The following is a 111,349-nucleotide window of genomic DNA, read 5'->3' as shown; positions in this document are numbered from 1 at the left end:
TTAAAACAACTGTTGTATTTAGAATTAATTGATTTAGATTGCATTAAAAAATGTGAACAGAAAGTGAACATGTGTGTTAGTAATTGCTATGAATTGGAAAATGTGTATTAAATCAATCAATCAATCAATGAAAGTGTATTTACATAGCCCTTAATAACAAATGTCTCAAAGGGCTGCACAAACCACAACGACATCCTCGACTCAGATCCCACATCAGGGCAAGAAGAAAGTCAACCCAATGGAATACAATGAGAAACCTTGGAGGGGACCGCAGATGTGGGGACCCCTTCCCACACTTTAACCACAAGGCCACTGAGCATAAAGTGTCTTCGGATAATTAACTAGCAGCACATTTTTCACCCTGCAGGGTCAGGGTTTTTATGCTCTTGAGTCTGTGAGGCCTCTTCCCTATACATCCAATGGACATGCAGAATATCAGGACAGCAGGTAGCAGATGAACACTCCTGAATAACTCCACCAAAAGACATTATTAGATCCTTACTTTGTATCTCCAGCAGAAATCACTTCCGACTCTTGGCAGTTTTCTCATATGGTCGCCTTCACCACTTCCAGAACGTAATGCATGACTTCAGTCAGTTGTTTGACAACCAGGGTATTCAACTTTTAAACTATACATTTGACCAAAAATACCTCTTTTGGCTTAACCTTCTAATGCCTATGTGTCAAAGTCAAAGCCCACGGGCCAGATTATCTATGGCCCCCCCGGATGATATTTGATTAGTATTAGAACCACAGCCACCTGCTTTGCACTCTCTCTCGATGAGCTAGCCCCTTCAAGACTGTTGGAAAACCATTTCAGGTGACTACCTCTTGAAGCTCATCAAGAGAATTCAAAGAGTGTGCAAAGCAGTATTCAGAGCAAAGGGTGGCTATTTTGAAATAACTAGAATATAAAACATGTTTTCCGTTATTTCACCGTTTTTTGATAAGTACATAACTCCACATGTGTTCATTCATAGTTTTGATGCCTTCAGTGACAATCTACAATGTAAATAGTCATGAAAATAAAGAAAACGCATTGAATGAGAAGGTGTTTCCAAACTTTTGGACTGTATTGTATATTTACACACATACACATACATGTACTGTCCACATAGACATATATTTATACATACATATTAACAAACATATATGCACATATAATTTATATATTTTTGTGCTTGATTTTTGCCATGTACAATCTATGATTGACTGTTGATTTGGTTGTATGTTTGTAATCATGAATATCAATAAAATATATCAATAAATGTGTATGGATTTTTTGTGACACTTCATTTTCCATACTTTTCTTTCTGGGTTGCAGGGAAAGTGATGCAAATTCTTCCCGCAGGGAGTGGAGCTGCCCCATGCTGCATAACGGAGCATGTTTACGCAGCAAAAAAACCTAAAATCTTAAAAAGAAGTCCAACTAGAAAGTGCGTTGTATGCATAGCTCCAACTATGGCCAGCTCAAAGTTGGTACCATACATGGCACCCTGTAGTCCCGTGAGGGGCTTTTGACCAAGCATTTAGGAGATGTTCTGAAACCGAGTTGTCCACGGCTCTGCTGTAGCCTATGAACTACTGCCATCTTAAGTTTTTAAAAATTGCAACTGCACGCAATGTCTACTAAATAATACTTGCAAATGACACTCAGAAGTGTAATCAGAAAACAAGACCACCAATTCCCAGGTACCAAGAATTGGCACTGTATTGATTCAAATGTAAAAGGTACCCATCCCTAGTTGTCATGCACTTATATTGACAACTAAATTGGAACATGAGAAAATACAGATCAGCCATAACAATAAAGGTGTTTCTAGTACTTTTGGTTCAACAGCAGTTTTTTTTCGATACAACATTTACTATAGTGCGCAATTGTTAAATTAGTATTTTTGTGCGTCATTGTGTTCTTCTGCGTACTGATGGTTTTGAGGCACTCTCGATTATGCTGACGGAAGGCCTCAGCATGCTTCATGTTGGACACATCATGAACACATCCTATCACCCTCAGACACTATATTGCCAAAAGTATTTGGCCACCCGCCTTGACTCACATATGAACTTGAAGTGCCATCCCATTCCTAACCCATCCATCCATCCATCCATCTTCTTCCGCTTATCCGAGGTCGGGTCGCGGGGGCAGCAGCTTAAGCAGGGAAGCCCAGACTTCCCTCTCCCCAGCCACTTCGTCCAGCTCTTCCTGTGGGACCCCGAGGCGTTCCCAGGCCAGCCGGGAGACATAGTCTTCCCAACGTGTCCTGGGTCTTCCCCGCGGCCTCCTACCGGTGGGACGTGCCCTAAACACCTCCCTAGGGAGGCGTTCGGGTGGCATCCTGACCAGATGCCCGAACCACCTCATCTGGCTCCTCTCGATGTGGAGGAGCAGCGGCTTTACTTTGAGCTCCCCCCGGATGACAGAGCTTCTCACCCTATCTCTAAGGGAGAGCCCCGCCACCCGGCGGAGGAAACTCATTTCGGCCGCTTGTACCCGTGATCTTGTCCTTTCGGTCATAACCCAAAGCTCATGACCATAGGTGAGGATGGGAACGTAGATCGACCGGTAAATTGAGAGCTTTGCCTTCCGGCTCAGCTCCTTCTTCACCACAACGGATCGATACAGCGTCCGCATTACTGAAGACGCCGCACCGATCCGCCTGTCGATCTCACGATCCACTCTTCCCCCACTCGTGAACAAGACTCCGAGGTACTTGAACTCCTCCACTTGGGGCAAGATCTCCTCCCCAACCCGGAGATGGCACTCCACCCTTTTCCGGGCGAGAACCATGGACTCGGACTTGGAGGTGCTGATTCTCATCCCAGTCGCTTCACACACAGCTGCGAACCGATCCAGTGAGAGCTGAAGATCCTGGCCAGATGAAGCCATCAGGACCACATCATCTGCAAAAAGCAGAGACCTAATCCTGCAGTCACCAAACCAGATCCCCTCAACGCCTTGACTGCGCCTAGAAATTCTGTCCATAAAAGTTATGAACAGAATCGGTGACAAAGGGCAGCCTTGGCGGAGTCCAACCCTCACTGGAAACGTGTCCGACTTACTACCGGCAATGCGGACCAAGCTCTGGCACTGATCATACAGGGAGCGGACTGCCACAATCAGACAGTCCGATACCCCGTACTCTCTGAGCACTCCCCACAGGACTTCCCGAGGGACACGGTCGAATGCCTTCTCCAAGTCCACAAAACACATGTAGACTGGTTGGGCAAACTCCCATGCACCCTCAAGGACCCTGCCGAGAGTATAGAGCTGGTCCACAGTTCCACGACCAGGACGAAAACCACACTGTTCCTCCTGAATCCGAGGTTCGACTATCCGGCGTAGCCTCCTCTCCAGTACACCTGAATAGACCTTACCGGGAAGGCTGAGGAGTGTGATCCCACGATAGTTAGAACAAACCCTCCGGTTCCCCTTCTTAAAGAGAGGAACCACCACCCCGGTCTGCCAATCCAGAGGTACCTCCCCCGATGTCCACGCGATGCTGCAGAGTCTTGTCAACCAAGACAGCCCCACAGCATCCAGAGCCTTAAGGAACTCCGGGCGGATCTCATCTACCCCCGGGGCCTTGCCACCGAGGAGCTTTTTAACTACCTCAGCAACCTCAGCCCCAGAAATAGGAGAGCCCACCACAGACTCCCCAGGCACTGCTTCCTCATAGGAAGACGTGTTGGTGGGATTGAGGAGGTCTTCGAAGTATTCCCTCCACCGATCCACAACATCCGCAGTCGAGGTCAGCAGAACACCATCCTCACCATACACGGTGTTGATAGTGCACTGCTTCCCCTTCCTGAGGCGGCGGATGGTGGACCAGAATTGCTTCGGAGCCGTCCGGAAGTCGTTTTCCATGGCCTCACCGAACTCCTCCCATGTCCGAGTTTTTGCCTCTGCGACCGCTGAAGCCGCACACCGCTTGGCCTGTCGGTACTTGTCCGCTGCCTCAGGAGTCCTATGAGCCAAAAGAACCCGATAGGACTCCTTCTTCAGCTTGACGGCATCCCTCACCGCCGGTGTCCACCAACGGGTTCTAGGATTACCGCCACGACAAGCACCAACTACCTTGCGGCCACAGCTCCAATCAGCCGCCTCGACAATAGAGGCGCGGAACATGGTCCATTCGGACTCAATGTCCAGCACCTCCCTCGTGACATGTTCAAAGTTCTTCCGGAGGTGGGAATTGAAACTCTCTCTGACAGGAGACTCTGCCAGACGTTCCCAGCAAACCCTCACAATGCGTTTGGGCCTGCCAGGTCTGTCCGGCATCCTCCCCCACCATCGCAGCCAACTCACCACCAGGTGGTGATCGGTAGAAAGCTCCGCCCCTCTCTTCACCCGAGTGTCCAAAACATGAGGCCGCAAATCCGATGACACAACTACAAAGTCGATCATGGAACTGCGGCCTAGGGTGTCCTGGTGCCAAGTGCACATATGGACACCCTTATGTTTGAACATGGTGTTTGTTATTGACAATCCGTGACGAGCACAAAAGTCCAATAACAAAACACCACTCGGATTCAGATCCGGGCGGCCATTCTTCCCAATCACGCCTCTCCAGGTTTCACTGTCGCTGCCAACATGAGCATTGAAGTCTCCCAGTAGAACGAGGGAATCACCCGGGGGCGCACTCTCAAGTACTCCCTCGAGTGAATCCAAAAAGGGTGGGTACTCTGAGCTGTGGTTTGGCGCATAAGCGCAAACCACAGTCAGGACCCGTTCCCCCACCCGAAGGTGGAGGGAAGCTACCCTCTCGTCCACCGGGTTGAACTCCAATGTGCAGGCTCTGAGCCGGGGGGAAACAAGAATTGCCACCCCAGTCCGTCGCCTCTCACTGCTGGCAACGCCAGAGTGGAAGAGAGTCCAGCCCCTCTCGAGAGAACTGGTTCCAGAGCCCTTGCTGTGCGTCGAAGTGAGTCCGACTATATCTAGCCGGAACTTCTCCACCTCGCGCACTAGCTCAGGCTCCTTCCCCCCCAGCGAGGTGACGTTCCACGTCCCAAGAGCTAGCTTCTGTAGCCGAGGATCGGACCGCCAAGTGCCCTGCCTTCGGCTGCCGCCCAGCTCACATCGCACCCGACCTCTATGACCCCTGCTATGGGTGGTGAGCCCATTGGAGGGGGGACCCACGTTGCCTCTTCGGGCTGTGCCCGGCCGGGCCCCATGGGGGCAGGCCCGGCCACCAGGCGCTCGCCATCGTGCCCCACCTCCGGGCCTGGCTCCAGAGGGGGGCCCCGGTGACCCGCGTCCGGGCGAGGGAAATCTGGGTTCCTTGTCAGTGTTCCTCATAGAGATCTTCGAGCTGCTCTTTGTCTGATCCCTCACCTAGGACCAGTTTGCCTTGGGAGACCCTACCAGGGGGCATAAAGCCCCCGGACAACATAGCTCCTAGGATCATTGGGACACGCAAACTCCTCTACCACGTTAAGGTGGCAGCTCAGAGAGGAGCATTCCTAACCCATAGGGTTCAATATGATGTCGGTCCACCTTTTGCAGCTATTACAGCTTCAACTCTTCTGGGAAGGCTGTCCACAAGGTTGCGGAGTGTGTTTATAGGAATTTCCGACCATTCTTCCAGAAGCGCATTGGTGAAGTCACACACAGTCTCCGTTCTAATTCATCCCAAAGGTGTCCTATCGGGTTCAGGTCAGGACTCTGTGCAGCCCAGTCAAGTTAATCCACACCAGACTGTCATCCATGTCTTTATGGACCTTTCTTTGTGCACTCATGTTGGAAGAGGAGGGGGCCCGCTCCAAACTGTTTACCACAAGGTCGGGAGCATGGAATTGTCCAAAATGTTTTGGTGTCCTGGAGCATTCAAAGTTCCTTTCACTGGAACTAAGGGGCCAAGCCCAACGCTTGTAAAACAACCCCACACCATAATTCCTCCTCCACCAAATTTCACACTCGGCACAACGCAGTCCGAAATGTACCGTTCTCCGACTGGATTTGTTGCACAGGTGGCATCCTATGACAGTTCCACGCTGGAAATCACTGAACTCCTGAGAGCGGCCCATTCTTTCACAAATATTTGTAGAAACAGTTTCCATGCCTAAGTGCTTGATTTTATACACCTGTGGCCGGGCCAGGTGATTAGGACACCCGATTCTGATCATTTGGATGGGTGGCCAAATACTTTCGGCAATATAGGGTTTAAATAATGCCTCTCTCTGATAGAGCCAGAGATTGCGTCATCAAAATTCTGAAAGGATAAGGACTCCTGATCCATACTTACTATAAAAAAAGAAGTGTTTTAAGGTTATAGAATAGAAAGTACTTTATTGATCCCTGGGGGAAATTCAGCACAACAGTTCGCTCACAATAGACAATTATCTGAGCCTCAACAATAAGTCGACATCAGCTTCACTTTTGTCACTCTTTATTAATGAAGAAACCATGATGAGCAGACTTGTTTATATGATGAGCAGGATATTTTAGGGCGCATAAACACAGCTGGCATGTCAACACGTGGAGGTGATTGTCCTCTGATGGCTGCTACCTCTTCACTGACGAGGGGCGACTGTCTAATTGAGGAAGAAGCGAACGCCGACTCGTTGAGAGGAACAGATGACCATCATGGGATGGTCAATGCCTTCAGGGTCTCCGGAGACAAATTCAACTTAAACCTTTCCATCACCTGCGGAGGAGAACAATAAATGAATCGTTGCATCCTACAAATACAGATGATGTGTTTATATTTGACCTCTGACCTGAGCGCTTTCTGGCAGCCGTCCGTTTTTTGAGGACCTCCGCACACACTTGCTTGAGACATGTAATCTGGTATTGTTTGGCAACATCCAGCAGAGACTGGACTTTATTAATATCCGCTGGAACCCTGGCATTCACACAAACAATATTACAAATCACAAAACTTTCACACATCATTTTTTGGTGTGCTAAATATATACACTGTGGGATTGAAATAAGCTCTACTCATTTGTGAACATGAATTTTGCAAACATAACCAGGGTGTCATTTGTTAGTCCTTAAAACCTCTAAAGGCTTAGTTGGCCACATGCGTGGACAGCACCTATTAGCTCTTATTTCCAAAATTGTGTACACTACTGAATTGGCGTCTTATGTGCTTATGTGGACACTTATACTGCCATCTGGTGGTGTTAGAAGAGTATAACATATATATTGGAATTTGGAAGAAAAAAAGTGTAAAAATAAGAATTAGCATGTCACTAAACATAAAGTACACGTTTGTTACTTATGGACTAAGTACATCATATCAAAAGATGATTCTTAGTTTTTATTCTAATTAGGGTCCGATAAGCCCAAATAGCAAAGAGGAATAAAAAAAAGTATGTAAACAAACAGCTTGGGCCTTAAGAGGTTTTAAATTAAAGCATGTCTAAAACAAATAAAACATACCATACGTTAAAAGTCAACCTGTGATGACAAAAAGGCAGTGTGATGATACCCATAGAACACGTTATTGAATGTACCATAGTGCCAAATGTACAGGCGTCTTACACTTATGTGTTATGGAGGTTAATTTGTGTCTATTATAAAAGCTTTTTTTTGGACACTGAATTTGTATAACATCATTTTGTAAGTTTAAATTTAGTGAACTAATTTAAAAAAAATGTTTACATCAAATTATGCTGACAATTTCATGGAATAAACAAAAAATAATCAATGAGCAACATTGATGTGGTTCGTTAAATTACAGTGCTTTAAAATTCAGTGTGTAAACTTTCAGGGTATAAAAATCCAGTGTATGAAAATTCAATAAAATAATTTGGTGCAAATTTTTTTGGGTTAAGACTTAACTTCTACCGTGTAGGTGCAGCCTTCTCTGAACAAGTCATAACCCAAAAACAATGTCTACACAAAAAACGATTTTGCAACCCCCCTCAAAATTTTGCAATCCAAAAACTTTTCAGGTTTTTTTTTCGGTTAAGACACAGTGTCAGAATAATTGTATCTAAGTTATTACAAAACTTTGTTTCAATGAGTTCCCGGTGAGAAGATAAAAGCTGTCTTTGATCCTACCAAGCAAAAGGCTTGTAAAACTCCACTGTGTAGGATGGGAAGCAACATGAAGGTGTTCTGTTTCTTTCATGCATTGTAATCCACAGAAAGATTTTGTCTTGACCCAAGAACTACAAAGCGAAGAGGAAGCAGGACCAGACTCCCTTCAGGCGACCTTTTCTTTGAACTGTTTGTAACCAAAGGCGATGGCTGTTTACGACCCCGTCCCTTCGAAATAGCTGTTGCCATGTAATCAGGGAAAGTCCAAATAAAAGACGAGGCGTACAATCTTTCGTCAGGAGCGTGGGACGACACTGTGCAAGGGTACAGTGTCTACACGTTTCTCCTCATTGAGCCAAATTTAATTATGTCTGTTTAATTCCTTGCTTCTTGTCTTGTTTAATAGATGTCATCAGTGTTTGAACCTGACACACAGCTTCAATCTGGTGGGGGCGGGGCCTCCAATGAACAATATGTTGGAAACCTTTTTATTGGTCATATAACGTTTACATTTCAACCCATACGAGTACTAAATCAGCATTTAAAAAACATTGCTCAAACGATGCCTTAACTCGAAGAAAACACATGCACATTTTTGTAAAAAAAAACAAAAACAAAACATTTTTATCCTTTTGTCAATTTGTGACATTGAAATTAAACAAGACTAGTAATTGAAATACTTCAGCTATATAAATTAAATTATATATATTAAAATGATAAAATGGAGTGACTAGAACTTTGAATATGCAAACTTAGGCGAACAGCAGAGTTGTTTATTTTATTTTTAAATCAAGTTAAAGTACCAATGATTGTCTCACACACACCAGGTGTGGTGAAATGTATCCTCTGCATTTGACCCATCCCCTTGTTCACCCCCTGGGAGGTGAGGGGAGCAGTGGGCAGCAGCGGTGCCGCGCACGGGAATAATTTTTGGTGATTTAACCCCCAATTCCAACCCTTGATGCTGAGTGCCAAGCAGGGAGGTAATGGGTTCCATTTTTATAGTCTTTGGTATGACTCGGCCGGGGTTTCAACCCACAACCTACCGATCTCAGGGTGGACACTCTAACCAATGAATGCACACATGTTAAGATCACCTTTTCAAGGCTTATGATGTGCATTTATTAATGTGAAATTACCAGTCAGTCTCCATACTCAGTGATCCCCAAACACCGGTCCGTAACGCACTTGCTACCGGGCCGCACAGAAACAATAATTAATTGATAAATTACCGCATTTTCTCCGACTTAACTTTCGCCTGTCCCACTGAACACACCAATAAGCTTGTTAATAGATTACAACTCATTTGTTATAGTACATGGGACAATGCACATTAATGGACATATAAAATGTTAAAGTGCCAGATTGCAGCCAAAAGCTCATTTTTCATGCAAATTTTTGGGGTGTTTTTTTAATCTGCAACCAAAAGAAGTCGGCCCGTGAAAATAATGCACGCATTAAACCGGTACCTGGTTGAAAACAGGTTGGGGCACCCTGTCCATACTCATCTTTGTACTGACGTATGCATTGACCTGATCAAAGCCTATTCAACAACCAACGCTGCCTTTCAGGGAACCATCCACAGTTAAGGTTAAAGGAGCATGTGCCCAGCCGGTGAAAAACATTATTGCTAATCATCCCCACGTGATGAAGACAGCACAGGAACAACACAAACATAACAGGAAGTGGAAACAAAATAAGAGCTAAGGAAAAAAACACCCAAAAACTAAACAAAGAATGGCCTGGCCTAACAGACCGTAAAAGCTTTGAAGCTGGAGCGAGCTTGACTTGAGTGGGCGTTGAGACAAGAAGCTGATCCTCCATCTTCAGCTCCATCAGCGCCTTCCGGTACCACTTGTCCATCCATGCCACACTGTACTTCTGCGGCGAGTCCCTCGTAGGAGGACGCAGACCTTCAGGTTGTTGCAGCTTGACAGGAGTTAGAACTGGCGGTAGCGCTATCTCCGGAAGTGAAGCTGACGGCGCCCTCGCTGGTGAAGAGGTGGAAGGCGACTTCGATGGAAGGAGCTGTGCATCCCCAGTTGCACAGCTGCCAGTCTTAGCCTCTCGCCCAAGAAGCGTATTCCAGATGCTGTCTCAAGATAGAGGGAGGAGCTGTTGATCCACAAACTCAACGGAGGCAGAAGCCAAGAGTGGGTGAGTTTTGGGAAGCCGGGTCGCCGAAATTGGCGAGAGCCGCCTTGAAGAACCGGGATGCTGGAACCACACCAGGAAAACCAGGGGCTTCCGAAAACTGTGGAGCGGGTGAGGTGGGGAGGAGCTTGAGCCCTGGCCAATTGTGGCCGACTTGCTGTTACAGGCAAAGTAAAATTGTCCAAACTGAGCACCTCACGTGCGCGCACCTCCTCACGCATCCGCCGCTTGCCGCCTGGTGTGCGTGTGCCTGCGGTGTACCGTAAAAGAAAGGAGATGGCTCTGAGCCAAGGCTATGCTGGGTGACAGCTCAAGCTGCGTACACCGATGCCAGGTGAGCGTGAATCGCACGGCAATTTGTTGGTGGGATCATTCTGTTACGTCTGCTCTTTGTAGCTGGGGTCGTGACCTCAAAAAGCAGGAGACAGCAGGCAACGTGCAGTTAACGGGTATTTATGTCCATAAATCCAGAATACAACTTAAAATAAAGCGAGGGTAAAAAAAAAAATAGAACAAATCCAGCTGACGTAGAGCTAATAACCAACAAAAGTAGTTTAGCAAGATTTAAGTATCCACTAACTGTGCTGGTGACTCCACACATCCATAGGCAATGATCCCACACCGACAAAGAAAAGTGACTGGCTTAAAAACATTGTAACTAATAGCAGGTGATGAAGACAGCGCCAGGCAGCAGCATGAAACCAGTGCAGGGACAACACAAACACAAGAGGAAGTGGAAACAAAATAAGAGCACAAGAAAGGAAAAAAACACCCAAAACCTAAACAAAGAATGGCCTGGCCTAACAGATCGTAACACTATCATATCATGCATGGTTGAAATAGATTGAATTCAAATAAACAATAACCTGATTTGTTTCATATAGGTTTAGTGTGCAGGGGTCAGGATATAATATGTACTAATACATCTAATGTCAGTGACGTGCAGTCATGGAAAGTCAAAAAATGTAAGAATTTTTTTAAATTAAATTGTTATATGTATCCAGTGATTATACTATAAAGTTATTTTCCATTTAACTTCACCCGTTTTAGATTCTTTTTATTTAAAATCGCTGAATTTTCACATTTGCCGTTCAAATACTGAGAAGAGACGGTGCGGTGAACAGCAGCCAGTTGAGGCACGTCACTCAGTTGTGCCTCACCATGGATTGCGGACTCGGCTAACTGCTGGCCTGCTGTGCAGTGAGACCGTATTGCTATATGAATTATATTATACATTTCCATAGTTTAGTTAGCTGAGGTATATAATGTACAGTGTATTTTGTCAACAACTGTATGTGTGTAAAGTATTTCTTGTGCTGGGCGATCATAAAACGGCTGCAAAAGACGCACTGGCTGAGGCTCGCCTCCTGCACCCCCGCCGTAGAATGCACGGCAACCCCTGACGGGAGTGTTATATCAACTAATGCCCACACTTAAACTTTCCACGTGCAAGATTGAATCTATTTAAAAAAGTTCTTTCATAAGAAGCCAAAAAGTGCAAAAACAATAATGTTCGTGTTGGAGGAGTTGTGAATGACTGCAGGGCCACAACATTAGGTACACCTGCAGACTGCATGTGTACCTAATTCACAACATTATTGTTTTTGCACTTTTTGGCTTCTTATTAAATAACTTTTGTAACCTATTTTTATGGGCTTTCCTCTTTGTGATGTTAAGTTCCTGTTATGCGCTGTTATACAGTATATGCCTTGAGCTCTTATTTTGAAGGCGCTAAGAGCGGAAGTGATGACACAGTGGAGCGGAAGTTTTTGAAAGAAGGTAAATAAAGTGGTCCTCGTGTAAACTGGAGCCTCCGTGTTTGTTATTTTGTAGTTTCATACAGTATAGGCCACATTTATAAACCCTCGGTTACACTTTTTTAAATAGATTCAATCTTGCACGTGGAAAGTTGAAGTGAGGGCTTTAGTTGATATAACACTCTCGTCAGGGGGTGCATTAATCCAGCACAACAGCGGCTCATGGACTTATTTTATAAGTAAAGGTAAGACCATAATAACGTTTTTTTTTAATTAAATGTGCTTTTTTATGTGCTACAGGTTGTATGTGTAAAGTTAAAGTTAAGTTAAAAGTAGCAATGATTGTCACACACACACTAGGTGTAATGAAATGTGTCCTCTGCATTTGACCCATCCCCTTGATCACCCCCTGGGAGGTGAGGGGAGCAGTGGGCAGCAGCGGCGCCACGCCCGGGAATAATTTTTGGTGATTTAATAACCCCCAATTCCAAGCCTTGATGCAGAGTGCCAAGCAGGGAAGAATGCTGGTATGAGCTTTTAAACATAACCCGTTAACTGCTGCCAATCAAATGGTGAATAAGATACTCTTGAGGGTTGATATGTTTGTAAATGTGACTGTGATGAAGTCAGTGCCTCACCAGCCATCAACCTCACCGCACGTCACTGTCTAATGTACATCTGTAAGTGTTGTGTGTTCTTACTGAGATGTGTAGATAAATTCTAACAGCAGTTCAATGATATCGGGGTCGACACTACTGAGTTCCACCTCATAGGACTTGGACTCCAACATACTGGCTGCAAGTGAGAGGAAAATGAAAAGTTAGAAAAAGAGCGAAACATAAATAGTTAAATAAGTAATAAAGTAAGAAACCGATATGAAAATAAAAATGAACAAATGGGCACTTGCATTTGCATACAAATGTATTATTTTTTAGTTTAATTATATATCTAATTAATTATTGAATAATATAGATACAAATCTCTCCAGGGTGTCCTCTTCATCATACTTTACAGAGCAGAGTTATTTGAGTTTCACGTTACTTAGCGACAAAGTCTCTGCCCACATCTTATTGGACAGTCTAAAAAACATCCATCCATCCATTTTCTACCGCTTGTCCCTTACAGGGTCACGGGGGGTGCTGGAGCCTATCCCAGTTTATCATCGACCATTAAGAAGAGTTTGTCAGACCTAAAATGGCCAGTCCAAACATAATTTCCGGGATGGAACTTTTTGCTGTGCAAACTTTGGAGAGTCTTCGTTTAGACCTTCAAAATTGAGAGTAAACATGGCCAAGAATTAAAAAAATGATGGTCTCTATCATGCACTGTCTGCTAAAAACAAATGGCCTGATCTACTAAAGGTTTGCGTGTATTAAAACTAGAGATGTCCGATAATGGCTTTTTTTGCCGATTTCCGATATTCCGATATTGTCCAACTCTTAATTACCGATTCCGATATCAACCGATACCGATATATACAGTCGTTGAATGAACACATTATTATGCCTAATTTTGTTGTGATGCCCCCACTGGATGCATTAAACAATGTAACAAGGTTTTCCAAAATAAATAACTCAAGTTATGGAAAAAAATGCCAACATGGCACTGCCATATTTATTATTGAAGTCACAAAGTGCATTCTTTTTTTTTAACATGCCTCAAAACAGCAGCTTGGAATTTGGGACATGCTCTCCCTGAGTTGAGGTGGGCGGGGGGGTGTATATTGTAGCGTCCCGGAAGAGTTAGTGCTGCAAGGGGTTTTGGGTATTTGTTCTGTTGTGTTAATGTTGTGTTACGGTGCGGATGTTCTCCCGAAATGTGTTTGTCATCCTTGTTTGGTGTGGGTTCACAGTGTGGCGCATATTTGTAACAGTGTTAAAGTTGTTTATACGGCCACCCTCAGTGTGACCTGTATGGCTGTTGACCAAGTATGAAGTGCATTCACTTGTGTGTGTGAAAAGCCGTAGATATTATGTGATTGGGCCGGCACGCAAAGGCAGTGCCTTTAAGATTTATTGGCGCTCTGTACTTTTCCCTACGTCCGTTTACCACTCCGTACAGCGGCGTTTTAAAAAGTCATACATTTTACTTTTTGAAACCGATACCGATAATTTCCGATATTATATTTTAAAGCATTTATCGGCACTGTTTGGAAATAATTAAGGTATGTAAATAAACATTTACAAAATATTGCATACCGGTATACAATGTTGCAAATATACGTTATGTAAATATATTTCTTTATTCTAAAATTTGGTGGGTGCAGCTTAAACATCGGTGCGCTCTATAGCCTGGAAAATACGGTACCGGTAATATTTATAAAAATGATAAATCACGAAAAAGGGTGTGGAAAGTAACCCCGTGATAAAGTAGTGGTAGAGTGCACGTGTGAAAACATACTGGTAAACATGAGCCTGAAGAATTTGCTGGCAGCTGCCAGCACTATTCTGTGGGCAGGAAACTGTTTGCGCTGAACCACCAAGCACACATCACACAGAGTGCCCTGTAACAAAACACAAACACAAGATACATGACTTGTGTTACAGTTCATTCTTTGGCATGTTATATGTTGTGATAATAATACCAGCATGATAATAACAACAAACAATACTCTTAATGACAGTTTGGACTTTGTTTGCGATTTTCCTGTGTTTTGTGTCAATCTTGTTGGATTCTTTTTCTGCTTTTTTTTTTAAATTGCCCTTTCACCCGCATGTCGCCTGCCGTCTCTGCATCTTGGGGTCACGCCAACAGACACTTTTGTGGTAAACATTAGGGGTGTTCCGATACAACTTTTTCACTCCCGATACAATACTGACATTGGCGTCTTGAGTACTGGCGGCTACAGATATTATTCTGATATGATATCAGCACCAATCATACGTTAGTCCATACTGCAGCAGTGTGAAATGTTAAAAAGACTTGATCAAGTGAAATTAAAGCTAAATCAAAGGTAAGTATGAAAAAAAAACCATCTTATTTTTGAACTGGAATGGATTTATGCTGTCTACAAATTGAAGTGGGAGTGGTAATTTGTTTTTGGTGACACCTAGTGGTCACAATAACTAATTAAATTAAGCTCATGACACTGTAAGTTAAAAGACGCAGACACTTTTGTTACTGGACACTGACATACTTTTCTGCCTTGTAGACTCTGTTTGTGTAAATAATACAATATTTGAGACATGTTTATATCGACAAATGTGATGTTTCAGTTTTAATATTGGTTAAGGACATATGTCGAACTTGTGTGCTTCGCTGTTGTGTAGCTGTAACTCCTTGTAGCCTATAGCCTACCATGTTTACATTTTGTAAATGACGACAAAATTATAAGATAACATCAACTTTGTGTAACATTTATATGTTAATTGCGCTGCAGGACTGCTCGTATCGGAGTTTGTATCGAAGATTTTTGATGCAAGCTGGTATCATTCGATACTGTTTTTTTTGTTGATTTCAGACGGAAATCAGATATCAATATCAGATCGGGACACACTTAATTAATACTGCTTCTCAATAATAAAAACGATTATATATGAAAAAATAAAAAAGATTAATAATCAAAAAATAATGCTGCTTTATTTTAATATTGTTGATGGAAAGAGTAGATTATACAAGGCAAAACCTTATTACTCACATTGGGCGAATAATTTAAAAACAATTCATTTCGGGGGGGAAAAAGCTGACTTTTTGTCTTTTCGGAACACTCTTGTTGTATTTTAGCCATCATTTTTCGACCGACAATACCTCAAAGCCAACCAAAAGGACTTTTATTGACATAAAAGTCCTTTATTTTTCAAATGGCACAAAAACATTTTGGATTCCAATTTTTTTTTTTTACTTTTTTGGTCAAATCCATCAATCAACTTTAACCCTAAACAAAAATACCCAATGTTTGTATCTTATTTTAAACCCTTGAAGGTATTTTGATCAAATTGTATTTGTTTTCAATCAGCTACTTTACATACCATGAGTTATTTTACTATTTAAATATGTGATACCTGATCAAAAGGCTTTTAAAAAGAAAAAAAAAAAGAGTAAATAAATATTTGATATTTGTTTAGGACTGAAGTTGATGAAGAAACTTAATCAAAAAAATAAAATCAAAATCAAATGTTTCTATGACTTTTATGTCCTGTTTGGCTTTGAAAACAATTCAAAAGGAATGTACCAGGAGGGTTAAATGCAAATTAGTTTATTAGGATTTGGATTTCATTTTGACCAGGGGTCCCCAAACTTTTTGACTCGGGGGCCGCATTGGGTTAAAACAATTTGGCCGGCGGCCGGACTGAAAGAGCAAGCACTTGTCGCGGCACGAGCGCAATGATGTTAAAGTTAAAGTTGAAAATCATTTTTTACCTTGAAAATCAACTTTTACCTTGAAAATCTTTTTTTACCCTGAAAATCTTTTTTTATTACCTTGAAAATCATTTTTTACCTTGAAAATCTTTTTTTTTTTACCTTGAAAATCAACTTTTACCGTGAAAATCAACTTTTACCTTGAAAATCAACTTTTACCTTGAAAATCTTTTTTTTTTACCTTGAAAATCATGTTTTACCTTGAAAATCACTTTTTACCTTGAAAATCAACTTTCACCTTGAAAATCATTTTTTACTTTGAAAATCATTTTTTACCTTGAAAATCTTTTTTTAAAGTAGATTTTTTTTAAAGTACCAATGATTGTCACACACACACTAGGTGTAGCGAAATTATTCTCCACATTTGACCCATCACCCTAGATCACCCCTTGGGAGGTGAGGGGAGCAGTGGGCAGCAGCAGTGGCCGCGCCCGGGAATCATTTTTGGTGATTTTACCCCAATTCCAACCCTTGATGCTGAGTGCCAAGCAGGGAGGTAATGGGTCCCATTTTTATAGTCTTTGGCATGACTCGGCCCGGGTTTGAACTCACAACCTACCGATCTCAGGGCGGACACTAACCACTAGTCACAATATTGATGGGAAAATGCATTTTTAGACTATATGATTTTGCCTAGGAGACAACGAGAATAACAAGCGATAGAAAATGGATTAGAAAGGACAGATTTGAAAAAATAATTATTTTAAACCATTTTGTATTTATTAACTTGGACTTCCCGTGGGCCGGATCCATAGTTTGGTCACCCCTGATTTAGACAATCCCAGTTTGATGTTAGTATTTTTTTTTATTAGTCTTTTTTCATTTTGTATTGTCTCTCCAAGATGATATACCTATCTGGTTGTCATTTTTTTACGTTGCTATGTAAACCGCTCATAATGAAAATTGGCAAACTGGAAAGAAAGCGCCGTTTTTTTGTTGGTATTGAACATTTAATAGAAAAGCACGCAACTCCACCAAATATCGCGATACTTGTAGACAAGACGACAGCGAGCAGCACATTACATCGGCAAATTCACATTTCCGACCAGCTTGCACATTTCTAGCTTTTACTCACCTGTTTTCTTAGATTGTTCATTCCTACCATGATGCTGTCAAAGTGTCCATCTTCGACATCATCTGTCTTGGATTTTGACGCCATTTCTGAATATGCTAGTTATTGCGTATTTGTCATTGACAGAATCAAATACATTAAATGACTTCTAGTTCTAGCATATAACGGCCAACATTAAGTCAATGTTCGCTATCTCAAACTAGTGCAAAGACAAGCCATGCACAGCTTTCTGCTTTGTTGTCTTTCAAGCGTCATAGAAACACGTCCCGTCAACTATTTTTAAAAACAAAGTAGTCTTTTGTCACTTTGAACCCTGCCATTTTTTTCTGGAACATTTTTGGATGAAAAAAAAAAAGATGTGAAACTGCTTTAATATCATTAACGAACTGAAGCTGGAGCTTTTCGAAAACTATTTCACGTGGATAGTCATGCAATATTTGTCGTATGTTCGTTGAATAAAAGTTGTGTATAAAACTGCGTACTTTCGTAGTAATCGCCGGAAAATGTTTTGAGAGGTATGCTTTCAGAATAAAGGTTACTTCCGTGTCTCAAGTATAAATAAAGTAGTCTTAAAAACATTTAAGTTCATTATCTGAGTTCGTACAAAAATACCACCGTATCAGAGGACGAAAGAATTGTGACTCAACCTTATACTTTTATACTCCGTGTAAAAATTAATGATATATGATGATTCTCAAACTGTGGTACTACTAGTGGTACGCCAAAGAACCAAACAAATACTATATACCTGTGCTTTTAGGTACATTTTCATGTAAAAACTGTATTTTTATATTTATTTTAGTACAATGCTTATTTTACTTGTATGTGATTCATTATTTAAGTGGTGTTTTATTTTCCTATATTCAAACAGTTACTGTTCAAACCGTGTAACGTTATGTCTAAATATTAAATATATGCTTGTTAAATAAACCTCTGCCTTGTTTTTAAGAAATATTTAGGCCTTCTACGCTGTAGGTACATTTTCATTTAAAAAACTGTATTTTCACATTTATTTTACTTTTATTTGATTCGTTATTTAAGTAGTGTTTTATTTTCCTATATTCAAACAGAGTTACTGTCCAAGCTGTGTGTAATGTTACGGATGTCAAAATATTAAATATATACTTGTTAAATAAACATCTGCCTTGTTTTTAAGAAATATTTAGGCCTTCTACCCTACTGTATTTTAATGTTAGCACTTGGAGAGCCAAGTGTTTTCTGATGTGGTTCTTGGTGAAAAATGACGAAATGAGTAATATTTTAAAAATGTATGGCCTGAGACAGTGTGTTTAGTTTGCAAGCTGACCGGAAATACTAATGTTTGTGAAGGCAGTTCACGGCAAGTTTTAAGTAAGCAAATAATGGCCTTGTTCTATACAGTAGCTATTATTAAGGCGTTAGCTCCTTTTTGCTGCCACCAACTGGGAAAGATTTTTACACCCAAATCTGTAGCTAAACAACGTTTTTTAATTAACACATCCAACATGTGTCCAAGTTTGCTTAACATTAACAACAGTTTATTTTTTTAGACGTGAACTCAAATATCACTCATGAAACACATCTGGACTAGTGTGTTATTGCACTCATAGAAACACAAAGCATGCTTTTAAGAAGAAAAAAAAGAAAGATTTCCTAAAAGAAGCAGCAAGAAGTGAACTTAATAGGTCCAATTGCACTCCCTAAGCACAGAAAGTCTTTAGAAGTCACGGCTGTCCCTCCGTGTTGGTTTCCTCAAAGAAACAGAGAAGGTTCTTTGGTTTAAAGCTGGCTCGTGACGTATCGTCTTCTGAGCAGATCCACTTGCGATCTCGCCTTTGTGAGGAACGTCTGTTCTGCCTGGAGGAAATGTGCGTCTCTGAGAGACAGGGGCTGTAAGAAGGCGTCATTGTGTGGCAGTCAGTGGATTGGATGCTGGTGTGTGCACCGTTACAGTGAGCCCACTCAAAGGGACTCAGGCGACTCGGGGTCTGGGGTGGACTTAGATGATCAAGTCCTGGGAAACGGGGGAGAAGAGTGGACGTGCTTTTCATCCTGCAGGAGGAAAATTGTGATGAGTTCAACAAACTAATCTTGGCACAAAGAAGAAGAAAAAAACGAGGTGTGGACCGCCTCACCTGTGTGAAAATGTGGGGGAAAGCTCCGGTCCTACGGGTTCTATCGGGAACACGGCGTCGTCATCTGAGCTGTCGGAGTGGGCAGCGCTGAGGAGCAGCATTACCTCCTTGTCCCAATGCTCTTTGGGAGGAGTGCAGGGCGCCGGCTTGCTCCACCCGAAGAGGAACGGCAAATGTAGGGAGAAGAAAAGTCTTCGGCCAAAGTTTATCAGCAGCTACAACCAAACAAAAAGAGACAATTAAAGGACAAATCTAATCATACTAAGAGACTGTGATGACAAATTACCTGGCAGAAAAGCCCCAAATTCTGCACGGTTTCGACAAACGTCAGATAAAGGCGTCTCTTCCACCTGCGTTTCCTCACTGAGGGGAGGGCGAGAAGCTGAGACACCGTAGGCCTGTCAGAAGGTTCCGGAGCTAGCATCATCTGGAGAACACTCTGGAGGTCTGCTGAAAGCTCTGCACGTACAAATGGAACTAAATGTAATAATGAACTACAACTCTATGTGATGAACTTTTTTTTTTTTTTTTTTTTTAATGTCCTGTCCAGCTTCTCAGGCAAATCATATAGTTGATGTAGATGCCCATGTCAGCTGTTCAGATTTACTGAATGTGATGAACATTTTGAATCTGGATCAACTCCGGATTACACTTGATTTAGGCATTTCAGCTTCCAACCGAGCTTACGGCACAAACTTGGTTCACATCTGATAACAAACATTATGCCATATAGTTTTTAAAATTGTTGAATATGATGGGTTATGTACAATACCTATGAACCAAATGATAAATTAAATGATAAATGGGTTGTACTTGTATAGCGCTTTTCTACCTTCAAGGTACTCAAAGCGCTTTGACACTACTTCCACATTTACCCATTCACACACACATTCACACACTGATGGAGGGAGCTGCCATGCAAGGCGCTAACCAGCACCCATCAGGAGCAAGGGTGAAGTGTCTTGCTCAGGACACAACAGACATGACGAGGTTGGTACTAGGTGGGGATTGAACCAGGGACCCTCGGGTCACGCACGGCCACTCTTCCACTGCGCCAAAAGCAGATGTGAGAGTTAGAGGATAGGATTTTTTGCTACAAAACCATGCAGATATAAATAAACATGATGTACTCGGCAGAAGTGATACAATTTGGGGGTCTCAGGTCATCTTTTGTTGGATTGTGGTACCAAATGACAAAAGTGTGTGAGGAGCACCTGAGGAATTTAGATGCAGCAGCTTGAAAAATATTTAAGGAAATATTTTTATATTTTAAAGCTAGTCATGTTGCATAATTGATGTTTGCAATTTTACCTGTAACAGTGATATGACATTTTCACATTATTACATCCTTAGCTACAGCAATACATGCTATATTTTACAAAGTCTTGCCCATTTCTAATATCAGTTCTCAAAAATACACTTACCCTTTGTGACCTGAGGGAGGCGCCCTTGTCTGAGTTGCTGCCAGCCCTCGCCACCATTGGGAACCTCAACATTGCATGCGAGCTCCAGAATGGAAACACCCAAACTAAAAGAGTGTGTTACAGCGACGTTAGGAAAACATTAATTTAACAAAAGTAGGATTTAATTTTTAGTCATTGACGGCTGTTGTACCTGAAAACATCTGCAGCAGGTCCATACTCATCCCGCAGCAGCTCAGGCGCCATGTACCTGGGATCTCCTCCTTGGTCGACTTCTCTCGCCTTCTCCGACAATCGATCTGAGCCGTTCCCCTTGACTTCCAGCAGAAGCCCAAAGTCCCCCAACTTGAGACGCCCCGAGTCCGTGATGAGGACGTTGGCAGGCTTGAGGTCTAGATGAACAAAACCGTGAGAGTGCAGGTGGTCCAGCGCTGAGAGAAGGTCACACAAGTAGGACCATGCTGTGTTCTCATCTGTGTCAAACAAGAGGACATAAAGATCAATTTAAACCAACACAGGCGACAATTTGAAAGATGAATTTTATCTTGTAGCGTTCAAAATGACTACATCAGGAGGTTTCCGACAGACACAATGTTTTTTGACCCCGAGACCATGCACCTGCCGATTATAGAAAACGTTACATTTAAGCATTTACGGTACATACATCGGAACCCGCATAAGTCGGTCCTGCTTATGTCAACAACCTGTCTATATGAAGAAAAATTGATGTCAACAAACTATCGTAGTCAAAATAATAATTTATCATTGCTCGTTCTACTTATGTCTCTGGCCAAAGTCTCTAGTCCAGTGGTTTTTAACCTGGGTTCGATCGAACCCTAGGGGTTCGGTGAGTCAGCCTCAGGGGTTCGGCGGAGGTCAAAACACACCCGACTCATCGTGTAAATACAAACTTCCCCCTATCGGCGTTTTACGGATACGACAACAGCTGACTGATTTGCAGGTGTGTAATTTGTTGTGAGTTTATGCACTGTGTTGGTTTTGTTGTTTGAACAAGGTGATGTTCATGCACGGTTCATTTTATGCACCAGTAAAAAAAACATGGTAACACTTTAGAATGGGGAACATATTCACCATTAATTAGTTGCTTATTAACATGCACATTAGTAATATATTGGCTCTTAACTAGTCATTGTTAAGTACTTATTAATGCCTTATTCGGCATGGCCTTATTATAACCCTAACCAAATAACTCTAAATTAAGTCTTTATTACTTAGAATATGTTCCCTTAGTGTCCAAATAACTCTAAATTAAGTCTTTGTTACTTAGAATATGTTCCCCATACTAAAGTGTTACCAAAAACATATAACTTTGTCTTGAATTTGAAAAAAAAACAACAACAAAAAACATTGTATTTTTCACGAAAGAAGGGTTCGGTGAATGCACATATGAAACTGCTGGGGTTTGGTACCTCCAACAAGGTTAAGAACCACTGCTGTAGTCAATGTGCAAGTCATGGCTAGTTTCGGTCATGTTGACAAGCATATGCCGACAGTCAGCCAGTCAATCAATCAATCAAACATTATTTATACAGCCCTTAATCACAAGTGCCTCAAAGGGATTCACAAAGTCATCCCCTGTTCTACACCCACACCTGGGCAAGGAAAAGAAAAAAAACCCAGGTGGTGAAAAAGAATAATCCTTGAGAAGGGATGGCAGATGTAGGGAGTCAGGGACCCCACTTCCAGGGTGACCGGTTGCAATGTTATCAAATTGTCGAATTAAATGTATTAAAATTTAGATTAAATACCCAGCCCCCAATTCGAGGAGCATCAACATAAGTGTATAAATATAATTTATGCTGCACATAACTAGGGTTGGGCATTGTTTAAATTTGGACGATTCCGGTTATGATTCCAGTTCCTCATTTCAATTCCAGCTCAGATTATTTTAATAGGCAGTAATAGCTGTAACTCCTTGTAGCCTATAGCCTACCATGTTTACATTTTGTAAATGACGACAAAAATACAGGATAACACCAACTTTGTGTAACATTTATATGTTAATTGCACTGCAGGACTGCTCGTATCGGAGTTTATAGCGGAGATTTTAGATGCAAGCTGGTATCATTCGATACTGTTTTTTTGTTGATTTCAGACGAAAATCAGATATCAATATCAGATCGGGACACACTTAATTAATACTGCTTCTCAATAATAAAAACGATTATATTTGAAAAAATAAAAAAGATTAATAATCAAAAAATAATGCTGCTTTATTTTAATATTGTTGATGAAAGAGTAGATTATTCAAGGCAAAACCATATTACCATAACCGATTCCGGTTATGATTCCAGTTCCTCATTTCAATTATTTTAATAGGCAGGGTCAAGAATTTACTATGAATTTCTTACGAGGCTGTTTTCAACCAGTGTATAAATACTGCATCAATTCTTTAAACTAGTATGTAAATGTCATGAAGTTTATTTCCACAAGAGTACTTTCACAAAAGCTTCACTTAATTTTTTTTAAAAGGACGGGGCAGTTGAGTGTGTCGGGGTTAAATGAGCGCTACCGGAAACATTATTTTCCCAAACAAATGTTTGTTCTCATCACAATGAAAACATTTTACTCACTTTTATGTCAAATTCCCTGATATTATTTTGCGTTTATCAGCGGATTAAGTTTTATTGGCCAATTATGTGACTCCATTTGCAGTCATGTGAACACGGAAAACATATGACTAATATTTTTGTTGAGTTCAGTGATTATTGGTTAGGCATACTAGCGCTGTGTCAAATAAAAAATACCAAACATGGTGAGATCTCAAACTTCTCGTACACATGCTCTTTTTTTCACTAATTCGCTCCTCATCTGTTTTACCGTCACATGACCTGAAATTTGCATGCATGTTGCACGGCCCATTCATTTTTTTATTCGATTATTATATTTTCTTAATTGTGAGAAGCCATAATCCAGATTAAAATTTGATTTGTTGTCTAGCCCTAATATCAACACGATTTTAAACTAGCTTCTTATTTTATTTTCCATCCATCCATTTTCTACCGCTTATTCCCTTCGGGGTCGCGGGGGGCGCTGGAGCCTATCTCAGCTACAATCGGGCGGAAGGCGGGGTACACCCTGGACAAGTCGCCACCTCATCGCAGGTCCAACACAGATAGACAGACAACATTCACACTCACATTCACACACTAGGGCCAATTTAGTGTTGCCAATCAACCTATCCCCAGGTGCATGTTTTTGGAGGTGGGAGGAAGCCGGAGTACCCGGAGGGAACCCACGCAGTCACGGGGAGAACATGCAAACTCCACACAGAAAGATCCCGAGGTCGGGATTGAACTCACGACTACTCAGGACCTTCGTATTGTGAGGCAGACGCACTAACCCCTCTGCCACCATTTTATTCCATACAACTCATAGAGCAAAATAAAGTCAATAGTACACAGTAAGCACAAATCCATACTCATTTAAATCCTTTGCTTTTGACCCTCAACGTTTTCCTGTGTTTAAGGCTTTAATCCATAAATTTGTAAACATCCATCCATCCATCCATTTCCTACCGCTTGTCCCGTTCTGGGTAGCGGGGGTGCTATACATGTCAACAACAAAAATATTTTGAGATAGTAAAAATATCAATCTAATCACTCCAGTGTTTATCATATACCGATACTACTCTTGGTATTAACACTACCAATTTATGGATCAATTAGTCTTCTTCTTATAGGTATGCCTGGCAGTTATGATGATTAGGTTGTACTTGTATAGCGCTTTTCTACCTTCAAGGTACTCAAAGCGTTTTGACAGTATTTCCACATTCACCCATTCACACACTGATGGCGGGAGCTGCCATGCAAGGCGCTAACCAGCAGCCATCGGGAGCAAGGGGTGAAGTGTCTTGCCCAAGGACACAACGGACGTGACTAGGATGGTAGAAGGTGGGGATTGAACCCCAGTAACCATCAACCCTCCGATTGCTGGCACGGCCACTCTACCAACTTCGCCACGCCGTCCCTCGCCGTTCCTGCTAAACAGTAACAAAGGTGCCCAACAGTTGTTATATTATCCGCTTTCTGATTCTTAATAATCTACCTGTTAATTTGCTGTTAATAGCTGCTTATTTTCTGTTGTAACTAAGCACTTATTTTTTGTGTTGTTTCAAGCTAGTTTAGCGGCTAGTTTAACAATTAGCTTGCCTAGTCCTGCTTGTGCTTATTCTGTGTCCCCCCAGTGATAATGATACGTGTAAAATGTTTTGTTTATTTTCCATAATAGAGGACTATTGACTTAGGGGAGCGCCTTCACACAGTGTATGAAGATATAAAGATAGATGTCCGATGCTTGATGCCCAGCAGCCAACCCTATACATCACTTTGCATTATGGCACTTACCCAGGCAGGGGGGCTGATTTTCAGCATGAAGCAGCAAACTGTTGCAACACAGTTCTGTCTGGATGTACAGCCGTTCACTCTCCTCCCAAGCTGCCACCAAGTTGAGGATGTGAGGGTGTGGACAGAGGCATTCGTGGTCCCTTGCCTCCTTTACCCTGCGGTTCCTGTCTTTGCTGCCTCTGAAGCGATTGACAGAGCGTTTCACAGCATACTGGCATCCGTCCTGAAGGCTTTGCACCTTGAAACAACAAAACAGAACATTAGTGTCTGACAGCTGTGACGATGCTAGATTTTCTACCAAACCTCACCTTGAAGACTTCACCAAAAGAACCCCTTCCAAGCATGCCCAACGTAGTGAAGCACTGATTAAAATATGACTGCTGCTTTTTGGGGTCATACACAGACTCAGGGGGAGGCGACTGGCTGAGAGAGGAGGACAGCGGCGTCCAGGGGGTCATTTTCTGGGGGAACACATGTCTCACAAAAGGGCATTCTTTAGACAGTGGTAGCATCTGAGGACAGTGCGCCAAGTGAGCAGGGGATGATATGGACAAATTGGACGTCGATGAGGAGGAGAAAGGCAGGCGGCGCTTTTTTAAGGAGAAGGATTGCTCGGCCTGGGCGAAGTGGGTTGGCAGTGGGAGTACGCTGGACACTGTTGTCTCCACTGTCACCGACATTGTATCCTTCAGCTGCTTTCTTTGCAGGCAGTAATCTGTCACAGACGACACACACACAAATGTTACTGAGCAGAAAAACCCTGGGAAACACAATCAATGATTAAAGAGAATTAATTACAACATTGATTCTCAAACTGTGGTTTGAGTACCACTGGTGATACACTGGCTCCATCCAGTGTCATATTTATTAACAAGTATGTTGGACAAGTTGACAACACAGTAAACGGCACAGCACTTTAATTGACTAGGGCAAGGGAGATGTGTATTTTCTTTCAGCCTACTTCTTATAAGCAACACTTGATCGAACCCTAGAGGTTCGGTGAGTCGGCCTCAGGGGTTCGGCGGAGGTCAAGACACACCCGACTCATCGTGTAAATACAAACTTCTCCCTATCGGCTTATTACGGATACGGCAACAGCTGACTGGTTTGCAGGTGTGTAATTTGTTGTGAGTTTATGCACTGTGTTGATTTTGTTGTTTGAACAAGGTGATGTTCATGCACGGTTGACTTTATGCACCAGTAAAAAAACATGGTAACACTTGATATGGGATATTATCTAATTTCACTTATATGGGTTAAAAATATTTTTTGCAAACCAGTAATTATAGTCTGCAAATGATGTGTTGTTGTTGAGTGTCGGTGCTGTCGAGAGCTCGGCAGAGTAACCGTGTAATACTCTTCCATATCAGTAGGTGGCAGCCGGTAGCTAATTGCTTTGTAGATGTCGTAAACAGCGGGAGGCAGCGTGCAGGTAAAAAAGGTGTCTAATGCTTAAACCAAAAATAAACAAAAGGTGAGTGCCCCTAAGAAAAGGCATTGAAGCTTAGGGAAGGCTATGCAGAACAAAACTAAAACTGAACTGGCTACAAAGTAAAAAAAAAAAAACAGAATGCTGGACGACAGCAAAGACTTATTGTGGAGCAAAGACGGCGTCCACAATGTACATCCGAACATGACATGACAATCAACAATGTCCCCACAAAGAAGGATAAAAACAACTGAAATATTCTTGATTGCTAAAACAAAGTAGATGCTGGAAATATCGCTCAAAGGAAGACATGAAACTGCTACAAGAAAATACCAACAAAACAGAAAAAGCCAGAACTTAAACACTACACACAGGAAAACAGCAATAACCTCAAAATAAGTCACGGCCTGATGTGACAGGTCGTGACAGTATACCTACTTTGAGACAAGAGCTATATTGATGCGTGGTTGGTTATGTTTTAAAGTCATATCCAACAATTGCGACGACGACTTTTTCCTGTCAACCGAGTTTCGTTTTTTAATGATTTCTGCTGGTGGTGTGCCTCCGGATTTTTTCAACGCAAAAACTGTGACTTGGCTCAAAAAAGGTTGAAAAACACTGTTGTAAGGGACCACTATTTATTGCATCATCACTAAGATGCAATGACTAACCAGAAAAAACACCTTAACATTGACGGCACATCATCAAAAAGGGCACAGAGAGGGACATCCAGGAGGCAACGGTGCTTCAAATACACCTCATTAATAAGCACTGCAAGGCATGATGGGAAAGTGCTCCGTAGCAACACTACAGTATAATACATTGCAGGAGCAAAAAAACGTTTTTCTTCTGGTCGTTATCTGGTGTAAAACCACTACATTACACCATTACAGAACTGTTTAAGTAAGTACACTTAACGTCCTTTGTATATTCCCTACCTCTGTGTTTTTCAACCACTGTGCCGCGGCACACTCGTGTGCCGTGATAATGTAATTTCACCTAATTGGGCTAAAAATATTTTTTGCAAAGCAGTAATTATAATTCGCAAATGTGCCGTTGTTGAGTGTCTGTGCTGTCTAGAGCTCGGCAGAGTAACCGTGTAATATTCTTCCATATCAGTAGGTGGCAGCAGGTAGCTAATTGCTTGAACATGGTTTGTCGTGATCACTATATGTGGGAGGCAGCGTGTAGGTAAAAAGGTATCTAACACTTACACCAAAAATAAACAAAAGGCAAGTGCCGCTAAGAAAAGGCATTGAAGCAAAACGAAACTAAAACTGAACTGGCTGCAAAGTAAACACAAACAGAATGGTGGACAACAGCGAAGACTTACAGCGTGTGGAGCAGACAGCGTCCACAAAGTACATCCGTACATGACATGACAATCAACATTGTCCCCACAAAGAAGGATTGCGTCCGCACAACTTAAATAGTCTCGATTGCGAAAACAAAGCAGGTGCGGGGCATAGCATTCAAGACATGAAACTGCGACAGGAAAATACCAACAAAAGCGGAAAAGCCACCAAAATAGGAGCGCAAGACAATAACTAAAACACTACACACAGGAAAACACCAAAAACCTCAAAATAAGTTACGGCGTGATGTGACAGGTCGTGACAGTACACCTACTTTGAGACAAGAACTATAGTGATATTATATTTGAGACTAGAGCTATAGTTGGTTATGGTTTGAATTAATATCCAACAATTGCGAGAACGACTTTGTATTGTCAATATCGGCTACAGAGTTTCATTTTTTTGTGTTTTCTGCTGGAGGTGTGCCTCAGAATTTTTTCAATGAAAAAAATGTGCCTTGGCTCAGAAAAGGTTGAAAAAAAAAACTGCCCTACCTAACCATCCTGCTGGACAGGTTGTTTACATCAGTGGTCCCCAACCTTTTTGTAGCTGCGGACCGGTCAACGCTTGAAAATTTGTTTTGTTTTTGTCATAAAGAAATACAATCATGCGTGCTTACGGACTGTATCCCTGCAGACTGTATTGATATATAATGTAGGAACCAGAAATATTAATAACAGAAAGAAACAACCCTTTTGTGCGAATGAGTGTGAATGACTGTAAATGGGGAAGGTTTTTTTGGGGGGGTTGGTGCACTAATTGTAAGTGTATCTTGTGTTTTTTATGTTGATTTACAAAAAAAAAAAATTTATTTCTTGTGGGCCGGGTACCAATCGATCCACGGACCGGTGGTTGGGGACCACTGGTTTACATGCACTTCTGATACTGACAAGTTCAGAATATTGATACGAGCATCTGTTGTATTTATATTGGCGCAAAAAACAATGATGTAGCAATACGTCACCGAATTCAATGTCAACGCTTCGGTTGAAGAACTTGACAATTGTCCGAATAAGTAAAATAGCGCGCAAAAGCTAACGTTGAGCCGTGGCCGTTTTCAAAAACATTGACCGTGGCGCTAGCACGTTAACGTACAGTCAACACGTCACGTAGCAAACATATTATCTTAAAGTGTCCGCCCTCGATTAAGTCACATTTATATCCACTTTAAGTGTATGTGTGTAAGTAAAGGACGTTTCACACTGACCATAATCCAGCATTAATCACAACAGGCGAGGGCGTCTTCCAAGACAGTGGCGCCCACCAAGCAATCATCCCGTCGTCTGCCTGAGTGACGCATCAAAGCGCGCTCGCGCCAAATTCTGAAAATAATCGTACGTGGACGTGCGCACTGGTCTTTCGTGAATACAGCGTGCTCATTTCAATTGCGCAATCGCCGTAAGCCGCGCCGGCGCAGTCTGGGGGGGTTCTGCTGCACTACTGGGCTGGCGCATCGGGCTAGCTAGCTGATTGCTTGAGATGGTAAGTGCATGTTTTTACTCACTTTTGTGTGATATTAGTACCCTAGATAGATTCCCGGTGTTAACCTTCAGTGGTCAGTGTCCAAACAACGACGCGAGCGGCACATAAAAACAGACATATAAGTAATTAAATGCGAGCTTGTGCTAAGTTTGGCTATCTTAGCTTCGCCTTCCCGTCAACCAACAGCGAGGTAAGTTAGCCTGGCTAACCTTGGGGGTGATGTCATTTCACTCAAGTTAGACACTCATCTTTGGGAAATAGACTAACTTTATACTCTCGCTGTCATAAAATGTATTTTTAGCCGCGAAACACCTCCCCGGTCGGACTCAAGTTTGCATTTTGCGTCAGCTGCTTGTCACCATTAGCTCACTGTTGCTAGCGTTTGGAATAATGCCAGAAACCGTAATTTCCGGTAAGCAGATTTGTCATGGGTATGAATGTATTCATTCACATTACTTATTTATTCTCTGTAAAAAGTCTACCTTCTGCATACCTAGTCAACAACCTTATTTGTAAACATTATTTTAGACAAACACTTAAAACTTACACAATGAACTAGGGCTGGGCGATATGGCCTTTTAATAATATCTCGATAGTTTTAGGCCACATCGCGATACACGATATATATCTCGATATTTTGCCTTAGCCTTGAATGAACACTTGATACATATAATCACAGCAGTATGATGATTCTATGTGTCTACATTTAAACATCTTCTTCATACTGCATTAATATATGCTCATTTTAAAGGCCTACTGAAATGCGATTTTCTTATTTAAACGGGGATAGCAGGTCCATTCTATGTGTCATACTTGATAATTTTGCGATATTGCCATATTTTTGCTGAAAGGATTTAGTAGAGAACATCGACGATAAAGTTCGCAACTTTTGGTCGCTGATAAAAAAGCCTTGCCTGTACCGGAAGTAGCAGACGAGTAGCGTGACGTCACAGGTTGTGGAGCTCCTCACATCTGCACATTGTTTACAATCATGGCCACCAGCAGCGAGAGCGATTCGGACCGAGAAAGCGACGATTTCCCCATTAATTTGAGCGAGGATGAAAGATTTGTGGATGAGGAAAGTGAGAGTGAAGGACTAGAGGGCAGTGGGAGCGATTCAGATAGGGAAGATGCTGTGAGAGGCGGGTGGGACCTGATATTCAGCTGGGAATGACTAAAACAGTAAATAAACACAAGTCATATATATACTCTATTAGCCACAACACAACCAGGCTTATATTTAATATGCCACAAATTAATCCTGCATAACAAACACCTCCCCCCTCCCGTCCATATAACCCGCCAATACAACTCAAACACCTGCACAACACACTCAATCCCACAGCCCAAAGTACCGTTCACCTCCCCAAAGTTCATACAGCACATATATTTCCCCAAAGTCCCCAAAGTTACGTACGTTACATGCACTTAGCGGCACGCACGTACGGGCAAGCGATCAAATGTTTGGAAGCCGCAGTTGCATGCGTACTCACGGTACCGTGTCTGCGTATCCAACTCAAAGTCCTCCTGGTAAGAGTCTCTGTTGTCCCAGTTCTCCACAGGCCAATGGTAAAGCTTGACTGTCATCTTCCGGGAATGTAAACAATGAAACACCGGCTGTGTTATCCGGCACACCAGTCAAGGAGTGCATTCTACAGCGTGGGTGTGTTATCCAGCACAACACCTGCCGCAATACACCGCTTCCCACCTACAGCTTTCTTCTTTGCTGTCTCCATTGTTCATTGAACAAATTGCAAAAGATTCACCAACACAGATGTGCAGAATACTGTGGAATTTTGCGATGAAAACAGACGACTTAATAGCTGGCCACCATGCTGTCCCAAAATGTCCTCTACAATCCGTGACGTCACGTGCAGACATCATCATACCGAGAAGTTTTCAGCAGGATATTTTGCGCGAAATTTAAAATTGCACTTTAGTAAGCTAACCAGGCCGTATTGGCATGTGTTGCAATGTTAAGATTTCATCATTGATGTATAAACTATCAGACTGCGTGGTCGGTAGTAGTAGGTTTCAGTAGGCCTTTAAACTTTCATGCAGAGAGGGAAATCCCAACTAAGTCAATTTAGCAAAAGTGTATTTATTAAACAGTTATTAAGCAGTGGCACAAACATTCATGTCATTTCCAAAACAGAAAGTGCAAGATTGTCGGAGACCTTTTAAAACAAGTTATAAGTGTACTTTTGTGCATGATGACACACAAGATATTTCAATAAGTGTCACATAAAAATTAGCTGCATATCAAATAGTATATGTCCTACGGTGTTGATGTGGAAATAGTTGCTTCGCCATTTAGTTGGTGTGGCACCAAAAGGAGATGTTGACATGTAAAGACATATTCCCGCTTGAAGCCAAACCACTGCCAGACGATGGACCCCGTGCTGTTTTTCTGGGGAATTAATTATTCCTCCATTTGTTACCAGATTCGCACCTTCTTTCTTTTGTATTACCACTCAAACCACACCGTTAGCATCACAGCTAACGTTACCATGTCGCTGTCTGCTCCGCAGGAGCGTGTGACGTTGCTCACGTGACAGTATGTGACATATGTAAGAAGGTGCGCTTGTTTTAAGTCTCTGTGAGAAGAAGAGACAGGAAAGAGTGAGAAACGCATGCAGTTTAATGCCCCGCAGCTAAAAGCAACTGCCTGAGAACGTATACTCGAATATCACGATATAGTCATTTTCTATATCGCACAGAGACAAACCCGCGATGTATCGAGTATATCGATATATCGAGTATATCGATATATCGCCCAGCCCTAATTCACATTACTTATTTATTCTCTGAAAAAAGTCTACCTTCTGCATACCTAGTCAACGACCTTATTTGTAAACATGATTTTAGGCAAACACTTAAAACTTACACATTGAACTAGGACTGGGCGATATGGCCTTTTATTAATATCTCGATATTGTTGGGCCATGTCACGATACATGATATATATCGCAATATTTTTGCCTTAGCCTTGAATGAACACTTGACGCATATAATCACACCAGTAGGATGATTCTATGTGTCTACATTAAAACATTCTTGTTCATACTGCATTCATATACTGTATGCTAATTTTAAACTTTCATGCAGAGAGGGAAATCACAACTAAGTCAATTTAGCAAAAGTGTATTTATAAAACAGTTATTGAGCAGTGGCACAAACATTCATGTCATTTCCAAAACAGAAAGTGCAAGATTGTCAGAGACATTTTCAAAACAAGCTATTAGTGCACTTTTGTGCATGATGTCACTAAGATGACATATCAAAACAACACTAAATTAAAGTGCACTTTTTGTACAGAACGCCACTACAATAGTTAAAAACAAATAAAGTGCACTTTTGTGCATGATGTCACACAAGATATTTCAAAAACTGTCAAATAAAAATGAGCTGCATAATAGGAAATCAAATAGTATATGTCCTTCGTTCTGTGGTAGGTTCCTGCGGACGTTATCTACTTCTGTTGTTTTTTTTTTTTTTTCATACGGTGTTGATCTGGAAATTGTTGCTTTGGCATTTTGTGGGTGTGGCACGGAACGAAGATGTTGACATGCAGTTTCAAGCACTCTTCATTCTCTAGCGGGTGACTTTTCAAATGATGCTACAAATCAGCAGTGCTGCTACTTTTTGTAGCAACGCTTTTGCCGCATAATTGTTCGACATATTCCCGCTTGAAGCCAAACCACCGCCAGACAATGCACCCCGTGCTGTTTTTCTTCGGAATTAATTCTTCCTCCTTTTGTTACAAGATTCGCACCTTCTTTCTCTCGTATTACCACTCGCAACGCACCGTTGGCATCACAGCTAATGTTACCCATGTAGCTACCTCTCTGCTCGGGGAGGGCGTGTGATGTTGCACGCGTGACGTATGTTTAAGCCTCTGTGAGAAGGAGAGACAAGAAAGAGGGAGAAACGCCTGCAGTGTAATGCCCGCAGCTAAAAGCAACTGTGTGAGAACATGTACTCGAATATCACGATATAGTAATTTTCTATATCGCACAGAGACAAACCCGCGATATATCGAGTATAGCCCTACATTGAACCCTCAATTATTTAAGTAGATGAGGCAATTCCTGAAGGAACTGCGTGTGAATGCTCCAATGCTGAAGTTGAACTGAAATGCTGATAGAATTTAGTATGAAGGTAAGAATAGTTTGAATGTTGAAATGGGTTGAATGTTAAAGAGCTGACGCTGAACTGAAAAGCTAATGGAATGTAGGGTGAATGTAGAAATGGATTGAATTTTGAAATTGTTTAAATGCTGAAATGGTTTGAATGTTAAAATATTGAAAAGCTTACGCTAAACTGAAATACTAGTGAAATTTAGAAATGGTTTGAAAGTTGAAATAGAATCAATCAATCATCAATCAATGTTTACTTATATAGCCCTAAATCACGAGTGTCTCAAAGGGCTGCACAAGCCACAACGACATCCTCGGCTCAGATCCCACATCAGGGCAAGGAAAAACTCAACCCAATGGGACAATGAGAAACCTTGGAGGGGACCCCACCCCCCCTGGGCGACCGGTGCAATGGACGTTGAGTGGATCTAGCATAATAGTGTGAAAGTCCAGTCCAAAGTGGATCTAACATAATAGTGAGAGTCCAGTCCATAGTGGGGCCAGCAGGAGACCATCCCGAGCGGAGACAGGTCAGCAGCGCAGAGACGTCCCCAACCGATGCACAGACGAGCGGTCCACCTGGGGTCCTGACTTTGGACAGGCAGCGCTTCATCCGTGGCCACCGAACCTGTGCCCCCCCCTCCCCCCCTCCACGAAGGAGAGGGGGGCAGAGCAGAAAAGAAACGGCAGATCAACTGGTCTAAAAGGGGGGGTCTATTTTAAAGGCTAGCGTATACAAATGAGTTTTAAGATGGGACGTGAATGCTTCTAAGAGGTGAAGAGCAGACACTGTACTGAAATGTAGTATGAATCTCGGTATAGTTAGGAGAGTTAACATACTTTAAGAGGTTACAAAGTAACATAATTTATATATTTTAGCTATGACATTAGCTGAAATGTATGCATAACAACTCAGCATGCTAACAGGGTAACAGCTAGCATACTTGTAACATGGTACCAAGTAAAAATCCATGATTATTAGGTTTACAATGTACAATATTAGCTAAAATGCTAGAAATAAAACATTAACTTGCTCACATACTTCTAAGATGGAGGTAAGTAACGAATACATGTTTATTGGGTTGAAAAATAAAAAACTAAGTAAAAATGCTAGCATAAAACATTAACATGTTAACATTAGCATGGTCACAATGAAACAGCTAGCATACTTTTAAGATGGCACCAAGTAACGGAATCCATGGTTATCGGGTTAAAAAGTACAAAATTAGCATAGTAACAGGGGAACAATTAGCTTACTTATAAGATGGCACCAAGTAACGGAATCCATGATTATTAGGTTTAAATTGTACAAAATTAGCTAATATGCTAGCAAAAAATGCTAGCGTGCTAATATTAACATGCTAAAGTTAGCATTCTAACAGGTGAAAGGCTTGCATACATTTAAGATAGGGTTAAATAAGTAAATCCATGACTATTGTGTTAAAAAGTACAACATTAGCTCAAATGCTAGCATAAACTATTAGCATGCTAACAGTAGTATGATACCAGTGGAATAGCTAGCATACTTTTAGTATGGCACGAAGTAACAAAATCCATTATTAGATTTAAAACGTAAACCAATTGCTAAAATTATAGCATAAAACGTTAGCAGACTAATATTAGCACACTAATATTAGCATGCTAACAGGTGAAAGGCTAGCATGCTTTTAAGCTGGCACCAAGTAACGGAATTCATGACCATTAGGTTAAAAAGTAAGAATTTAGCTAACATGCTAGCATAGAATGTTAGCATGCTAACATCAGCATGGTAACAGGGGAACAGCTAGAATACATATAAGATGGCACAAAGTGACGGAATCCATGATTATTAGGTTTAACATTTACAAAATTAGCTCAAATGCTAGAATAAAATGTTAGCATGCTAACATCAGCATGGTAACAGGGGAACAGCTAGGATACATATAGGATGGCACGAACTGACGGAATCCATGATTATTAGGTTTAAAATATACAAAATTCGCTCAAATGTTAGCAGAAAACGTTAGCTTTCTAACATTAACATTGTGACAGGGGAACAGCTGGCATACTTCCAAGATGGCGCCATGTAATAAAATTCATTAGATGAACATGTTGGTGTTAGAACTAATTGAATCGGTTGAGAAATGTGGGATTGTGGAAAAATGTTCTACTCATTTCATTGGGAATTTCCTGGTAATTTGGGAATTTCAGAAAAAGCGGGAATTTCTTGAAAGCGATAAATAGCATGAATGTCCTAAATGAGCTGAATTGTTTAGTGTTGCAATGGTTTGAATCGGTGAAGAAATGTAATAGTAGTGACAATTTGTAATTTCTAATTTATAATAGTGTTACAGAATTTCAAGGAAAACCGGAATTTGGTTTAGAACTTGGGAAAGTGTTAGTTTGAATGTCTAGGATGAGTGGAATGTGTTGATGTTGGAATGGTTTGAATAGGTTGAAAAATATGGGAATTGTGGAATTTGGAAAAATGTCCTACTCATTTCAATGGGAACTTCCTGGAAATTTCGGGATTTTGGGAAAAGAGGGATTTAAAAAAAAAAAATGATTAGGAGCATGAATTTCCTGAATGAGCTGAAATGGTTGGTGTTGGAATTGTTTAAATCGGTCATGAAATGTTGACGTACTAACAGTTTTTTAATAGAAAAAATGGTATTACGGAATTTTGGGAAAATCGGGAATTTTTCAAGTTCTTAAACCAACTTGGTTGTTTGTCCTGACTAAGAGGAATGTTTTGACAGTGGAACGGCTGAAATGGGTTGAAAAATGTGAAAGGATTCATCGCACTAAAAAAGGTTGGAAATAAGGTTAGAAAAAAGCAGGAATTCCTAGAAATTTGTTGAACGTGGAAAATTGAATTTCCAGGATGAATTGAATGTGTTGAAAGTGGAATGGTTTGAATCGGTTGAAAAATTTGGGAATAGTGGAAGTTTGAAAAATGTATAATTCATTTTAAATGGGGAAAATGTCCCCAAAAACTGGGAATTCTATTAAATCCGGGAATTTTTTTTATAGTTGTTGAACTGAAGCACGCAATTCCTGAACAGGCTGATTATTTTGAAGTTGAAACAGTTTGAATCAGATAAAAAATGTGGGAGTTATCGAACTTTGAAAAATGTCCCATTCTTTTCAATGGGAATTTCATGGACATTTTTCGGGAAAAGCGGGATTTTTTTTCAAAATGCTAAAAAATTGAATGTTCTGAATGGTTGGTGTTGGAATTTTTCAAACTGGTCGAGAACTGTTGAAGTAGTAACATTTTTCATTGAGAAATGGTATTTCGGAATTTCGTGAAAAACGGGAATTTTTCCAGTTCAAAAAACAACTTTGTTTTTGGTCCTGATTAAGAGAAATGGTTTGACGGTGGAACGGTTGAAGTGGGTTGAAAAACAGTTTAAAAAAAGGGTTTGAAAAAAACGGGAATTCTGGGAATTCCTGGAATTTATTTTAACTTGGAAAAATAATAGTTTGAATGTCCAGGATGAGTGGAATATGTTGAAGGTGGAATTGTTTGAATCGGTTGAAAAGTGTAAATTAGCAAGGTACAGTATGTGTCATGTTTGTTCTACAGAAAATGTATTAAAACCCAAAATATATATTTTTTCTTCATCTTTTTCCATTTTCACACATCTCTGAAAGAGGTCCAGGGAGCCACTAGGGAGGCGCTTCTAGAGCCGCGGGTTGCTGGCCCCCCGACTTAGACTATGTTCACACTGCAGTGTTTGAGTCCCATTTAATATTCTTGTTAAATCCAATCTTTTGATGTGGTTTACCAAAAAATGTTACTTCTATGTATGTCTAATGTGAAATAAATGCATCCGTAAAACCTGTACGCATGCGCACGAAAATGATGTCGCACTGGGGGCCAAACATTGCCCCGATTCCCGTTGAAGTCAGTCCTTGCACATTTATGGCAACTTTAAAGAGTTTGTGCAACCGGAGTCAACCATTATTCTTTCATGTAGGAGATTAGGAAAGAGGGCAATCATTTTAACAATGATATTTTCTTGTTGCGGCATCTGTGCTTGGGAGTGTGTGGACGAGGAGACAGAGCGGTGGAACATGCTGACAATGTTCTTTGTTTTAATCACTTTTAAAGCATCATCTTTTCGCCACTGAGTGTTTTCGGGTTCTTTGTCCAGCATTTACATTTGTTCCTGTTTGTTTTGGTGTATAATTGTGTTGTCACCTTTTGATGACATATAGGTCAGATGAACATGACCTGAATGTTTAGACTGCAGTCAGATACATATACAGTTTATATCTACTTAAAAAAGAGACCTGGGTCGGGTTTGAAAAAAATACAGAATTGAACTGTTCACGTGGACATTAAAAAATCAGATACATGTGAAAAATGAAGCAACAGAACTGGAAATTAAGCTGCACGCTTTGAATGGAAAAAAGTAGACGTAAAATCTTAACCTAATGCATTCTATCTAGGGCTGCAACGTTTCATCGATTCATTTGGATAAAAAAAAGCTTTGATTTATATTACGTATATTGCTTTGATTAATCGTTTCATTAGTGTAACAAATATACATTATTGAAATCTGGACCACTTGAAGTTCCTGGAATTTTAAATACATGGACATCATTTCCTGCTGCAATAGAGCGCTCCGCTGGTGTGTGCGTGCCGTGCAACCCTGACTTGGGCTCAAGCGCAGGGGCCCCAGCCAATCAGGGGCCCCCGATTTTGACGGCGGAATGCAATGATTTGTGTTCATAGGTGTCAATCACAAGCAGCTCAGCTCTCTCGGCTGCGTTGTTTTTCTTTCTGCTCCGAGCGTGAACCCAGGTTGTCGATGTGTAAGGCCAGTGTACTACTACTGAGCTAAAAGCACAGGCAGTGTCCCGGATCTATTACACTCACACAGATGTGCATGCGCCTGTCGCAAAGTAGATGTGTTCATTAACTAATTAGCATATCCCCCTTAGGCCCGGGGTCTTCTCTCAGGTTAAGACGGCCCTATTTGCCGTGATCTGAGTCGCGGCAAACAGAAAGATTTTGGGGGGGGGTTTAATTATTGCACACATGTAAAAAGTGCAATTTCAATTTTGATGATTTGCATTTATTAAAAAAGAATGAAGGTTATGGTAAGCTGAAAATGTTTTATTTCAACTTAGGGATGTAAAGGTAAACGGTAATAATGATAACCACGGTAAAAGTCCTGACGGTTAGTGTTACCATTTTAAATGAAAATCATCGAAAAACCGTGAATGGTAACTGCACTTTGACAAACTCATGGATTGACTCGAGCCAGCATGCTAGCCTAAATCCTAACATAAATACAAGAGATATTAACGTCTTTCCTCATTAAGAAATGACATACCCCAATCTAAACATATGTTACTACTTTTATAAGCACATTTCTGCCTGAGCAACTTAGATATTCAGTTGTGCTCTTTTAGTAGAGAGCGATCGTTCTATACTTGGAAGAATACAAGAATGAGGTGTTCTTCGGGTGCGTTCAAGGACCGCTGGACAGAGTAGGATGCCACAACAACTGCCGGAAATAATAATTAACAGATTTTATTTTCTACGCACTTTTCATTGAAATAAATCTTAAAGTGCTACTGTGCTACAGTACAAACCAATATTTGAAATGATAAAGGCTTAGCCATAAAAACAGATGTGATACTATGACTAAAACACTATCAGTGAATCATTAAAAAAAACAGAAAACATGCAAACTAGTGTTGTTTTTTGATAGTGTGTCAATTTATTTTAGTTATATAGGGTTAGGCGTAACCTAAAAAAAACTTTGTGAAAAGATTCTAGTGTGTTTATAAGTACTTTTTGTACACATTCAACAATACCACTATAATAATGATAACCGTGATAAATTTGGTCACGATTACTGTGAAACTGTGAAATCTTCATATCATTACATTCCTATTTGAAATATTTTCCCTAAAATACGGATTGAAAATAAAGTTTTCTTATCCGATTACTCGATTAATCAAACAAACCGTAAGATTACTTGATTACTAAAATAATCGATAGCTGCAGCTTTAATTGTAACAGTTGAAGATAAATGTGGGATTTTAAAAATGCATTTTAAGGGGACATTTTGTGTGCAGTGTTGCCTGTTTCGACTAATAATAATCTAAAGAGCTCAATTTTGAAAATAAATTACCACCTTGCATATACATAGCTTGAAAATGAAAAACTAAATGACACAAAATGTCCATCTGTGTCCCAGGACCTCCTTAATCCTTCCTCTTACATCCCGATTATGGCTCTATCCCCATGAATATTCCATCCTGTCGCCTTTCACCCTTCTGCTTTTTCTTCCAGGATGTGTTCTTAATGATCCGGCGTCACAAGACCACAATCTTCACAGATGCCAAGGAGTCCACCACAGTCTATGAACTAAAGCGTATTGTCGAGGGAATTCTTAAGAGACCGCCCGAGGACCAGCGGCTCTACAAAGTGAGTTAACTGAAAATAATGAATTTGTTAGAAGTCTGTGGCTGATGTAGCAGTTATTTCACAGGATGACAAGTTGCTAGAGGACAGCAAAACTCTGGGTGACAGTGGATTTACCAACCAGACCGCCAGACCACAAGCCCCAGCTACAGTTGGTCTGGCTTTCCGAATCAACGGCAAGTAAACATTTTGTAGAGATTGCAAACTACCCCTCAAAAAGTTGAGATAATGCTGACATGTTAGCTTAACCAGTCTGGGGAATCTCACTCCATTTACCGTATTTTCCGCACTATAAGGCGCACCGGATTATTAGCCGCACCTTCAATGAATGGCATATTTCATAACTTTGTCCACCAATAAGCCGCCCCGGACTATAAGCCGCGCCTACGCTGCGCTAAAGGGAATGTCAAAAAAACAGTCAGATAGGTCAGTCAAACTTTAATAATATATTAAAAACCAGCGTTCTAACAACTCTGTTCACTCCCAAAATGTACGCAAATGTGCAATCACAAACATAGTAAAATTCAAAATAGTGCAGAGCAATAGCAACATAATGTTGCTCGAACGTTAATGTCACAACACACAAAATAAACATAGCGCTCACTTTCTGAAGTTATTCTTCATTCGTAAATCCTTCGTCTTCGGTGTCCAAAGTGAAAAGTTGGGCAAATTTACGATCCACTGGCAGATGTTGGCGTCGTCTGGCGCTGCCTCCTCGTCTTAGTGAAGGTGTGTTCGCCTTCTGTCATCCATTGTTCCCACGCAGTTAGCAGTCTAGCTTCGAATGCCCTGTTGACACCAATATCTAGCGGCTGGAGGTCTTTTGTCAATCCACCCGGAATGACGGCGAGTATTGAATTAAGCGCGTAAGCGTGTCTCTCAATGTGCTGTTATGAGCTAGCAAATATAACAACTACACTACCCAGCATGCAACGATAGTTACGAGCATGCGCGGTAGCCCTGAGAAGCGTTGTATGCTGGCAGTTAGCATGCTGTGAGTAAACGTTGAGAACTCAGTTAACACGCCTCGTCTGCATTATTTATAATTAGACAGACAACACACTTAATAGGAGCCATTTTGGGGTCTTTACATAAACACACAAATGGAAATGAAACGTCACATATCCCAGCATGCACCGCGCGCTTCTTCTACGGGGAAAAAAGATGGCGGCTGTTTACCGTAGTTGCGAGACCTAAACTTTATGAAAATGAATCTTAATATTTATCCATATATAAAGTGCACCGGGTTATAAGGCGCACTGTCAGCTTTTGAGAAAATTTGTGGTTTTTAGGTGCGCCTTATAGTGCGGAAAATACGGTACTTTCACTTGCCTCTGAGTTTCCTACACATTCATTTATTTGTAGCAACACGCCACAAAAAATTTTGGACCGCCACAAAAAAAAAAAAAATGGTATTGTGGTATTTACAAGAAAATGTGCAATTTTTTTGTTGGGGGGGGGGTCTGACTTCCAGTCTACTTTGTTTAGGCAGCAAACTAGTTGGGTGCAAAATGGTGCACCCTGCGCTGTTGTGGAGGCTCCTTTGGTCAATATGTGTGATGCTGTTTTTTAAAAATATATATATTTTAAGCAATTCTACCTATTGTAAATAATTGAAATAAATAATCTGTTCCACAGTCAAACTGTCACTATCAGAAAATATATTCTTAAGTGACATGTATGAAGAAAAAAAGTTTTAGCTTTATATGATAAAAGTGTTAAGCAATATTAAAAATTGCTTGCCACACAAATGTAAAAAAGTTATGTGCTAAAAAGTTCTGCCTTACATGCCTGATAAGGGATGTCATAACTTACGTCTGTATATTAAGTTATTGTGACCAAACAAAACACCCAAAGTAAAAGCGTAAATAGGGCAAAGTTAATCTTGTCTTGCTTGTTGATCTGTATGTAGTGTGGTAAAGCACGCTGAGGCCTTGTGACAAGACCTTCAGCTCTTTCACAAACGTTTTTGTACTGCGTCCTTTTAATGTAAAGTGCTCATGTCACATAAAGGATCTTTGGCTTGTCTTTTTAAACTGGGTTTAAAGAAGTGCTATTCTAGTTTAGATGTCTATACAGCAGTGGGTCCTTACAACTGCAGAGCGCTCCTGTCATATTCAGCATCTTTGACTTGCCTTTTGTAGTCTGTTCTTAAAACAGCATAATGTTCTGTCATTTAGAGAAACGCCCTTGAAAACAGCATAACAGGCCTTTCATATAGAGCAGTGTTTCTTAACCATAGGGCCGAGCACCCCCTAGAGCAGTGGTTCTCAACCTTTTTTCAGTGATGTACCGCCTGTGAATTTTTTTAAATTCAAGTACCCCCTAATCAGAGCAAAGCATTTTTGGTTGAAAAAAAGAGATAAAGAAGTAAAATACAGCACTATGTCATCAGTTTCTGTTTTATTAAATTGTATAACAGTGCAAATATTGCTCATTTGTAGTGGTCTTTCTTGAACTATTTGGAAAAAAAGATATAAAAATAACTAAAAACTTGTTGAAAAATAAACAAGTGATTCAATTATAAATAAAGATTTCTACACATAGAAGTAATCATCAACTTAAAGTGCCCTCTTTGGGGATTGTAATAGAGATCCATCTGGATTCATCAACTTAATTCTAAACATTTCTTCACAAAAAAAGAAATCTTTAACATCAATATTTATGGAACATGTCCACAAAAAATCTAGCTGTCAACACTGAATATTGCATTGTTGCATTTCTTTAACCAAGCCTCCATTGTTTTCTACATGGATAGTTGATTGACAGTTGGTGCCGTGTGGCACCGCCAGGTAGGGTCAAACCATCATGGCATGGGGGAAACTCTGGGTTTATGGTAATGAATGGAATAGCCTACTTGATTTGATGTTCAGTTGAAGTATTATTCAATAAATATATTTATAAAGGATTTTTGAATTGCTGCTATTTTTAGAATATTTAAAAAAAAATCTCACGTACCCCTTGGCATACCTTCAAGTACCCCCAGGGGTACGCGTACCCCCATTTGAGAACCACTGCCCTAGAGGGCCGCCAAAAAATATCTTTCTTAGCTGTGGTGTATATGGATCGCAGCAGCACTCAGTTGTGATGCATAAACATATATATTATTATTATTAATAATAATTTAGTTATTTATTTTAGCATAGTGTAATTGTGTGTACATTCATTTTTCATCAGTTTTTATGAGTTCCTTCTTTTGCAGAATCTTTGATTATTTTTGTAATCAGCCCGACCTTAGCCTTGATAATAATCTGTCATTAACACACTTTCATATCATTTGACAAGGTTTATCCTGTTAAACAGTAAGTAGGTTAGATATAATTATTGAATACCATTAAAATCAAGAGTAAGATTACTAATTCATTAACATTTGATTAGGTCCCGGGGCCCTCTGTAGTGGAAAAGTTGGGCCCCGAGGTCGAAAAGGTTAAGAACCTCTGATTCAGAGGATCTTTGAATGGCCTTTTTGCAGTAGGTCCTTAAAAACAGTAGAGCGCTTATGTCATATCAATGATCTTTGACTTGCCTTTATGCACAAGGGCCTTAAAAATAGCATATAGAGGATGTTTGACTTGCCATTTTTTTTTTAGAAGAAGATCCCCCCCAGCACAAAGCGGTCCTGTCATTTGAGGATCTTTGACTTGCCTTTTTGTAACGGGTTCAGAAAAACAGAAGAGCACCTCAGTCAAACAAAGGATTCATTCTGCAGAAGGTTCTTAAAAACAGCAAGCGATCCTGTCTCATAGAGGACATTTGACTTGCCTTTTTTGCAGTAGGTCCTTGAACAACAGCATAGCCATCCTGTGTATAGAGGATCTTTGACTTTGCATTTTAGCAGTAGCTCCTTGAAAACAGCAGAGCACACCTGTCATATCAATGATATATGACTAGTCTTCTTGCTTCTTGCTTAAAACCCGCATGGTAGTCCGGTCATATTTCAATCAATCGATCAATCAATGAAAGTTTATTTATATAGCCCTTCAATACAAATGCCTCAAAGGGCTTCACAAACCACAACGACATCCTTGGATCTAATCCCACATTTGGGCAAGAAAAAACTCAACCCAATGGGAACAATGAGAAACCTTGGTGGGACTGCAGATGTGGGGAATGGATGCCGAGTGGGTTTGGTAATAATGCATGTAGACAAGTCGGAGCTTCGACATCAATGAACAATATAGTGGGTCTTTGACTTGTCTCCTGACATATATCAGATCTTTTACCGGGTCTCCTCTCCCCTCCAGATGAGATGTTTGAGCAGCTGCACATCGAGGCCTTCTCCAGCCCCCCTGAACTCCCGGATGTGATGAAGCCTCAGGACTCGAGTAGCACTGCCAATGAACAAGCTGTGCAGTGATTGCCCAGAGTCCTGGAAGAACGTGTGTGTGTATGTGGATTAACTGCATTGAAGAAATAGTGGGTGGAGGATATGTAGTGTCATTTCACTTGATGGACGGGGACATTATGGGTAACCACTCGTGTCCATGTTACCTTCATGCTATCACCGCAGCAGTCCCTCATTTACTTCACACGTCAGGTCTTTTTTATTTTATTTTTTTTAGTACATTTCCACTTTGGCTCTCCTCCTCCACTTTGGCTCCAATCTCTTGAGTGGTTTTGAAAGTGTGAGTGAATGTGCGTGCGTGTGTGTGAGACTTGTTATAATTATTTTCATTAATATTTTGGAAAAAGTGAAGGTGTAGTAGCGTAGAAGTCAAATGCATGGGTAAGCAGTGTGGTGTGTAAATGGGGTTGGGGTGGGGGTGGGAACTGCATGACCGAGAGGGCTTTATCTTCACATGTTATAGTTTCCTTATACGTCATGTGGTACATGTCTAAAAAATACTTTTGTTCAAGTTATTGTTGTCTTTTTGTGTCATCACTGCGTCAGTTATTTTGTTTCATTTCCCCACCCGAGGCCAAAGCCAGGTACACCTCGGACCCAAGAGGAAAGTTATTTTCGAAAGTCTTTCAATCACAAGTCATCCTTTTTAGCACCATTGTAAGCCCCTGAAAACCACATTACACCCTGTAACTGTGAGCTTGCTTAATTAAAGGTTTTCCTTTTTAGTTTTTTACACTTCTCCCTTATTTATTTTTTTCAAACGGGTTTTTACTCTCATCCGGATTTGCTGTAGAAAATCCACTAATGGGCATTTAGACTATAGGAAACCACCAATGGCCGCTAACGTTTTTCAACCAATCTTGATTAAATGTTCTGCACGTCCTTGTCCTTAAAAATACATCCAATTTTGTGATGATTGGTGCGGCCCATAATTACATTTAAGTTTCAATATATTGCCTATTTTTAATTTTTAAACAATGACAATTTAAAATGTGTTGACCTATTCAGGTTGTTTGTTAAAACTATGTACTAAACGTTTATAAACTGGGGATGCTGGTTGAATCATGAGTTTTTAATTTTTTTAATATATATCTATATATTTTTTTAATTTTACATACATATGTTTTAATTATTGTCAAAATTAACACGTTAACTCATGATTAATCACACCGAATTCTCGCATTAATCATGCAATTTATTTTGACCGTACAAGCTTTTTTTATTTTAAACGTCAGTATAGTGAGGAGACTCCGACTGGCAAATTCCATTATTAAAATATGGCCTGCTAAAACTTCAGATAAAACTGTTACCAAATATTGTTAAAAAAATGTTTTACATGCATTCAAGTTTAACTTATCCCTGGATGACATTCTGACAACTAAATTGCACTGGTGTACAATTTTTTTTTTTCTTAAGCAAAGTTTAGGTATGCAAGCAAGTAATCACATATGATTAATCATAGTTAATCTAATTTGATTAATCTGACTAATATTCATTTTTAACATATATAACTTATGTATAACATTTTTATATTAATTTTTTAACATCTATATATTTAACAATTTCATATAAAAAATGTTTATATTTTAACATTTGTGTATTTTTAAATTGTTATGCATGTGAGTGTTATAAAAAATATTCAACCTGAGTTTAAAATGCAAACCGTTTTTAATCACACTCAACTTCGGATTGTTAATTACTAATCACAGGTAAGTGATTCATTGCAACCACTCCCTTGCAAAATTTCAGTTAACTTAAAAAAGACCCCAATATTAAATCCTGAATCAACAAAGTATCTAATATTTGGAAACATGCATACTACTGTCCGAATGGCATCCAGGAACATTTTCCAAATGTTTGTTTTGCGTCATTTATTCCATCACAACTTTGTAACAGTTCCATATAAAGTCACATCGGGTGTATTTTGAAGCGGAAAAGAAAAACTGCATGATTAATCTGCGTGTGTGTGTGTATATATATATATATATATGGCCCTGCGATGAGGTGGCGACTTGTCCGGGGTGTACCCCGCCTTCCGCCCGATCGTAGCTGAGATAGGCTCCTGTGACCCCAAAAGGGAATAAGCGGTAGACAATGGATGGATATATATATATATATAATTAACGTGACCCGGCGATGAGGTGGCGACTTGTCCTGGGTATACCCCGACTTCCACCCGTGTGCAGCTGGGATAGGCTCCAGCACCCCCGCCCCCAACCCCATAAGGGACAAGCGTTAGAAAATGGATGGATAATTAACGTGATATTTTTTTGTGCTTCATCACGAGATAACTCATTATTTTTTAACAATATACAAAGTACATATTGTATTTTAGCGCCATTTACAGCATTTTCCCCCCAACTTTTCCAAATGTCTATCTAAAGCCGATTTAAAAAAAAAAAAAGCTTTTCCCACAAACTGTACGGATAAAACTTAAATCAGTTCACTAAGTTGCAGGGGGTGGGGCATATATTCTTCCATCCCTTTCTACAGGGTCGCTGGAGCCTATCCCAGCATTCAAAAATAATCAAAGTATGTCAATTTGTTTGTTTTACATCAAACTTTCAAAAAAAATGTAAAACCATGACTTAAAAACACATTTCCTTTGGAGGTACTTTTATTTAAAACACAATTATCTCACTAACATGGGAATGTCTAGTGACGTCACATGTCCAGGGAATGCAGGCATGGAACCGCATTCTTTTCCCTACTGAGAGAAGGCATTACACAGGAAGAAGAAGGAGGGGAAGGAGACTGGACGCCCTCCTCCTCTTCCTCTCTCCCGTGTGGGCGAATAACGGCGCTGGAGAAGTTATTGCAGCCAGACAATAGCAGCTAGTCCATACAATCATATTGAGGACTACTGTACATCACACCCAGGCTGGGCTGATCCACTATGGAGGATTTGGGTGAGTATAGGGGGAGGAAGCATGAGGGGAGATGCTTTTATTTTTATTTTTTTTATGGGAAGGGCTTCTGTGCTGCAGGAAATAAGCTCTCTGCTGACTCTGTGCTGTTTTTTTCCATGCAGGACAGCGATGTTGCGTGTTTGAGAGTTAACAGTGACTGCATAAGTCCGTCTATTGATAGCTTGTGAACACTCATCCCTGCTTTAAGGGCTTGTCAAGCATGCGATTGTGGAATCCTTTGATACCAACAAGTTTAGTGGAGCACACTCCTATGATAATAACGTGTTCCTCTTGCCCCATCCCAAAAAAAAACATTGTCTTTGGGAGGAACCTTGCCAGATTGTGCCCTCAAATAGCCCAAGGCCATGCTGCTGGTCCCAGCAAAATGTGCGGGATTCATAAGCAAAACTTGGAACACATCTGGATTAGATTGATGCAGTGGCCATGTTCGCTTCACTTTTCTTTTCTTTTTTTAAGGCTCTTTGTCGTACGTTGGATATGTGTGTTGAGAACCAGGAGGCCAACGCAAACAGTCAAGACGGACTCGCTCTAAATATGGTCATTATTCCCATTGGGAGGAAAACACCTCCTTATATGAGCAGTCTAAGTGTAGGGCCTGAGGAAGAGGGGGCTGAGTTGTAGATGATCTTCACCACAACTGTGAATCATCACCCGGGTTGTTTATAGAAGCCAGCGTTACGCTTCAAATGTTCACCAAAAGTGACACAGAAAGGGAAACGTTACACCAAGTAACGCTGTACTCGGCATCTACGGCTGATTTTTGACTATTGTTTGTCAGTAGGTCCTCAAAAACAGCAGACACTCCTTCTGTCACATTGTGGATCTTTGACTATTGCTTGTCAGTAGGTACTCAAAAACAGAAAAGTACTCATACGGAGTACTTATGTAATAAGAAGTCACATTCATGACATCAAATAGCAGATTTGGAAAAACAGCAAAGCACTCGGGACAGAAAGAGGATCTTTGATTAGTGTTTTTAGTAGCCGGTCTTCAAAAACAGCAGAGCACGAGTCTTAGGCCCTTTCTGACCTAACCTACTCAGTGGCCTAGTGGTTAGAGTGTCCGCCCTGAGATCGGTAGGTTGAGTTCAAACCAAAGACTATAAAAATGGGACCCAGCATCAAGGGTTGGAATTGGGGGTTAAATCAACAAAAATGATTCCTGGGCGCGGCACCGCTGCTGCCCACTGCTCCCCTCACCTCCCAGGGGGTGAACAAGGGGATGGGTCAAATGCAGAGGACACATTTCACCACACCTAGTGTGTGTGTGACAATCATTGCTACTTTAACTTTAACTTCTGCTCTAAGTGGTTCCATCCATCCATTGTCTACCGCTTGTCCCGTTCGGGGTCGCGAGGGGTGCTGGAGCTTATCTCAGCTGCATTCGGGCGGAAGGCGGGGTACACCCTGGACAAGTCGCCACCTCACCACAGGGCCAACACAGATAGACAGACAACATTCACTCACTAGGGCCAATTTAGTGTTGCCAGTCAACCAGGCACTCTTGTCTTATAGATAATCTTTTTTAGTGTTTTTCAGCATGTCCTCAAGAACAGCAGATCACTCCTGTCATATAAAGGATCTTTGACAAGTGTTTTTGCCATATGTCCTCAAGAACAGCAGATCACTCCTGTCATATGAAGGATCTTTGACAAGTGTTCTTGCCCTATGTCAGGGGTCGGCAACCCAAAATGTTGAAAGAGCCATATTGGACCAAAAATACAAAAACAAATCTGTCTGGAGCCGCAACAAATTAAAAGCCATATTACATACAGATAGTGTGTCATGAGATATACATTGAATTGAGATGACTTAAAGGAAACTAAATGAGCTCAAATATAGCTACAAATGAGGCATAATGATGCAATATGTACATATAGCCAGCCTAAATAGCATGTTAGCATCGATTAGCTTGCAGTCATGCAGTGTCCAAATATGTCTGATTAGCACTCCACACAAGTCAATAACATCAACAAAACTCACCTTTGTGCATTAATGCACAACGTTAAAAGTTTGGTGGACAAAATGAGACAGAAAAAGACGTGGCATAAAACACGTCCTCGAAAGTCGGAGAAAGTTATACATGTAAACAAACTACGGTGAGTTCAAGGACCGCCAAAATTAGTAGGACAAAACGGCGCTCGCCTAATACTTGAGTCAGTGAAGCATGTTTAATATAAACAGTGTGCTTTATAACAATTAGGGAGGTTTGTGTCATGTTTGTCCTCCTACAGAAACCATATTAAAACAAAAAATATATTTTTTCCCCTCATCTTTTTCCATTTTTCATACATTTTTGAAAAAGCTCCAAAGAGCCACTAGGACGGCGCTAAAGAGCCGCATACGGTTCTAGAGCCGCGGGTTGCCGACCCCTGCCCTATGTCTTTAAAAACAGAAGAGCATGCCAGTGTCAGTTAGTGATTTTTAAATTGTGTTTTTTTTTTGCGTGTAGAGCACTCCTGTCTTATAGAGAGAATCTTTAAATAGTGTTTTTTCTGCGTGTCCTCAAAAACAGAAGAGCACTCGATCTTGACAGGATTTTGACTAGCATTTTTTCCATAGGTCCTCAAAAACAGCAGAGAACGCCTGTTTTATAGAGAATCTTTAAATGGTGTATTTTTTTTAGCGTGTCTTCAAAAACAGCAGAGAACTCCTGTCTCATAGCGAATCTTTAAATGGTGTTTTTTAGCGTGTAATCAAAAAAAGCAGAGAACTTCTGTCTTATAGAGAATCTTTAAATGGTGATTTTTAGCGTGTCCTCAAAAACAGCAGAGCACTCCTGTCCTATACAGGATTTTTTACTTAGATTTTTGCCATAGGTCCTTAAAACAGCAGAGCTTTCCTGTCTTATAGAGAATCACTGACTTGACATTTTTTCTCAGCGTGTCCTCAAAAACAGCAAGTAGTCCTGTTTTATTTGACTAGGGTTTCTGCCAAAAGTCAAACAGCAAGTCACCACTGTCCTATAGATAGGATCTTTGACTAGCATTTTTTCAGTAGGTCCTAAAAAACAGCAGAGCTGTCCTGTCATATAAAGAAATATCAACTAGCTTTTTAAAAAAAAAAAAAAAACAGCAGGCAGTCCTGTTTTATTTGACTAGTGTTTCTGCTAAAAAGTCCCCAAAAAAACAGAAGCCCACTCCTGTCAGTTGGACGATTTTTAAATAGTGTTTTTTCAGCATGTTTTCTAAAACAGCAAGTCACCACTGTCATATAGATAGGATCTTTGACTAGCATTTTTTCAGTAGGTCCTTAAAAATAGCAGAGCTCTCCCGTCTCAAAAACAAGGAAGTTTTCCTTAGCTTTAATAAGAATCATTTAGTTCAGTGATTGTCAAACTGTGCTACTGGTACACGAGCTTTATCTAGTGGTACGCCAAAGAATCACTTGATTTTATTTACCTATATTCAACCACAGTGTATATGTTCAAATTGCCTAATGTTACAAAGGCCAAAAATATCAAACATACTTGTTCAATAAAACACCTGCTTTGTTTTTGATGAACACATAGACTTTCTACGCTACTGTATTTGAATGTTGGTCGTTATGACGGTAGCTGGAGAGCCAAGTGTTTTCTGTGGTGGAAAACAGTTTAAGAACCACTGATCTTGTTAAATCATGCGGTCCTAAATCCACTGTTTGTGAGAGTGACAGGAAGAAAGGCTCTGTTTGAACATAAAACAAGCCAATCTTTTTTACACAGTTTCTTAAGTGAAAAAAAATACCGATATTTTTTGCTCCATTCCATCTGCGAAGTTAATCAGGACAGTAAACCATCCCGACTGTTTTCATGTCTCACGGCTTTCATTCTGTCACAATATTAAAAATATGCTGATGACTCGTGTTCTTCTCTTTAGAGCAGACGATGACACTTTTATTGACGACTGTAATGATGTTTATTGAGAATTCAAAGCATTGGTTCACAGGGATGATGTCATGCAGCTGCTAATAAAACAAAAGCAAAAAATAATAATAAAGTGGGTGGGGTTCAAATATATCAGCTGGCCAACACGCTTCCTCCTCTGCATCCTTTCCACGCTGGCATGTCTGGATTATGAAATATATGTGACCTCTTATAGCTGCTCTATGTATGTGTCGTTTCTCCTCAGGATTGCCTGAGACACTTAACTACCCTCTCAATCCTCGTATTGTTGTCTTTGGTACGTAACTGTCTGTGCATGTGCTTCTTCTTTTCCCACTACTTCCTGTCTGCAGTATGTTGCATGGCCTGGTATTTGTCTATTAATATTAAAACTGTTTCCCTCTCGTCACCACCATATACAGACGCCCTCCTCGCAGATTTGGAGAACACAGGGTCACCTCTGGCTCGATGTCCCGTCCTCCTTACATCCGATCCACCATTGCAAGCTGATCCGGACTCACAGATCCCCGCTGAGGCCCGACCGCCGCCGCCAGCCTACACCCCTCAACAGGTAATGTCCACTCTTTGCCATGTCTTCAACTGACTTTCTGTTGCATCCATAACTACATGATCCATATGATAATAGGAAGTATCTCTTTTCTTCATATGCTCCTCTTTCCGGATCACATGACAAGTTTCCATTGTTCCACAGTCTCTCTTACAAAGCATATTTTCCCCTTATTATGCACTCACTTTCACTATTAAACATAATAATGACTTTAAAGCCTATAACAAAGTTAACTTTGTGGATTGTTTTTTCACAATTTTAGTACTTAGCACAGTAATTCCATTGGTGGCCTTTTTTTTGGCCGATCTTGGTAGATCGGGAATTAGGGGGTTCAAAAACAATGTCCATCCATCCATCCATCTTCAACCGCTTATCCGGAATCGGGTCGTGGGGACAACAGCTCCAACAGAGACCCCCAGACATCCCTCTCCAGAGCAACATTAGCAACTTCCTCCTAGGAGATCCCAAAGTGTTTCCAGGCCAGAAAGGAGATGCCACTGTGGAGTTGTCTAACTACCTCAGTGACTTCACTCCGAGAGATCAACATCAATCCCCCATCATCCTCAGGCTCGGCTCCTGTCAGGGAGGGTGTGTCTGATGTAGTTGGTTTCAGGAGTCCCTCAAAGTGCTCTACGCCCTACGACTTCCTCACTTGAAGTCAGCAGAGTCCCATCCTTGCTGAACACAGCTTGGATGGTTCCCTGCTTACCCCTCCTGAGGTGCGGTATGGTCTTCCAGAACAGCTTTGGTGCCGCTCGATAGTCCTTCTCAAAGGATTCCCCGAACTACTCCCACACCCTCTGCTTAGCCTCGTCCACAGTCACGGCCGCTGCCCTTCGGGCCTGTCGGTACCTTGCAACTGTCTGCGGAGTCCCCTGGGATAACACACCCCTTCTTCAGTCGGACGGCTTCCCTGACCACCGGTGTCTACCAGGGTGTTTGAGGGTTACCGCCCCTTGAGGCACCTAAGACCTTCTGGCCAGCTCACAGCTTTAGCAATAGAGGCTTTGAACATTGCCCATTCCTGTTCAATGTCCCCAACCTCCACAGGGATGGCAGAGAAGTCCTTCGGGACAGAGGACTCCTCCAAACGTTCTCAGTTCACCCGCACTACACGCTTGGGTTTGCCAGGTCTGTCCAGAGGTTTCCCTCGCCATCTGACCCAATAAACCACCAGATGGTGATCAGTTGAAAGTTCAGCCCCTGTCTGAACCCGGCCTCAGATCAGCTGATGCGATAACAAAATCGATCATTGATCTTTGGCCTAGGGTGCACTGGTACCAGGTACACCTATGAGCACCCTTATACTTGAACATGGTGTTTGTTATCCACAAGTCCATGACGAGCACAGAAGTCCAATAACAATCCACCACTCAGGTTCAGATCAGGGAGACCGTTTCTCCCAATCACGCAGGCCAAGTATCATTGTCATTGCCCTTTTCACACATTTGCAGAATATTGACCCGAATATAAGATGGTAGTTTTTCCCCGACAAAAAATAGTCTTGAAAGGTCATGTCGTCTTATAGTCTTAAGGTTCGCGCAATTTATACATGCAAAAAAAAACCAGGTGGTGCCAAACTGACATAACAAAATTTGGATAAAATGTGTCTTCTTATTTTCTGAAATTTTTAGCAATTTCTACCAAAAGGTGATGCCAAATGACATTTCCGTCGAGCGAATCAGAGCTTTTCCTCCTGTCGCTCACACATACCCGTGACCCCGAGAGATGCGTTAGCCATGACACATTAACCCGCTTTAAGAAAAAAGAAAAAAAAGAAAACCGAGAGTGTAGTAGGCAATTAGGGACATAATTAAATTAAATTAAATCATATTTAATTTTTTTTAATCATTATTCAATTGTAATTGAATAATGCTGAATAGTATAGATATATAACTCAATGTGTCACTGCCTTGATTTACATTAATTATTTAATGTAAAAGTAAATGTTATAATTCAATTTTTTTTTAAATATTTAGGTAATTTGTGGTTTAATTAATTATTAATTTTATGAAGTAATTATTCTAATGAACATGTGTGACAGTATGCATGTCAAATGGGACCAAATTGTAAAAAAAAAAAATCTTCATATAATTTGTTGAATTTGTTATTTATTTATAATTGGAATTAAATATGTCATAAATATATGCATGTGCTATTGTTTATTTTTTTGTAAAAGTGCATTTAATTATTTGATCATTTAATTATTCCAAATATTTAAATAATGATTTAAGAATTTAATTAGTTATTGATTAAATGATTTAATTGATTATTTAATGATGTAGTTAATTATTTCACAATTTAATTAGTTATTACATGAACATGTGTGGCAGTACAGAATGGAGGGTGAAATGGGACAAAATTAAATAAATAAATAGAATGGAATAGAACGCTTTATTGTGATCAAACATGATGAGAGCATGACAAAATCTTCAAATAATAACTTAAATGTGTCATTAATTCATTATAATTGGTATTAAGTACATACACGTTATTAAATGCTTCATTCATTTATTAAATGTATAAATACATTTAATTGTTTTAATATTTTATCAATTATTTAATATATTAATGATTTCATTGTTTCATGATTTAATGTATTATTTTATGATTTATTTCATGAACCTGTTCGACAGCGCTGCATGAATTAATTTTATCTGTCAAAGTCAGTGGGTTGATCCTATCACCTGAGTGGTGACTTCCTGGCAGTCTATCAGACCAAAGCAATCATTGGACTAGATCCCAGTTAGCCCCGCCCACTGACTTTGATAGCAGAGTTTGACAGATAAGAAATTATTGGAGCACTGCCATTATGATGCTAATTCTAAGATAATATATATGTACTTACTGTCACGTGGGGGTCGCAGCTTGCTGCGGGGTTGTTCTTCCAACGCAAGAACGGCTCCGGACGACAGCGTAAAGGTAGGAAGTGATTTATTTCTCATAAAACACTCACTACCACAAAACACAAAAATACAACCAAAAAAGGCAAGTGTGCCTAAAACATAAAAAGCTGCTAATTAACAAAAACTAGGACATGGACATGGAAACTTACTTTGTCAAAACGAGACCTGAACCGGAGTGACATAACGACAATGCAGGCAGGACGAGTGATGAACAAGGTATGCTTAAATAACAGTGACAGGTGTGTGTGAGTCAAAACGTGAAACAGGTGCGTGACGTGACAGGTGAAAACTAATGGTTGCTATGGTGACCAGACAAGGGAGTGAAAAGACAGAAACTAAACAAAACATGACTTAAAACAAAACATGATAATACAGACATGACACTTACATACGTATATAATAATAATAACACTTATGAGCGTCTAAGAAATATCAGTTTTTCAAGTTTTTATTTAAAAAATGTTTCCCAAAAACAGATCTGGAAAAAGAGTCCTATATCCGGGTCATTACAGTATTTTGTCACCCACCAGTGTATATTCATAACTATCTTTAATGATATCATGTTGTATTAGACTGTTTCTGCAGCGATGAAGTCGTCCCAAAACTCCAACCCAGACAAACTATACAGGTAATCTGCATTCGTGGACTCGTGCATGCTCTGTTTTTCTACATTTTTTTTCCTGCAACGTGTCTTCATTTATGTGCTCATGGAGTCTTCTTGTTGTTCCTCCAGCACAGTGTGTAAATCACGCTCTCCCCGCTCAGCTGATCCTCCTCCACATGTGGCCCCTGCAGCCTTCTCCTCTTCCTCCTTGTTAGGGGGAGGTCTGAGTGAACTGGACCATCTCCTACAGGAGCTGAATGCCACCCAGTTCAACATCACAGGTGTGTGTGCGTGTGTGTTCTTGTATTTCTACCCTTCTTTAGACATCAACGAATAAAGGTACCTTCCATATGAGGACAAGTAAGGATCGAAATCATGGTCCAAATACAGAAAACCATTGCATCTGATAGAGAATGTCTCATTTGCGCCGCTGGTGGGGAAATCTATCAAAATTAGTGTGGTCCCAAAAAGTAGGGATTTTTCAAATTGACTATGTGTCGGTTTTAAAAATGCTCCCCTCTGGTCAACATATGAAACAACAAGTGTGTGTAAATATTTTAAGTGCTCCCCCTCTGGCCAACATGTAATAACAAGTGTGTGTAAGAAATTGAAATGCACCCCCTTCCGCCAAAATTATTTAAAAATTAAATAAATATGTACATAGAGACATACTGTAATATCTTGAAGTAAATAATGAAGATTAAAAAACAATTACAAAAAAATGTAAAAAATAAAAAATTGATAGTTTGCCTTTTTATATTTGCATAGTATGTATATATTATTAATGTTGTAAATACAAATCTTTACATATCTAGAAAGGGTGGTCCTAAATCGGTAGGCATTTTTCGGAGGTCTCCAAAAGGTAACAAATACAAGACGGTGTGTGTGTGTGTGTGTTTGGGGAATGTGTGTGTACGTGTGTGTGAGTCGTGGAGATGAGCTAATCTGTGGACCCCGATTTACCATGAATTGATTAACGTGGACCCCGACTTAAACAAGTTGAAAAACTTATTGGGGTGTTACCATTCAGTGGTCAATTGTGCGGAATATGTACTGTACTGTGCAATCTACTAATAAAAGTCTCAATCAATCAATTCTTATCACCTTGTTTTGCTTTCAGATGAAATCTTGGCCCAGTTTCCAACATCTAAGAAAGACGACAGGACCAAGGATAAAGATTCCAAGTAACAACACATGCATGTTTATATGGACCAATAATACTCAAACTGTTATTCATTGTTATTCAAAAGCAGTTGATAATTGGAGAGAGGTTATTTATAAAACATGTAACTCAGTACAGAAGTACGTCAATTTATGGTCTTAATTGGTTCTGTGACAAAGCTCTTAACTTTAAACAATTGTATCTCAAATAATCATCTCCCACTGAATTGAATCCAAATCACTAAAACACTAAGTATTCATGTAGCCGCTGTGCAGCAATTGTTTCTAGGATTTTTTAGATAAACGAGAGGTGCGACAGCGGCCTGTACAGCAGGATGTCAGAATCGAGGTTAGGTCTTTTAAGGAGAGGATGAATAACCACTGTTTTGACTGCTAAGGGAACAGTACCGGAGGAGAATGATAGATGAATAATATTTAGCACTGATGGTCCTAATATTTCAAACAGCGTCTTAAGTTTCCCAGGAAGCCGGTCAAATAGACATGATGCTTATTTTGTCCCATTAACTAGAGGTCCTCTAATGTTACTTCTTTAAAATGAGAGATTATTTTTGGAAGCATTTGCTGTAATGCATATATTTATATTATGGAACCCAGTTGGAGCTGGGACGTGGTGTCTTTAAGCTCATTTTTAATAAGCTTAATTTTTTAAATAAATAATTGCATACAGTCATCAGCTGTGTGGGTGGAGACCCTGGTTGGGTTTGCAAATCTACGGTGTTAAACAAATATTTAGGATCGTTTTTTTGTGGCGAAAAAAGGATAAGAAAAGTAATTAGTTGTAGCTAAGGTAAGAGCGTGTATATACTGTAGGTTATTAAACTATCACTCCGTGATTGCTTGATGGAAGAGCTCTAGTTTAGTCGTACGCCATTTGCCTTTATACATGATTGTTCAAGAGCTCTGGTTCCTTCCATAAACCAAGGGATATGTCTCTCAGGAGCCTTTTTTAGACTACCAGTGCTTTCCCATCAATGGGGTTGCACAAGGTGTCATTAAAGTTGATAGTGAGGCTGTCAATTGAGTCCGCCACCATTACTGAGGGCAGTAGGCCGGAGAGAGTCACAGTTGTAGCATCGCTAATGTTATGGCTGATAAAGCATTTGTTGTTAACAATTTGTTGACTGACCAAATAGCACATTTTATGAAGTAGTGATCTGACATTACTTTGGTGCACTGGAGTAGTATAACTTTAGCAGCGGTGATACTCCTGACAAGGAATAACTCGATCCTATTACCGTTACGATGTGTTGTGTGAGACCACAACTGTCGATTATAGTTTGGAGTGCCACGCTCGAAGGGTCTAATGCAGGCCTGGGAAATTATTTTGACTCGGGGGCCAAATTTAGAGAAAAAAATGTGTCTGGGGGCCGGTATATTTATTTTTAGGAACACTAATACAAAACCTCACTATAATGTCTGATTGAGTACTAAAAATGTTATGACAGACTGCCTTAAAAAACAGAATGAAATTGTACATTTTCTACTGAATGAGACACCCAGAATGTACATGAAAATAAAGAATGTGGGATTTACATTATTAACTATGAACGATAAAACACTGAATATTAACAACATATGAACGTCACACCTTTTCTCGATCTACATATTTTACAATCAAGCGAAACGCAACAAAAAGCCAAATATGAACGCAAAGGGTAAAAAAATCCCACCTACAATCTGATATATCTGATACATCACTAAGCTTTAGAACTTTGTTGTAAAAATCTCCTTCCGCGTCTGTCCCTGACATTCGCATCTCAGGCTGGCTGCTCTGGAAACACTCTGCGGAAACGCTCCCCACCCACACTGCTTGGTGCCTAGTCTGAGCTGCTGTGACTTAGATCAGTTGGTCCTCAACCTTTTTGTAGCTGCGGACCGGTCAACGCTTGAAAATGTGTCCCACGGACCGGGGGCGGGGGGGTTTTGTCATAAAGAGATACAATCATGTGTGCTTATGGACTGTATCCCTGCAGACTGTATTGATCTATATTGATATTGAGTAATAAAATAAAAAAATAAAATACAAATATTTTTTTTTTTTTTTAATTTCTTGTGTTGGCCGGGGGCCGGGCATATATATATATATATATATATATATATATATATATATATATATATATATATATATATATATATATATATATATATATATATATATATATATACATATATATATATATATATATATATATATATATATATATATATTTATATATATGAGGGGTGCAACTAACGATTCATTTGATAATCGATTAATCTGTCGATTATTACTTCGATTAATCAGTTAATAATCGGATAAAAGAGACAAACGACATTTCTATCCTTTCCAGTATTTTATTGGGGAAAAAACAGCATACTGGCACCATACTTATTTTGATTAGTGTTTCTCAGCTGTTTGTACATGTTGCAGGTTATAAATAAAGGTTTATTAAAAAAAATAAAAAATTTAAAAATAAAAATAAAAATAAAAATAAATATTAAAAAAATAAAATTGCCTCTGCGCATGCGCATAGCATAGATCCAATGAATCGATGACTAAATTAATTGCCAACTATTTTTATAATAGATTTTAATCGATTTAATCGATTAGTTGTTGCAGCCCTAATATATATATATATATATATATATATATATATATATATATATATATATATATATATATATATATATATATATATATATATATATATATATATATATATATATATATATATTCCGAGCGCGATATCATGTTATCGATGAGAAAATGCATTTTTAGACAATATGATTTGCCTGAGCGGCTAAGAAACACCGGGAGTAACAAGCGGTAGAAAATGGATTAGAAAGGACAGATTTACAATAAATAAATAAATAAAATAAAAAACTTGGGTCTTGGGACTTCCCAGTTTGGGGCCCCCTGGTTTACATCATCGAGCGGTCTGCTGCTTTCTCGTTTCCTTGCTCCTCGGAAGTTTATTGTGTTTAAATCCTGCGTCTCACCTGGACAGAAGAAGTCTGAGGAGGTATTCCGACAAGTTGGTACACTTTGACAGCCATTTAGGGCCCGGAAATGAGGAGCAAACTGCTGAGCCAGCATTAATACAGCTGATGAATTCAAGAGTTGACAACAATTTAAAGTGCATGCAGAGGTAGCTAAAGATGTTAGCGCTGACCATGCAGCTACTGTCATCTAGCGGTGTTCATACAAAAAAATACAATAATTTGGGGGGTTGCCTACAGCCACAGCTGTTAGTTTTTTGATCTAGTGTTTAATCGATTTTTTTGACGAGACCACACACTAGTGACTATACAATACTTAATTGAATAGAGGAAGAAGTTAATTGGAGCATTGGCTGTATTTCACTTTTATCTTTAGGTAAACTACTGCAGATCTGCTGTCAACATTGTTTTGTTGACAGCAGATCTTGTCATTCAAAATCATTCCAGAGTAGATACCCTTTAAATCAATCAGGTTTAAACAGTGTTTCTTGCTACCTAACATCGGAGGACTGGTTTTGTCATGATGGATGATCACAAGGAACACATGCCAACACGACCTTTGGCCCTTTTCCTTCACATAACGTTTGTTTGAAGAAAACCTGTGTATGTCTGGTTGTTATTGTAGTTTTGTGTTTTCTTTCAGCTCTGCAAAGCCATCCGCAACAACCGCCACGCTGGAGTTGGACAAACTGATGGCGTCGCTGTCCGACTTCCGAGTTCAGAGCACGGTAAGGCATGCCATAATTAGATTATATATAACTTTGTTTGCATCTTCTGGGTGTGTACTCTCTCTGCATCGAAGTGGATTCCATTCAGAGACCAGAATAGTAACACTGTTTATATTGCATTGTCAGTCAAATAGATGTGGACGATACCGCTAATCTTAGTACTGATCTGATACCAAACAAATCCAGAGCCAGTATTGCTGATATACCGATACTGATGTGATAGTAAGTAAGTGAGCAAGTACATTTTATTTATAAAACGCTTTTCACAGATAAAATCACAAAGCGCTGTACAAAACATAGGTGAAGTAAAACAATTCATTTCAAACAACAGGGGCAACATCATAAAAAGGATACAAAGTGGATTAAAATGAATAGTTAAAAGGTGCATTGACTAAAAGCTTTACTAAAAAGAGAAGTTGTCACATTTTTCTTAAAAGTTTCAACACAGTCAAGATCACAGAGGGACTGGTGCAAATTGTTCCAGAGTCTGGGAGCTATATCCTGCATTGCCAGGTCTCCACGGGTTTTAAAAACGATAATGTTTCAGGATCATAGAATGATTTTGCCTTCAATTTTAAGCAAACATGTTTTGATTAACAAACATCATTTATTTAGTAGTATTTCCCACACATTAATTTATTCAACCACCAAATAGATTTGTCGCCACCTGTTGAGAATTCTCAATTTTTCAAAAAAAGTTCCTTTATTTTCAAATGCAAATGTTGACAGGTAAAACCCCGGTATCCATAAACATGACATGTGTCATTGCCAATGTGCACCCACCCACAGCCACAGATAGATTGCAGTCCCGTGGGAAACAATATGAACAACGTAACTATATCACCACAATTATACAATGATTACTAGAGATGTCCGATAATATTAGACTGCCAATATTATCGGCCGATAAATGCTTTAAAATGGAATATCGGAAATTATCGGTATCGGTTTCAAAAAGTATTTTTTTTAATGTATTTATTGTTTTTGTCCTGTCCAGCTTCTCAGGCAAATCATATAGTTGATGTCGATGCCCATATCGGCTGTTCACATTGAGCTCAGTTTAAAATGTCCTGTTATACAGTATGCCAGGCAGTCTTGCACTAAAGGAGGACTATGTTATTGTTTACTTTATTACTCTAGTATACTCTGGACTGAAGCTGTGTGCCTTCATTGTTTTTGTAGCTGTTGTTTTGAGGCATGTTTAAAAAAAAAAAAATTCACTTTGTGAAAGTCAAAGTATAGTAGTAGTGGGTATCAGGATTATCTCAGGAAGAGCATGTCCCAAATTCCAAGCTGCTGTTTTGAGGCATATTAAAAAAAATGATGCACTTTGTGACTTCAATAATAAATATGGCAGTGCCATGTTGGCATTTTTTTCCATAACTTGAGTTGATTTATTTTGGAAAACCTTGTTACATTGTTTAATGCATCCAGCGGGGCATCACAACAAAATTAGGCATAATAATGTGTTGATTCCACGACTGTATACATCGGTATCGGTTGATATCGGAATCGGTAATTAAGAGTTGGACAATGTTGGAAAATTGGATATCGGCAAAAAAGCCATTATCGTACATCTCTAATGGTTGCATTATTCCCTTTCATTACACACAACTGTTTGACCGAAATAAAATCAATATTAAGTAAACAAAAGTAGAAACTACTCTCAGTCAAATGCTTTTTGCCCTCAAAAGCCTCCAATGTCCAAAAAGGTATTCATTGTTTTCCCCATTCACACAAAAAACATCGATTTTTGTGAGTACAAACAGTACAACGATGAACTGAAAAAATATCGATCTCATCGAGGTAGTATCAATGTGATAGTGATACTACCCCTTATATTGATACTATCATTATCTTGATAAATCTGTCTGTCCCTCCAGTCAAGGTTGTGAGACTGGTAAAGGCCTTCACTTGACCTCGCGATGCGCTCACTGTCACCAGACAGCAATTAGTCTCAAACAATGTGCATCCACATTGTTATTAATCAAGGGGCCAACCAGCACTAAAGAAAGTATTCTTTTTTTTTTTAGATTGCGTGTCCTGAATAATGCAAAATGTTCTCCGTCACCATTTTCAAAAACAGTTAATTGTCCAACTGTCTCGCTGCAGCCAACTGTCAGTCCAGTCACCACAGCAACAGCAACAACAACAACAACAACAGCAGCAGCAGCAGCCCCACAGCAGCCGGCCATCCCGCCACAGTCTTCATCAGGCGGCTCATTGGACAGCATGCTGGGGCTCCTCCAATCAGATTTGACAAGGCAAGGAGTTCAAACCTCTTCCAAAGGAAACTGTTCAGCCTGTCAGAAGCCGGTCGTGGGACAGGTGAGTGTGCACATGCTGCAACATTAGGCTAATATGTCAAAATCATCTTGTTCTAGGTCTAGGCTTCATTTGATTGGTTATTGTTTTGATTATTTCATTAAGTTAAAACATTTATCAAAGTAGTAACATTACAATTACAAGGAAAATAGCTCTTAATGTTCATATTTCTTGGAATTTTCAAATGGTGTTTTCAACAGACATTACCTTTTTGAAAAGGCAATGTATTGCTAAAAAAAAAAAAACATCATAAAAACACCACTTAGATAGAGCGAATAACTGCACATTATACTATGATACAATCTGACCATCGTTTTTTTCTGAATAAAATGTGACAAATGATGGCAGCGTGCGTTATGGCTGTCGCCTCAAAAGACATTCAAAAACTAGGATTGAATTTACAGACTGACTTCATATTTGAGGATTTTAAAAGACAGACATATACAAAAAGGCTGGTATATAAAAAGTAAATAGAAATGTTCTTATCTTCATGTACTTTTGCCTAGTTATTTTTTTGTCTTCATACAGACCCAAAAGTTTTGATGTCGAGGCACTTTCGGAAAATGTGAACAAGGTCATCAACCTATGTGCTCGTCAATTGGTACAAAAATAACCCTACACAGAGAAAACAATGATGTGCACAGTAAACATTGTACACATTACATATTGTTATGAACGTGTCTGTTACAACATTATATATTTACTAGCAGTGTTGTACAAAACGTTGATGGAGGGCTTTGAAGTTGTTTAGAGCAGTGTTTTTCAACCACATTAGTGTGCCGTGAGATACAGTCTGGTGTGCTGTGGGAGATGATCTAAATTGACCTATTTTGGTTAAATATATATATTTTTGCAAACCAGTAATTATAGTCTGCAAATGATGTGTTGTTGTTGAGTGTCGGTGCTGTCTAGAGCTCGGCAGAGTAACCGTGTAATACTCTTCCATATCAGTAGGTGGCAGCCGGTAGCTAATTGCTTTGTAGATGTCGAAAACAGTGGGAGGCAGTGTGCAGGTAAAAAGGTGTCTAATGCTTAAACCAAAATTAAACAAAAGGTGAGTGCCCCTAAGAAAAAGCATTGAAGCTTAGGGAAGGCTATGCAGAACGAAACTAAAACTGAACTGGCTGCAAAGTAAACAAAAACAGAATGCTGGATGACAGCAAAGACTTATTGCGGCGCAAAGACGGCGTCCACAATGTACATCCGAACATGACATGACAATCAACAATGTCCCCACAAAGAAGGATAAAAACAACTGAAATATTCTTGATTGCTAAAAGCAAAGTAGATGCGGGAAATATCGCTCAAAGGAAGACATGAAACTGCTACAGGAAAATACCAAAAATAGAGAAAAAGCCACCAAAATAGGAGCGCAAGACAAGAACTAAAACTCAAAATAAGTCGGGGCGTGATGTGACAGGTGGTGACAGTACACCTACTTTGAGACAAGAGCTATAGTGATGCATGCTTGGTTATGGTTTAAAGTCATATCCAATAATTGCAACAAGTTTTTACTGGCAACTGAGTTTTGTTTTTTAATGAGATCTGCTGGTGGTGTGCCTCCGGATTTTTTCAACGCAAAAAATGTGCCTTGGCTCAAAAAAGGTTGAAAAACACTGCTTTAGAGGACTGTGAATCTGCATCTTACAAGTGCTTTTTATCATCTTTAAAATACTAAAATAAAATCAAACAATAAAGGACGTGGATTCTTGTCTCTCATAATGATTGTAAACGATAGGCAAAATTCCCCAAAAAGTGCAGTTCCCGTTTAATGTGTGACTCAAACGAGAGAGTTGGGTCAGAAATAATAGAGATTCTTTACTGAGTCGTTTTTTTATAATTGTTTTGTTGTCAAATGTTAAGATGGTATTATTGAATAAGTGCCGGTGTCTAGTAGGACCAATTATCAACATTTCTGTTTTCTCAGGGTTAAGATGCAAAAAGTTGCTGGACATCCATTGTTTAATTTCATTTAGACACGCCTCCAGATGACTACAATCTGCTCCGAATTCAATATTTTCATAGCTTGAGCATATAAAAAAACTGTTTGGTAACTTCTAAATATCTTTTGTAACATTATGAGAGCCCTTGAGACATGACATAACACACTTTTTTAATCCAATATAGTAATGCTGCCTGAGGCTGAGCCAATCAGTGGCCACGATACTGAACAACATGCTCTGAATAAATGTCTCATCTCATGGCCAATAGCACTATAGTATTGGTGTTTTTAGTTTATTTTGGCAAATGCTTAAATTAGGACCAAAAATGTAGAATATGCTGTAAAAAAACATGAAAAAAATATATTTTTCAGATTTCCGCGATGTTTGAAGTGCAATGTGGCAGGGGACGACTACATTTGCAAACAACGTGTTTATTATGGTGGCTTTAATATTGATCTTGGCAGTGCCACACAGATTTAAATGTTCATGTTATTGTGGTAGGCACAGGATATAAAGTACAGGCCAAAGGTTTGGACACACCTTCTCATTCAATGGGTTTTCTTTATTTTCATGACTATTTACATTGTAGATTGTCACTGAAGGCATCAAAACTAGGAATGAACACATGTGGAGTTATGTAATTAACAAAAAAAGGTGAAATAACTGAAAACGTGTTTTATATTCTAGTTCCATCAAAATAGCCACCTTTTGCTCTGATTACTGTTTTGCACACTCTTGGCATTCTCTCGATGAGCTTCAAGAGGTAGTCACCTGAAAAGGGTTTTCACTTCACAGGTGTCATAGTTTTGATGTCTTCAGTGACAATCTACAATGTGAATTGTCATGAAAATAAAGAAAAGGCATTGAAATGAGAAGGTGTGTCCAAACTTTTGGCCTGTACTGTACATTTTAAAGATATTTTTAAATTGTCATCTGTAAAACAAAATGTAACCTCCAATGTCTAAGCTACACAAAATGCGACACGTGTTCTTTGTGGGAAAAAAATATTCCATTGTAAATGTCATTTTTGATCCAACTTGTATCGCAACATAAACTAATACAATCATTTATGTTAAGATTTTATTTTGGTCTGCTGGCTTTCCTTTTGATTAATTTTGTCTTTTTCCACCAGAGGGCGCTTTGTTTCCCCATTCAAAGCACGCCTCAAAATTTGTTTTGCTACTGTAAATGTCAAAAGTGTATTTGCTTTGTTTTGTTGTTGTTTTCGTTTGTTGTTTTTTAAAATACAAAATGTATGTACTGTATGTAACTATAATGACAAAAATAGAATCAATCTGATGTATATTTTGGATAGAAGTAGTTTTAGAGGGGAACATTATCACAATTTCAGAATGGTTAAAACCATTAAAAATCAGTTCCCAGTGGCTTATTATATTTTTCAAAGTTTTTTTCAAAATTTTACCCATCACGCAATATCCCTAAAAAAAGCTTCAAAGTGCCTGATTTTAACCACCCGTCCATTTTCCTGTGACGTCACATAGTGAAGCCAACACAAACAAACATGGCGGAAAGAACAGCAAGCTATAGCGACATTAGCTCGGATTCAGACTCGGATTTCAGCGGTTTAAGCGATTCAACAGATTACCAATGTATTGAAACGGATGGTTGTAGTGTGGAGGCAGGTAGCGAAAACGAAATTGAAGAAGAAACTGAAGCTATTGAGCCATATCGGTTTGAACCGTATGCAAGCGAAACCGACGAAAACGACACGACAGCCAGCGACACGGGAGAAAGCGAGGACGAATTCGGCGATCGCCTTCTAACCAACGATTGGTATGTGTTTGTTTGGCATTAAAGGAAACTAACAACTATGAACTAGGTTTACAGCATATGAAATACATTTGGCAACAACATGCACTTTGAGAGTGCAGACAGCCCAATTTTCATCAATTGATATATTCTGTAGACATACCCTCATCCGCGCTCTTTTCCTGAAAGCTGAACTGTCCAGTTTTGGAGTTGATGTCAGCAGGCCAGGGAAGCTAGGGTCGATAGGGGGTTTAGCTCGCTCGTCTGCGGGAACAAACTGCCGCCATTGCTTGCCGTGCTACCGAGGTCCTTTGTCCTTGAATTGCTCACACACGCCGGCAGATTCAATGGGGGTCTGGCGGCAGATTTCTTTGACTTTATCGTTGGAAATGCATCTGCTTTGAGTGTCGCAGGATATCCACACATTCTTGCCATCTCTGTCGTAGCATAGCTTTCGTCGGTAAAGTGTGCGGAACAAACGACCAATTTCTTGCCACTTTCGCATATATGGGCCACTGGTGCAACTTGAATCCGTCCCTGTTGGTGTTGTTACACCCTCCGACAACACACCGACGAGGCATGATGTCTCCAAGGTACGGAAAACAGTCGAAAAAAACGAAAAATAACAGAGCTGATTTGACTCGGTGTTTGAGAAAATGGCGGATTGCTTCCCGTTGTGACGTCATCGCTCCGAGAGCGAATATTAGAAAGGCGTTTAATTCGCCAAAATTCACCCATTTAGAGTTCGGAAATGGGTTAAAAAAACATGGTCTTTTTTCTGCAACATCAAGGTATATATTGACGCTTACATAGGTCTGGTGATAATGTTCCCCTTTAAAAGACTGGCGTACTTTAAGTAGAAAAAATATACATTTTTGGGAAGCACACATTTTTCAGGAAGCGTGGGATTATTTCCTTCATCCAGGTGGTGACAGCTCTAGGAAAGGTGTGGCATCCCGAGCACTTTGTGTGCACGGAATGTGAGACAGAGCTGGGCAGTCGCAACTTCTTCGAGAAGGACGGCCGGCCGTACTGCGAGTCGGACTACTTCACGCTCTTCTCCCCTCACTGTGCGCAATGTAACAAGCCCATACTCAACGTAAGAGGCCTCTAAATGAGTTGACTCTCACATGAGCAGCATTTGCTAATGTCATTCCCTCCTTTATCAGAAAATGGTGACCGCTCTGGACAAAAACTGGCACCCTGAGTGTTTCTGCTGCGTCAAATGCAGCCGCAGTTTTGGCGAGGAAGGTAAAAAAAAATAAAAAATACAGCAGCTTACAAATACGCAAGTCTCATAATGACAACAAACCTCACTTACAAACGTTGTCAGGTTTCCATGACCGTGAGGGCCAGCAGTACTGCCAGCAGTGCTTCCTGACGCTGTTTGCTTCCCGCTGTCAAGGCTGCAGTCAGCCCATCCTGGAAAACTACATCTCAGCTCTCAACTCTCTCTGGCATCCACAGTGCTTTGTATGCAGGGTGAGTGTTCCCTTTTTCCACTAGACATATACAAATATATACACACACACACACACACACACACACACACACACACACACACACACATATATATATATATTAGGGGTGTGGGAAAAAATCGATTCAAATTCGAATCGCGATTCTCACGTTGTGCGATTCAGAATCGATTCTTATTTTTTTTAAATGTATTATTTTTTTAAATGTATTTATTTTTAATTTGTATTATTATTTTTATTTTTGTATTATTTTTTTATTAATCAATCCAACAAAAAAATACACAGCAATACCATAACAATGCAATCCAATTCCAAAACCAAACCCGACCCAACAACTCTCAGAACTGCAATAAACAGAGCAATTGAGAGGAGACACAAACACGACACAGAACAAACCAAAAGTAGTGAAACAAAAATGAATATTATCAACAACAGTATCAATATTAGTTACAATTTCAACATAGAAGTGATTAAAAATCCCTCATTGACATTATCATTAGATATTTATGAAAAAAAAAAAAAGAACAATAGTGTCACAGTGGCTTACACTTGCATCGCAGCTCATAAGCTTGACAACACACTGTGTCCAATATTTTCACAAAGATAAAATAAGTCATATTTTTGGTTCATTTAATAGTTAAAACAAATTTACATTATTGCAATCAGTTAATAAAACATTGTCCTTTACAATTATAAAAGCTTTTTACAAAAATCTACTACTCTGCTTGCATGTCAGCAAACTGGGGTAGATCCTGCTGAAATCCTATGTATTGAATGAATAGAGAATCGTGTTGAATTGAAAAAAAAAATCTATTTTGAATCGAATCGTGACCCCAGGAATCAATATTGAATCGAATCGTGGTACACCCAAAGATTCACAGCCCTTATATATATATATATATATATATATATATATATATATATATATATATATATATATATATATATATATATATATGTATTGTACATAAAGTATAGCAACTCCATTGTGAAAATGAAATAAAATAAGAAAATAATAATACATAATATATAAAAATAAAATATATCAAATAAATAAAAAATGCCATTCTTAGACATTGTTATTGTTGATATTTATTTTTTAATGAATTAATTTAAACAATTCTAGTAATTAATATAGATCACAGACTTGTATCAAGGCCAATTTTGGATTAATTAACATTTGTTTATTTATATTACATTTGTAGATATTGTAATTTAAAAAAGTATTCTGCTGACCCGTCTCCACTCGGGATGGTGTCCTGCTGGCCCCACTATGGACTGGACTCTTACTATTATGTTGGATCCACTATGGACTGGACTCTCACAATATTATGTCAGACCCACTCGACATCCATTGCATTCGGTCTCCCCTAGGGGGGGGGGTTACCCACATATGCGGTCCTCTCCAAGGTTTCTCATAGTCATTCACATCGACGTCCCACTGGGGTGAGTTTTTCCTTGCCCTTATGTGGGCTTTGTACCGAGGATGTCGTTGTGGCTTGTGCAGCCCTTTGAGACACTTGTGATTTAGGGCTATATAAATAAACATTGATTGATTGATTGATTGATATTGTTCTTAATATTACTAGCTAGGAATGTCACTCACTTGATCAGAGACTTTCATTGAGAGGTTTGGATTCATGCATCTTTAACTGAGAAAGTAAAGGAAAGTTTAAAAAAAATACAGAATCAATAATTTAAATGAAATGACAATGTGTGGAAAAATGATATAAAAATACAGTCATTAAGGTTATTGACCCCGCTAAACGAATTTCCGCAAAATATAGGACTCATTAATTATAAATTTAATATTTTCATCGCTCGAGCCTACACAAAACCTGTTTACAACCTTCTAAATACATTTTTTAAACATACGAGAGCCTTCTAGCCATGACATGTCTCCTTTTATTTGCCTATATACTCCTTTAATCCTATATGCTGCCTGAGGCTGAACCAATCAGTGGCCACGATACTGAGCAGTATGCTCTGGTTGGTGTGGTCTCCTCTAGTGGCCAATAATACTGTAGTAGTGTTGTTTTTATTTAGCCATTCTTATGCTCGAAAATGCTTAATTGGGCCAAAATGGCCTTTGGTTTGAGTTTATTGGCATTTAGTTAAGTAGATAAGGCCATTATACACCCATTGTGCTACTTGTGACTCCCAGATGACTATTTTAAATGTTTTAAATATCTTCTTCCTTCTCTCTCCTCCAGGAATGCTACAGTGCCTTTGTCAACGGCAGCTTCTTCGAGCACGAGGGCAAGCCGTTGTGCGAGGCCCATTACCACCAGTCGCGGGGCAGCATGTGTCAGGCCTGCCAGCAGCCCATCCTGGGTCGCTGCGTCACCGCCATGGGCGCCAAGTTCCACCCCCACCACCTGGTGTGCCACTTCTGCTTGAAGCCCCTGAGCAAAGGCTGCTTCAAGGAGCAGGAGAACAAGCCCTACTGCCACCCGTGCTTCATCAAACTCTTCGGTTAAGGACCTGAATGACCCTCCACCGAATCAAACCAGAAGCTTTTTTTTTTTACATTTGTATACTGTAGCAATGAGGGTGGAGCTGGTCTCTTTGTACTGAAGGAGATGAAAATCCTCCTAAATGTTATTATTTTTTTGCTAATAAAGTTGACTCCATTAAGACTATCAGTGTGAATTAAAACAACTGAAATAATGGCAATTGTAACTGTTTATATAATACATGAATAAAAAGTTTTTTTTATAGTTGTCCAAGGTACAATACTTGCTTTACATTGCTAAAAAAAGCATCACTGCCACTGCCTTTATATTATGTCATACACTATATATGTTCAATAGGACCAATGAATATCATTCTTTCACAAATGCTGTATGCACTTTGCCAAAAGAGCTTCCAAATAATAAATACATGTTATGCTGTACCTTTTGTGTTTTTATTTTAATGCCACATTTTATTATATTTTTAAAATCACTAAAATCTCCAATCTGGTGACTAAATGATGATTTGGCCGGTGGAGGTACAACGTACTGCCAATTGACCACTAGATGTCGGTATTTGCCTATTAAAATTCGAGGGAAAATATGCACTGAATACATTTGAGATTTTTAGACAAAAGTGGTGTAAAAAGATTACTTTTGTAATCGTACTGAGAAAACAACAACAAAATAATACATATTAAAACAGAAAAATCGATGTGGTACGTGCCCGAGGCGTGATGACGTAAGCACGTAGCATCACGCACACAGGACAGGTGAAGACAATTGAACAGTAATGAGAGTCTGTAACAGTCTGATAACAGATAGATAACACGGACAAAAATCACAGTGGCCTGTACGCTCTAAACTAAGGGAATACACAATGAGTGATTCAGAGCAACAGCAAGTAAGTTAACATTGTTTTTAAATGGAGAAAATTGATAGATGGATGTAGCGAAATTCGTCAAATGGTATCTACTTCCGGCTAATCCTGAACTGTAATTCAAGTTGAGAGTATCTCCAAAAAAAGTACACATTTCCTGGCGTATTTCCACATGATGTTGTCATTTAAAATGTAAAATATCATCATATCAACCAGGTGGCCGAAAAAGTAGCAGAAGAGTCCAAGCAGCAGCTCGCGTGGCCTGAAAATGGAGATGATTGGAGTGAAGATGAGGCCGAGAACAACATGGACTGTGGCCTTTTGCAGGCCATGGCGGAGGAGGATGAGGAGATCAACGTCCACAACGAGGAGACATTCGGCATGGGTAATTACGTGGCGTTTATAATTAAATAAATAAATACACAAATGTTTAATCCCAACCCTCATACACTATATTGACAAAAGTATTTGGCCAACCATCCAAATGATCAGAAGCAGGTGTCCTAATCACTTTGCTCGGCCACAGGTGTATAAAATCAAGCACTTAGACTAAGCCGGATAAGGTTATCCAGGGTAAATCACACCTAACCATATCAGTGTCCACACACAATGCCACCGTTTAAGACCCCCGCCCCCCTTCGTCCCCGGCGCAACGAGACCTAGAACTTATGCGTGGAAAATGCACAAGTCATAGTCATCTCCAGTGTTGCTTTGTGTGCAAGTTCTTAAATGTAACTTATCTGAAATATCCAGTGTTGTGGTATTTCAATTAACTGGAATCCAATGTGCTGTGGGGCCCTATTGTAGTGAATCACGCCTGAGCCATCATAAGTTAATCAAATCTTTATTAGACTCGTAAACCAGTGTTTTTCAAAAAAATTGAGCCACGGCACATTTTTTGCTTTGAAAAAATCTGGAGGCGCACCACCAGCAGAAATCATTACAAAACGAAACTCTGTTTACAGTAAAAAGTCGTTATGACTTTAAACCATAATCAACCCATCCATCCATTTTCTACCGCTTATTCCCTTCGGGGTCGCGGGGGCGCTGGAGCCTATTTCAGCTACAATCGGGCGGAAGGCGGGGTACACCCTGGACAAGTCGCCACCTCATTGCAGGGCCACCATAACCAACCATGCATCACTATAGCTCTTGTCTTAAAGTAGGTGTACTGTCACGACCTGTCACATCACTCCGTGACTTATTTTGAGTGTTTTGCTGTTTTCCTGTGTGTAGTGTTTTAGTTCTTGTCTTGCGCTCCTATTTTGGTGTCTTTCTCTTTTTTTGGTATTTTCCTGTAGCAGTTTCATATCTTTTTTGAGCGATATTTCTCGCATCTACTTTGTTTTAGCAATCAAGAATATTTCAGTTGTTTTTATCCTTCTTTGTGGGGACACTGTTGATTGTCATGTTCGGATGTACATTGTGGACGCCATCTTTGCTCCACAGTAAGTCTTTGCTGTCGTCCAGCATTCTGTTTTTGTTTACTTTGTTGCCAGTTCAGTTTTAGTTTTGTTCTGCATGGCCTTCCCTAAGCTTCAATGCCTTTTCTTAGGGGCACTCACCTTTTTGTTTATTTTTGGTTTAAGCATTAGACACCTTTTTACCTGCACGCTGCCTCCCGCTGTTTCCGACATCTACAAAGCAATTATCTACCCGCTGCCACCTACTGATATGGAAGAGTATTACACGGTTAGTCTGCCACGCTCTAGACAGCACCGACACTCAACAGCAACACATAATTTGCAACAACACTATAATTACTGGTTTGCAAAAAATATTTTTAACCCAAATAGGTGAAATGAGATAATCTCCCACGGCACACCAGACTGTATCGCGGCACAGTGGTTGAAAAACACGGAGTAAACAATGTGATAAAGAACATTTTACATCAATCAAACTAGGATGTAGATATCTGGTCAGAACACTGCTCACTGTTTTGCCTTCACCTTCATTGTCAATTTGTTTTTGGTGACTTTATATACTGTGGACCTAAACGTTGAGTCCATGACATACATGGCGGACAATAACTGATAGTCTGCTTTGCCAGTCCAAATGCATTCACCGTTTTCCTCGATGGCCAGGTAATACAAAGCACACGCTACCTTTTTTGTCATATCCACGGGAGCTAGCATTCTCGTTGTCTCTCCTTCGACAAATGGACAAAGTTTTTCGCTAAGTAGAAACACGGCTGACACGGCCGGACATTCTCTTGCAGTCTGAGAAGTGTTGTATCCAAAATAGCTGCAATCGCTTTCTCTTAAGGTATTCATGTGTGATTTCCACAAGCGTCTGTACATGTAGGAGAAACCCAGGCATGTCTAGATGACTCTCCTTCATATTTCCAGTGGTTAGCTCGGAGTTACGAAACCGCTTTATTATGAAGCTGGATGTGGCGCATTCTTTCTGATGTCACATCCTGTGTGGGCGTGGTCTTTCTGGCGTCCCTTCCTCTCCGAACTCTCTTTGTAAACGATCAATGAGTCCATACAAAGCTAAGTGCCGGAGATTCAAGAATTACACGGCTGACTTACCCGTGTAAAAATGTATCCGAGGAGGGGGACCTTAAACGCTGGTTCAGTGTGGCTGAAACGGGGCTTAGGCTAAATTATTCGTTTAAGGGCTTAAACGACTTAGTGTAGACGTGGCCTTAGACATGGAGACTGTTTCTATAAACATTTGTGAAAGAATGGGCTGCTCTCAGGAGCTCAGTGAACTGTGATAGATGCCACCTGTGCAACAAATCCAGTCGTGAAATGTCCTCGCTCCTAAATATTCCAATGTCAACTGTCTCCTTTTATTATAAGAAAATAGAAGACTTTGGGAACAGCATCTCAGCCACCAAGTGGTAGGCCACGTAAACTGACAGAGGAGTCAGCGGATGATGAAGCGCATAGTGCAAAGAGGTCGCTTACTTTCTGTACAGTCAGTTGCTACAGAGCTCCAAACTTCATGTGACCTTCCAATTAGCCCACGTACAGTACGCAGAGAGCTTCATGGAATGGGTTTCCATGGCCGAGCAGCTGCATCTAAGCCATACATCACCAAATGCAAAGTGTCGGATGCAGTGGTGTAAAGCACGTCGCGACTGGACTCTAGAGCAGTGGAGACACGTTCTCTGGAGTGATGAATCACACTTTTCCATCTGGCAATCTGATGGATGAGTCTGGGTTTGGAGGTTGCCAGGAGAACGGTACATTTCGGACTGTATTGGGCCAAGTGTGGAATTTGGTGGAGGAGGAATTATGGTGTGAGGTTGTTTTTCAGGAGTTGGCCTTGGCCCCTTAGTAACAGTGAAGAGAACTTTAAATGCTCCAGGATACCAAGACATTTTGGGCAATTCCATTCTCCCAACCTTGTGGGAACAGTTTGGAGCGGGCCTCTTCCAACATGACTGTGCACCAGTGCATAAAGCAAGGTCCATAAAGACATGGATGACAGTCTGGTGTGGCTGAACCTGACTGGCCTGCACAGAGTCCTGACCTGAACCCGATAGAACACCTTTGGGATGAATTACAACGGAGACTGAGAGCCAGGCCTTCTCGACCAACATCAGTGTGTGACCTCACCAATGCGCTTTTGAAAGAATGGTCAAATTCCTATAAACACACTCTGCAACCTTGTGGATAGCCTTCCCAAAAGAGTTGAAGCTGGAACATTCGCAAAAGGTGGACTGACATCATATTAAACCCTATGGGTTAGGAATGGGATGGCACTTCAAGTTCATATGTGAGTAAAGGCAGGTGGCCAAATACTTTTGGCAATATAGTGTATGTAGTGGTCAAAGGCTTTTCTGTACTTTGGCACATAGTATTTTTATTTAAGAAAAATCTCAATGCACAATGTGACTTATTCATCTGTAAGAATGGCAGCAGGTGGATAAGCAAAATAATTATGTACCTCCTGTAGAATACCATTCATTATGGGTCTCTGGCATAGCTTGATGAACAAAGACTTATTCATCCCACAATGATGAAATTATATAGTTGTAGTGCAGGTTTTTACATATGGTAACAGAAGTAAAACATAACGAAAAACTTTAAAATTTGTGCGCAATATGGATTTATTACTATTGCACTATGTATAGATCAAAATAAAACAAATGTAAATGGGTTATACTTGTATAGCGCTTTTCTACCTTCAAGGTACTCAAAGCACTTTGACACTATTTCCACATTCACCAATTCACACACTGATGGCGGGAGCTGCCATGCAAGGCCCTAACCACGACCCATCAGGAGCAAGGGCGAAGTGATTTGCTCAAGGACACAACGGACATGACGAGGTTGGTAGAAGGTGGGGATTGAACCAGGAACCCTCAGGTTGCTGGCACGGCCACTCTCCCAACCGCGCCACGCCGTCCCCAAAACACTATCTTAACATGTATTGCACAATTAGGGAAAAAAAAAAAGATCACAGTAATCACATTACGTTTGTTGTAAAGTCTTATGGCTGTGGGGAGAAAGGACCTGCAGTAGTGCTTCTTCTTGCACTGTGGAAGTAACGGTCCAATGCTGAAAGAGCTACTCGGGGCCTCCACTGTGCGGTGCATGGTGTGAGAGGGATTGGACATTATGGAGGTCGACTCTGTCAGCATCCATATATCGCGGGTTTGTCTCTGTGCGATGTAGAAAATTACTTTCGTTAATATTTGAGTATACGTTCTCACGCAGTTGCACCATGTTACGTCACATACTGTCGCGCGTGCAACGTCATACGCCCTCGCCGAGCAGAGACGTAGCGGCATGGGTAACGTTAGCTGTGGCAGGTGGTGCAAGCGAAGTAGTGCGAGTGGTAATACGAGAGAGAGAAGGTGCGAATCTGGTAACAAATAAAGGAAGAAGAATTAATCGTCTGGCGGTGGTTTGGTTTCAAGCGGGAAGATGTTGAACAGACAACCGTAATATGTAAAGTATGCTGCAAAGGCGTTGCTACAAAAAGTAGCAGCACTACTAAGTTGCACCATCATTTGAAAAGGCACCCGCTAAAGAATGAAGAGTGCTTGAAACTCCGCATGTCTCCGGCCGGTGCCACACCAACAAAACGCCAAGCAACCAGCACTGACTCAATTGAGCCTGGTGTCTTCCATTTCCAGATCAACACCGTATGAAAAAAATAGTCAACAGGAGATAACGTCCGCAGTAACCTACCACATAGCGAAGGACATACACTATTTGATTTCCTATTATGCTGCATAATTTTTGACAGTTATTGAAATATCTTGTGGGACATCATGCACAGAATTGGACTTTATTAGTTTTAAAATATTGTAGTGGCCTTCTGTACAAAAAGTGCACTTTAATTTAGTGTTTTGATATGTCATTTTAGTGACATCGTGCACTAATAGCTTGTTTTAAAATGTCTCTGACAATCTTGCACTTTGTTTTGAAATTACATGAATGTTTGTGCCACTGCTTAACTTTAATAAATACAGTTTTGGTAAATTGACTTAGTTGTGATTTCCCTCTCTGCATGAAAGTTAAAAAATTGCATAATGCAGTATGAACAAGAATGTTTTAAAGTGGAGACACAGAATCATCATACTGGTGTGATTATTTGCATCAAGTGTTATTTCAAGGCTAAGGCAAGATATCGAGATATCTTGCTACCACTAACCCCGCCCACCTCAACCGACGCACGGAGGGGGGTTTGGTGGTAGCGGGGGTGTATAATGTAGCCCGGAAGAGTCAGGGATGCATGGGATTTTGGGTATTTGTTCCGTTGTTTATGTTGTGTTACGGTGCGGATGTTCTCCCGAAATGTTTGTCATTCTTGTTTGGTGTGGGTTCACAGTGTGGCGCATATTAGTAACAGTGTTAAAGATGTTTTATACGGCCACCCTCAGTGTGAACTGTATGGCTGTTGACTAAGTATGCTTTGCAGTCACTTACGTGTGTAGGGCAGAGCCCGCATACAATATGTGACTGGGCTGGCACGCTGTTTATACAGGTTGTAGAGGGCGCTAAAGACAGTGCCATCACGGCACGCCCTTATTGTTATTTGGGTGAAAATCAGCAGACATCCGATAGAATAGTTGCCCTGAATTTCGGGAGTCTCCTGGAAAAATCGGGAGGGTTGGCAAGTATGACACTGTCAAGCGCCATTCATTTAAAATTCATATAAGGCCAGCGAGACGTTATTTTGCGGCCCGCACCTTAATATGAAAATGTAATGTTTGTGCTGCCCGCAAAATAACGTCTCGTGGGCCGCGTGTCTGGTTTATACATGGCACAAAGCAAACAAAAAACTTTATGCAGTGTTATTTAATTTTAAATTTCAAAAGAGTTTTGTGGCTCCCATTGTTTTCTTGAATTTGTGAAACGGGTCAAAATGGCTCTTTGAGTGGTAAAGGTTGCCGACCCCTGGCCTAAAACAATGCAAGCATAGGGCATTTTTCTTCGAGAAAGTCAAAAGACTCTTGCTGGCCCACCATTTCGAGCCTCACATACGGTAGTTGATTGCATTCACTTGACGGACATCAGGTGAATGCAACATATACCCTACCATCAAATTTATTATGTTAAAGTAAAGACTTGAAGGTTGGTGTTTTTTTGTCGTAATCTGCTGCCCCCTTTTGTTTGTGTTAGAAGTAGACTCCCAGATTGCCTCAGGCGATCCCAACGACACCCTCCTACAGTTTGGCAAGTCACCGCGTCGGCCAACCACGCCACCACCACCGCCGCCAGACTCGACGCCTCTGTCCCCGAAACCTCCATTCTTAGGACCTCCATCTCCTCACAGCTTGCATTCCCCTCCCAGACCGGGGCTGAAGTTTATGCCCCGGCCACCCACAGGGCAGCGAGGTAGAGTGCCGAGGAGGGGGCTTGGCAGGGGTCCCATCTTTGAAGACCCTGCCGTGATGAGGATAGTGGAAGGACGGCCGAGCCTCAAGGTAGATTGTGCCGAACTGAATTGTTGTGCTGAATTAAAAGCCTCCTGCTTTTTAATTGCAGAGTCTTGATAGCGCCATAGTGGACTGTGGGAATGTCATGTACCACCATTCCTTTGATGAGGATGTAAGTGTTTTTATATTTTAGTTATGTTTTCTCTTGCACATTTTTTGGAGATTGTCAAAATAATGTTCCCTGCAGTGGATGTTACCGTCTTACAGGAAGACCCGAAGAATCTCTGGATCAATACTTCAGGTGAAGATGGCAGGAGATTTGGGATTTAGGGCTCTTTGAAGGGAGACTGATCTTGAGCTGTTCTTTTCAAAAGACTGGATCGTTATCCTCGTTATTTTTAAAAAATAAAGGAAACAATCACTGGGAGCAGTTGTAAGCTGATGTAGATCAGAATATTTTTACACCAATATTACAGTACTTTATTGGTGACTGAATTGACAAATTTTATTTTTGTTTTCATTAAGATTCCATAAAGCGATGTCCTATTCCCATGACTATTTTGAATTTTCTTTCCCTCACCTAAAAAAACTAGCACAAGAGAATTTTAACAATACAGAAAGAAAAAAAGTAGAATACATTTTTATTTTTGGGCCATCGTAATTTATATACCAAAATATATATTGCGAAAATCTGTTTGAATTGAGAATAGCGTTATTTTTGTTGCCCCGAAATTGTGTTTTAAGGTTCACGTGCTAATCTCCACATCAGAGAGATGAGCCACAAAAGTAAATCTAAATGCTGTTTTCTTTGACTCTGACTCATTTTCCTGTCCAGTCTCCAGTCGGGTGGACAAATGCTGACGTGTCTGCATGTGCATTAAAAAAAAGCTTGCAACTTCTCCATCAGTTCTCCTCATTCACTTGGAGGAACAGTTTAAAAGATTTGATTCATGCGCTAATGTCACATCTCTACTGTCTTATAACACGTGACAAGGACTTGCCTGAATACAATTTAAAATAAAATGTGGTTGTGGTCCCCAGGACAGTGCGATAGTGTGTGTAATTGAGGGTCACAGAGGCAGAGGGCAGCACCAGACCTCCAACTTCCTGGATCCTGCAGCCTCCTTCAGGGGTAGGAGAGGGGGAGAACCAAGGGGACCCTACTGTAGGCGGCAGTTTGACCCGAGAGACCTAACACAGGTGAATAGTTCCTGCATAATATATGCACCAGAATGACCAGCTTGACATTTATTAGTTTCAATATTCCAATTTTGACAAGTTTCTTCCCAGATGCGTGCACCCATGATACCAGGATCCCCCTTTTTACGCCAGCCCTTAACTCAGAGGCAGCACTACAACCAGGTGTCTCCTCAGATCTAAGGTTACTCTTATGGAATATTGTGGCGCTTTGTCCTAATTCTTGTTATCAGACAGGAGGATTTATGTATCCTGCAAACCGTCCGTGCCCCTCTACCCCGCGGCCGCTCGCTCCCAAAATGATGCAACTCCGCTTCGGGGCCAACTCGCCAAGGCCGTCCCCTTTCTACAGTCCCTCGGTTAATCCCGTGCAACAAGTCAGGTTTGTGATGATGACAAGAATGGAATAAATACTGAATATTTATGGTACTGGGGAAAAAAAAGCAAACTTAACTCGCTGTACAATCATCAGCTTCTTGGTGTACCTCATTGGTTCCTAAAATTTGGTAAAAGTATTTTTTGGCTTTTTTATACACAATTTTTAAATAACTGTCATTCCAAATGTTTTACTTTTTGGTAGTACTGTATTTGAACTTAAACTGTGATGGCAAGAGGTAATTGCAGCACAAAGTATTTTTGAAGCAATAATTTGTGTATGCATAAAGGTCAAAGTTAAAGTCCCAAGGATAGTCACACACTAGGTGTGGTGAAATTATCCTCTGCATTTGACCCATCCCCATGTTCACCCCCTGGGAGGTGAAGGAAGCAGTGAGCAGTAGCGGTGGCCACGCTCGGGAGTCATTTTGGTGATTTAACCCCCAATTCCAACCGTTGATTCTGAGTGCCAAGCAGGGAAGTAATGGGTCCCATTTTTATAGTCTTTGGTATGACTCGGCCGGGGTTTGAACTCTCAACCTTCCAGTCTCAGGGCGGACACTCTAACATTTGTTTTTTTGACATGCTTTTACTTGCAGATACCCTGGTCCGGTCACTCAGCTCCACCCGCAACATAAACGTTTACTCAGCCAAAAACAACGTATATTCCAGAGGTGGGTAAATAGAAATGCATGATGATGATGATGACTGTATATGTTTGTTTATAGTAAATGGAAACATTCCATAGAAAAATGGAGGGCTGGGATCCTTACTGTAGTCTGATGACAGCCAAGGAGAAGGAGTGGATCATCCGGCTACAGATGATCCAGTTGCAAAGCGAGAATCCATACCTTGAGGATTACTACTATCAGGTATAGATCTTAGTTTTGTCTATTCAAGTTGTTTCTATTCACTGTTCGGGATTTGATCCTTTTCATATTCTTGGATATCTTAAAAGAAATGTCTTTTTTCCATGGGAACAACTTGCCCATTTGTTGAGTGCTAACTAATGTTCTCAGCTTGTTTTACACTGCATGCTAGGACTAGTACAAAGGAATATTTATTTTGTTGGAAATGTATCAAAAAAGAAGCTATGGTGTTAAAAATACACTTATTTTTAGTGTGAGGTTTGACTGTAGCAAGGATAGGTTTTTTTTCTCCTGTACTTCCTGATTGTCTTATGTATTCATAATTGTAATGCGCACATCAAATGTCATCATTCATAAGTGGTACCTTACATTTTTTTGGGGGTGTATCTATTACTTTCCATTTGCTGGGTTTCTCAGAACATAAGCCCTGCACATAGTGTCTGTCATTTGCGTCTGATTGTATCTTAGGAGTACTACCGGCGAGTAGAAGCAAAGCTGGCCGAAGAGGAGCTGGGAATCAGGAGCAAGAGGGAGCCACCCAAGCTGACAACACCTTACATAAAACATACCGACGCATACACACCAGGTTACTTTTCCTGCCTTTTTTTTGAGGATGCTATGTTGTGTAGCTTGTAGGGGTTATAATTTGTCACTCGTCAGTGACGTGCGGAGAGGTTAATGGCTGGTGAGGCATTAAAAGTGACTGAGTACTATTCAAGTTTCTGTATGACTTTGCTTTGCAGTCTATTTGATCAGCAAAATGTCACACTTAAAATCATTATGCACGCTGTAGAAAGTTAGTGTATAAAATCTTTCTGCAAAAGCCTTTTTGTCGCATGCCATTAGTTCCCATTGACTTCTTGATATAAAAATTTGAATATTAAATTATAAATTTAATTTAGTTTCCGGACTGCTTTTCATCAGTAATGGCAACATCAGGTCCTTATTATAAAAAGCGACATGCTGAGAAACAAATGAGTATGCGCCAAACATATTTTCTGACAGATTGTACATTGAGTGAAGCTCTGCTCGCTGCCGTTCCATCTCTGGGTTTGTATTTGATTGGGTAATGCTGAAATTCAGCAATTTTTTGTGTAAGTGCTTTGCCTACAAAGAGTCCATGTCACTGCCACACATTTAGCTCTTTGGAAGTCCACTTTGTCAATGACCTGGATAATGTGCTTTTAACATTTTTTTTGCTATGAATGTGTTTTTGCAGTGGTGCACATTGAAGGCTCCCTGGGTCAAGTGGCGGTGTCCACGTGTTACTCTCCTCGGCGTGCCATCGGCGCCGTTCATGCGATTAAAGCTCAGAGTCCTCCTGAGGTGATTGTTGCCATGGTATAAAATAAAAACCCTGCATGACTGACACCTACTTTCATAATGCAGGATCAAAAAGACACTAGACGACAGCGATTAGAGGTCCTTAGCAAGATTGAAAAGGTGCCGCACGCGGCGATGGAGACAAAACTATCATTGCAGTCTTCGCCCAACATTATGAACATTTCTTCTTTTTTTTTTCAATAGCTATTCATAGTTCTGTTAGAAGTGGAAGAGACAGACCGGATAAAAACATCAGTCATGTCCGAGCCTGAAGAGAGAAGGTTGATAGAGAAGACCCAGAGGAAGGTGGAGCACATCTTCTCCGAGATGCAGCATCATGACGCTCTGTGAGTTACTGACGTGAAAACATGTGGTCAAAAGGTGATTTTTCAATTCCATAATTTATCTGGATGTAGAGATTCAGGAGGAGAGTTTCTGCCATTCCTGGTTGTCCCAAAGGGCAAAAAGCTTCTCGCCCGGCTCATACCGTTTCTTAAGCACGACTCTGCCATTAAGATCCTGATGATCGTGACCTCCAATCTTCCCACGCTGATGAGCAGAGACACAGAAGAGGTAAGGGATGCTTTATCTGGTAATGGACAATTTCAATTATTTCTTACATATGTTTGTTTTTAGACACTTCCAGTGCTTTACCCACCTCTTCGGAATGTGATTGGCAGCTTGACCTTCAGTCAGCTGATAGGGATCCTCAGAGTTCTGACGTCAGCTGAAACATCCACCAATGAGTGCCTCTCACTAGCGTGCCAGAACAAGGTCTTGTTTGATTTTTTTTTATTGTGTGAACACTGATTCTAATGAACAATGTGTTGCTGAGCGACAAGCACATCATTTCCAAACAAACAGCTGGAATGTTACTTGTCATAACACCTAGTGGGGCATATTGCATTATACAAAGCCATGACAAGTGTCATTCCACCTTTTTTCCCCTCCACCCTACTTTTTGCTTTAATTTTTAGAATTTGCCACAGGACACTAAACTATGGGCTGCAATTTGGACACCCCTGGTGTCATGCAGTACTAAAGCAATGTTCTAGTTCTTGTTTTTTATATTGTTTCTATTGCAGTATAGGCTGAAAAAAGTATTAGCTTTCAAAGGAAATGCTTATACTGTATAAATATTTGATATGCTCCCCACATTTTAGTTCGGCCTGTCGTTGCTTTATGCACTGCTGTCCCATGGAGAGAAGTTGTTGTCTTCTGGCGTTCCCCTGGAGCCCAGCATCGGCGACTTTGAGACATGGTACAATTTACTCTTAAATGTGTTCAATTCATGAGTCTTTAATAACGGTGGCATCTTTCAGGACGGACACAATATTCCAGGTGGCGGGACAGCTCTCCCAGTGTTCTCTGGTGGAGCCGCTCCTCTTGCCCTCCAACTTGCTGACTCTTTTCTGCCGCTACCTGGACAAGCGCACGGTGCATCAGCTGAAAAGCAACATGGAGTAAGCTGTCTCCTCTTCCTGACAGCAAATGGATTTAAAATTCAAAATGGAACATTTATTTTTGTATTTTTTAGGTCTGCAACAGGATGCCTGGCTCTTCCGTCCTGATCAGGATGGAAACCAAAGAGACCTCCATGCCAAGTGGCAGTGGAACAAAAGAAGCAGAGGTGAAACTTGCACATTACACCAAAGCTATGTTTATATTTAGATTCTTATTCCTAGCCCCTTCTACCTCACATTTGTGCACACCCAAAGACTGTTTCCCTTTCTTTCTTTTATTAGCTGTTTTTGTTTTTTCCCCTCTGTTTGGTCTCAAGCAGATTAAATTAAGTATTTACGCAGAAGTCTGGTTTTTGTCCATATTTATGTATTTACAATCAAATTGCGTTGGATCAGAAATGTGTGACTCGGTTGAGGATTGTATAGTAATGTATTATGATTGTACAGCCAAACCTATTTGTTAATAGTAATCACTAGATGTTGTCAAAGCATGGCCCCATGCACACTAGCCATGCAGTTTTGCGTTTGTTTTTTTTGTAAAAAGGCATGACTTGTGTATACATGTAATGTATTTGATGTGACCTTTTATTTATTCATTTGGAAACAGGAATCATTTGAATATCACTCTTGTAGAGCACTTGCAATATAAATAAAAAAAACATCTTTAAAAATGATCAGTTTTGTGCAGGAAAAAAAATGTCATCACCTAATTTTGAAATTGGAAGCTACATCCTTCTGCAGTCCAGATTTACCATGATTGTTGTTTGTTCTTGCCGCCTGTGTGAGACATTCCTTGAAAGAACACCCTCAGCAGGACATAAGAAAACTCTGGACTTTTTATTGGCAAAACAAAGATTAGCAGAACGCATTGAGTGCAAGCAAAATATGTAGTTCATTTTGGGACATTTTCTCGCAAACCATTACTTTTTTTTAACCTTTTTAATGCAACAATAGATTTTACACTCAAACTAAATGATATTTAAGAACTGTAAGTAAGTTGTTTTTTTCATGCTGGGATTCTCGGTTGGGTTAAACCTTATAAAATGACAATGGGCATTTAATTGAATGCCTGTAATTTGATGGGAAGTTGCCCAGACTGGATGTTTACTGAGTTTGTGCAGAAGCCAAGTATGTGAGAGGTCTGGGTGGACCAGGAGGTGAGACGTTAACCTCTCTTTGACCTCATAAGAGTAGGATTTGGACTTTGGGTGAGGAATCTAAGTTAAAGGTGAGATCTCTCTTTTTTCCCCCCTGAAGCTTATTTAGCTTTTAAAACATGTAAGTGGGGCACTCTCGCCTGGTGTATGTGCATAGGCTGACACTATGGAAAGTCAAAAATCTGTCTCACCATTTCCAATGTGTCATTCATTTCACTGTACACTCGAGTGATGCCATGCCAGTGAAGCTTGATACCATACTTGGGACTGAAAAAAACAAAACTTTACCCGTATAACATTTTTACATAACCTGCACTTTTTAAAATATGCTTTTATTGTCTGTACATAAAGGATGCCAAGCAGAGTTGATCAATCACTGTCCAAGCGCTCTTCTGGGCTAATACTTTAAGTGACCAATTTAGTCACTTTGTGCATATGTGTTTATGTGCGAGTATGCAAACCCGGTGTGGATGAACTGGGTGATTGGTGGGGAGTCTGGAGGGAGGGGCACCTGCAGCCAAAGGGTATATGACCTCCTCACAATCAGGCTATGTTGGCCACTCATCTTCACCACTTCATCCTCTTTTATGAAAACATTAAGGCCTTTTTTTTTCAGGTGCACCATGGAGGGACGCTTGCTGCTTCAGAGTGTGTTAATCTTGTGGTTGGTACAGTGTGCCCACACTAGGGGTGAGTACAAAACACTTATCTTCACTGAAATGCTTCCATCTCATTGTACATTTTTGTCACAGGGAATTTGAGACCAGGATGACAAGTAAATTCCTGTAAATCAATGTACAAATCTCAAATACGTCTTGGAATGTAGTTTTTAGCATATTCTCTTAAAGTGCATTCATTTTAAATACCAGTAAATCCTCATCCTTAAAACTATATACTGTACAGTCAGATAATTTTTTGATATTACATGTTGGTTTTTTTAATTGGTTAGATTGGGGGGGGCAATTTAATTTTGAGGGCCACATCGCAGTTATTGCCGTCAGAGGGCCGTTTGTAACAGTGAATATAAGACTTGTTGTATAATCCCCTCATATTACACGTTTGATTATATTTTACGTCCAAACTGATCAAATCACAAGTCGGGATGACAAGCACGTGTTTAGGCATTTATCTTTATTTTAACATTGTACAAGATCTGCTTTTTTCTACTTTTTGGACATGTAATGAGAAACTTGAAATATGTGCTGTATCATATTGTAACTATATACATGTTCAAAATAACTTAAAACCATAACAAAAAACAAATGTTTGTAATATACAGTATATTGGTTTGTTGCATAATCAGACATTAAAGTTTGAAAGACAGACACTTGCATGTTTCTGTCAAAATTTAGAGAACAAATACACTTAAGAAAACCGTGCTTTGACGCACATTGTTTTTTGCGGGCCTGTGATGTATATTATAATCCATCAATGGGGAATTCAGTATTGTAGTTTCCCCAACTGTTAATCTAATCAGCCCATTGTGGTGGAAGCTTAACCACAACACTATTGCACTTTGTTTTTTCTTTTAATGATTGACATGTGGTTTTTCTGGCCTTCATTCATCCAAGCACACTTGCCACCTCCTCCTTGTGGCATGAATGGTGCACCCATCTTAAAGTTGCAGGTGCCGACAGAAGGGATGCAATGAATGTCTTTCGAATGCTCGGGTTTGCCTGTCAAATTTCAAACGATCCTGTTAACCTAAAATCTTAGCAACCGCCCTGTGTTGTCCCTGAGCCATATATTCTGTATTTTCCCCCAGCGTGGTCTGGCTGCATGCGTAAAATCAAAGGCAGCGGAGCTTAGGTGGCAGCAGCTGTCTAAATTTAACATCCCACTGTGAGGAGGCAAGAGAATGGGTTTTACTGCTTGTACACAGTCACTCCATTGACTGCGCTACTACTCAAAGGTCTTCAAAGTCACCACAGTAATCATGCACCGAAGCATTGGCCATGAATTGATTTACGTGGACCCCGACTTAAACAAGTTGAAAAACTTATTCGGGTGTTACTATTTAGTGGTCAATTGTATGGAATATGTACCGAACTGCAATCTGCTAATAAAAGTTTCAATCAATGGCACAAAGCTATCTAGTGTAGTTTGCAGTCTCCATCTTTTTTAAGACATTTTGGACAATCCTATACTTCCAACTAATACATTGTTTATTTACAATAACGTGTTCAAGGTTATGGAGCTGCAGCATCCAATGGCCAGGGACCACATTTAAATGGTCAGTCATCTTCTGTAAATAACAAATAGATACCTAATTTGTTTCTATTAAGTTCAAAGCGTTAAAGGCTTTTTCATTTAGGAAGGAGACCTCACAGTGGTGGAGGGGTTGGACGAATGCTGATGCCATCTAAAGGTCTAACATCAATCATTGTCATAGTAAATTATTCTGGTATTCATAACAGACATTAGTAACTCTTACTTTCCTAAGGTGTAGGTTCACCAATGGGCGCTCACAATGTATACGGTGGATACCCAACTAAAGGTGTCGGTGAGTGAACATGTAATTCCAGTTGCGTTACCCACCATGCAAGGCTGCAAGATGAAATTAAGACAATTTTAATATAATTGAAGGCTATGGAGTAGCTGCAGGACATAAAGGTCACTAAATCCCTTGTTTTACGATTACAATTGTAACCCTTTCTATCTTGTTTTTAAGGCTATGGAGCAACAAATGGTGCAGTGAGAGGTTCTGGTGGGAGACAAGGTAGTTAATGAAGAAAAAATACCCACATATTGTACAATACATTTTACTGATAGAAGTTGCACAAAAATACAATCGTTGTTTGTATTTTAAAGGAGGAAATCCAGCAGTTTCACCTAATCGGGGCGGAGCTAAATATAATGGTTTGGCAGGATTCTAGTATCAAAATCAATTGTACCACTGACCGGTACATGTTGTTGCAGGATATGGTAGTCAAGCTGGCCCAAACAATCAACAGCCATTGAAAGGCAACGGTAGCATTCTCATTGATCGTAATTAATACTCTTGTACAGTGTTTCATTTAAAATATTTGCATTGCAGGCTACGGCGCTCACGCTGGTGCCTTTGGTGGACAAGGAAATAAAGGCAGCCTCACTTTTTCTTTTTTCTTTTTTTTGGATAATTTTTATTTATTAAACCATTTGTTTTCTTTACACAGGTTATGGAGGTGCTGCTGCTGGGGCCCAGAAAGCTAACAAAGGTCCAATAAATGGTACATTCATTCATTTTGTGCAGTTAATGTTCCGTAAGCAAGGTCGGCCTTCAGGCGCTGTGTGTAGGGCCCCATGATCCGTGGGACGGCCCGTTTTGAGTGAAGGAGTGCATGTGGAATATCAATTATGAATGACAAAGCGCTTAATATAACATTTTACTGCAAACATATTCCCAGCTCCTTCCTGCTTTTGCAATTGCACTGTTAATATAATGACAAATTTCCCATGATTTTCTCAATGTCCCATTGGGCACAGAGCGTTTGCACTGGTCTTGTAAACCGTTGTACTTGGTTTCAATGTTCCCTCTAATTTTTCATGTGTGTGAGCAAACGCACAAACTCCCTGAGCATTCAGTAGAGCACATGTGAGCAACATCAGACGTGCACACTGTGGCCACACCAGCGTCACACCTGCCCCAAACCTGACATAACAATTTAAATGTTTTATTAAAATAATTTGCTGATATAAGTGATTTTGCCCTCTTACAATAATAACAATAACCATGTTTTTCATGACCTATGTGCTAGTATTGTATGTCTGGCTGCGGGTCCTGCCTTTAAAAGAAATGTTACCCCTTTCAGAGATTACATTTAGTTCCTGTAACTTTGTCTGTAAAATACATATTTTTATTAGCATTTATGAAATCTAGTGACAATATTTCATGAATAATATACTTAGATTAACATTCTTAATAAATGGCAGTAAAATAAGCACACATCTGATTGTGAAGTCAGAGTTTTACAACCTGGCATTTACACATTGTGTGGCGTTGGGGTTGTCCGACTTTTTGTGTGGCCATAAACGCAGCCCTGGCTAAGTTAAAGTATCAATGATTGTCACACACACAGTAAGTGTGGTGAAATTTGTCCTCTGCATTTGACCCATCCCCTTGTAAGGTGAGGGGAGCAGTGGGCAGCAGCGGTGGCCGCGCCCGGGAATAATTTTTGGTGATTTAACCCCCAATTCCAACCCTTGATGCTGCTTGATGGCTCCCATTTTTATAGTCTTTGGTATGACTCGGCCGGGGTTTGAACTCCCAACCTACCGATCTCAGGGCGGACACTCTACCCACTCGGCCACTGAGTAGTGCCAAGAGTGCTTGTGTTGGTGCAGGTGAGAAAGCGAGTGGCTTCTGTTGAAATGACGGCTGATAACGCTGGTTTAAGCCTGGTTTGTATGGCAGAAAATTACTAGTTTTTATAGATACGGTTTTTTTTACTCATGTTTTTGGTGTGGTTACAAACGGTTTTGCTCAATGAAGTGATTGATGGAATTCCTGTCCGTAAAGTGTCTCGACAGACGATAATTGAACTGTGTTGACAAAGATTGTTTTATTCATTGGGGCCACTCTTGTTGTCACCTGTCACTCACAGCGTTGCATTGCAAAATCATACAGAATAAATTGTAATGTGTTTATTTTGTTTAAAGTTCAGATGGGATTTTTGATTTCCTGCGCGGCATTAATTTGCTGTGTGCAGAGGACGTGTGAGCGGTGCGCAATTGCGCAGACTCGCACCTTAGAGGGAACGTTGCTTGGTTTGTTCCCCGTTCAGACTGTCAGGAAGGTTTGCTTTCTTTATGTAATTTATTTTACTTTACTTAAATATATTATTGAACATTTTCCCATTTGTTTTAGGCCAAAACATGCATCAAACTAAATTTGGAGTCAAAAAATACTGTATAAAAATATTGTGTGGAAAGATTGTAATGGGAGCGTCCTCCAAAAAAATCCTGCTTTGAGCCCCTATTTAGCCAGGGGCGGCCTTGTGCATGAGCCTATATTTGAAAGCAATGCAGTAAATGTTGCATTCTCTTTTTAGGTTACGGTCCTGCTGCTGGTGCGCTTGGTGGAAATGGAGCTAGTCCAAATGGTGCGTGACTGATAATGTTGACTCTTGACTGTGAAATTTTTTTTAAATACAGAAATTTTATTTACAACTCAAAGGTCATAGTGCTGGACGTAAAGGACTTGCCAATAAAGGTTATGGTAGGAAAAGCTTTGCTGTTTTTGTATATTTATCTGAAATGAATACACCATTTATTATCACCTAAAACAAACAATTCCAACATTTGAATTTTTGTTTGGAATCAGTACTTGTATTTACAATACCAATTCCCCTTCTTAGGATATGGAGCACCAAATGGTGGAATACCGAAAGGAAATAATGGTAATCACTGCAAAAGCCAACGTGTCACTTGTATATTCCCATAAGATGGTGCTTCTTAATTATTTTCTGTTATGACCCACCCCGATCACCCCCAGCGTTTTAATTGTTTTTTTAAGCTCTGTTTGTTACCATGTAATTACTTCTACGGGGTAGAACAGGGAGCTTGTTGATCAGATTGAGCAGTGCTGCCACCTAGCTGCAGGCTTGTATTGTTCTAACATGAGTACCGGAGTGTAGATACAAATAATGAACATCTCTACTGCTACCAGCAAAAGCCCAGGGGGTCCTGACTCACTATTTGAGAAACACTACCATATGGTAAAGGTCATTTATGTATTTATATTTTGTACCAGGTATGGGGGGTGCTGGAGGTAAACCCATGAAAGGATATGGCCGACCATACTATGGAGCAGGTGATTGAAGCACACTCATGGGTAAACTAAATTCATGCCTAATAACTTAATTTTTTTGTTTTTAACAAAAAAGGTGTTGGTGCAGGGATTGGACTATCCCAAGGTCAGGGGGTGCCTCAGCTTGCCAGGAACAAGGGCAAAGGTGAGTGAATGCATCAACAATACATGCGCTACATTAAGCTTTCAATATTTTTTTGCTCCTCCAGCATATGGAAATAATGGCCACAATGGTTATGGAGGACACCCAATGAGTGGTAAGTCAGTCGTCTTTGGCCTTTTTCTAGACACAGCAGTGATTAGACCGCATGTGTCTTAAGGTTACAACGGTGGCTATGGTAATGCTGGTATGGGTCTTGGACCTCGGTATGGAAATGGAGGAACAAAAGGACCCAAACAAGGTTAAGCATGAAAATTTCTTCACAAATGACCCTCAAAAGTCAACTGTCTGTCGCGTATGTTTTACATCTTCAGGATATTCCGCAGGAGCGGATGTGCACAACGGACATGGAACTCCCAATGGTAAGCTTGCAACATACTTACTAGCTACCAGCTAATAACATTGGCCATTAGACTCTAATGCTGTACCTAATACTTTGACCACAAGAGTAAAAATCTTATTTATTAGCCATACATTTTGTATGATGGATCTTTGATTATATGAAGCTTATGGATACTTATGGTGGTGCTAACCAGCCTTCCAAACCAGGTCTTTTTGCCATTTTACCTCTATATTCATGTTGACATAAATTAATCACCTAAGTGATCCTGCTTCCTCCTTGTGACTCTGTTAGGATATGGCAATGTTCCAATTGGGAATGGCGTTAAACTTAATGGTAAGACTTCTCTTACCATGTTATTAAAATTCAAATACTAATTTCCACTATAGTGGTGTCTATAAGCTATTAAAGGAACATTGTTTTTCAGGATATGGTGCAACCAGAGGAGGTACCACAAGACCGAAATAAGTTGGCCAATGTATTCAAAACACAAATACTATTAAATGCAATCTCATGGATTTATTTTATTTTTTTAAGGTTATGGAACTGGAGCTCTTCCTATTGGCTATGGAGGCAAACCTAATGGTACTGGATCACACAATGGTTTATCACAAAATTTACAATATTACCAAAACTATGGTATAAAATGTTTGCATCTGATTAAAGGCTATGGAGCTGGAGCCGGTGGTGTTAAAGGATATGGAGCCAAACCCAATGGTGACACTCATACACACCTGTAAATGCACAATGAAGCAGCCACATTAGAACTCTTGTGCGCTGTGTTCTCTACAGGGCCGGGAGTAAGAAATGGTGCAGCTCTTGGAGGATCTGGAAGTAAACTAAATGGTGTGTTTCATCTAGTAAGAAAGGGAGTGCCACATGTGTGGGTACATTATGATCAATAGAAACTATTATATACAGGGTATGGAGGACTTGGTGCGGGCTCAAACCCTCCGACCACCAAAGGAGTTGGAGCTGTGTCACCTGGCCAAGGTTGTTCTTTTTACTTTTGTGATAACCAAACTAGGCTGAACAGCTGAACTTGGATGTGTTGTTTTATGTCCAGGTTATGGGGGTGCTGGTGGATTACCTACTGGACAGATGCCTAACACAGGTAACTGCTATAGGGGTGCATGCGGTCTCCTACATTCAGACCGGGATTATGTTTGGTCCTCAGGTTATGGCCAGATTCCGTATGGAAAGGGTCCAAAGTTACCTGGTGCACCAGACGGAAGAGGTCTTAAAGGTGACGTTTTGTCACCTCAGCAACCAAGGTCAGTACCACAGGAGGGTGCTGCTCCTCAACGGCCAATCATAAGAGGTGATGTGCTTCCTGCGCCTGAGCCTACAAATGGAGGCCTTGTTCTGGTGACCCAAGACCAGACCCAAAGACTGCCCTCACCTGTGCCACAAGGGAAAAGCTACAAGCAGCTGATGCCTCAAGGTTTTCCAGAGCAGATTCCTGCGTTTCCTCAGGGCAAAGAATCAAAGCTGGGAGGGGATCCCAACACTGGTTCCGCATTCCCTGGTCCGCAAGACAAGAGTCTGAAAGCTGCACCACCAGCAGGGGTTCACAACCCGGCGGTAGAGATGCCCGGAGCTCTTCCTCAAGGCAAGTATTGAGATACTTCCTGTTTGATGCTTTTCAATGGGTGTGAACTAGAATTTACCAACAGCTATATCGCTCCATGCTAATATGCTTGATTTGGAAAGTAAAGCATTCAAAATGTGCTCCATTGTTGATCGCATGTATGGCCTCTAGGTTATGTGATTGACAGCACCGGGCCCAAACAAAAAAGTGCAGAGGCAGATGTGTTTGGGGTGGGCAACAGTGAGGGGGATGCTGTTCCTCAAGGCATCACACAAGCTGCTCCTACAAGTTCTGAGAGCACCCTCCTTCTTGAAAGAGCACAGAGTGTTGACACCCCCCCCAGAGGAGGGAGTCAAGCATCTGGAGCCTGAGGAAGGACCTCACAAGCTGGGGGTCAAAGGTGTCCATTCAGGGAAAATTGGGTCGATTGGTAAACGGAATTATGTCGATCCTGAATTAGATGTCATAATGCATGTTGTAGTGTTGATTGACCCTTTTATGTGGTATTTGTTGCATGTAATGTTCATTATTGTGAAAAATGTAATTTGTTTTCTTTTCTGTTTGGATCTTGACACCTTCTCACAGCATTGCCATTTATTTAATGTTCAGTTTGCTGCATGCAGTGTAACCTAACAGTGTGTTTTTACAGTAAAACAATGTCACATGCATTCTTGGTCTACAAAAAGACTAATTTGGTCATTCCTTTTAGAGTATGGAGGAGCTTCAAACTCTAAAGGGCAGGGAGCTAAAGCAACCAAACCTGGTAAATAGACAATATCTAGCTGTAAAAATGCATGTTTTATTAACAGTGTTTCCCAAACTTACTGAGCGAAGGCACATTATATGCGAAGTGTGCATGACTTATGAATGGCAGCAGGTGGCTACATATTTATTTTTGTACCTTTCTGCCATCTAGTGGAAGAGATTTTAATTGTATACTTTGCTAGCATATAGATCACAGGTGTCAAACTCAAGGCCCAAAGCCAGGTCTGACCCGCCACATTTTATGGCCCCTCGGAAGCCTGGAAATATACGTCAAAGTACTTTTCTTACCTAATGTATTTGTTTTTCTGTTTTGACAGAAAAAAAATGCATGTACTGCATGTCTTAAACTTTATACCGTGACCCTGAAAGGGACAAGCGGTGTAGAAGATGGATGGATGAATGAACAAATACACCAAATTTTATTAGACGTTCCAAACATTTTTATTATAGTAAGTACTGAAATATCTGACTTATGGTTTGTTATCCATCAAATTGTACACTGTAAAAATAAATTTGACAGTAAACTGGTAGCTCAGTGGTCAGATTTTTACTGTAAAAAGTATACTGTTACAATTTGCAGTAATACACTGTATAAACTGTAAATGTTATAGTAAAACAAGCAGCTCACTAAATGACAGTAATCTGTAAAAATTACAGTAAAGTTCTGGCAACTGGCTGACAGTTTTTTACTGAAAAATCTATTTTTTGTGTAAATTTTTTCACCTTTAATAGCCGTCTCTTGGGACTGCTGTAAGTGCATGTTCGTCAATTAAAACGAGTTTGACACCCATGGTTAGATGAACAGAGATTTGCACTGCAGGAAATTGTAAATCTTTAGACTAACTGAAATTGGATCATTTCGAGCAGCACATCAGCTCTTTTACAGAATCTGCCACAGCACAGTGGCTGGGAATCACCATCAACATGTTGAGTTGGTGCTGATTATTATATTGTATGTTTTTTCCAGACTGTGGCCCAGGAGGTCCAAATGGGCAGTGGATGAAAATACCTAGACCAGGTAGTGCAAATATTTTAAATGTATTACTGGCTCTAATTAACACATTTTGGGACATATATCCAGTTATTTTATGACAAATGAAAATGTGTAATTGCCATTTGTGGGTATACCGGTAATTTAAATGTCTAATTTATCCATTTACGACTATAATGCAGGAGCTGGAGCATCAGCAGGCACAAACACCAAAGGTACTAAATCTATACAACACATTTTGAATTTCTATTATACTTGTCAATATGTTTGTTCTCAGGTTACGTAGCAGGAGCTGGTGTTCCTCACAATAGATATGGTGCTAAACCAAACGGTCAGTCAATTGTCTATTGCTCATCAATTGTTTTTTAAAATTGCAAATATTCTATAATCCTTGAAGGTTACGGAGCAGGAGGATATACTGGGCCTCGAAATGGATATGCAGCTGGTAATTTTATGACCATACTGTACATGCATAAAAAATGGGTTAGTCATCAATGTGTGATTGTTATGAATGCAGGCCTTGGATATCCTTTCGGAGGCAAGCCCCAGCAGCCAAGTGAGTACACTATTTACACGCGTTACTTGGTGCAAACAAGTATTAAAGGGTTTGTTGTCAGTTTACAGACAAGGAGCTTACCTTGGAGGACCTGGTTATGGAAAAGGAAACTCTTATGCAGGTGAGCATTCATCTGCGCATGTCTATACAGTTCATGCACAAGGGTATGTTAAAAATTAACATTGATGTACTGTATTTACAGGAAATGCAGGCCCTGGGGAAGGTGTCAATTCTAAAGCAGGCAAGCTCTGTGCTTATCTTTTTTTATGTGAAAATGGCTCCAGCTCACTCAAGTTGATGTTCATTATGCAGGCTATCCAAACAGCTATGGTGCTGGTTTACAGCCTGACTATGCTAGTAAGCAACATAATGCTGTTTTGAAAGACATCCATTTGTTTAGAGTTGTTTAAATATTTGAACTGTCTGCAGGTCTTGGCTATGGTATTCCTCCTGCTGATGCAAAATCAGGTATGGCAAAATGGCAAGTTTAGACCTCACTGAGGATGAGCAAGTATGTTTGGCAGAGACTGGAATTTTTGGGTGTTACTTTTTATCTGCTAAACCTGCAGGTGGTGGCATGCAGGTTCCTTACAATGGTGCTTCAGCAGTGCCAGCTGGACTAAATGGTAAGGTTTTACTGGAAATTTAAGTTTGAATATGGAGAGATCATTCTTTTTTTTCTTTTTTTACATGGTCTTTTTAAATGCTTCAAATATGATGCATGTTTATTTTAGGTGCTAGTCAGACTGAGCCACAATCAGCTGGTCTTGGTCCTAATAGAAAGCAAGGCCCCGTTCATGGCGGTATGTTTCATCTTTGTGTGTCAGCCTGTGATTACAGTATTATGTAACGATGAATCAGGTAATATAAGTGTCTGCTTCTTAATGTGCAATGACAAAAAAGCCTTGGACATAGTGTTTTTTTTATTTTGTTAGCGCTATTTTGTTTGAAATGATCTTGAAGGAAATGTTTTGATATCGTGTTTGAAATAATGTAATATTTTTTGTTGCAATTTACTTGCTTAATTTTAAAAGGAATGGATGGCTTATATTATGGCGTTCAGACTGGGATGGGTGCTGAAAACTCAAACGCCAAGTATGGTGAGTTTGGTTGCATATTATTAACAAAAGCCTTTTTTTTTTTCATCTAGTCTCCTTTTGGTTTTGATCAGGTATTGGTGGACTGCAGTTCGGTGGCAACCCCTTGGCAGGAAATAATGGTGGAGGAAATTATGGTAGGTCATATTATGATTTGTAAACATTTATATACATTTCAAGACAGTTTCTTGAGGTCTACATAACATGTAATGGTAGTTATTTGGTCAACATTTGTATAGATTGTTTTCAAGCCGCTTCCTTCAGTATGCGTCATTTTGTGGGCGGTCTTACTTATGTGGCTCCACTTCGACGGTCTTCTCCCTGCCATCTTTGTTGTAGTTTTTAGCGCTTCCATAGTGAGTCTACTGACGGCTAAAGTTTGAACTATACGCTATTTTGTAATAGAAATGGCAACAGTGAGGATGCATGTCCATGTACGAACCAGTCTGACCCACAACTAGATAGCGAAAAAGAAGCAACTTGGGTAAAATTACACCATATATGGGTAATTGCTGATGTCATCGGTGTGAAAAACGTCACAGGTTGTGCAAAATCCTCGATTTGATTTTCACATTTTTTGGACTTATGCAGATACCAAATACACAGCAGCAGGTACCGATAAGTAAGAAAAGTTGGCTTTGCCTTATAGGTTCTCTTGAAATGTCTGCACATTTATTTAGTCAGTGAAAATTAACAAGACAGTAATTTCTGTATCCTCAAATATGTAATTTTATCATGCTGGTTATGGCATCCATTGGCCTCTGCTAAATGACTGAAAATACAGGGAATATGTATAGAAGCAATTTTCCTGTGAGGAATGTAAATCAATTTTGTTTCAGGCAGCCAAAAATATTAAAACACTTTAGCGTCTACCAAGACATGAGGATCAGCATCTTTTAACTCTTAACTGCACATACACAATGGCTTGTCGACCAGGTCACGCCAAAAAAACTAACCGTGTCCACACAGCCATCTTCTTCTGCCTTTTTAAAAGTCAGCGTGAAGCTTTTTGCATTGACAGTTAGAAATTACACGACTCATAACAATACATTTTTAGTCACTACTTGTTGGTAAAGACGTTGATGAGTGAAGAGAGACAAGACTAGCTGAACTGTCCTCACTTTCAGCCACCCTGCTGACACGAACGCACACTGTCACTAGCCTTGTGGTGCAATTAGTTTAAAAGTCACAAAACTCTTAACTTTGAAGGGAAACTACACTTTTGGAATTTGCAAAATGAGGGGAAAAAACACAGAAAACAAATTAAATAAGGCAGAGAAACAATGATAAACACCATAATATGTACACTCTAATGGAGACTTTTTAGGATACATTACTGTTAACAGAAACCGCAGTGGCATAATAACTACCTGGTTTAAGGAACAAAATATTTGTCTCACAAAAGACATTAAAGGGGAACTGCACTTTTTTGGAATTTTGCCTATCGTTCACAATAATTATAAAAGACATGACGACGGATGGATTTTTTTTAATGCATTTTAAATAAACTTAAGGCATCTTACAGCGGAGCCAACGGGAGGTCCTCTATTCCATAAAACCAATAAATAACTATCCAAAAATCGTCCATTTACATTTCATGACTTGAATATTAATCAAGTACCGGTATTTGTGCATTAACGCTTATAATAATATCACTAACTATTGCAGCAACGTGATCACCAGTTTGTGTTATGTTTACATCGAGTGGTCAGCTGTTTTCCTTGCTTTCCTGCTGCTTGAAAGTTTATTGTAGATCATAAATCATACATTTCACCTGGATACAAGACTGAGGCAAATTCCCACAAGTTGGTACATTTTGACAGCCAATTTGGACCCAGTAATGGCGTGAACACGAAAAGACACTTGGCTCCACTTCCGTTTTCTTCGCGATGATTAGAAATCATTCTTCATCTATACGGGAATATAACAAGATTCTAGCAGCCGGCATCCTAATGACAGCAGACTTTGTACAGTAAGTGATATTTTATGTTTGTTGGCTCTCATGAAGTCTGCAGTAAGCATTGATGTTGTTGAGGTGGGGGGAAGCATATGTCATGATGCGTTTGTTAAATGAATGCACGGTATGCTTAAAATGATCACTATGTAAATATTACATCCATCCATTTTCTACCGCTTATTCCCTCATGGTTAAAATTATCAAAATATGTAAATATTACATCTTAATATACATGTGCCGTTATGTTACATGTACACTTGCATGTATAGAAAACCTTAATGGAGCGTGTTTGGATGTTGTTGTTTTTTTCAAGGGCTTTAGAGGCAGAATAGAGCGGCTCCATTGTAAGCGGATTTTTGATTGCATTTATTTAGTATTTGATAACATTAAAAAAAAAAAACATCAGTCATGTCTTACATAATGATTGTGAACGATCGGCAAAATTCCAAAAAAAGAGCACTTTCTCTAACAAACTCCATCTTTACATGAACAGAAATCAAAACTGAACATATTTAAAGTAAACAGTTTCCTGATTGTGAAACAAAATGTAATTCCTCCCCAACTTCTACATTTGAAGTTCTTATGTTAATGTAACATAGTGTACATATGGAATCAAAAAAGGGTCCATTACTATTCACTGTCATAACAGGGGACACCCTACAACTCCCTCTAGGGGTGCCCACACCCCATTGTATGTATTTATTTTTGTGTGCAATTTCTTTGGCCAAACCCTATGTTTTTCATTTTCTCTGCCTACAGTAAATAAGAACAGTGTCTATAGATAGACGCATCTATCTATAGCTTGACATAAAAACTGATTTGTGTGTTTGGGAACAGTTGATAGTTATGTGCAGTAAAGTAAAACTCAAGTCTCCTTAATGCGTCTTCCACGTCTTCCATGTCGAGAGCCGTTTTGATTTGGGCTTACAACTAAAATGAATGTGTTGAGCTTTGTTTTAACCAAACTTATACATTTGTCCAAATGTGGCCAAGTATATGCATAGTGGATTTCCTGGACGTCAACATCGCTAAAAGAAACATCTTAGAAAGAGAATAAAATCTCCCACTAGTTTTTTTTGTTGTTTTTTTTAATCGCCCGCTTGAATATTCCCTCTTCTCTTCTCCGACTCCTCGTTATCATGTGGGATGTGCGTATCTGTTGGGATTTCCCGTCCTGGTTTGATGACCCATCCTATCTTGCCTCTTATTGGCCTGTCCGTAATGTTTTTCCCTAATCCAATAAATTGTTCCCGTATATTTGCCCGAGGAGTTTCACTTGCCTATTTCTTTCTTTTTATCTCTTCTCCCTCTTCTTTTGTAGCTTTGTAGCTAAGCTACCCGCTACATGGGTCTAAAAATAGCTAAGCTGTGGAAAGTGCTACTCATTTAAAAAAGTAGCAAAGCTACTGGGAAATGTACTTTAAGCTATGTAGCTTCGCTACTGCCCAACACTGGTGCTGACGTAATGAGGACCGGCTATTGGTCAGGCCTCCCACAAGGGTTGTGCTGCTGGTAACAAAATGCCTGTGCTGAGAGGCACACAAAGGGTGGATGAAACGTTTGTTTTACAAACCACCAACCAAATTTAAAATAGGTTTTGGTGCATGAACCTCGTCTCCGTGTACAATATTTGTTTCATGAAGGGTTTGTACATCCTTGCGACATAGACCTCGCAGACTTTCTTACAAATGTTTTACTTGAATTCAATAATGTCTGACCTTTAATCAAAGTGCTGGCACTTGCAACTTTATTTGGCCCCAAGGTGGCTTATTTTCCAGCCATGCTCAATAAACTTTTTTTTTTTTTGAAGTACATAGACTGGGTCAACGCGTGGGGTGATTTGTTTCAGTACTTGATGCCAAGGAATGATACGTAAGCAAATATATTGTTTGACTGTGCGATAACAGGATATGAAAATGGGAGCATCGTTATCGCCAAAATATTGAAACGCCAGCTTTGACAAAGTAGCCTGTGTATCTGCCTTTTGCCATTCATGTATTTCTGTTTGTTGGTGTTCTGTGAGTAATATGGCTTGTGATGTCATTGTAGGTGGTGCTGGTATGGGAGGGTTTCCATATGGTTGGTATAATGCACCAGCAAGACAATGTATAGCAAAAGTGAGATGGTATTTAATGTTTATCTACTTTGCTCAGGATACGGTGGCTTTCCCAACCTTCTAGGTTTTGGCAGTAATGGAAATATTGCTGGCAAATATGGTGAGTAGTTTGTGTTAACACACACATGATGGTTTTGGTGTTTGGATTTGTTTAATTTTTTCTGCAGGATATGGAAGAATGCCCCATGAAGCTCAGCCAGTTGGATTTGTGCCTCAAGTCCAGTCTCCTGGTGCTGGCAAATATGGTAAGTAACATTTTATTAAATCACAAAGCGCTGTACAAAACATAGGTAAAGTAAGACAACAATTACATTTAAAACATCAGGGGCAACATCATAAAAAGGATACAAAGTGGACTAAAATGATAGTTAAAAGGTGCATTAACTAAAAGCTTTACTAAAGAGACATTTTCAAGATCACGGAGGGACTGGTGCAAATTGTTCCAGAGTCTGGGAGCTATAGCCTGGAATGCCAGGTCTCCACGGGTTTTAAAACAAGTTTTTGGGATCTTTAGAAGACCCTGGCCTGAAGACCAGTGGCTGTGCCCTGAAGAGTAGGGGCATAACAAATCAGTGATGTACTGAGGGGCCCCACCATGCAACGCACGGAATGTCCGGACTAAAATTTTAAACTCAATGCGGAATTTGACTGGAAGCCAATGAAGACTGGATAGAACGGGGGTGATATGGGCTGTTCTGGGTGCACCGGTCAAAAGTCTGGCTGCCGCATTTTGTATCGTCTGAAGTCTCTTTAGCGTTGACTTGTTGAAGGGTGAAGAGAGAATTGCAATAATCAATGCGAGACGAAATGAACGCGTGAATGATCATTTCGAGATCCAATTTTGACAACAAATTTCTCACTTAAGAAATATTTCTGAGATGATAAAAAGTTTTTGGTCAGTTGACGAAAGTGACCCTCCAAAGACATTGACTGATCAAACACAACCCCAAGGTTTTTGAGGCTGCTTTTAACAGATATACCCAGGGCACCAAGGGAGTTCTTGATCAGGGGGATCTTTTTATCGGGGGCAATTATCAGAGTTTCCGTTTTGTTTGAATTTATCTGGAGGAAATTTTAGTACAACCAGTTTTTAATAGAGGATATGCACTCCAATAACTTAACCTTAACCGTGTACATGTCAGAAAACCTCATTTTGAGTTATTTTACTCCAACATTCAGGTCCAGCTGGCTCACCATATCAGTCAGGAGCTGTTGGATTTGCACCAAGTGAGAATTATGGTTAGAGCCACCATACAAAACACCAGTTTGTAATTCATCTAACATGTGTTTTCTAAGGGGGCGGTGATGGTTACTATATGCCACAAGGTGCTGAGCTTGGCAGTGAAGGAAAGCCTGCTGGGAAATACGGTATATTACGCTGTCTTCAAAAAGAGAATTTCCTACATAGATTTGAGATTTTTCCACAGATAACCAGGGAGTCCCCATGACGCAGTCTCTTGAATCAGCGTCTGAAAGTCAATCTGGTATAAATCATACTTTCCAACATCCCACTGCAAAATAGAAAGAAGCACAGTGTCAATATGTTCCGTTTTATTAGGTCCACCTTATGAAGCCCAGCCAGATACCTCAGCCAATACTAATGGTATGTCCATCGATTGAAATATTCCCCCAACCCCCATTTAATGTTTACTTCATCTTTTCTCAGTGGAAAGTGTTCCAGCACAAGCAGATACAGGAATGGCGACTAATAAATATGGTAAGTGGCCTCCATGTTTTTTTTGGCTGGAGTGTAGTCGAGTAATGTCAACATGTTCTGCCAATTCCAGAAAATGTTGGCTATATAAGTGGAAGCAAACTGCAGCCTGAAGGTAAGACTACCATAGGGAAGTTAATAACAATTGGAAACAAACAACTTCCCTTTTTTTCCTCTTCAAAGTTGTTTCGCTACCTGCTTCGCCCACTCCCGGCCCTATTCTAGAGTCCGCCCTCACACCCGCTGGAACAGATGACCTCACGGGCCCCGGCGGCCTCATTTATGATTCTGCGGGCGTGGGTGACAAGCAGGCTCGGGGTTCAGAGCACCCGGACGACTTGGAGCAGCTGCCACGTCAAATACACATCCAGCAGCACCTCAAACTGCATTTTCACCCTAAAGGTATGTCGTGGAAATTGAAATAGTCATGGGTTGTGCTCTAAATGTTTTGCAAGACATGTAATATAGCTATCCTTAAAATTGTGTAATCATTTGACTTATGGACAATTGGTCTGTCCACACGAACACCTGTACTTTATAAACACATTCTTTTCTATGCGTTTATCCACCCGCAAGGCCCAGGGGGGGCATGAAAAAACATCTTGATTTTATTCAACAGCAGAGCAACAATGCAAAATCACCTTTCTTAAAAGTAATTTTGTTGATGAAAACCTCTCCGAATGCATGCACGTCTGTGCGAGTGTAATAGAAGCCAGTTAATTTGAAGTAAAGCGCTGATTTTAAAGATATGTATGTCATGGTACAGCTATTACATCACAAACATTAACAGAGGTGTTGTATCAAGTCAGCTGTTTTTCCAGGCAAAATGTGCATGACAGCAAGGGTTTGTGTGGACAGTCAGTTTTGAAACTACACTTGAGTGGATGGAGATTGTTTTAACCCTGGATATGCGTGTTTGTGTGGACATGGCCTTAGTTGCCAAGTCCCTAAAACTGTTTGCTTGATGGCAGCCATGTTATTTAACCCATTTTGCTCAAATGTACACTTGACAGTCCCCTATAGGTGTGTAGCAAATTAGTAAAGCACATTAAGCTGTTAGAAGTTTCAAGTCAATCTGATTTATAGGGTTAAATAACGGCATATTTGTCAGAAATGGCACAAGAAACCTAGGGTTGTGCGACGGATGATACAAATGATAGAAATTTGGCTGATAATCGAGCGTTTAATATCTTAATATCAGGATAATGTTGACACCTGCAAATTTGACAATCAAATGAAGGCATTGCATACCAGTCAACACTTGCTTTTCACAATATGGGAAATTTGCTAGAAAAATTGGTCAGAATAAGGTATTTTCATTTCCATCACAAATCGCAGTTAAATCAATTTAGAAAAATACATTTCAGTAATCTAGTTTGATACAAGGAACTCTGTAATATTGCATAAATAAACTCTTTTGGGCCCCTTCAAAGCGCTTATAATTGAGAATTTGTTCAAGCTGGCTGATACCGTTACAGAAAATATGAGAAAAATAAGTAGCAATAATCATGATTAGGTGGAGGCCAAAATCCGGAGACAAAGTGGCAGAGAGAAAAGACGAAAAAATGGGATTTCCAGGCAAAACCAAGAACGTTGACAGCTGTGTGTCAAGGCAATGTAGTAACCCTTTCTTCCATGGCAGCAAATAAACTACCTTTTTTACAAGTATAAATGTCACTGGAGTACTGAGGCAAGGAATGATATACATGCTACACTATAGATACTAAAAAGCATAGCTTCCTGCCTGCTATGCTAGAGCGTTTAAATGTAGACTGGTGGGCGGATTGATACAAAGATTGAATAACGATACAAAGTACTTTATAATATCCGTTGTCGGCGATACTGCAGTGATCGATCATTTTTACGATCACAACTTTTTTTTTTGTTAATTCATGAAAGATGCAATAGTCGTTCTTGCTTTTTAGTTATTTTACATATTGACTATTATATATTTTGTACCTAAAAATATTTAGGGAAATTTGAAAACTAACACAAAGTAGCCAAAAGGAAGAATACGTGCTCATTACATTTGTACATAGGTGCAGATAGAACCATGTTACACAGAAAGTAAAAGATTATAAACAGTTAATGAGCAAGATGATTAATAGTTTAAAGGAAATAATACAACTTGAAATGATGCAATTTGTTACATGTGTCAGCAGCATTGAACTCATTTTGAAATGGTTGTATTTATATGCCAAATATATTGTGATGTATATCATTATTACAGGAGGCGTCAATATATTTTGTGATATCTCCCATCCCTGCAAGCAACACAGGATGTTTTTAACCAATTTTCACTATATGCAGCAGTTCAAGAGTAAAAGTTAGCTTTTTCGTGACTGTAGGAGCATCATTTGTTTGAACTGTCAAGGAAAACTGGCTTTTCTTTCTTTAGAATACTATATTTAGGTTTGGGAGTGGTCCTTATTATACAGAAAATACAAGTTGCCGTAACCGGTTTCTCACACTTGAATAGGATGAACTGCCAATGCCAAGGAACTTTCAGTTTTTGTTTTGCTGGGCAGGATTAAAAAAAAAAACGACTCAAATTCCCATGAAACTTGCTAGAGGGGCGGGGCTTATTACCCTACGCATATTCTGGATTTGTGTAGCTGACTTCTGGTTTTTAAGATGCATGCATGTCAATGAAGGTGTACAACTTTATATACGTTGATGCTTGAATCGTAGGAAAATAACCATCTTTTGTGTTTTGTTTTTTTCCCTTTAGGGACCAAAGATGCTAATCACGATTTGAATGGCTTCTTCGGGAACAGTGGCTACAAAGGTAAAAACAAACGTTTATAGATACATTCTCACCTTTCTCATATGCACTTTCCCTCCCACACAGGTTAAGGATGCTCTTCCTGTCATTGTATGATAGTTTTTTCATCACTTGCTGATTGTATATTCTATTTACTCCTGCCCGTTACTATTTACCATTTTGTAGACACTTTGTTTTTTGTGCATTTTATACATATAGTTTTATGCGCCCTGCAATTTCAATACATCCTGCACTTTTGTGTTCATGCAAACAAATCGGAATACTTCTAATAATGCATTATAATTTATTTGGCATGGTAAAATTGTATTACTACCTGTAAGCATGTGTTTTATATATATTGTACAGTATTTGATGGATTAAAGTCAGACACACTAAAAGTTTGTAAGTTAAAAAAGACTCATGTGATTAATTCTAATACTTCTCTGTTTGTAAATAAGAAATTTGAAATGTGATGGATTTGTTTGCTAAGACGAGAGTCGGATGCAGTAGTGCGCGTGGCTTTTTGCCAGGATTAGTGCAGCTTTATCCTTAAGAGTAAGAAGGGCGTGCTGATTGGTCGGACTGCAAGCATGCTGCTCAACCAGGGCTACAGGTTGCCTGCGCTGCCTGCCGCAATTACACCTGTGCAGGGATGGCTGGCAGTCGCAGAGGTCTTGCCCTCGTCGGGGTCTCTTAAGAATGCTGCATGTAGCCAGCAGGGAAGTTCTTATGATGGTTCGCAAAGGGCCACGGCTGTTGGACTTCACCAAAACCCCGTCTCATCTGCAATTCAACAAGTATGTCCTGACGGGCTACCGCCCGGTGTCCACCGCTCAGGAGTGTCTGCGGAGCCTGTTCTACATGCATAATGAGCTGGGCAACATCTACACTCATGGTGAGACTTTTCTGTCTTTTTAAACATGCATCCACTAAAAGATGCTCACCTTGTCGCAGATGTCCACTGTACTCTCACTTGTGACCGTTTGAAAGCTGACTTGACAGAGCTGTGTAATGAGGATATGGGGTATTAGCTCTAATCTGCCCTGTGAATCCCCATTCTGGAAATGTCCCACTGTTAACCGTCTCTTTATCAGCTGACTGCTCCTTGCTTAAGTTCATAACTGCACAATCAGCCAAATAATGTCCAACATGTGCATTTACAAAGAATAATGTTATGGGTTGCACCATGCTGAGGTGTCAAGTACTCCAGGTGGGTCAGCCTCTTCACCATCCCTTAAGTTAATTAGGTCTAACACTCTTACTGAGGAAGCAAAGGGTATTAATGCATGTGTGCCAGCTTGGTTCCGCTCCAAACAAATGACCGCCTGCATCTTCTCTGCAGGTATTCCCTTCTTCCTCTTCCTGGTTCTCCTGCCCTTCAGCATCCCTTGGAGAGAGGTGGACAGCGCCTGGATCTGCGTGGTCCACTACTTGGCCTGCCTCAGCCCCACCGTGGGCTCGGTGGTCTACCACGTGTTCATGAACCATGTGGGAGGGGAGCTCGTGTACGACACCCTGCTCTCGCTCGACATGTTTGGTGTGTGCTTGGTCAGCACTCTGGGTAGGTGGAAAAATATCTCAATAGATGTCTTACATGTGTAAGGAACCACATCTGGTCTATCTTTAAGGACCGCAGATGCTTCCTAATAAGGCAGTGGAACCATGTGATCGCTGCTGGCAAATTAAATGAGAACAAAAAACACAAATCATATGATCAAAGGTGAACACTTTTTTTGTTTAGAATTGTCTATCATTCACAATCCCTGTAGAAGACAAGACTTTTTCTCTTAATGCTTTCTAAATCATAACTAAAACACAGGTTTTATATTCATGCCATAAGTACAGTACAGTACAGACCTTCTCATTCAATGTGTTTTCTTCATTTCCATGACTATTTACATTGTTACTGAAGGCATCAAAACTATGAATGAACACATGTGGAGTTTTGTGCTTAACAAAAAAAAGTGAAATAACTAAAAAACGTTTTTTTTTTTCTAGTTTCTTCAAAATAGCCACCCTTTGCTCTGATTACTGCTTTGCACACTCTTGGCATTCTCTCGATGAGCTTCAAGCACACCTGTGAAATGAAAACTATTTCAGGTGACTACCTCTTCAAGCTCATTGAGAGAATGCCAACATTGTGCAAAGCAGTAATCGGAGCAAAAGGTGACTATTTTGAAGAAACTAGAATAAAAAACATGTTTTGAGTTATTTCACCTTTTTATTTTTTTAAGTACATTGATAACCGAGCGCATCACAATGTTCGCTATTTCCTTCTACTAATACTAATCATGGCAGACATGGTGAGCGCAAACGACGTCAACTTTAAGATAAATTATCCAGAACTTTATATTTTTGAGCCTGAATATATAGAGGATGAGCTACAAGTTTTGGACGCTTATAAGCAGATTAATGTAAAACACTACGCATTATGTAGCAGTTTTAACAATTGCTGAAAAAAAAAAAAAAACTACAAACATATCACTTACTGAACAATGTTTACTTTCAGTTAGATGTTGACTTATGGGATGTTTATATCTTTCAGCACAAGACTTGTGTTCCCCATTTACATGATGAATTAAGCATAATGCTCTCAAGTTAAAAATAAAGTGGGACCAAACGAGCGTCTTCTCACGCCTCCCTTGCGACATCTTAATTGAATGTCAAAGTTGACCAACTTCTTGGCTTATGGCAGTCCTTCTCAAATAGTGGTGGTAATATTTTCTTCCTGGGGGGGTCGTAACAAAGTATTTGAGAAGCGCTGGCTTATGGCCACAACCTTCTACCATACAGGTGTGAGGCATGATTTAAAATTTAGCACAGACTTTTACCAACTCCAAGGCGAAGCTGCAGCTCTTTGATGTAATGAAAATGTGGGGGCAAATACGTCCAGTTCCATTTATTTTTTTTTGTAAATAGGTTAAACAGTTTATTTTACATTCTTATGTAATTAAAACAAACTGGCCTACATACAATTTTGACTTGCTCCCCTTTTTGTGCCAAAATTAAATACATTTAAATTTTTAGTGATCTAAATGCTGTTTCATTATGTTTATGGTTGCAGTTAAAGATTTAAAATATGACAAGCTGAAATGAATTCATGAAATGTACATCATTTAATTTTGTTATCAGTGTTTTTGTTTTGATATTAGTTTGACAACAGTTCATATCATTTCTTAAATTCACATTTTAATTAGATTTGGCACAAGAAACATCTGTTGGCTAAATTATTTCATATTTGGATTAGAATCATTTTGAAACAAAACTGTCAGCTCGCTGCAATTTGGCAGTAATTGATATAAATGTATAGTATCTATAAAATGAGTCTTGTTCTAGGTGGTAAGTGCAGAAAAAACTATTAAAATGAATTGGGGAGGTCATACCTTTTTTATGCTGGGAGCATACTTGTATGTAATCTGACTGCTCTGAGGAAAAACATGTTTTGTCCCTAGGGGCGCTCCCCATCATCCACATCACGCTCCTGTGCTTCCCGACTGTGCAGCAGGCTGCCATGCTGGTCTACATCTTCCTGTCGGCCTACGGGATCTACTGTGCCACCACGGCTCGCACCAACGTGCTGCGTTTGCAGGCTTTTGTGTGGCAGGCCTTGTTCCGCATTAGCCTCTTCCTGTTTCGGGCGTACGGCGTTGGGGTGGGCAGCCCTAACTCTCTGCATCTCTTTGCCATCATGGAAGCGCTGGCTGTCCTGGGTGGGCTGGTCAATGTCATCCAGGTACCGGAGCGTTTCAGCCCGGGGCTCTTTGACAACTGGGGGAATAGCCACCAGATCATGCATGTCATGGTTGTTTGCGCCATCATTTACCTGCACTGGGGGACTCTAGAGGATCTGACCTGGATTAAAAACTACCAGTGTCCTACTCAGTAAATCTCATTTATTTAGAAGTAAATGGATTAATTGAGCTCAGTATTAAAAGGCACTTTAGCACTGGTGATTGATACCAGACACCTATTACTTGAAATGTCATCAATGAATAATTGTAACAAAAAAATGAATGTTTAAATATGTATAAAAATAAATTGTTAAATCTTTTATCCATTTGTGACCACATTAGTCCAGGTTCAGAACAAAATATACTCTGTATGGACTCTTCAAATCCGGCCTATATCACACACACACACAGCTTATGGAAACAGTTTGAATTGGGAAACCTTAGTTATATTTGTGAAAATATAATAAAGGCACATTAAAGAAGTATAGCAAGTTACTGTTAGAATTTATGACCTCTACCTGTCAGGGAACAACGACCCCAACTCATCAAATTTCCGACAAGCGCACATTAGTGTATGTAACCCGCCTGGTTCAGTCCCTGCTTTTCTGTTCTGCTCGGGACTTGAATCCAACTTGTCCAGCATGAGTGTGCTAGCTACCGAGCTAAAAGCCAGAGTATAAACCTGACAACCAGCAATGCTCTTAAGGTAGTCCGGGAGTGACGTTTACCAATTCACACATGGCCCAGCCACCCTGGCTGGCGTCTGTCACATTAGTCCCCCTAAACCGCTCTCTCATCCGGGTCACGGCACTACTGTAACCCACTTGGTTCAGTCCCTGCTTCTGTTGGTCCACCGGCATGAGACAAGTGAGTGTGCTAGCTACTGCGCTATCAACCCAGTAACCAGCACTGCTCGTGCGGTTTAACCAAAGTACACATGGCCCAGCCACACTGACTCTGTTACATCTAGACCACATAAAACATTTTTTTTTTACCTATACCTCTAAAATTTGGACTGAATTCATAAAGAAAAATTGTAGTTTGAGAAACCGCAATACACATTTGACCCCTTTTCAGCATGAAAACCACACTAGTCCAGGTTGAGATCAAAATAAGCCACTCAGGGCTCGTGGTTTTTGATTTGGATCTAGACTAATTGGTCTACATGCTGAAAAGGGGTTACATGTGGGAGGTAAGTCTGTTATGACCCCAACTGGTCAAATGTTTGAGAGGTGGGCGGGGCTTCTGGTCACAAGCAGCCACTTCTAGTCCTACTGTAGGTCAAGAGAGGAACAGAAGAAATCAAATCCATGTTTATGAAATGTACATAGTGTTTATTTTACAACTCCCTGCAACAGTCACATTATTGTAATACTTTTCCGCAAAGTGGTTTTGTTTGTTGAAAACACTTTTTACCTGTGCTAAATAAGTATCTTATTTATACTGTTTGCTTTTAATTATGTTTGAAAGCACTTGAAATTTCCAGGCCAGTAAATATGCTTTATAACTAGTACTTTTATTTGTGAAGCTTTCACTCCTAACAGTAATGCACAAAAATACTTTTTATCTGGTTTTCTAAGAGAAACAAGTTGTGCCTCCCTTGTCGTTTTGTTTGAAATGTTACCATGTCTAGTTAACAATAGTACTCTGTTGCTGCATGATCACATCAACCTGCCCAGAGAAAACACCGAAATTAGCCTTTGGTTACATATTTTGTATATGTCCAATATTATCTACTCTATTAAATACAATAAATAAAGGCTTATCCACCACTTTGAAATGTATGAGTGGTACTGCTATAGCTTTGGTTTGGTTACTTTTTTGTGAATTACTAGTTTCAAATGCTACATGAGCATATCAACATTGAGTCTATAAAATCTACTTAATTGCATTTCGAGAGACTTTTTGAGACGTCCGCCAATTTCCAAAGTTGCTTGTGCGAGTGACTCAATGTTTTGGACAGTGTTGATGAATAATTACTGATTATTCATGGTCATGAGAGGTCATTTTAAAACTATTTAACAGAATCTCATTACGGGCCTACAAATAAGTTTGATGTAAACTGATTAATTCAGGCAGTTAAGAGGCATTTGATATACAGGTAAAAGCCAGTAAATTAGAATATTTTGAAAAACTTGATTTATTTCAGTAATTGCATTCAAAAGGTGTAACTTGTACATTATATTTATTCATTGCACACAGACTGATGCATTCAAATGTTTATTTCATTTCATTTTGATGATTTGAAGTGGCAACAAATGAAAATCCAAAATTCCGTGTGTCACAAAATTAGAATATTACTTAAGGGATTTTTAGAAATGTTGGCCAACTGAAAAGTATGAAAATGAAAAATATGAGCATGTACAATACTCAATACTTGGTTGGAGCTCCTTTTGCCTCAATTACTGCGTTAATGCGGGGTGGCATGGAGTCGATGAGTTTCTGGCACTGCTCAGGTGTTATGAGAGCCCAGGTTGCTCTGATAGTGGCCTTCAACTCTTCTGCGTTTTTGGGTCTGGCATTCTGCATCTTCCTTTTCACAATACCCCACAGATTTTCTATGGGGCTAAGGTCAGGGGAGTTGGCGGGCCAATTTAGAACAGAAATACCATGGTCCGTAAACCAGGCACGGGTAGATTTTGCGCTGTGTGCAGGCGCCAAGTCCTGTTGGAACTTGAAATCTCCATCTCCATAGAGCAGGTCAGCAGCAGGAAGCATGAAGTGCTCTAAAACTTGCTGGTAGACGGCTGCGTTGACCCTGGATCTCAGGAAACAGAGTGGACCGACACCAGCAGATGACATGGCACCCCAAACCATCACTGATGGTGGAAACTTTACACTAGACTTCAGGCAACGTGGATCCTCTGCCTCTCCTGTCTTCCTCCAGACTCTGGGACCTCGATTTCCAAAGGAAATGCAAAATTTGCATGGTTGGGTGATGGTTTGGGGTGCCATGTCATCTGCTGGTGTCGGTCCACTCTGCTTCCTGAGATCCAGGGTCAACGCAGCCGTCTACCAGCAAGTTTTAGAGCACTTCATGCTTCCACCTGCTGACCTGCTCTATGGAGATGGAGATTTCAAGTTCCAACAGGACTTGGTGCCTGCACACAGCGCAAAATCTACCCGTGCCTGGTTTACGGACCATGGTATTTCTGTTCTAAATTGGCCCGCCAACTCCCCTGACCTTAGCCCCATAGAAAATCTGTGGGGTATTGTGAAAAGGAAGATGCAGAATGCCAGACCCAAAAACGCAGAAGAGTTGAAGGCCACTATCAGAGCAACCTGGGCTCTCATAACACCTGAGCAGAGCCAGAAACTCATCGACTCCATGCCACGCCGCATTAACGCAGTAATTGAGGCAAAAGGAGCTCCAACCAAGTATTGAGTATTGTACATGCTCATATTTTTCATTTTCATACTTTTCAGTTGGCCAACATTTCTAAAAATCCCTTTTTTGTATTAGCCTTAAGTAATATTCTAATTTTGTGACACACGGAATTTTGGATTTTCATTTGTTGCCACTTCAAATCATC

At 40.2% G+C, this 111,349-nt stretch overlaps 7 protein-coding genes across 12 annotated transcripts; 5 read left to right on the top strand and 2 right to left on the bottom strand.

The window, feature by feature from the left end:
* Positions 1-6,280: 6,280 nt before the first annotated feature.
* LOC133610995 (kelch-like protein 7) lies at positions 6,281-17,770 on the bottom strand. The gene is made up of 5 exons (XM_061967817.2): positions 17,336-17,770; positions 14,302-14,404; positions 12,603-12,696; positions 6,721-6,845; positions 6,281-6,647 (listed from the first exon to the last, which is right to left on the bottom strand). Exons 1-5 carry the CDS (start codon positions 17,417-17,419, stop codon positions 6,631-6,633), a joined length of 423 nt encoding a protein of 140 aa, XP_061823801.1. The 5' UTR covers positions 17,420-17,770; the 3' UTR covers positions 6,281-6,630.
* A 1,057-nt stretch (positions 17,771-18,827) lies between these two features.
* On the bottom strand, positions 18,828-29,382 carry pkmyt1 (protein kinase, membrane associated tyrosine/threonine 1). The gene is made up of 8 exons (XM_061967816.1): positions 29,226-29,382; positions 25,543-25,949; positions 25,235-25,472; positions 21,061-21,340; positions 20,871-20,974; positions 19,733-19,905; positions 19,447-19,661; positions 18,828-19,363 (listed from the first exon to the last, which is right to left on the bottom strand). Exons 1-8 carry the CDS (start codon positions 29,236-29,238, stop codon positions 19,036-19,038), a joined length of 1,758 nt encoding a protein of 585 aa, XP_061823800.1. The 5' UTR covers positions 29,239-29,382; the 3' UTR covers positions 18,828-19,035.
* On the top strand, positions 29,337-45,136 carry LOC133610996 (elongin-B-like). Of its 2 annotated transcripts, none has more exons than XM_061967819.1 (4): positions 29,337-29,500; positions 39,935-40,069; positions 40,134-40,242; positions 44,311-45,136. In XM_061967819.1, exons 1-4 carry the CDS (start codon positions 29,498-29,500, stop codon positions 44,421-44,423), a joined length of 360 nt encoding a protein of 119 aa, XP_061823803.1. In that variant the 5' UTR covers positions 29,337-29,497; the 3' UTR covers positions 44,424-45,136. The 2 variants fall into 2 exon arrangements, with proteins under 2 accessions (XP_061823803.1, XP_061823802.1); XM_061967818.1 differs by lacking the exon at positions 29,337-29,500 and adding an exon at positions 29,616-29,690.
* A 1,882-nt stretch (positions 45,137-47,018) lies between these two features.
* On the top strand, positions 47,019-70,405 carry LOC133610993 (transforming growth factor beta-1-induced transcript 1 protein-like). 2 transcript variants are annotated; one of them, XM_061967813.1, is made up of 12 exons: positions 47,019-47,320; positions 51,450-51,500; positions 51,625-51,773; positions 55,249-55,304; positions 55,410-55,561; positions 56,401-56,464; positions 60,085-60,169; positions 62,282-62,497; positions 67,133-67,306; positions 67,377-67,458; positions 67,541-67,689; positions 69,899-70,405. In XM_061967813.1, the coding sequence occupies exons 1-12, from the start codon at positions 47,308-47,310 to the stop codon at positions 70,163-70,165; spliced, it is 1,458 nt and encodes a 485-aa protein (XP_061823797.1). In that variant the 5' UTR covers positions 47,019-47,307; the 3' UTR covers positions 70,166-70,405. The 2 variants fall into 2 exon arrangements, with proteins under 2 accessions (XP_061823797.1, XP_061823799.1); XM_061967815.1 differs by lacking the exon at positions 51,450-51,500.
* Positions 70,406-70,897: 492 nt separating this feature from the next.
* patl2 (PAT1 homolog 2) lies at positions 70,898-83,760 on the top strand. 4 transcript variants are annotated; one of them, XM_061966222.1, is made up of 19 exons: positions 70,898-71,042; positions 71,235-71,403; positions 77,606-77,910; positions 77,972-78,034; positions 78,110-78,163; positions 78,904-79,062; positions 79,153-79,224; positions 79,293-79,441; positions 80,034-80,108; positions 80,183-80,306; positions 80,772-80,889; positions 81,523-81,629; positions 81,693-81,746; positions 81,831-81,973; positions 82,043-82,199; positions 82,263-82,400; positions 82,790-82,887; positions 82,949-83,089; positions 83,164-83,760. In XM_061966222.1, exons 1-19 carry the CDS (start codon positions 71,019-71,021, stop codon positions 83,195-83,197), a joined length of 2,184 nt encoding a protein of 727 aa, XP_061822206.1. In that variant the 5' UTR covers positions 70,898-71,018; the 3' UTR covers positions 83,198-83,760. The 4 variants fall into 4 exon arrangements, with proteins under 4 accessions (XP_061822206.1, XP_061822205.1, XP_061822204.1 ...); XM_061966221.1 differs by having other exon boundaries at positions 71,232-71,403; positions 77,609-77,910; XM_061966220.1 differs by having other exon boundaries at positions 71,232-71,403.
* Positions 83,761-86,462: 2,702 nt separating this feature from the next.
* Positions 86,463-104,466, top strand: cmn (calymmin). The gene is made up of 48 exons (XM_061967880.1): positions 86,463-86,479; positions 86,561-86,614; positions 86,690-86,749; positions 86,918-86,965; positions 87,058-87,105; positions 87,166-87,216; positions 87,284-87,328; positions 87,402-87,455; positions 89,978-90,037; positions 90,111-90,179; positions 90,244-90,291; positions 90,355-90,435; positions 90,509-90,556; positions 90,829-90,870; positions 90,962-90,982; positions 91,072-91,119; positions 91,201-91,251; positions 91,327-91,380; positions 91,456-91,527; positions 91,601-91,648; positions 91,712-92,146; positions 92,297-92,413; positions 92,469-92,525; positions 92,835-92,888; positions 93,858-93,908; positions 94,064-94,096; positions 94,159-94,212; positions 94,279-94,326; positions 94,399-94,437; positions 94,499-94,558; positions 94,640-94,678; positions 94,867-94,905; positions 95,007-95,063; positions 95,172-95,240; positions 95,472-95,537; positions 95,609-95,671; positions 99,541-99,570; positions 99,645-99,707; positions 99,775-99,852; positions 100,787-100,834; positions 100,904-100,975; positions 101,035-101,091; positions 101,166-101,210; positions 101,274-101,324; positions 101,395-101,436; positions 101,505-101,723; positions 104,053-104,109; positions 104,173-104,466. Exons 2-48 carry the CDS (start codon positions 86,596-86,598, stop codon positions 104,175-104,177), a joined length of 3,015 nt encoding a protein of 1,004 aa, XP_061823864.1. The 5' UTR covers positions 86,463-86,479; positions 86,561-86,595; the 3' UTR covers positions 104,178-104,466.
* Positions 104,467-104,631: 165 nt separating this feature from the next.
* paqr4b (progestin and adipoQ receptor family member IVb) lies at positions 104,632-108,136 on the top strand. The gene is made up of 3 exons (XM_061966219.1): positions 104,632-104,980; positions 105,428-105,646; positions 107,538-108,136. Exons 1-3 carry the CDS (start codon positions 104,785-104,787, stop codon positions 107,969-107,971), a joined length of 849 nt encoding a protein of 282 aa, XP_061822203.1. The 5' UTR covers positions 104,632-104,784; the 3' UTR covers positions 107,972-108,136.
* The last annotated feature ends 3,213 nt before the right edge of the window (positions 108,137-111,349 follow it).

The sequence above is a fragment of the Nerophis lumbriciformis genome, linkage group LG11 (assembly GCF_033978685.3).
Source record: "Nerophis lumbriciformis linkage group LG11, RoL_Nlum_v2.1, whole genome shotgun sequence".
NCBI classification, from domain to species: Eukaryota; Metazoa; Chordata; class Actinopteri; order Syngnathiformes; family Syngnathidae; genus Nerophis; species Nerophis lumbriciformis.
Note: the sequence above shows the minus strand (reverse complement) of the source record. Positions and strands in the feature narration are given on the sequence as shown.

Bases quoted from the DNA above. Each gene is read 5' to 3' on its own strand.
- LOC133610995 (XM_061967817.2), bottom strand. From the start codon at position 17,419: ATGGCGTCAAAATCCAAGACAGATGATGTCGAAGATGGACACTTTGAC. The intron at 14,405-17,335 runs GTGAGTAAAAGC...GTTTTGTTACAG, and splicing joins TGAACAATCTAAGAAAACAG to GGCACTCTGTGTGATGTGTG. The intron at 6,846-12,602 runs GTAAGAACACAC...TGTGAATGCCAG, and splicing joins GAATTTATCTACACATCTCA to GGTTCCAGCGGATATTAATA.
- pkmyt1 (XM_061967816.1), bottom strand. The intron at 19,662-19,732 runs GTAATTTGTCAT...GTTTGGTTGTAG, and splicing joins ATTTGGGGCTTTTCTGCCAG to CTGCTGATAAACTTTGGCCG. The intron at 19,364-19,446 runs GTGAGGCGGTCC...TTCCTCCTGCAG, and splicing joins TCCCCCACATTTTCACACAG to GATGAAAAGCACGTCCACTC.
- LOC133610996 (XM_061967818.1), top strand. From the start codon at position 29,631: ATGCGAGCTTGTGCTAAGTTTGGCTATCTTAGCTTCGCCTTCCCGTCA. The intron at 29,691-39,934 runs GTAAGTTAGCCT...TTTTTCTTCCAG, and splicing joins TCCCGTCAACCAACAGCGAG to GATGTGTTCTTAATGATCCG. The intron at 40,243-44,310 runs GCAAGTAAACAT...TCTCCCCTCCAG, and splicing joins TCTGGCTTTCCGAATCAACG to ATGAGATGTTTGAGCAGCTG.
- LOC133610993 (XM_061967813.1), top strand. The intron at 55,305-55,409 runs GTAATCTGCATT...TTGTTCCTCCAG, and splicing joins AACCCAGACAAACTATACAG to CACAGTGTGTAAATCACGCT. The intron at 55,562-56,400 runs GTGTGTGTGCGT...TTTTGCTTTCAG, and splicing joins CACCCAGTTCAACATCACAG to ATGAAATCTTGGCCCAGTTT.
- patl2 (XM_061966220.1), top strand. From the start codon at position 71,019: ATGAGTGATTCAGAGCAACAGCAA. The intron at 71,404-77,605 runs GTAATTACGTGG...TGTTTGTGTTAG, and splicing joins CGAGGAGACATTCGGCATGG to AAGTAGACTCCCAGATTGCC. The intron at 80,307-80,771 runs GTATAGATCTTA...ATTGTATCTTAG, and splicing joins TTGAGGATTACTACTATCAG to GAGTACTACCGGCGAGTAGA.
- cmn (XM_061967880.1), top strand. The intron at 90,983-91,071 runs GTACCACAAGAC...TATTTTTTTAAG, and splicing joins ATATGGTGCAACCAGAGGAG to GTTATGGAACTGGAGCTCTT. The intron at 99,708-99,774 runs GTGAGTAGTTTG...TTTTTTCTGCAG, and splicing joins AAATATTGCTGGCAAATATG to GATATGGAAGAATGCCCCAT.
- paqr4b (XM_061966219.1), top strand. From the start codon at position 104,785: ATGCTGCATGTAGCCAGCAGGGAAGTTCTTATGATGGTTCGCAAAGGG. The intron at 104,981-105,427 runs GTGAGACTTTTC...TCTTCTCTGCAG, and splicing joins GGGCAACATCTACACTCATG to GTATTCCCTTCTTCCTCTTC. The intron at 105,647-107,537 runs GTAGGTGGAAAA...TTTTGTCCCTAG, and splicing joins GTGCTTGGTCAGCACTCTGG to GGGCGCTCCCCATCATCCAC.